The following is a 144,179-nucleotide window of genomic DNA, read 5'->3' on the forward strand; positions in this document are numbered from 1 at the left end:
GATCCTCAAAATGAAACTGGGCTTTACTCAGTAACACCAGGTTATTAATAAACCAGATAGATTTCCCTTCCTGATGTGTCCTTCTAGATGCTGATTTTCTCAAAATTCCCATCTAATTTCAATGTCTCAGCTTGGCAATGGCAACAGTTTAAAAATACTGTAAATTAGAAAACATTTCAATTTTTTTTCATTCTTTCATCACATTGAGAAATTTCTTCCCAAGCTATAGCTTGAGCTTTCAGAACTGACTTGGGGGTGCCTAGTGCACTCTCAAGGATGTAAGAACCAGATTTAGCAGCACAGCACAGCTGGCCTGCCAGAGAATCTCTTTACAGAGAGAATTTTTATATTGAATCGTGGGACTTCCTTCAGAGCGTGGTCCACAAATCTCTCATATGAAACGTGCTTTAGACAGATGCAGGAAGGAAAGTCCTGTGTATGTGGTAATATATCAGAGCTGGCCAAATAGAGAGTGGGAATTTGCAGGTAGATGAACTTCATGGAAAGCTCAATTTCAAGGCAGTATTTCAGATATTCTTTGGATGTATAGTAATTTGGGAGCCTGAACTCTGACTGTAGATGGTTTGTATGCAACTGTGATGCACTGAATTCTCTTTCTTGAAAAAGCAATCACCTTTTCCTTCAGAAATAACTTATAAGGTTTTCATTTACCCCCTTTTTTTCCATAGTTCTGAAGTGCATGCTCTGTTCAGCTCATGACAGACTTTTCCAGTGGTGCAATAACCAATATAAAAGGTACTGAAGGAGGAAGGACTTGTCTAGGATGAAATGAACTGAAAGAGCTGGAGGATCTGGATCCTCGTAGCTATCACTATGCAGAATTGCAGCGTGCTCTTCAGTCACTGGCGAGTGACTCACCTGGTACCTTGACTTTCAAATGTGCATGTAGGCAGTTATGAGGATTCATCCTTTAGTATTTGTATAGCATGGTAAACTCCTTAGATAAAAATTGTTATAAAGAAGGTAACAGTATAATTAGTAGATACAAATGCAGATAGATATTACTAGTTTTTGCACACACTTGTGGGTGTTCAGGTTTCTGGAAAGGAGACAATATCACCCCAGACTTCCAGGCATATCAATTTTACTGTCAGCTGTAAGTGGAGTATTTTGAATGTCCTATTTTACTGAAATGGAAAAGTGTACCATAATCAAAACTTACAGCAGTACTTTTCTTCCCTTATTCTTCATAACTGATAAAGTTGGGCTAATTCATGTGGGATTGCTTTCTAAAGTGACATACAACATTGGTTTGACAGAAATGCTGGGTAGTGAGTTGTTCATATTTTATCTTTATTCTTCTGTTCAGTGAGGTTTTGAAGCCAATGAATTATCATAGCAGAATATTTAGAGCTTGGAATACAAAAGTAAAAATTTAGGGAAACACATGGATTACTGCTAGAAGCAAACCTAGTTAACTGGAGGTTGCTGAAAAATGACAGGACCCAGATCACAAGTATTTGTTCATATTACAGCTGAACCTAACTTGCACTTTACATTCACTTTACATTGCACCTTTTTACATTCATTTTTTATTCAATAGTTGAAAAATTGGAGTGGGGATTGGGGGATCCCTCCAAGGTAAGAAAGTGTCTGTGTTTGTATGGCTGCCTTTGTAAATATCTTTTTCTGTAGGTATCTGTTGTACATGGGTTTAGATATAGATACATTCGTATGTATAATTAGGGGTATAGACATTTGGTTAACTTGAAAGCTCCAAAGTGTCATTTGTCACATTTATAGTAGGAACTTTAACTGCCTTAAATACTTATTCTTTTCCAAAGTGACTTTTTTCTTTTCCCTCTACAAAAAAAAAGGAAATGTACTTCATGAAACTATTGTATATGAAGCACTTATTAGCCGTAATTAAATGGACAATATGAATTTACTACGTCTTTAGGACTCTGGCTTGTTCTGGTTTAGAGCAAGATGATTAATGCAAATACATATTACTTGAGATAACCATTTAGCAGCTAATTTAGCCAAATTTATTACAGCAGTTAGAGGTTTTTCATTTTAGCAGACGGAGACAAGGACATGACAAAAGCAGAAGGTGTCTATGAATGCACACTGCCCTCTAGTGCACAAAACTTTATGGGATTAGTGAGGAATGCAGAGGAGAGTAAGTGCTCCGGTAACAATAGTACCCAGATTTTGTATAGGTTAGGTTTTCTTTAAAACCTTGCTGCTCCCTCCCACTGAAAGATTTGCATTTCATCCCCGTCTCCTGCACTGAAGCATCAGATACAAACCAAATCCGTTTCAACTTGGCAATATTTTGGCTGAAGTATTACTTTAAACATCTGCATTTTTAAGCCTTCTTGCTGTGCGCATTTAATAGCACTGTTTCACATTACTGATTGCTTTTACTTGTTTCTCTGTTTCCTAGCATATTTCAAACGTTGGAGAGAGCTGTCACTCTTTGGCTCTAACCAAGCCATTCTGTGCTTCCCTTAGGCCTCTTTCTCAGTCTGTTGGTGGATTTACTTTGCTTTGGTAGAAAGTAAATCCTCCCAAGACTTTCCCCCCACTGACCAGTGGAGATTTGGTTCATCTGAGAACTATAAATTCTGTTTGACAAGATCAAAGAAACAGATGTATAAGTTCAGTGGTTGATATTGCCTGCAATAAAGAGAAATGATCAAAGCAGCAGGGGTAGAGTATCTTCCCAAACCTTTCAAATACCCAGAATCTCAAAGAGGTCTACCTAGGAGCTATGAATAAATCACATATAAATTTGCCTCTTTTTTTTCCTTTTCTTTTTTTACAGTTTGACATTGAGTGAATTGAAAATGTCCACACAGCGATAAGCATTCTGTGAACCAAAGAGATTTGTAGTTCTTTTTACTTTTCTTCTTCCACTAGAGTTTCCAAAAACAGATTAAAATTCTACTTTAAAACTTATAAAACATACAGCTAGTTATACTGAACTTCAGATCCTGTTTGTCATCTTACTGGCATGCTGCATTAAACCTAAAGGAAGCAAAGTGTCTTCTGCTTATACTTGTGGCATGTGGTACAATGAAGATCATTTTACCACATTTCTGACATGTTCTATATCTTGCTTTTGTTTTGTTTGTATTTTTTTGCCAGTGCTGAATAAGGGTCAATGTGTAACAAAGTATTACCGCTGGATGCAGAAGAACGGAGGTTATATCTGGATACAGTCTAGTGCAACCATAGCTGTCAATGCCAAGAATGCCAGTGAGAAGAATATCATCTGGGTCAATTACCTTCTTAGGTAGGTCTTCCAGTCACTTCTCTCACTTGAACTGCTGTCTCTGTTGCTTGTCTCTCTTGGAGAGAGTTTTAGGGAAAAAAAAAACATTGCCTACTGGAGAAAGTTAAGAAGAACTTTTCATATAGTCAACCTCAAAAACAGCGTCATTTGGTTATTTTTATTGAGACATCTGTCATGTCTCAGTACACTGGAATTATTATGCTGCCTTAGCCTTCAGATAAACCCTCCACCATTGTATTGCATGACTCCACTTCCCTGAAATCTACTCAACCTGAGCTTAAAGATAAAAATGATGCACACCAACTTTCAGTAGTTGTCTTATAAAATCTGGTGTGAAGTGTTGGGCAGTGGTTTATCTGATTATTGAAAATGCATAGAAGCAAACTTCTGGAATACTACAAAAAAGTCTCTCTGAAAGGTGTTTGCCAGTTCACTTCAGAGTGAGGAATTTTCTCAGGAGAAAAGCCTTGAAATAGTATGTTGCTCCTGTAACCATCAGACAGTATGCGCACTGAAAAATGCAAAATAGGATTTAAAAATAAAAGTAGCAATTAAAACTGTTTTAAACTATTAGAACTATTATAAACAGAACTAGTGGTAATATCTTGAATGAAAGGCTCTTCCCTGAGAAATTCTGTTTTACCAAAGCCCAAGTATTTCTAAAGGACTGGTTTCTGAGCTCGAGGGAAGACCAGCAGTCACTGAGAGACAGTGAATTATAAACCTGACCCTTTTCATCTGAAAATACCTTTCAACACATTCTGTTTTGTGAAAATGTTCAATAAGATTGGAGGATTTTCTGTTTCATTCCAGAGCAGTACAAACAAACAAATAAAATTTGAAACCTTGAGATGGTCATGAAATGCAGTTGTCATTTTCTGGCCTGTTCTCCTTTTAAGTTGCTTGTCATGGTTTGTTACATTCCCTTTGATGCCATGAAAGTTCAAAGTGATGTCTAGGGGTTAGATTGTGACTTATTATGCCAAGTCCAGCAGGCCCTGAAGAGACTGTGACTGCCTAAACTTGCACGTTGAAATACTTTTGATTCCCCTTTTGGGGAAGAGGAAGAAGCAAACCCTGGCAGGACAGCATCAAGGGATAATGTGGAAAACCTTCCACAGTGGTGGAGTGTTCATTGGGGCTTGCATGTTTCTGTCCTGCTATGACTGAGCACGGGCATTTCTGAATAAATCCTTAGTCTGCTACTTTTTTGCATCTTTCTGCAAGAGTGAGGTAGAATGCAGCATTTCAAGAGGTCAGCTTAAGCCTGCCAATTCTGAACTGGAAGTACAGCTTCACTGCCCCAGTCCTAACAGGGCTTCAAAATGCCCAAAAATGTGCTCATATTCTAGTTGGAAAACTGGTCTGTAAGAATTATGAACAGCTGCCTCTGTCCCCTTTGCTCCCTTCCAGACATAGTCCACAAATGTCACACAAAGTTATTTTCTCTCCCAACAGAATATACTTAACAAAAAAAGAAAAGCAGTGTGGTCTTCCCCAAGTCTCCTCCCAGAACTTGATTTTTTTGCTGCATTCTCTTCACCTGTCTGTTAGAGAAAGATTAACTTCTCCACTGAATTTGTATTTTTAATTTAGATTTCTGCTAGTACTGGAATCCACAAAAGATCCAAATGTCCAAATAATATTTTAATGAAAGATCAAGGCATAATTAGGTCTACTCTTAGCAGGAGTACTGGTCTGTATACATTTCCATGCATTAGAAAGTATGATTCAGCTGTCTGTAAAAGGATAGACTAATTATAGTGACAGGGAGGATTAATGCTGTTCTTGTTCTAGCAACTTGTTATTCACAGTGTGAAAGCCCTCAAACATCTTTCGCTTGGAGGGGGCAAATTTTGGGACTGCCCTGGGATGCAACAGAATCAAGTCACTTTGTCAGGACAAAACCATAAAGATGGTAATCATAAGAATGGCATTTCAGTGTGAACTGTGTGAACTCTGAATTTTCACAGTACACTGTAATAGGCTGAATATGAGCACACTGTCATTGTGATAGTGTGGCAGTCACCCCTGGTGCTGCCTCGTGTTGTTCTACGCAGGACTGCGGATTTTCTGCTCTATCACCAGGCTGGAATTTGAATTGCATAGAAGTGCTCACCTATTCAAAAATTATTAAATACTTTGTTTATTTTCAACATTCCTATGCCACTTACGTCTAGCTGTGTCTGTTCCCCTGCCTTTGCACGGAATTGGGAGAGGAACACAATTTAAAAGGTACAAACCAAGAAAAAGCGTAGGGTTGGGGTTGGTTGGTTTTTTTCAGTTTCTCTGGTAGTGTAGCTTTTTTACATTGCAGTCATGTTCATTGCTAACAAGTCACAGGTGAGCACCACATGAGCAGATGAAGATATGATTATAATGGGTGTGTTGACAGTTCTTTATCCCTAACATATGCATCTTAACATGCACATGTGCATCTGTCATATAGTTAGAGTGGTTGCTTTTGGTTTCTTGGTGATGTGGATGCATGTGTGCAGTGTTTAAAAAAACATATAACCTTTTTTATCTATTTTTTGGCCAAATTCTTTTGATCAGTGGTCATTTTCTCTAGCCCTAACTGAGCACCTTCTTACTAACTTTATGTGTGGTCTGCTTGATTAAAGTGTGGAAAATGGGAACATTGAGAAAAACAGGTATTGAAAGGGCTCTGGCAAGGTTGATAGAGAACATTGTTACAGAGATAACTCTAATAGACATTGCCGGTGGGAGAGAAACAGATTGGAAAAGTTAAAACACCCTCTCTGTCCTTCCAGGCACAGTAATGGGATCGAAATCGAGATATTTTGTTGTTGGATGATTACACAGTGTAGCTTTACTGTTAGATATCACACAAGCCATGGTGTCCCCGTTCAGTAAGAATGCTTTGATAGCTCTAAAACTTCACTAGAATCAAATGAGTTTTAGTACCTGGTCAATATAAGTATTTGACAGCAGTATTAAAAGAAACCTTCATAAAATCCCTGCTGTGAAGCTCTGAGGAGCAGAAAATATATGTTTCTGTGTTTGCTCTGCTATTCTTCCTATTTATGTTCTTTGTTCCTGAACTTTGATATGGAAAGAGGGAAAAACCATGAAACTGCAAATCATCCAACTGTGTTTATATTTGCTGTCTCCTCTTCAGTAACCCAGAGTACAAGGACACTCCAATGGATATTGCACAACTTCCTCATCTGCCAGAAAAAACCTCAGAATCCTCGGAGACCTCTGACTCTGAATCGGACTCAAAGGACAACTCAGGTAAACACACATGGTGTGCCTTTACACGCACAAAAAGTTCATATCATGAGAGCCCCATGGTTTGCTTTCTAGTTGCTTTTACTTCTCAAGGATTGTTCCATTATAACAAAACAAAACACAAAAAAATCCTGTAAAATGACATTGAAAAACACTAGCAAAATCTTTTAATGATCTCAGCATTTCCACAGTGTCTCCATTTCTTCAGTATTTCTCTTCGCTCTGTGCATGCATCCTTGCCTGCATTGCACTGAACTGAATATGTGATTTCTCAGCTAAGCTTCATAAACAGGTATTGTGCCTTGTGTAGAGGACCTGGGATTGAAACTGTTGAATATAATTCTAGTTCTTATCTTCCCAGAGTAGACATACGTTCTGAAGATAAGTCTCTACTGTCAATCTTTATGACCCTTTTTCCTGTATAAATACATTTTTGAAGAGTCTCACTAGGGAGCAGTGAAGACTGAAAAATTTGAGGGTTTTGTTGGGTTAAAGGAATTATATTTTATTAGAAGGTATGGGTTCAAGCACTTGTTTCTAAGCTCTTTACGTCTGGGACTTCAGCTGTTTTTTAAAAGCTAAATGTACTTGTCAAACTCAATGTGTAAATTAGTCCTACAGATGGTCCAGTGCACAGATGGTTCACACGTTCCCCATTAGTTTTAAAAGTGGTTACCTAGGTACAGGTACATATCATCTGGCTTTGAAAGGAGCATGGTTTCCTGTGGCCCAAGAACTAAAGATGTTACTCTGCTGTAGTATGCAATATATATATATATATATGATTTTTCTGTCATGTCTATGATAACAACCAAAAAAAGAATCTGGAGAAAATGGACCACAGTGACATAAATCAAGCAAAAGTAAGAAGAGGATCAGTCCTTAATGTTATATTATATGATACGGCTGTTCTCTTTCATCTTTTGCCTTTATTTGTTCTCCTTTGACAGCCTGGTTCGATGGTTTAAGTCAACGTTAGACACACATACAGGCTGACTGCCCACCGTCATTGACAATCTCTTCACCCATTCCCAGTGCTTCCTTTATGCTGTCTTGTTCCTAAATAGCCAAATAACACACATGTGGAAAACAGTTTGCATTTCCCATGTGCACTGTAAGTTTCTCCAGGTGAGAAGTGCATGTGCATTCATGACTCCCAAGGCTGATGCAGATCAAGAGAGCATTCTTCAAAGGTACACAGATGTGAACATCTCAGAAGGAGATGTCTGGGAGTCTTGGAAGACAGCAGAGGCAGGGCGTTGTTTCATACAAAAGAATTAAATAGAAATGCCAAAGTACCTGAAATCAGAACAGCATCTTGGACGAAACCAACAAGTTCAGTTCGAGCTCTGATAAAATCCCAGGCAAACTTTGTGCAGCTTTAGACTACCTCACTCTAAGCCCACTCTAGCCCAGCTAGAAACCATGGCCATAAAAGGAAGCATCTTCAAAAAAAGAAAAAAAAAAATTGTAGGAGAAATTCAGCCCTAGGTGGAACAAAAAGATGAATGAGATTTAGGGGTCTGTGGCTGTGTGATGGTTTAGGCCCTGCCGGGACCCAAGACCGCGCTGCCGCTGCCCCTCCCCCACCATCCGACCAGACGGGAAGAGAGTGAAATACAAACCCCAGGGCTGAGATAAGGAGAGGTTTAATACAACAGTGCAACAGCAACAAAGCAAACAACAACAACAAGAACAGTAACAATAGCAATAACAGTAATAACAATAAACAGAACAAAAATGTACCGATACAGCAGTGAGGAGAGCGACCACACAACACGTGCGTTCGCCGATTCTCCCGTGCTTGGGTGCCCGGACGTGACGTCAGCATGGTATTGAATAACCTGGCTAGAGCTTCCCCCCACTGCTGGGGAAACTTAACCCTATCCTAGCTGAACCAGGACAGGCTGTTACTTTGCTTCTGTGGGTTTTATTTTTCAAAAGGAAGGGTCTCTCTGCTGCTGGTCACTCAAGCAAAAGTCCCAATAAGTGCCTTGTGAAGTGCATGCCCTGAATTCTCAGGCGTCTTCCCTGTCAAACCCACCTTCTCCAGCACTTCTGGGAAACTGCTTGGTATTGATGGCTCCAGGAGTAACCAATCTTTAGAAGAAAACTGGCCCTTCCCCTCTCCCCCTAAAATGAGTATATTGAAAAGAGTAGTACTTGGCTCTGATGAGTGAAAAAACATCTTTTATTTCCCAACAAAAGATTCCTGGCCAGTCTGTAAAAGACGAGGTCTCCTGAAGCCTTTCATGACGCTTTCAAACTTAGTATGATAATGGAGCTCATTCAGTCTCAAAGCTGCTTTGGCTGTCTGAGTCCAGTGGGCTAGAGTGTTTATCTCATCCCAATTAGAATTAGGTAAAAATCTAAAACACAACTAAATGAATTCAGGCAAGAGGAGCGACAGCTTCTCAGAGCTGTAGCTGGTCTATTTTCAATGGCCCTTAAATGATTTGGATCAACCAAGAATTTAATTCACTGCCTGAATTTTTTTTCTGGTTTTTTGTTATTTGGTGCCCTTCAGGGGAATATGAGAAGACAGTCTAGCAACGTAACAAAATTGTTTTAACTGGTTTATTCACTCAGATTTATACACATATGACCTGCTTCTCCTCTCACACGGGAGAAAATCAGTGGTAATTCCACTGAAAGCAGAGACACTATGCCACTTCTAAAGTGGAAATGGTGAGAGGAAAATGAGATGAGAGGACTAGAATCTTCATTAGTAAATAGTGCTACCCCTGGATGCCTGCCCACTGTAGGAGAACACGGATGTGAAAGAACAGTCACCAGAACATAACGGTCATAATGGGATTGTTCACTGACTCCTCTTTGGATGACACAACTACAGTGATGTTTTGCGCACAGTTGTCAAAATGATTCTTGTCCAGCAAGCAGATGAAAAGGCTCCCCTCAGTCAAGGTGCAGGCCATATAGCAGAGGCTTTTAGTGCATTAACAGTCCTGAGTCAGAGAGATTCATGGTGATCAAATTCTCACAACACAATGTTGCAAAAAACTGAGACACTACAGAAGAGAACACCTTTTGCCAAAAAATCTACAGCAATCAAATCTCATTGGTAGGTAGAAATCAGGACTTGGGTTATAATATTATGTTCCTGTTGCTAATGGTTTGTTTCACTTTCCTTTTGCTCCAGAGGACAATGAGAACTCAAAGTCAGATGAGAAAGGAAACCAGTCAGAAAACAGTGAAGACCCTGAGTCTGACAGAAAAAAGTCAGGAAATCAGTCGGATAACGAAATGAACTGTAACGATGATGGGAACAGCTCCAGCAACCAGGACAGCAGGGACAGTGATGACAGCTTTGAAAACTCTGACTTCGAGAATCAAAAGGCCCCTGAGGACAGTTTTGGCACTCTTGGCTCTATGCAGATCAAGGTGGAGCGCTATGTTGAGAGTGAGTCAGACTTGCGGTTGCAGAACTGTGAATCACTGACCTCGGACAGTGCCAAGGACTCAGACAGTGCAGGGGAAGTAAATGCCCAGTCTTCCAGCAAACATCAAAAGAGGAAGAAGAGGAGAAAAAAGCAAAAGGGAGGCAGCATGATCCGGAGAAGGCTGTCAAGCACCTCAAGTCCGAATGGACTTGACTCAGCTTTGGTGGACCAGCCCCAGCTGCTCTCGTCACCAAACAGTGCCTCAGTGCTCAAAATTAAAACAGAAATCTCAGAACCTATCAATTTTGATAATGATAGCAGTATTTGGAATTACCCACCCAACAGGGAAATCTCAAGGAATGAATCACCGTACAGTATGACCAAGCCCCCCAGCTCCGAGCACTTCCCTTCCCCCCAAGCCAGCAGTAGTTTACATGTCTCCATTCCAGACTCTGTTCTCACCCCGCCAGGGACTGAAAATACTGCCAGCCGTAAAACTCAGTTCAGCACCTCATCCAACTCGGCCTTGGCTCCTGTGTCCTCTGACCCTTTGTCACCCCCACTTTCAGCATCTCCACGGGACAAACATCCAGGAGGTCCCACAACTTCCAATTCTTTGTTGTACACTGGGGATCTGGAAGCCCTTCAGAGGTTACAAGCAGGCAATGTGGTGCTTCCTTTGGTTCACAGGGTAACGGGAACCCTTGCTGCGACCAGCACTGCTGCTCAGAGGGTCTACACCACTGGCACTATTCGGTATGCTCCAGCTGAAGTTACTTTAGCCATGCAGGGCAACCTCCTCCCCAACACCCATGCTGTTAACTTTGTTGATGTTAACAGCCCCAGCTTTGGGCTGGATCCTAAAACACCGATGGAAATGCTCTACCACCACGTTCACCGACTCAATATGTCGGGACCATTTGGAAGTGCTGTGAGCGGGGCCAGTCTGACCCAAATGCCTGCAGGGAATGTGTTCACAACTGCCGAAGGACTTTTTTCCACTCTTCCATTTCCTGTGTACAGCAACGGCATTCACACTACACAGACTCTGGAACGGAAAGAGGATTGAAATATGACCACATACTGTGTTCAGTGTTATACTCTGAGGCATAGACTGTGTTTTAATTTAGACCTTTAATTCTAGCACTTTGAATTTGAGCAGGTCAGCTTATTCTCTCAATATGATGGTCCCCATTTCATTCCCCTTCTCTTTAACTTGACTTATTCTTTAATGTAAAGATATTTTTTTATTTTTGCCTTCAGAGAGTCGAAGTACCAGTTGCCTGCCATTTTGTCTTCTTCTAAGATGTGTGTTTTTTCCTTTGCATCTTTATTAAGATGCCTTTAATATGTGTATGCCTCTGCCATAGAATACTCAGTGTTGTGGTAAAGAGATTTTAAAGTGACAACCATTGGTTTTACTTCAAAATGATCTTGATATGATCAAGATTAAAAGAGACAAGCATAAACAATGTGCCCTGTTTGACTAAGTCAAATGAAAAGGGGTTTTTGTTCCTAATTCCTTTAAAAATAGGGGATAGTATTTTAGAATTTTATGCAGAGTTTAATTCTCTTTTTATGGTTAAGATTTTCTTACTTGCACATAAAATAATTTGGGTTCTTAAAAAGTTAATTTCTGGCCTGTGACTAGAATGTTAAAAAAGTTGGACTAAATGTTAATTACTGAAACTTTAACTTAATTTCTAAAACCATGGTGCTATCATTTATTAATCTGTAATGTCTTCATACAATATGCAGCTTGTGGGCTGGGTTTTTTGGAAAGAATGTGTTCCGTACTGGTTTATAGTCGGGTGCTGCAGTCTCCTTGGTTAGTTAAGACAAAAGCCCTCATTAACATTTGCTGCAGGACTTAATATTTTTTACCTCCAAACTAACAAGCATAGCCTCACATCAAATTTAAATGGGTCAGGAAGCCTTTTTCAAAAAGTGCTTAAAAACAAAAAACTCAATTTAATTGACGCGAGGAGCAGTTTCTTAGGTGCATATTGTTTTGCTTTATTTTTTTCTCAGTGTAACTGAGGCTAATTTTACAACGTCAAATAACACTTCAGAGTAAAAAAAAAAACCAGAAGAACTATTTAACATGTTTTGTTTTGTTTTTCATTTAATATTATAGAGGGAAGGTTGTAAATTTCTTTCTGTTCTTTGATTTGGGTATTTTTTGTTGTTGTTTCCTTATTTCTAGTGTTGAAACCAATATGTTTTAAAACTAAAGAATGGGTTAATAAGCTTGAAATAGATAACTACAACTGAAAACTGCACATTAAGTAAAAGAAAAGAAATCTCCTATTTTGTCTTTGTTGCCAGAAATCACAGTGTAGTGTCAAACACTCCAAATGACTGTCAAATATAAATTCTTCTTCCACTCCATCTTTGGCAGCTGTTTGTTAAGGCATCTAATAACAGATGTGAGAACTGTAATGTGTACAATGTGTAAGTGTCCTTGGCTGTCAGTCCCATTGCAGTTTCAATGTGTGTTACTATATGCAGTATATACTAAGCTAATGTAGTTGTTTTGTCCTTTGTCTTCTCTGTGCTTTATCTCTAGTCCGGAGTGGTAAAGTCCCATTCCTGCAGTCCTAGTGAACCAGTGATTCTTGGGGGTTAGTGGTTTTTGTGTGGTGGCCTTCCTCTGTAATGTCACCTTATGCTGCTTCCACTGTCTGTATACCTTTTAATTTCTGCTGTTGCTTTGCTGTTGTGTATTCTCAGACCTCTCTCTCCCCCTTCCTCTCTCCCCATCTCTCCACACTTTTCCCCTCTCTCCTTCTCTCACTCTCTCGTTCTCTCTTCTTCACTCTCAGAGATAAAAGACTCTTAACTAGCTCAAGGTTAATGGAGCCATTTTTCCCACAGAGGAATTCTGGGTATGACTTACTCTTCCAGTGTACCCCACAATGCACTACAGAGTAATGCTCAGATATATTAAGCAAATTGACGCCATATAGCCTCAGTTGTTAACATTCCCAGAGTCCCTTGTGCTCAAACTGTAAGCAGAGGGTGCATTTCTTTGGTTTTCTCCCAGGTAGGCTGGCGGAGTAATACGTAGAGCAATTACCAGTGAGATAGGAAATGCTTTCAAAGGTCGACCAGCATTGTTTAAAAAGGAAACTGAGCTTAGAATTGTCATATATATTTGCTTATGTGTGCAATGCTAATATATTAACTCAGCTGTCCTTTGAATTTTTGATCACTCACTGCATTGAGTCAATTCCTGCGGTAGCTTTGAATTTGAGAAGTAGGTCCAAGCCACAGCGGAGTAATAGCAAAAAAGGAATTGAATGCCACAAATTTAATTAATGAGCTTTTAAAGGTTCCATTAGAAGGATTTAAGTAGGTCTAAAAAAGGTGAGAAAGCTGATTGGGAAATTCAAAGTTTAATTTTGGAAGCTCTACTCTAGCTATGGAACAATCAAAGGAGTGCACCTATCAGCTACAAAGAACAGCTAGACAGCTGTTGTTGTTTTGGGTTTTTTTTATAAATGTTTCTGTGTTGTGTCAAAATGATTTCTGGTGATTTAAACTAACAGATAATCACAGCTGCTGTCTAAATCCATAGTGTTTAAAATTACAAAATGAAAAAAAAACTTCATTACCTGTGAAGACTGTGTCTGTGTTTTTAACTATTTCTTGTACAAATATATGAAATCTTTTATGAGGAGACTGGTGCCAAGTAGCTGAATAATGGGGAAAGGGATTCTGTTCGTATAAATCTTAGCAGTGTTACCAACTCTACAATATAAAAAAAATTAAAATGTTAAAAAGTGACAGCTATGGTACATTTATTTTGTGTTAAGCTAACCGAATCTAACTTCTTGAGTGCCTGGCTTATTTGAAACATTTTTTTCATTGATCATTGATAATGCTGCAAATCAGAAATGTACATACTTCATTTACAACAGGGTTCTTTTTATACTTTTGTAGATTCTCATACATGTCATACATGGTTGTCTTTATGTAACTTAATTTTTTTTCATCCCGCAGGTGCCATTTTCATAATAAACTTCTCTTGGATTTGTTACTATCTGGCATCATTTCTTTTACATATAACCATCCTGACTAATGAATGCTGGTAGTATTTGTTTGAGCAGGTATTTTTTAATTGTTTTCTTTAAAAAAAAAAAAAAAACAAAAAAACAAGAAAAAATAACCAAAAATCAAAGAGGATAAAGCTAGATTTTATTAACGCTTGTGAAATGAAGAAAAGAAGCTGTCAAGATGTAGGTTAAGAATGCTAATCCAAATACTACAACAAACTTGCCACCATCCTAAATTCTCAGCTACCCCAACTCATTGTCATATTGAGCATTTTTATGCACATTATCAAAGCTGAATAATGGACCTGCAACATTAACCACTATAGAAAGTGTGCATTTTTTCTTGATTAATGCACACTGGAAGAACTCAGCTTTTGTACATTAATCATTTAAAATGCACTTTATATGTTCATTTTTGTACTCTACAACGTTACAGTGAAACTCTTCAGTCACATTATATTCTACCTAGGCTGCTGATTCTTTTAAATGTGTACTTTCTTTCCCCAGACTGGCAACACGTAAGTTGTTGGTGTCGTGTGGCTAGACTTTCTGCCTTACAAACTGAGGACAGGAACATTTACCAGTGTAGAAAAGACAAGGCAAAAAGCCTTGACCTCACAGCTGAAGGGAAAAAAAGTCAAATACTGTTTTGATTATGCAGGCATCCACACACAGTGGTTGACCCTAAAAAGGGAACAGTCATCAGCAATTACACCTGCATATGTTTTCAAAAAAGGCCCAGAGCAAGTGTGTTTGGTGTCTGCTGTGAAAAGCAGGGGGAAGCTACACTACAGAGGTGCCGTCCCAGGTACTGCTGCTGTGCGCTGACTCCAGCGGTGGCTGCTGCACGCGTGAGGAAGGGCTGGGTCATGGCCAGGGAGGGGAGCAGGAGCCTTCTCACCCACCACTCACACGGTCTCTGCATTTCTCTTTCATTCATCAGCCTTCTTTACGGTGCTTCTCCCACCTGTGACAAGGACTTGCAGATTCCATATTTTATTTTGTTATTGCTGGGTATGCAATCTCTAAGAACACAAATCTTGGGCATGTAAAACTGAGACAGTGCTGCCCATAGCCAAAATCTGTAAGCAACCTTGAGTGCCCAAATCTTTTCTCCTCTGTATGTCCACTTAGAAATTAAAACTGCTGGGCAGGTCATTCTGGATAACATTTTGGTTGCCGCCTTAATGCTGAGTAAAACTGTCTGGCCAGTTTTCAGCACGTCTCTTTACAGAAAAGATACACTCAGCTGAAGTAAGAGCATGTGAATCTGGCTTGCTGGGCTGATATAACAAACAAAAAACCACACAAAATGTATGCACAGTTATAGCTCAGTGAGCCAGCCCAATCACTTAATAGCCTGAAGTCTGGCTCTTTGAGTTTCCGAGCAGTTCAGGATTCCCACTTCCCAGGCTCCAAGCATTGAGTTTGATATGTCTCCAACTTGCAGGGGATAGAAAGGAGCAGAGGTTAGCAGTGCTGCTTTCAGCTCTGCTCGCATGTTCCAGTTGGCAATGCATCTTGTTTATGAGGTAGCTAAGGGTACGGATGCCAACTGAGAAGAAAACGGAATTTAAATGGAGATTGGAAGAATGACCAGAATAAAGCTTAATGGAAGAATAGCATGCCTGTTCCAAATAAGTGTTAACCAATATTAACTGAAGCCACTAATTCCAAGAAGGGTCTTGAGGGGAGGTGTTTCCGCGTTGTTATAAAGGCTTTTTACATCTCAACCATACTCCCTATATATTGCATCAGAGCACAGAGTTGATGGTCAAAATGAATAGACTGCTCTAAGACTCCCAGTTGAATGAGAAAGTTTGTGCATTAAAGAAAATGATGGAAAGACTGTTTCATGGGGTTTTTTTATAGTGATGCTGTTGCATTGGTTTAGCTTTGGGGAATGGGTTTTGTAAGTTATTATTTGTAGCAGCTTTAAGAAACAAAAGCAACTGCTTGAAAGGGCTGAACCCTTTGAAAAGGGTTCTTTGGGGTTGGCCTAGTTGATATTTTTATAATTATTTGAGGGAAAACTGTTTGCCACGCAGGAAGTTGGGGCAAACTTTGTCAAGTCATTTCATCAAAGAACATTTCCTAAAACAACTGATCTCAGTAACTGCCATCTCTGGAAAGTTTGTGCCTGAACCTCTTCTTTTGCAAGGTGATATATGCAGATATCTAAAAGCCATCAGAAGGTGGTTGCAAGGGGAAAAGGGCTCTTTCGAAGTGTCATGACTCTGAAAAGTTACAGTGATAGAAAAATGTTTCAGGACTACTTAGATAACCAGCTCTGACAGCTTGCACTGGTGCTATTCCAAGGTGGTCATGTCACCGGAATAACTGTGATGCCCCTGACAGCACATTTATTGTTACGATTCTAGAAACTGCATTAGTTTAAATGTGTCAGTGCTTTCAGATCTATTTGCATACTATTTTTCCTTCTTGCATTGTAATTTTTTTATTTTCATTTTAGGGCTGGGGGAGGAGGGTGGAAAGGATGCATGTGCATTGTCAACTAATTTAATGAACTGTCATCTATCCAGTGAGTTTACTGAGGAGCCTACAGAAATGTGAACAAATGGGATGTCACCAGAGCCACAGATGCTCAGGTAAGATCAAACCATTTATGAAACATGCACATGCATGCACACAGACATACAGATCTTCTACCTCTGGAAGACAGTTGGGCTTTCAGACTGGGCAGGGTAGTACCTATGTATATACGCATAATAAAGGCCCTTTCTTCCTCTCTTCCACCTATTCCTTTCTCTTTTCATCAGAAGGAGTGAGTACTGGAAGCTGTTTTCATGAAACATATCCAATCATATCAACACTTTTTTTCACCAAATCAAGCAGGATCTTTCTGAAAGCAATAGGACTCAAGATAAACCAAGGATGCAGAGTTCTGCTTTTAACTGAGCTGAATCAGGATGGGTATTCTCCACCACAGTTTTGTTCAGAATCCTAAATTCAGCACGAGAGAGTGAAAGAACACCTTTTATTTCCATAATCACTGTGAGGTGTGTCTTTCAGCAAAACAAAAGCCTAGAATAGTTAAGAATTATTTCATATAAATAACCGCATTTCTAAAAGTATCCCACTCTAGAAGTAAAACCAGAGAGCTTAGTCACTCAGGTCCAAAGCCATGCAAATGAAGTCAATAATTATGATTTTGATTACATTTGTAGGAAGTTTAAAATCTTTGTCATCTTGTAGGAGTTGTGTAGACTAGATGTAATGCAGAAAATAAGGGATCTTTTAATAAACACCAGCAGTACAATGAGTACTGACTTAATGCCCAGGCAGAAAGATCATCAGGACCCAATAAAGGCTTATGGGAAGTCAGTGGGAGAAGGTCTGCATTGCTTTGGAGACAGGAGACTTTATTGCCCAGTACTTTGTCTCAAATTACTTTTTACTGACTCTAGAGACATGGGAAGTATTGAGATTACCTTTCCTATTACAAGTTTTCCTGAGAAAAAGGGCCCCTGTCTTGTTTGTAATAAAAGGGAACGTAATATTTTCTTGCAAAAGGAAGGGAATCAGGTTCTCCTTTTGCCTTAAAAGCATTCACAGATTTATAGCGGAAATGACAGGAACAGGATGTATTAACCGTATGACCCCAGCAGAATGAGTCTACACCCTTGATTGATTTAAAAGTTTATCTGTGTCCTCTGAATAGCCACAAAGGGTCAAGTCCTGGTCCTGCTCAAATCAATGAGAGCTTGACTAATGACTTTAATGGCTTCAGGAACAGAACCAAAGTTTTGAGCCAATACTCATAAGCAAATAACAAAGTAGAGCCTATAGCACAAACTGCAGACAAATGAGTGAGGCTAATTGGTACAGTGCACCAAGCTTCCTTTCTAATCCTGTACAATACCACTCACATGCTAAGAGAGCAGCTCTTTTTTTCTTTAATTAAAAAGTCTTTCCCAGTCTTCCCAAACTGCATGGTCTGATCCTTCCAGAGATTCCTGCCTTTAAAATGGGTGGGGGTGAAACAGAGACACATGTAGGACTGGGAAGCCTCTGCCTTCTCACACATGCTCTGTGGGAGTGGGCTTGGCTGCCTGGGTCTTTAATATGAAAGCAAAGTACTCTGAGGTGGAAACTCTGCTGGACATTGAAGCTTGTATTTTCTTGAACTACCAGCAGTGTTACCAACGTCACCAGTACAGCTTTCCCAGACTCTGACTATCATCCAAGAGCTGGGAAAGTTCAGCACATTGTAAGGAGGTGAGTATTCACTGAAAGCAGGTTCCAATTTCTGTTCAGTACTGTGAAGCTCTGAGGTCTCAGCATCCTTTGTGGTCTCACCTGCACCTTAATTAAAATTTCATTTCTTTCTTATAGCCAGTTCTAGCATGTAACATAGCATCTTGTAGGGTAGTGACAAAAGCTGATTTCAGCTCAGGAAGTCCAGTCTCCTTAGATTATAGCAAATGGAAAGAACTAGGATTCTCCAAAGATTTACTTAGAGCTGAAAACACACCCTAAATGCTGTGATTCATGCCCATAGCAAGGACCCAGGGATCTCTTAGACTTTGCAGGATAAGATCAGTTTCTGAGAACATGCCTCCCACTTATTGATCATTGACACTTTGAACAAGGTATGATTTTTGCCCTCTTTCCCACTTGAAAGGTCCTTGCTGCTCTGTATACTTCTGCCTCTGCTGCAAGACCTGCAGCTGATGGGCCTGGCTTGGCCCCTTCAGTTCCAAGATAATTTTCTTCACTGAGCATTACCTGAAATTTTCAATTGCATGTTGTCATGATCATTTGCTTCCCATGAGGCTGTAGCCTTCATGTTTTCTGTATGGCATAATTTATCTTCTTTTTTCCACCACCTTTGTTTTTGTCTTTGCCCATCCTTTTTAGCTTCACAGTGTCTTCAAGTACACACTCCTGGGTGGGTAGCCCTTCCCCAGTGTGATCTATAACCATTGCCGCCACTCCCTGGCCCTTGTTACCAAGCCAATTTTATATCCAATCAAGTATTTTACCATCAGTCCCATACTTGCTAACCTTGTAAATTAATCTGTTATGTGGCACTGTATTGAGAGCCTTTTCAAGTCCAAGTAAATTATGTCTCCTTCTTCACCCCTGTCCACTCTCATTGTCACTTCCTCAGAGAAATGAATCAAGATTGTTAAGCATGACCTCCCTTTTGTAAATCCATGCTGACTATCTCTAACCAATCTATATTAGATTGATATTAAATCAGGACACAGACTCAGAGGGGCCCTGCTATATAAATGCAACCTAAGGTTGCTTCGTGTTGGAGATGAGAGATGAGAATCACCAATACATTGAAGTTAACAGTACCAGGTCTGATGGTTTGCCAATAACTTATTAGTGGCCAGATCCCTCCCCAGGGTCACAACCAGAACTCCTCCAGAGAAAACAAATGCTTTGATCTGCATTTGCCTAGCTTGTTTCTATTACAGAAATGAATGTGATCACTGAGGATGAGGAGAGAACTGGGTTCTGCTTTTATTCATCTATGATTAAGTCAAAATCACAAAGACATTGCAAAAACCTCATTTTCAGCAGAACATTGTCCCACAGCTTCCAAGAAGAGCTGTCTCTGCATTGCCTAAGACTATGTCAAAAGGCAGCATAGGCAATTGCATCTTGTACAAGCACAGCCAAAGGATACCAAGAGAGTATCCTGCCTTGCCCAAAGTGCTGCAGAGCACCAGTGCTACATCAACTGCAAGGATTTTCCCAATATCCCATTGAGACACTTGGGATCTTGCTTCCCCTGAAGCATGTGCCTGCTCCGAGCACGTGTCACTACTGACTGATGCCAGAGAAGCAACTTTTTCCATGAAGATTAACAACAGTGAGAGGTGGGCTTAGGGACTGCAAAGTACAGCTGAGTGAATTGTGCACCATATCCCCTTGCTTGCATGCTGGGGTGTGAAGATGGCAGCCTGCACAACGAGAGTGAAGAAAGAGACTCTCAGCAGTGAATCCCGGCAGCAGTATATTTTGCTAGCTTTTCTACCTCTGTGACTGGAAATACCTCCCTCAATGCTGTAAGCATAATTGTGGTCTCTTTAGTTTGGGTGGCGAAAAAACAGTTGATCCCAATAGTCTGTCTTGAGCTTGTTTGACAACATATGCATCAAGCACACTGAGATCCAGAGGAGGTCAAAGACATCCCTTGGGCAGCTAACCTTTGGCCTCCTGCCTCACAGCACACCCAAGGTGTACACAGGGAGCCTTCTATTCTACACCCTCTGGAGGCTTATTGCTTATATCCTATATATACACGTATGGTTCCCTTGCGCCTTCAAATCAGAAGTGCTGTAGTCCATGTATAGTGGGAGAGACATTGTTCTGGGAGAGTTCAGCACAGTCAGTGCTGCTGCAGGACATAGATATTCTGGCAAACATCCACTGAAACAAAGGAAAGAGGCCCCCAAATCAGTTTGGCTTGCTTTCAAGGCCTTGACCCCGTAACAGCCAGTACAGACACGCTCAGAAAAATAACTTGCAAAAACAGTAGGTCAATACAGAGAAGCATAACTTAAAGATAAGGGTTATAATGGTACAAAGAAATAGTTGGACTTGTCTTCCCTGTTTGGAAGAAAAAATTGCTTACATGCTTTATGATGAAAGAGTTCTGAAGAGGAATTAAAACTATCATGTATTTCTTAGTCAAATGAAAAAGCAGAAAAGCAAAAAAAACCAAATCAAGTTGCTAGAGTTATCACACTGCTAGTATCTGCAGCTAAAACATGTAGTCTTGTCATTGGCATAAAGATACATCATAGCTATATAGAGTCCCACAGTCAAAGAAATATGGTTTAATATCAAGTGCATCATATAAAGTTAAACATACAATCCAAGTTACCAAACATCTTCAAGGAATCAGCTATTGGATAGGCATGCACCCTAGAAACTTCCATCAGACAGCACATTATATAACATATCCTTCAAGCAGAAATTGTATAGATGTTTTTATAAGTTTGCCGACAACACCAAGCTGTGTGATGCGGTCAACATGCTGGAGGGAAGGGATGTGCCATCCAGAGGGACCTGGACAGGCTGGAGAGGTGGGCCTGTGCAAACCTCGTGAAGTTCAACAAGGCCAAGTGCAAGGTCCTGCACATGGGTCGGGGCAATCCCAAACACAAATACAGGCTGGGCAATGAGTGGATTGAGAGCAGCCCTGCGGAGAAGGACTTGCGGGTATTAGTGGATGGAAAACTGACTATGAGCCAGCAGTGTGTGCTCGCAGCCCAGAAAGCCAACCGTGTCCTGGGCTGCATCAGGAGAAGTGTGGCCAGCAGGTCGAGGGAGGTGATGCTCCCCCTCCACCTGGGGGCCCCAATACAAGAAGGACATGGACCAACTCGATCGGGTCCAGAAGAGGACACAAGAATGATCAGGCTGAGAGAGTTGGGGTTGTTCAGTCTGGAGAAGAGAAGGATCTAGGAAGACCTTATAGTGGCCTTCCAGTACTTAAAGGGGGCTACAGGAAAGATAGAGAGCGACTCTTTATCAGGAAGTGTAGGGATAGGACGAGGGGCAACAGTTTTAAACCGAAAGAGGGTAGATTTAGATTAGACACAAGGAACAAATTCTTTACTGTGAGGGTGGTGAGATGCTGGAACAGGTTGCCCAGAGAAGCTGTGGCTGCCCCCTCCCTGGCAGTGTTCAAGGCCAGGTTGGACGGGGCTTTGAGCAACCTGGTCTAGTGGAAGGTGTCCCTGCCCATGGCAGGGGGGGATTGGAACTAGATGATCTTAAAGGTCCCTTCCAACCCAAACCATTCTATGATTCTATGGTTTTCTGAACAAATCTGATCATGGGTGACAGAGCAGACAATGGTAACCGTCCCTTCTGATTGTAAGACCCTGTTGAAACAGTGACCTTGCTGACACTAGTAAGAAATCTCTTCTATAAGTGTGCAATTTGTAGAGCTGAGGATTAGACAAATTAGGAACAATAAAAAGTGAACAAAAAATGTGAAACAAAAACAGCAGCAAAATTATTTGTTATTATTATAAGTTTCTCCCTATGATTTCCAGCATATTTTTGCAAGCAAATAGTGAAGTTTTGTGAAGGACTGAAAATATCTTTTCATTATTATGTTGGCTCCATGTTCTCCTGCAGCAGGTGAGTTGTACTTACAGGAATCAGCAGTGCACTTCCACGAAAGCATCTGTGGGAGGAGAGGGTAGGAACTGACGTTTGAGATAGGAGATACCCTTTAACTTCAGCATTAAGTGTCTGCAGGACATCTGCCTTCTCTGCTTCTTGGGTTCGCAGCTCGAACATCTCCATACCTCGAAACTGAACTGGTTCCCCGTGATGAGCAGGGTTTCACACCAGCTGGATGGCTCAAGCACTATCTGGCAGAGTCACAGCAGGGCAGCACGGGACATGGGACTCCACCGCAGGCCTGCCTCACTGTCAGCAGTCACACTCTGCATGCTGTCGCTCTTACATGTCATTCCTGACTGGCAGTGTCAGGGATATGCTGACTTGGGTGGGTGTGGGCACAACACAGAATTTCTAAAGACACTTGGGGCCCATCTAAATTAAAATCGAGTTGCTTAGAATGTTAAAATTCATGACTGGAAATCACACCATGACAACAATTTTCCCAAACCTCACAAATATTAACTTCACAGGTGGCTCAATACCAGACTCAAGAACAAGAATACAAAGGTCAGAAACTCTTCCATTTCTTTAATGGCATGGTGCCGAGGTGTGCATTGCCTCAAACATGCCCCACTTTGGCTTCGTGGTGCTGCAATGAGACACATTGTCACTTAGCCATGCATTTATTCCTGTTACTTAAACTCATCTTCTGATACAGACAGGAGGCTTTTTACAAACTAAGTTAAGTCACTACAATATCCTAGACCCTTACTTAGATCATGAACACAAACCTTCCTTCCTCATAGAGGCTCTCTGTAACTGAGCCACTGCTGCAGGTGGAAAGATATCTCCCCGGAGTCCACACGTCCTCCTTAAAAGTGGGAAATCCCAAATGCCTCCTTCAAGAGATTCTTGCTTTGGCTCAAAATATCTTCTCCCCTGCTATTTTGGCCAGGTCCAAAAGAAGAAAAAAATGTTAGAGAGTGGTAAGTAAATAGATCTAAGAAAACAGTCACTTCTAATTAACTAGAAGTTAATTAGAAGTTAATTACTACTTAGTAATGATACTGCTACTATTAGCAGTGGTAGTTGTATTAGCATCAGTAGTAGTGGTGTTTTACTGCAGTACTAGTATCATATCTACTATCCTGTAGTAATGATAGTAGTGAAGATTAAATAGTTGAGGTGTTATCAGGGTAGGTTCAAAGTCCTGCTGGATTTTCCTGAGCTTATGAAAATGTGTTTAACTGGGAACCTTTACTTCCAACTTTCTTGACCCTGTGCTTGCTTCTACCCTATTTGGTCATTGATAGACTCGTTTTTTCATTTGCGTACACACTGTCAGAGGTTAGCAAAGTAGGTAATTTGGAGGCTTCATTTTGGAATATTATTTGTCACTTGACCTTGAATAACTGCATATGACACCAGCATTTAATACTCTGTCTGGGCTGACAGATAAAATTCAAGGCACAAATCAGTAACTGTCCAAGGACCTGATCACCACGAATATGGCCTGCCTTTTCACACCATGCCCAAACTAATACTACCTAAAGAAAGCTGCGTGAGCAATTAGGAGGGGTTCATCATGGTGGGTCACTGGCTCTTGAAATGATTCCCTGTATAATTTACTACAGTGGAAAACTGACAACATTGTAAGGGGCATGCAAGAAGATTTCCTTTAATTGTCTAAAATGGCTGATAATGCTGTGATGTTATATGGCAGAGATAATGTTTTCTTTGATGATATGGGTGGGTCTGGGGAACTGCAAGGCAACACTCTGCTCCATACTATAAGATGTCACAGACCAGGCTCAAAGAGTACCAAAATGCTGACCATTATCTCAACACAGTTTTTTAATAATAATAATAGTAACAACAATAATGATAATAATGAACAGTTACATGGGCTTATTCATAATTAGAACTGAAATCTGACTAGATCTTCATACACATCCCATCTGTATACCTGGCAGCCCTCTGCTGAGACATAAAGGTGAGTGGCACATGCTCAGTGAAGCTGACCCATACAGTGAAATGGTTTATGAGAAATGACGACGTATGATGAGAATACAAAACCTGATAACAGTTTCATTTATTGATTGAAAATAAAATTCATGAACTGTGAAGCTGAAAACTGCACCAGAGGGAATTGGTCCAAGCGAAGAGGACATTGGGGGGGGGGGGGGGAGAGAGAGTGAGAGCGTATGTATGTGTGTGTATTACACCTAAACTAAGTTAAAGGTTGTCTAAAGGCTTCTGATTGCATGAGCAGAGCCTCTGAGGATAGGATCTGAAAGCGTTTAATTCTACTAAGGCTTTGTCAGTAAGGTATTTGCATATTTTGCCTACAAACCCAAAATGCTGTATTAATTCATTTTTATTTACCTTTCTGCCGCTTCCAAAAGAAACCTCGCAGGAAGCCATTAATGACACAGCTTCATAAGAGATAATTTTCAGAGAGGCTTTCAGGTAGTGACTGAAGGGGGAAAAAAATGTGTGTCAAATTTAGGTTATTAACAACATAATCCTTAAACAGACAGTATCTTAAAGACTAATTCATCTTCAAATTTGACTGTAAAAACTGCATGATCCTTCGCTCTGTGTGCATGCAAATTTATATTGCATGTCTTTTTTTCTTCATGTTTACTAGAAAGGGAAGCAGAAGAGTTTTGAAGCACTGGGCTGGAGGCTGGAAAACACAATTTCATCTTCATGCTATCGCACCTTTCATTCGGATTTAGGTCCCTTTCTCCACAGCCCACCAGCAAAACTGCTGGGCAAGCAGGTTTCTCTCACAACACCTGTGCAAAGCCATCAGGTATAAATAGGGCCCGTTTCCAACAACAGCTGCCTGGAGAGGACTATTTGGGCAGGGTGGACAGGTGGGGAGCTCTCTGCAAGACACCCCCTAGTTCCCAGCAAGTAACAATCCAAAAACTTTGCTCGCCTGAGGCACACTTGCCATCTCTGGCATCATGCATGAGGAATCTGGATTGCCACAACAACTCACCACAAGCCAAATCATGATGGCATCTAAAACATTCCCTGGATTCCCCCACACAAAATCAGACCTGGTGTCCCTGATTTGTGGGCGACTCTCAGCAGTAGGCATTTGGGATGAGACTGCTGCATTTTGTTATAAGTTAAATAATATTTTTTGTTTAGTTTAGTGCCAGGTTCTCAGTAGACAAACCTTTGGAAAAGCTCAATAAGAAGCAATTGCTCTGAAATCTGTGGCTGCAAGAAAACAGGTGTCCCATTTAGTACAATTTTAACATGATTTTTTAATCACAATATGGCAAAAGTAGTCTCAACCTTTTCCCCACTTAAGCATAAAGTACCAAAACCTTTGTGTCTTCCCACACTGAGAGAAGGAAAAACCTTTTTACTTGTGTGAATTTATAATAGTCAGTACAAGCTTCTTTTAAACTTTCCTGTTCTTGGAGGTACATTTTTCCTCCCTCTACTTGGATGATTTTAAGATACATAATTTATTAGAGGTTTCCTCTTCCTTCCTGTACTTTTCTGCTCTAGATGCTCTATTTATAATCTTCGTAATGTCAAAATTATCTCTGAGGAAAAACACAGGGAGTCCTATACGTAGAAAACATAAATGGGCCCCATTCCACTGCCCAGTCTGGCATCTTTGCATCACATTTGTGTTTTAAACAGAGGAAACATTTCTTCTAATTTATTTACATACTAATTTCCCTACATGTAATCTACATTTAATCATTTTATCTACATCTAATTTATCTCCATACAGTAGCCCTTGTCTCCCCATGTGCTACATAGACCTGGTCTTCTATTGCATCCCTATTGGGCTGGCACATGTTTTGTGTCCCTGTGTACAGGTGAGTGCCATGTCCTGGTTACAACCCATCAATGGCTTCCAGAGACAAAAGGAAAGGTTATACATGTGAACCATACAAGGCACTGGACACTCAGACCCCACTGCCTCAGAGACCGGGTGGAAAGTGGGGAGAAGAAACGCCTCCATTACACAACCACCATCCTCCCACTGCCTCAGCTACAGTGCCCCATTAAATCCAGTGAGATTTTGTGCAGCTGTGGGACTCCTTGGGGATGGGGCAAGGAGGAAAATATGCCAGCCAGTCATGCCCTGGCACCTCCCCCCCCGGCTCCCCATTTGCACCAAAGTGGGTCTGCACCCAAACTTTCCTTTCTGTTCAGAAAAAGATTTGACCCATATTGTCCTGGAGGAAGACAAAATGCTTCTATTCCTCACAGAGCAGTTATTCCTAGGAGCAATCCCACTAAAATCAATAGCGCTCCTCCAGTGAGTCCCCACAGCGCAAGTGTTTCAAAGCCTGACCCTGCTGCAGTGGATACACCTGAAGTCCATTACAAAGTCTCTTCTTCCTGTGATAGATGAGCAGTGGAAACATGCTTAAACGAGAGTCCCAGCCTTTCTGGGCACCCGCCAGCTCTGCACTGCATGGGTGTGGGCAAGCAGGGAAGCATACAGGGAGGCATACAGGGAGGGTGAAAGATAGCAATGGCAGCAATGACAAACTGCAAGTCAAAAGGCCTTGGTCTCTAGTGGAGCATTACATGTGGTTTAGAAAGGTTTTTGCATCTCTGTACTGAAAGGCTGTAGTGGCACATGCAAGTGTTCAAGGCCAGGCTGGACGGGGCTTTGAGCAACCTGGTCTAGTGGAAGGTGTCCCTGCCCATGGCAGGGAGTTTGGAGCTAGATCATCTTTAAGGTCCATTCCAATCCAAACCATTCTATGATTCTGTATATGTTCTTTGCAGGTGCTGTTTTGTTTTCCCAGCTTTTTCCACACGGACCAAGGAAACACTGCATCTGAAAAACTGCAAGGTCGGCTTGTGCCGGTAGCACTGGAGAAGCAGCCCTGTGACAGCCCTGTGACACCTTTAACCAGGCCACTGCCACAGCTAATTAGTAGCAAACCCCAAAGATGTTTCTTAGATCACCACATGGAGAGATAGTGGAGAAAGTAAGAAAAAGAGATTTCTGGGTAGGGGACTTCAAGGTGGGACATTTCCTAAAGCAATTAATACAAGGGAGGAAAAAAACCAGAAAGCTCAGGAATGTATGAATGTTGGCCATTTCTTCCTCCAAATACAAATGCTTGAGATATCTTTGAAAACTAACAGCGGCTCTGTGTGTCTGTGTCCTTTCCCGCTGTGTGTTATACTGGGGATGTACCAGGGCAAGGTGCCACGGTACAAATCAGGTGTGCAGAAAGGGGGTTCTCCAGGGCACACATGTTCATGGAGTGTGCATGAGTAGCGTGTGGAAAGGTCTCTTTGTGCTGATGTTCACGCCCTGTAATTCTAATATAACAATTATTTTATAATCTTTTAATATATTTTTAACTAATTTAAAGCTCAGGGCTGACAGTAGATTAGTCATATAGCTCAATTATTTAAATGCTTAAGCCTTTTCTAACATACCAAAAAAGAGGGGAGTTTAGGTATTGCAGCTTTAGTGCCCATCATAATTTTTCCCCTTCCTTCAAAAATGGCTGCAAAACAAACAAATAAATAAAGTGAAACATTCAGGGCCAGAAACTGTTTCTCTTTGTTGCTCCTCAGACGTCATCACCAAGATTAGATCCTTACTTGCGGTTCTGTAAGACAAGAAAACCACAGGGCTTGGGGCTGTGCGTTAACGCAGGGCTGGTCTGTCCAATCTAGGTGGGCACTCTCATGGTGTGCATGAACAGCCTCGATGGTGGCACCGCCGGGGGTGATTCAAGCCAGGCAAGACGTAGGTTGTTCTCTGGAGGTGTTGATTTCCAGACACCTGGAGAGGTTAGCCTGGAAGATTATTTACCTAATTCAATCACCATGTAAGTAAGTCAGCAGTGGCAAACCAAATCCTCCACCCCCTCGTCCCCGATCGATTGCGTGTGGCTGCTTCCAGCGTCCAGCAGGACCAGGATGCATCTCCAAAGATAACAATCCTGGCACATGGCACACTGCGTGCCACATATGTCACCTGCCACCTCGGAAATAACCAGGACAGCTCTTTGTTGATAGTGGGTTGCCTATTGCTCACAGCCATTTTAGTTTGGATCAATTGCCTCCAAATTTATTCTCACCCCACTATAGCCCTATAATATTTGGTCTACCATTTTGCTCATCAAAATGTACACACTCTGCTCAACCAAACAGCCTTGGATTTTGGGGGGTTTCTTTGCTTTGTTTTGTTTCCATTTTTGTCAGAGAACAAGATACAGTACAGTATTCACCAGAGATTTAACACCTTCGGTGCAGGCACAGTTAAGCCCATAAGCAAAAGTAGAAACAACTAGAAAGCATCCTGGCCCTTGAAAAGTTTCAATAAAAGTAAGATGTCTCTAAATAGTTGTCAAATACCTTGCTTAAAACTGTTCTTTGTTGATGGACAGTGTTTTAGTTGCAGACATAGAAAGTTGTCCAGTGACTCCTTTGTGTTTCATTTTAACATTATTTTATAACATTTTCTATTTATGTTTCTATCTCTTCATTAAGAAAAATAATTTAATAGAGAGGAAAAAAGTATATATTCTGCTTACAAATGTAGGTGCGATGGATATACAGATATGCAACAGATATAACCATGTACAAACAACTGTGTGATAAAGATTTGGCCTCTTCCACCTGCAAAACCTCACCGGAAAATAAAGAAAACTTAATTTCCAAAATAATTACTTCATCTGTTAATGAATTTATTATATCAAATTGTCTGCTTGATTTATCTGTGTTAATTATTTTTTAAAGGAGTAGTAGTAAAAATAAGTGGAAGAATCATATGCAAATGTGATGTCTAAAGATCAGTCAACATATTGGAAAAGAATTCACGAATGGTCGTGTTAAACTTACTCTGTTAAGTAAGTAGATGGTAGTAAGTAACTCTGTAAGTAAGCAGACAGTAATAAGTAACAGAGTAAAACATAAGCCATTTCAGGTAAGTTCCCCTGCTCCTGATAAGACATATTTTAAATAGATCAGATATCCTAATTATAATCTTTTCCCTCTGGGTAACAAGGCTAGGTGTTATTCAGGTTAACATCCTCCTTTACGTTTATTTTCTTTATAATGTGAAAAAATAAAATTGAAATGTATTCACACTCACCCTTGTAAGAGCTTTGGAAGTTATGCAGCAAGATTTTTGGAGACCTTTTCTCCTGTCAGGTTTCACTAACACATATATTTGCCAATTCCCTTCTAGTGGTTCCTTTCAGGAGATCAGCTGCATTAATTTAACTCCTCTACAGTGATTTGTAGTTAACAGAGACTAAACCTGGGGTAAAAGGAGCTGGGTGACTGCTTCTGCCTTTTGCCATCATTTGCTTGGTTTGAAGATAATGGTGGCAACACTGGCAATGCTAAAAAAAGAAAAAAGGAAAAAAAAGTGTACTTCAGGCTGTCACTGTAAGAAACAAAAGGCAATTATCCAAAGACAGAGAGAAAGGAAGAAGTTGTTGAAAGAAAGCTAAGAAACGGTGTCTGCTGAGAAAGGATGTCAGCTTTGAAAAAGCCTCTTTTTGACCTAAATCTTTCCTGTTGGGCTCCTGTTCCAGGTGTTCAACTTATTCGTGTGGCCAACCCAGCACTGCGCTGACACTGCTGTATGAGGGCCCACTGTGACTTTCAGCTCTCCAGGCTCCTGCGCCGCGAGCACCTTTCCTCCCATCCAAGGAAAAGGCCTGTTCAGTCGGTGGTTCTGCTGGTGCATGGGAGGCAGCAGGGTGTGAGTCCTGCAGACCCTCCGCACCCCCAGCAGGTGCTGGGATTTAAATGTGCATGCCCAGAGGTGGGACGTGTGTGTGTGTGTGTGTGTGTGTGTGCGCGCGCGTGTAAGTGCATGCACACAAGTGTCTATATCCCTCACTTCGCTTGCTGCTGCCTCGTGCCCCAAGCAGCTCTGGGAAGCCCTGTTCCCATGGGAGAAGCACCTCTCAAGAATAATGTTGTGTGCCTCACAACAAAAATAATAAACAAGCACCTCAGTCTTGTCTCCACAAAAATTATCTTCTTTTTTTTTTTTTAATCTAGGCTTTCTAAACAACAGGGAAGCAAAGGGCGTTATTCAGCTCCTGCACAGTAAAGAAAAGCATGTGGCTAAAGTACAGCGTACTTAGTACTTTGTCTGAAAAACAAAACACAATAGCACACACATAAGTGCCATTAAAAAACCATATAAATTTGCAGATGATTTCAAAAGTGTCAAAGTCACTCAGAAGGGGCTGCACTGGAAATAACAGGGGTGGGCTGAGACGTTCCTTGGCCAGTCCTTAGGGCCTGGGGGGCATGTTCCCCTGCGAGGCCACTCTCCACTCATACGTTGAAGAAGTTGCAGAGGGAGGGATATGCCACATCCCAACAAGACAGGGGACTGTGTCAAAGACAGCCTGAACAGTCCCATACACCCAGAAGACCCTTCATATTTGCCTCTCCACTCCAGAAGAAGCTGAAAGAGGCATGTAATACACCCCGCGACTGCATGGAGATGGGTGCTAGTATATTCATTTAACACCACAGCAAGTAAAATGCATCACAAAAATAAAAACATAGCTAAACAAAGCAAAAAATAAATCTTTTTATAAATACATCAGGACGTCTCAGATACATCACTGTGATCTATAAATTATGAGCCATTGCCTAACACAGCTTGTACCACTTGGTGGCAACACTTCCATGTTTGATTTATTGAACCTTTCTCGTAATCTTTCTTCTGATACTTGAAAGGACAAGTGTAGGCCCTGATATGTGCAATTAATTACTGCAGAGAATAAAAATAAAAGTTTTAAATGGCTTTGCTACTACTTTCTGTCCAGGAGTCATACTAAATAGTTTACAAGAGCATGTTGCTTTACATCCTGAGACATTTCTAACAGGAAACTTTCACATGCCACAGAGACCTCACTGAGCAGCCTTGCACAGCAATCTCATCTTAAATACTGGCAGAAATCAATTTCTTCCAATGTGCAACCAGAACCATGAAAGAAAGCGTTGACCAGCTGCTTGCAGAGCATCAGGTGCTCTGGAAAGACAGGGTAAATGGCTACAACTGCACAAGGTTCTCCATTGCAAGTGTGTTTTAAAACTGCAGGTACACATCTGAATGGCATTCAAGCCATAGTCTTGCATGGTGCCCAAACAACAGCCATGCGATGGCTCTTCCTTGCAGTTGAAGTTTGATCTGCAAGCCTCCTTCTTCAAGCAAAGATCACTCAGTGTTCCCACCGGCTCAACTCTGAGCCCCCCACTAAACCTGACAAGTAACATCATTAATGTCAATAATGTCCAGAATTGCAGGATGTGCAAACTCACCGGCGTTGGGCCCATACCTGCAGTTTGTGGTGTCCTGTTCTGCCCCATGTCCCTACAGTAACATGTCACTCCAAGGCTATCACAGGGCAGGCAGGATATCACTGGGAAAAGCAGCCCAAAGTTATGCAGCAGCTCGGGGTGGTACTGAGAATGGGGATGCTCCTGGGTCTTTGTTCACTGCCATGGGCAAATTCTGGGTAGCAAAGCAGTAGTAGGTGAGGTTCTTATGCTGCAATAGCGTGCAGGCATGCTCTCCAGCCCAGCCCACCATAGCCTCAGGCAGAACAGGGACAATGCAAAAAGCACCTGTATTTACCTGTTCCTCACCTCTCAGGAGACAGAGCACAAATTTAAGAGCACAAATTTAATAGTCCTTGAGATCAGCAGTGGAGAGCACCTGACACAGCAAATGGACATTGTCCGAGTCTTAAGACTGCAGGGGAGAAGTCTCCTAGATATTCACTTGCCCGTTGTGCCTGCTGCCCAGGGTGATGCTGGTCAGAGTGCTGGCACAGGTGCTCTATCCGGAGGGGATGGCAGCGGAGTCCATCCCCTCCAAAGTGCTGAGCCATCTTGGAGAGGACATGCCATCTGCAGAGGCTGGGGAAGCCCCCACCTCCTCCAAAATGGCCTTGTCTACATCTTCTGGCTGTGATTTGCTGACAAGGGGAATGAAAGAAAGCTCTCTCCAACAATTTTCATGTGCTCCCTGGGCACATTTGCAGAGACTAAGCAAAGGAAATACACTAACAATAAGGGGGGAAATGTTTGGCTTATGGTATTAACATATTTATAGCAACAAGAATACTATAGGTCCCAACCTTATATAAAATTTTGATGGACTGCCAGTTTTAAAAGAGAAAGAAAAGTTTGCAAGAACTACCCATGGTATTTAATATTAATAACAAACACATCTAGGCTCAAGTACTGATATTCCAATTGCTTGAATTTACGATCACATTAGTTAAGTTCTTTCAAATGTCTTGAAAGAATTAATGACTCAGCTGAGAATTTACTTACAATATACTCAGAAATTGCACAGCTTTGCAAAGGGGAGAAAATGTTCAACGGAGGTAGCAAATGCTGACTTTCGTACAGACGCACTCACGTTTTACTCAGGACATGAACTAGGGGAGGGAGCAGAGGTTCCTGTCTTCAAAACCCCATATGCTCCCAAAGGCTAACTTCTGATACCCCACTATATATTACTTCATCATTCTCTCCGCCCCCCCCCCCTCCCCCCGTATTATTTCCATTTATAATGGATGATTGAAGATGACCTGTAACTCAACACTTCTTAAAAAACAAAGAACTCAACCAACTGCACAGCTGCTCTGGATAGGAGGGAAAGCAGGATGTGGTCCCTGCTCTAAATCTGTTCTTGACTCTACCTTGAGGTTAGAGCCAAAAGGGCATCAGGCTCAGAACTGCAATTCCTGAATTTGAAACACGAAAAAGATGAGGAGAATCCACAGCCTTAGGCACTAGATCAAAAGGTTTGAGCATCAAATAATAGGATATGTGTAACCTGCATGAACTATCTGACAGGGAGTGGGTACAAAAGGAGCTATGGATACCCTGTTGCTGTGGAAAACAGGGGGTGTTGCTCAGCACAGAGCAGTGCCAGGCCGCAGCAGCCTCCTGGGGTACGTGCTCACCATGTCCAGCCTGCTGCATAGTACGAGCAGCATGGGTACCCTCAAGTGTATTGGGCCAGAAAGAAGAAGGCGGGGGAGGCCATCCACTTACGGCAGTGTCTGGCTGAATATTCCTCTTCAGGAAGGGCAGCCCTGGCCTAGTCCTGCACCAGTGAGTTTTAGTGGTCCCATAACCATTCACTGGACTAGAACAACACTAAACCTCTTACCTTCCATGGAGTACCTCAACAGCTTAGGCTCCAAAATCACATTTACACTGCCATGACATAGGACATGTCATCTAGTCTGGTCAGTCCCTACTCACTGCTCTAACAAAAAAAATCACTTCTACCTACATCGCTCCTGGCAGACATTTCTCTGACCACGTCTCTGGCAATAGCATCTCCATAACTTCTTCAGGCATTCCAGTGGGTCAGTGTTCCAGCCATAAGAACTCTTCCTCATAGCTAACTGGCAACTTCTTTGCTGCAATTTGTATCCCATTATTTGTGTTATCCATCAAAGGTATAGAGAACAAACTACTTCCTTATTCTTTGCAGTAACCTTTCCTGCATTTTAAGACTCTTACTGTGCTTTTACTTCCTCCTTCACTCCTCTCTCCACTCTCCTTATCTCTGGAAGAAACAATCCCAGGTCTTTTAGCTTGTCCTCAGAGGTCATGTTTTCTAGGTCTCTGATCATACTTTTTCCAGTGGATTGATAGGAGAATATTTTTTTCCACATCTTTCTTGAAGGCAGCTGAGCCACAATGTTCCAGTTCAGATAAATTTCCTCTTGAACCCATGAAAATGTATTTATCCCCTTGGAAATGGAACAGCTTCAATGGATTAAGCAGAAAGGTCACACTCCCTCACCACAAAGACATGCTGTGTAGCCTAATACTCAGGAACTTCTCCTGGTGGGTGAATGAAGCCAGTTTGAATCAGTTTTGGGCAAGCCTGGTGTCAGACCTTTGGCATCCTGCCTCCAGGCACTGACAGCCAGGGACCAGAGAGGGTCAGAGGGGTCAGCTCCTCTCCCTCTTGCTATGGTCCATGTGGGACCCAGGCCCAGAAGATTCATGTCTGCTCAGCACTGAGACAGCTCTTGACCAACTAGAAAGAGATCAGCTGGTGCTCTGGGAACTTTGCTAAAATAAATGTAGATGGCTGTGGTGGCAGGAGGAAGGTGGGAAGCTCCAAATGTAGGTCTTTGCCACGCAGTGTAGTACTTGGGCACCCGGGGCCACAGGTATGTTGATTAGTTATTACAGTTTAATAAGCTGAGTCACTCAACTGATGGCTCAGAGTGCTCCATCTCCCTGGCCCTGGGAGGGTTTCACACCCCAAACACCACATTCATATGATTACACCACAGATCACAGCACCAGCTTGGCTCTAGCCCTGTCATGTCCGTGCACTGGGATTGCAGCACAGGGAGCTAAAACTTAAGTAATCGGCCTTTCTCAAATCAATATCAATATTGCAGGTGAAGACCAACAAAGGGGAAGCTAAGTAGAAGGGGAAATAAAACATTTGAAGAAAGAGAAATCAAAACAACTTTCTGTATTGACACTCGTTTTTAAACTAAAGACATAATTATCCTGTTGCAAGCCTTGGCTGCAGAGAAAACCATCTTGTTGGGAACTAATTAAAGAATTAGCCAGTGTTTAGCTTCTCACAGATAAAGAAGCATAAGCTTTGAAACAGAAGTGTTTGCAGTGAGCTTTTGAAAACTCTCTGAAGACAGCTGAGCTTAAGTCTCTTAAGCCTCTTCCTTCACCTATTAAATGTCTGTTCAGATGTCCTTTTTTTTCTTCCTTTCTTTTTTTCTTCTTATAAGAGAAGCCCCTGGAATCTCTTAACAACAGGCATTTTCTCCCTTGCTTGGAGCATGGGGTGATGTGTTACCATATATCCACTGAAGCACTATAAACGTGGGACAAGCGTCAAAGCTGGCATGAAGTACAGTGTTTACATCAAAAGCAATCCACTGTTGCTGCATGCCACATCACTCCAAGGTTACGTTCTGATCAGACCTTTCCCAGGCACAGACACCTTGCCTGGCCAGCCTGGATTGGCACCGTGTCCCTGACACAGAAAACTTCTGGGTGCTGTTCAGAATGCCTAGTCCCTTTTAAGAAGCTGACCAACTTCTTGGTCATGTGTGGAGCAACTTTCATCCAAGTTTCCCTGCCTATGACCTCTTTTGCCTTGCTGGGATATCTTTTATCAGTGAATATTAAAACTTTGTTTATGCAGGTGGAGAAGTTGAATGTTTTGCAGCTCAGTTGCACCTACTGGTACTTTTCTGACTAGCCTGCTGGGCAATTGGTGAACTTGGCTGTATCCTCTGTGGTCCAGAGTACGTGCCAGAGAATGGTGGTACTTAAAGCATGTAGATTCCCAAGGAGGTCCTGAAACCCCTCTGTCAATTGCCCGCTAACCTAACACTGTGAGAACCCTTATTTTCTAAATAATTACTTCAAGCATTGGATCTGCACTTCTCCCGATGCCTCCGCTGCCTGTGTCTTGGCAGGACCCAGCAGCTGACATCTGCCTGAGCCCCTGACATTATTTGAGTTCCACCTCCTAAGTGCTCCTGCCTTTGAGGGAGAGGTACCACCCACCTGCAACCCACAGGCATCCTCATTGCAGCCCCAGCTACACACTCAAGGGTCCTACCAAATGCACTGGCAGCCACTACACTGGATTTGAAAGAGCAATGACATCATTGCCACTTTATCCCCTTTGTATACTGCATATAATCATTTTGTATAATAACTTTCTGCTCTCTGTATGGACCAACCACCAAGACAGAGTGCTTTAATGCAACATGGAGCTCTAATTCTCTCCTTGTTTTAAGGATCTAGTTTTTCTCCCTGCCATAAAAATGCTATTAAATCTTCTTTTCTTACTTTTTTCTTACTTTGAACTTTGATTCAAGTTCAAGAAAACCAAGCCTTAATTAGTTTCTCTTCTATTTCACGTGAATACAACATATCTTAAAACACAAAGATATTACCAACATAAAATGTGAATTATTTTCTCTGTCTTTGGGGAAAAAATACGCCAGCATTTTCCTCACTTTATTGGGGTATCAGCAGCCACTGAGGATGAAGGCAGGCGTTTCCCACGGGTGGTCAAGAGAGTTTACAGCACTGCTACAGGGAAATACCAATCCCTCTTGGGTGCTTTGCATGTGGTTAGAAATAGCATGATTGTCAGGTTAATCAAGCCTGAGTTTTTGGCCAAGTGTGAAGTACCAGTCTCTTTTTTCTTTCTCTTTTCCTTTTCCCTTTCAGATTAAATATGGAATTGTTATGCAGTTTTCATGGATTTCAAAAGTTTTTGTTTTCAGGTTTCCACACTAATTGTCCTTTCTTATCTCTGCCATTAGGTCTGGCCAACACCTTGGCCATAGGCTCTGAAGACCCCTCTAGACCCCGAGGTCTCAGAGCAGCTGGGACACATGCTTGTGGTCATGCAGGACACTGCCTGAGGTTGCCAAAGATCATCCTGGGCCATTCTCCTTGTCAGGATGGCACACAAGGACTCATCCCCAACAGCTTAGCAGCGGTGGTGAGAGGTGGGCAGTGGCAGGTAGGTGGGCAAAGGTCTTGAGTCCCAGTTAAAAGCATTAAGCTCTTTGGGAATACGACTTTGGAGATGTGTTTTTCAGAGCTATCAATCAGGTCCATCACAGGCAGCCTCTGTAAAACAGCCCAGGGCTGAGCTTTGCCCCATGGAGGCGTTTGATGAGAGATGACATGCAGCCAAGTTAAACAAATCCAGAGACAGCAACACTGCAATAGCAGCAATTTTATTTCACAATTTGCATGCTCCTGACTGACATGCAGTAATGCCATGTTGCAAAACAGCTGGCAGACAACTGGGCAGGAGAGCTGGGGACTGCCATAGTTTACTACAGTGCTGCAGACCACCCTAAGCCTGCTCCCTCATGAGAACAGTGCTAGTAAGTTTTAGTTATATTATGAGCAGATTCTATACTTCTATGTTTTTCTAACTGCCTCTTCTTCAGTTTACTTAAGGAAAAAAAAAAAAAAAAAGACAACTTCAAAGACTCACCTTTCAGGAACAGTAAATATTTTAACTACAGACCCCTTCCTATGTCAGTCCTGGCAGAGGGAATGAGTCCCTTATGTACACTGGAAAATGCAACATATCTTTTCTCCAGTAACAGTAGCTAGTGAAAGAGCCTGGAAGGTTAGCTGAGCCGTAACAAAGGCTTGATGGTAAAATTACTGCTGTCTAAATTATTCTGCTTCCAAAAAATGTGCTATGTGGTTTCATTTTGTAGTCTTTTTCGGAAAAAGAACTGGTTATTATTAACTAATGTTAGTAATAACATTAGTTGGTAGCAGAGGAGCGAATTTCAGTTTTTTCAAATTAATTCCCCCTGGAAATCAGGCTTCCCTCTAGCTGCACAGGGAAACAAACACACACACGTGCCTGCTGAGACCGCTGGAGCCTCGGATGCTTTTGTCTTCCCGCTTTCCACCGGCAGTGCTACAGCACTGCGGAGATGTGGCTCTTCCTTGTAGTGGTATCACAGCGAGCGAGAGGGAATGGTGAGAGTAACACCTCAACTTTCAGTTGCAACATCCTCTGCCAGGGAACGACCCAGCCTGAAGGGTGGGGGTGGCCGGCCTCTGCACGGGCTCCCATGGTGGCGTGTGTGCTCGGTGCTGAGCACTCTCCTCAGGATAACCGGGGCTTGGCCTCAAAAGCAGCTTTTCTCTACTGTGAAAGGAGAGTCTGTCACTATGACTGACCCAGGCAGAGCAGCAGCAGTGGTGGAGCTGCAGGGGCAGCCTCACTCTGCAGAAAGGACGCAAAAATAAAACTGGGACAAAACCAGCCATTTGTCATAGGAAGGTGGGACATGAGTTACAGACAGGGGTGGCCAGTGAGGACTGGGTGGTCATGTGGTTTACCCTATAAGGGGTAGCAAGTCTGTCTACACCAACAGACACCCCCAGGAGCCTTTCTCTTACCTAGTCTTCTGTAAAGCTCACCAGCAATGGCAATGCTATCACCACCCCATGTAGCTGGGTCTGGGATCTGCCTGTGCTCACAGCTGAGCGAGGCACTTGGGCACTCCTGGGAGACAGGAGATGTGCGAATGATTGCCCTGTACCAAGGTAGAACAAGATCCCACTCCTGGCAGCTCCAGCTGCAAGAGCTGCCATGGAAGGGGAAACAACCCCTGCTCATTCCTGTATGCAGCACCATCCTAATTTTTTTTTTTTTTTTTTTTTTTTAAAAAAACCCTTCTCTTTTCACTGCTTCCATGCACTGGAGGGTTTTGAACCTTTAAGTGCTCACAAGATGCAGGCATTACAGTACTGGGTGCTGCAGCACCCACAGATCACACCCTCAGTTCACAGAGCAGTTTCCTCCCTAACACCAACACCTAAGAGATGGGCACTTCTGAATGCCACATCAGCCAGCAGCCCAGGCATGCAAACACCTCAGCCAGGCCACCGCTAATGCTGAAGATGGGGCAAAATGCCCTCTTTCTGCACAATTCCAGCTCAATCTGCAGTTCTTGAACAGGTGCTGCTCCAAAACTGTGATTCAATACTTCCCAGGGCAGGGTTTTTACTGCAGTGCTGCTGGCTCATCCCTCACACAGCTCCCATATCTACCTGTGTAATGCTCTGGTCTGAAAGAGAAGCCTGGATGGAAGATGACTGCACTCCCTCTGTGCAGCATCCTGACAGAAGATGTGAATTCAACCCCCTCTGTCAGGAACAAAGGCAAAGCCTGCAGAGGGTGGTCATGGCTCCATATTATAACCCCTAAATGCATAAACGCTTGGGCTCCACTCTCAGCTTTCTGCATCAGATGGCCCAGCCGATTCCCAGGCTCTTCCACATCAGCAGGATGCTGTGTCTGGTCACGGCCCACACCAGCAGTGGGCAGCAGTGCCAGTGGCCACTGTTCCCAGGGTGCTAGGTAAACTTATCCATCACACTCTAGAGCCCACACCACTGTGCTGTGGTGAATTCTTGTGCTAGCCCAGGTCTGCTCTCACCTATTGCTATCGTGTCCTGTTAATAGCTAAGCATAACAAAACCAGCCTGCCTGCCACAGCACCACCACCGCTCTATAGGGCAAAGGGGACCTCTTCTGAATAGTGCCATCCCTTCTGCTGCTTCTTTGCTAAATTGGATGATGATTTCTCAGTTGAGAAATCTGTGCTGCATACAGCATTATAGTGTTTGAAAGATCACACAGCAGCAGCAATGCTTCATAGCTCATGAGGCATCAGGGACTAGGAAAATGCTCTAAGTCCACAGTTCTGGAAGTTACTAAATAGTAACATCTGTACCAGAGGGGCAAGGCTCGTAAGGGGAGATAGTACTTTTATTAAGCAGACTGACACAGCTGGGAAAAAAGGGACACATTCAGGCACAGAAATACTTCTGTTTAAATGCACTGGCTCTACTGTTTGAAGATCTCTTCCCCCTTACATGCTCTAGTTTATCCCTCCATTTCAACTTTACTACTCCAAGGTGTTTTAGCACAAGACACTCAGCAGGTACAAGCTAATAAAATGTCAAAATTAAAGGAACTAAGAACAGCTGCATGTAATCACAAGTGATCTTCAGAGGTCTATTAGCTTGGACTACAGGGTCTTTCCATGCTTCTCACCAGCCACCCGTACAATAGACTTTTAAGAGCCAGCCAGATTAAAACTTTCCCAAAACCTTGGGACTAGACAGCCACACTCTGACTCCCCTCCTGCTAAATCAAGTCTCCAGGGTGTTGGCTAAGACTGGGAACCACAACCTCCCTCCTCTCTCACCTCTAACAGGAAGATTTACCACTGTGGGTGTCCAGCAAAGGAGCAGACCTGCACGCTGGCACTGACCGGATTTGCCACCACATGAGAATTGCTGTTGACTGTAGTTAGCCTAGTTTAGTTTATTTAGCATCTCCAGCATTGTCTGAAATAAGCAAACATACAGACAAAATTATCCTCTTTCCACAAGACGCATTTTAAAACAAATATTTTATCTACACTTTGTAAAAGAGGATGGGAGTTTTACTAACTCTCTGAAGTGGAAGTACTCCACAGAGACAAAATTATGTGGTAAAAGGGAGCCAACTTTTACTAACTTCTCTTCCACTGTCACACTACTTTGTGATTTTTAGTGCAACCTCTGATATCAGATGCATTCTCAAGAGTCATGGGAATTGTCAGTGCAAGTATATTTAGCCATATCCCTTTGGGTAGATGGGGAGGAAAAAGACCCCTAAATAGCTGTAAGATAACAATTACTGCAAACATATTTGCTTAGAGAAAGTTTAGTCAGAGTTCTGAGAAAATACAAGTCCTTGGCAGCTAGATGGCCGATGGCCAGCTTCTTCTCGAGCTGTCCCTACTAATCGTTATTGAGGAGCACACTCAGGAGAGAAACCCCTCTGCTTTCCTTGGGTCATCTCCACGTGCTCTAAACACTCCTTGGTGCAAAGGCAATGCTTAAAGAAATGGCAAATTATCTAGAATTCTCTCCCCTCTTTAAACAAAAAAAAGTCAAATCCAAGCCCTGGATAGCGTCTTTTCCATTGGGGGGGGGTGGGTAGAAATTCCCAGTATTCATAATATTGAAAAAAAAAATCAAAAAGTTCACAGCACTTTAATAGACAAGTGAAAATGTCCTGGCTTTCATTCAATTGCAATGTTAGTATGAGTGGGGAGAAGCCTCCCCCACAGCTGCAGGAGAAAACTGTGGGACTCACACTGGAAAAGTAGCAGGGGGAGGATGTGAACACTGTTAAAAATAAAACTTATCAGACAATTGAATCGTGAGAATGTTATCTGGTTCAACAGGAGTGTGAAAACAAATAGGCATTTCAAGAAGAGGGTCACTAGCAAGGTAAATAACTTCAAAATAGCAGGAAGTGACCAAGGAAATGTGCCAAGCTGATGGCAACAAACAGCCCTCCCCGACAGCAGTGGACAGTGGCAGCCACAGATTACAGTGTCACCTCTGTGCAGTGCCACACCCTTCATTCAGCTGTGTGGCACTGCACCCACCCACCACAACCCTGGCCATGGTAAAACACAAGACTGAAAAGATTTGTACAGGACAACGTTTAACATGACCCAGTGTTTATTGATTCCTGCCACATTTATTTATTTTTAATAGTAACAGGAACACAAATGTGATGTATGGTAAAATACTACTAGGGGTTTCTGTATCAATCCAATGCAAAGTGCCAGCATTGTTGACCAGCATACAACCTGACAAGAGAAGATGTAGTCATAACTCACTCTCAGATATCTGCTGGGAGTACATCACAATCCAAGTAGAACTAGTTATTTGCCTGCAAATAGACACATTTTCTTCTAGATGCAAGTGGTGTTAGAGCCAGCTATTTTGCAACAATAAATGCATATAATATATTCCAACATTTTAAAAAGAGCAATAGGAAAGGACTAAAACTGTTTAAAGAGACAAGGAAAAAAGAGTGGATCTTCTCAGACACTATTTTGCAGAGACCATTCCTCATAGAACCAGAAGCAATCTAGAGAAAATAAGACCTATTAGAGGCTACTTTGCTCAAAAGGCCAGTGGTTTAAGAATAAAAATAGCCTTTTGATTTTCAGTACTGTCTCCTGGCCTTTTTCTTCCCTGCACTACAAAAAACACCTGTTGGAAATTGTGTCTTGGTGGCTCTGCATAATTTTTAATGCAATTGCATTTGTAAAGGCAACCATATTTCTTAGAAAGCCATGAAAAACTTGCATGACACATACATGTGGCATGTAACATCTTCACAGATATGAATGATGAAGGCACATTACCTAAAGGTTGGGGAAAAAAAACCCCACACAACAAAAGTTTTGGAGGACTGAAAATTAAATGCCTTGGAGAAAACACTCTTTTTTACAACTGGGTGACAAGTGCTGTTTAGCCATAGATGTTTCAAACAGTTTACCATGAAGACAAAATACAAGCAGTCTCCCTGAAATGCCCTCCCTGCTGCAGCAGCCTGCTTTCCCCTACAGTTCTTCAGACAATTTTATTCTTCCAGAGCAGTTTGCAACAATTCCAGAGACAGGCAAGAGGAATCTTTGTAGAAAACATCAAGCCTGTGGATTCCTACATAACCAACAACTCACCCACCCCAATTAAACTACAGCATCTTCAAGATGATCTTCCCACTGATCTGGAAACAGGGTAAAGGACTGGAACAGAGAACTGAGGAATTGGTTTCAAAATCCTGTGCCCTCAACTTTTTTGTACTTAGTTATATGTGTTAATAAAGAAAAAGACAATGCCCTCTGCCACAGAATAATTGATCTCTCCTCTATCTAGATCAGGAAGATATTGGCTAAAAATAAAAATATATACTTTATTTACAATAAATGCATCTATACTGCTCCATGCTCCATCCACCACACACATGTTGCTGACCACTGCTGAAGCCAGGTGGTAGCAATAGTGGTAACTGAAGTACCTTTCTTTTTCAACCTTTCCACAAAGCCTTTCCCCTCCCACCCCATTGTTTTTCCACTGTTCTAGGCTCCAGTGAGATGTGTGCTAACATCTTTCTAGTGCATTTTTTTTAAGGTTACAGTTTCTAAAGGCAAAGCAAGACTTGCTCCACTCTGTTTTAGTTGTCTTTGCCCCTTTTTAAATCATGTAGGAGTTTCAAATTTACATGCCATTATCAGCTTTGCATAGCAATACCACAGGTTGGGTTCTCCCACCCCCCCTTTAACTAATAATCCTGTGGATCCCCTTTTTCAATACCTCCCATCTTTCAGAAGGTTACCTCTCACTCTCAGGGAAGAGCCCTAACTCTTTCTCCACCCACATGAACATTGCAGAATGAGAATTTCAAGTTACCATTAAGTTTCCTTCAAGTCTATGTTGCACTACTTAGAAGCAACTGTAGAGGAAGAATGTTTTTCCTAACATTAAAGGACATTTATCAGATTATTTGTCTTTTTCTAGTCTTGAGTTATAAGAATATTTTTCACACATGTTCCCTCATATTCCTTTCTTAAGGTGCACAGTGGTCAGGCTGAACAAAGTCCAGCCCATAAGACCAGAGCTGGATCTCTGGGAGAAGCCAGAGAGAATGAGGGGTTTCTTAGTACTACTGTACTTACATTCAGAATTCAAGGACAGGCTGAAGGATGCCCATTTTAAGAGACAGAACTGCTTCAAAAAATCCTCTATTTTATTACCATTTTTTATGTCATGAAAGTTATTTCTTTTCTGTCCTATGCAGCTGTTACCCTTCTATACCCTTTAATAGTTGCCATTGCACGCTACCTTCTCATTGCTTAGCTCAAGTGCGACAGAGGTGGTCCGCAGACCCACCACAAGCACGACAGCCCGGCACAGCACGGTGAGCTGGTGCAGGGGCCAGCAGTTCAGACAGACCACCTTCACCACTGCGGGCAGGTGGCCCAGGAAAATATGGGACACTGAAGAGGGCATCTATTTGGAACATTTAGTAGGGTCTGACATGCACACTGACAACATGAGCCAAAAATGAATGCAAGTGAGTGTATTAGGTTGAGAACAATTAGTGAGAGTGATAAATATATCTATTGCCAGCTCCCAGCTCCATTAAGAGCTATTCTGAACTGCATAGTAAGTGCTGGTTGTAGAAGCTTAGGCAGATTGGAGATAGCTCACCAGTTGCTCATGAGTCTAAATTTTAAAGAAAAAAAACTGATTAAAAAAATGTGTGCTTTGCCATTTGAGTAACTCTGATCTCACGCTTGGGCATAGCAGTAGTTACCTGGTATAACAGATCAATTGAAACAGAATCACTGTTTCATTCATTACATACACATGCAAAGTTAAACAATTGTGTTAACTAAGGATAAGCAGCATAGAAATCAAGTCTAAGTTACCCATTATTTACCATACATTTGTCAGACTGACAGACGTATCTTTTCTTTTCATATTCATATCTGTGTCATACAAAACATAGTAGATGGAGAAATCATGAAAGTAACACTTAACCCTACATATCATTGGCCTTTAATGCCAATGCATATTGTGTCATCAGCCTTCCAAGTTTACCAAACATTTGGGAGAAAACAGATGCTTTCCAAACCATGAAAATAGAAGACTTACAACCCATCCTGCTCAGAACTAAAAGGAAATGGTTTTACAAAGTTGTGGACAGATGCATAACTATTTCCCCCTCAGTCCTGGGATAGAAAGGGCAGCACAGCTGCATGGCTAGAACTTGACTCTTGAAAAGCAAACAAAATCCAGGAAATGCGATGATTGTGTAGACAAAAATCTGTTTGGAAAGTCGTGCTATTGAAGACCCGAGCCAATGTTCTGTGCAGCGAAGTGATGAACAGTACAATCAACCGCCCCATGTGGGACAGACCATAAGATGACACTCTACAAAAATCCAGTTTAATTTCACATTTCCAAAATCTCTCCTTGCCCATTAGCAGTCTGCCACAGATTTTAAACTTGTAAAGCTCCTTCCCATTGAGCTAGATTTTTTTTCCCCCCTATAAAGTGCAAATAAGACTCAGGTTTTTACCACTAGTTCAAATGATCATTATCTTGGTTACAAGAGTGATCAAAAGCCAGTTGGCTGAGCCACTACCACTAGGCTTAGTGATTTTATTTTTTTTTTAACCCTGGTTACTTTTTCCAGCAAAAGGCAAAGAGAAAACAAGTGTTCCTTCTGCCAGATGCAGGCATGACAGGAGGCTGCCTTAAGTACCATCAATATAAGATGCGCATGCTAGACACCACCAGTGCCTTCTTGTGCATAACAAGAATTTGCCCTTGTTCACTGGAAATGGAAGTCATCTTTGGGAATCTTATTTCCTCACAAAGAGTTCAGGAACAGTTGATTAGTCTTCATTAAGGGGTGTTTCTCTCTTCCTTGCGTCTACATTGAAAAGATAAAAAAGGAGAGGTAGTTAAGCCAGAGGGTTCTGACAGCATTCATCTGAAAACTCAGAAACATAATAAAGTTAGTTTGTTTTCAATAGACAGAACTTTCCATTTCAGAATTCACTACATGGACTGAAATGCTGTATGAATCCACAGCACGTTAATGAGATAGTCATACCAAACTTTTGTACATTTGCCTGTTGAAACTGAAGACGACTCACACAGTATTTAAGTAGCCCAATAAACTTTCAGACTCCAGATCTGTGATGCTTTTCCCCCCACCCTTGGCCCTTTGTTCATGATCCCTTTAAAGGCTGAAGCCAGTATTTGCTTTGCACATCAGCTACAGAGATGACAACAGTCTGTTCTGAAAAACATTTGACTAATGACAACTTTGCTGGTCCCCAGCTGCATAGCACACATTTTAAGACAAGTGCTCTCCACACTGTATTTTGAGGGACTGCCTGAGGCAGCCCCTGAAGACCAGATCTTAAACTGCTCCAAACAGCAAACCTTTGAGCATGGCCCCAGGTAGACTGTTGGAGCACATCTGGACAACTCAGTGCATTACTCGTATGCCATTACTACCGTAGCAGGCAGTGTGGCTGCTGTTAGGAAAGCTGGGGTCACCTCTTTCCGGGCTTCTACACAAATGTCTCTGTGAGACCCAGCTGAATACAGGTAGCTCTTGAAGTGCACCACAATCACAATTACTCTAGCAACTGCCTGCCAAAAGATGCACTTATCTAAACTTAGTTTCTTTCCAACTCAGTCTATAGATTCCAAGGTCATTATGAATATCTCCACTCAGAAATTAGTTGTAAATTAAAGACAAAACCTTTTGCATTACTGCAGGCCCCAACTGCCCTTCGTTAATACGAATACAGACTATTCAGCCAGAACATTTAGAGAACATGAAACTGTAAGTCTCACAACTTTGTGGTAAACAGGTTTGGAGGAGACAAAATATACTTCCCAAATAACAAAAGAGCTTAGAGAGTCCCAGTGACTAGCCACCTAGAGTAGGGCAAAATCTCAGCAGCCATTTGGGAGAGAAATCAGGAAACCACCCCTCCCGTGTTCCCCATCATGCTCACCAGGGATACTGAGGCCAGGCCTGAATCTTCTGACACAACTTCTCCACTTCACATAAAATAACTGACTAGTGATTAGAGATGAAAAAGCTTTCTAAAAATTAACGTCATACCCATCTAGCTACAGAGTTATTCGCAGTCTGTCTCTGACTTTAGAAATATCAAAATGCATTAAATTCTTTCTGGTGAACATTTATAAAAGAATCATACCAGTTAAGTTCCTGAACTTTTTTTTGGCTTCTGCTCTTTCTTCGGCATCAAAATACCAGACAGTCATGGCATATCTATAAAAGAAAGAAATCTTGTGTTTGTTTCAACTTTTGCTATTAAAATAGAATCCTGGAGTTTTACGCTTATGGAGAAAGCAAAAAGTAAAACTGGATTAGTAGATTAAAAATAAGATGCAAATAGCACATCTTTATAGACAGCCTTTTAAATGTGTATTTTATCAAGTAAGATAGAAATGTAGGTGAGAATTTCTGCTTGGAGATATGAAAGGGTGCACAGCCCCTGGTAACGGAGGGCAAAAGTAGCTTACAGACCTTTGCATGTTTTTCTGTTCTAGGATGCCTGTAGGCAGCTTGGGGGTTGCCCTGCGTCACATCAGCTTTTCATAGGCTGTTGACAGATGGTAGCCCCAAGAATCCCTATAGTGTTACAAGGGCAAAAGTATAACACAGCATCTCCTAGCTAAACAGCTATGCCTGGCTTGGAAGATTTCTCCTGTCAATGGTAAAAGGGTTTGTTTTTTTTCCCCTCACACAAGGAATCTTATCATTCAAGTTTGTTCTTCCTCATTTGATGAGAGAATTCCCAGTGACTCAAAAACAGAAAATCCACTCAAAATCTAGCTATCTTTTATGCACATGTGTATTTAAACAAACACACAATGGTCATAATTTTAGATACAAGTATTGGTAGAAGAGATGCTTTGTTTTTTCCTGGCCAAGTATCAATACCAAATATGCTGCTTACCTGGTTGCATAAGAAGGCTGGACTTCATGTGGGTTCCTTCGATCTGACCAAAAAAAAAGTAATCGGTCAAAAATCGGCTCAACATCTGCTACATAGGACTTTCCTTCTGGGAATATCCGAAGAATTCCACCATGCAGCTGAAAGAAAAGGAAAGGTTGCTTTTTACACATATAAACATCCACACATTCATGCAAACAATGACCTCTTTCTCCCTCCTCAGCACTCAAATGGGGAATAAACATTTAATGATAACCAAGATAGCTACATGACAACAATGGAAAACCATACACTGAATCTCCTGGCCACCTCCATTTTCCCAACCAGTTTGTAATGTTTCAGCATAAACATCTGACTAAAGTAAATGAACCATGATAAAGATAACACTAGCCCTGTAAGAAACACTGGGAAACTTCTGAGCCCCCAGTCACATCTCTAGAACCAGTGAATACCACAAGGCGGGTAAAGCTGCTCCACTGACCAGCCTGAGATCAGACTCTCCTCCCAGCAATTCCTAGATTCTGCTCATGGTATTTCAGAGCCCGCATCTGATCATATAGGAGTTAACCTTTACACCCTGGGAAGACTGAAATGTGTTCTATTGTTGGATTTGTAATAAGCTTCTCACAAATGCATTATATCTCCCAGCCAGCCTTTTCTTTACCTATGACATGGCCTGGTTTCTCTACCACATCATTTCTCTTTCCATGTGCCATGAATTTCAGGGGAAAAGTCCAGTGAGCTGCACACACTGTAGAAACTTCAAAAGATGCAGATGAACTCTGCCCTCTCCCTGGTGCTGGCAGGGGGTCTTTGCAGGCTTTGGAGGCTGCACCACAGAGTGCAGGGAAGATGGTATCACCCCAGCACTGAACTGACTTAGTACCTCCACATGGCACGCAAACCTCAGTAAGAAACTATTAGGTCAGGCTTAAAGCAACATGGTTGCTTTCAAAGGCCAGCATGGTTATATTGCACCTCCTCTGGCATACATTTGCCTAAAATTACCATCACACCCACATAATATTCTCCACCAGTGTCCTGGATTTCAGTTAGCTTAGTGCCCACTTGTTGTCTCCTCACTATTAGAATAAGAGTGCAGTGCGCAAAATAAATTAGATACTTGCATTTCCGCCCACATCTCCATTTTATTACATTGAGATGTTTCACTGTCATACCCTCCATAAAGGAATGTGTTTTTCTCCAACAGTGCATTTTTCAGTGGCATGGCCTCTAAATCTGAACTCACTTTTGGGGGTTCATAGCATTTACGTGTGCTTAAAAAGCATCCACCTAAAGTGGTGAAGACAGGTTAGAGAGACAGGAAAAACATTGGGCAAATTTCAATAGATAATCCACGTGGTTTGTGCTGCATTATGACAACAGAAGTGTAAAGAGACATCCTGCAATTTTACAAACCCTTATTTTGTTTTTAACTTAAAGGTATGGTAAATTCAAGGCTGACTTTATTGCCTTGTAGTAATACAGGCAGAGAAACAAGAGCACCGTCCCGTCAAGAGACCCACTGGTCTCTTGACCAGTGGAGAGGTCAAACCAAGAGATGGAGAGGCCAAACCAAGACACACACTCATTCCTCTTACTAGGACCCATCAATTCATAAGTAAGAAAACTAAGGCAACTGCCTGAAAATCTTCTGTAGATTAGCCTGAAGGAACAGTATCAAGAATGCTGAAGTCCCAAATTTGGACTGTCATTTTATTCTGCTCCCAGAATCCACTTATTTAGTGGATTATGTTTTTCTTTCTAGTGCTATGTTGCTCTTTCCTCTAAACAAAGCTTAAGAGCCAGCAGCCCAGTGCTTAGAAGCTTTATTCTATAGCAACAAAACAGTATGTGTGTGGGATTGGAGAGAGAATGCTAAGGAAACAGTTCAGATTCTTACTTCCAAAGGGTTGCCATAAACACCAAGAAAATAAATGTAGAGATGAAGAATGGACCAGCTGTTCAAAAGTTCACCAGAGTTCACAGAAGCAACTGACAGCTCCAAAGTTCTGCTTCTGAAGTAGTTTTTCCTTCATGTTCTGCCTCAGCCCTGTGGTATACTCACCTTGGAGTCCCAGTTCTTATTCAGGTAATAAATACAGGTGATGCAGCGCCCGTCACCATTTGGATTGTCCACATGACGAACATACCCAGTTCCATTTCCAGGATAGCAAGCAACCATAGCCTGAAAGACAAAGATTGTAAAAAAATAAATTCTCCAACATGCCCACCTTCAGTTTTTCTTTGCTAAGCATCCTTCCAGCTTGCTAAGCATCCTTCCTTCGGCTCAGTATTTTTCAGATGATCAATCCAAAACCTACAGCAGACATCACCAGAAGATATCTTTGCACAAGCTACTTTCACTGGATGAGTCAGCCAGTGTGAAATTTCAGACTGGAAATAAATACCCTTCATATTTCACAAGATATACACTGAAGTAGGAGGAAAAAAAAGTGAATTAAACTAAAACACTGGTATGTATGGTACAAGCTTATTGTTCTCTACAAGCTACGTGACTTTGAGGCAGTTTCAGCTAAAGTTTGCTTGGGTTTCTAAAGATGAGCAGTCATTGCAGAACTGATTTGCCAGTCATAATTAGAGTACAAAGCCAGGGTGTCATGCCTTACTACCACCATCCTCCTCTATTCATATCTTCCAGTTCCTGTCATATACAACCCTATGGTCCAACACAAAGTGAAGGTCCCCAGGAGGTGTGGGTAAAAGTCCATAGAGCAAAGTCTGCAAAAATCTGCAACTCCTTTGTGCTGTGTTTGCACAGGGCAGTGCATGTTTGCTTTCATGGACTGAGCCACAGAACTAACCAAACAGCCTTCAGAAGCTTACTCCTCTCTTTGATCATCTCCAGACTTGCTGATATAATCGCTTAATTCACGGTTTGTTTAAATTTCACCTTGAATGATGAGATAAGCCTAACATGAACTACTCCAATCCACATGACAGTCAACAGGTCTTAAAAGGGTTTTTACAGCAAAAACATATTAAACTTGTGTTGACACCATTAGCAGCTTAAGTAGGATGCAGGGAGAAGCAGGTGAGGCTGCTGGTGGGGAATCAGATCTTTGTCTCAGAGTGACTTCTTCACTATTGGGACTACTTGGTAGTGATACCAGTCACCTTCCATAGAGTTTACTCCAGTAATGCTGTGGCTATAGAAGTCTTGTTTCCACTCCTCTGACATCTCCTTTCATTGCTTGCCAGTATTAGCAGCAAAAGTGATGGGAGATGATGGGCTAAGTTTGCTTGGAAAACTGGACCCAGTATCCAGATGTGGTTTCCCTAGGACTGAGGAGAGGGCGATAATCACTCCACTCAATCTACATGCTGTGCTCCTGTGCTGCCCAGATGCTGTTGTACAGGGGCACACTGCAGGCTGATGTTCAGCTCACTGCCCACCAAGACCACCAGAGTCCCCAGGCTCCCCTGAGGAGCAGAGCTGCTCCCCAGCCTGTACTGCTGCAAGGGGCTCTTCCCTCCCAGGGGCAGGACTTTGCATTTGCCCATGTTTACTTTCATAAAGTTCCTGTTGGCCTATTCCTCCAGCCTGTCTAGCTCCCTTTCGGTGGCAGTGGCAGCTCTGCCCTCAAGTGCATCAATTGGTCCCTCTCAGTTTGGTGTCATCACACTTGATGAGAGTGCAGTCTGCCATCTACTTTGGGTTACTGACACAGGTCAGGTCCCATGAGAGATCCCTGCGGTGCTCCATTTGTTACCAGCCTCTAGGTATAATACAACTGATTACCCATCACCCTCCAAGCTCAACCATCCGACCAGATTTTTACCCATCTAGTTTTCCATCCTTTCAGACCACATCATCCTAACTCTGGATACAAGAGTATTGTACATGCTTGTCTCACAGAAGGAGGATGTGATTGTGCACCACTTGCATGACCTGCCCCCCGTAACCTGCCCAAGCACAGTTGATAGCACTGAAGATTGACATCATAGACTTTACTAAGAGCAATTGAAATTTTTATCTAGGAACCCCAGAGGTCGTACTTTCTGCTTCCAAGCACATTCTAAAACCATGATGTTCTCATGGAACACATGACCAGCTACAGTATAGCACATGCTGCTTTAATCACAAAGGTAATTTTACTGTGTCAGCAAAGACCAGCACCAAAGTTACCACGCCCAGTGCCATGGATCCCTTGGACCCTCTGCTATCAAGAGCAAAATCTATTCACAGGAGTCAGCCAGTTAGGACAGGTGTACAAATATAGCTGCAAAAATACCACTCTGCATTTCAAGTCATGTATGAATTTCCTTCCTCCCCACAAGCACCAGTACCTGCAGGCACCAGTAAGTCACCAGAGCCTGCTCCTCACCCTGACACCTCAGGCCACAGCTGCTTGGGGGCTGGTGGCCTGCAGGGGCAGGAGATTATGCTGAGCAACAGTGAGTACCTTTAATTCCAAGTAATAAACCCTCTTCCATCTCACCTGGCAGCTGACTAGATGCTGTAGGTCCTGTCTGCTCTGTTGTCATTCTGCTGTTACACAAACAGCTCCACAGCTGAACTTACATTTCACTATCAGCCTGATAAAAGCGGTAAGGGCCAGCCTACAGCCTAGACCTGGAAACAAGTTTGTTAGGAGCATAAGCCTACCACAAGTCAGCTGCACCTTCAATGTACAAATGGTCCGAGGGAACTGTACCCTCACTGGCGAGGACACCCCACTTCGTGCATCCCCCATCCCAGCTGCTAGTGAAACAGCTCACATGAGTGCACCCTTCACCCATCCCATACACAGTGACCTGAATTAGGCCAAACAATTAAGATAGTAACCCTTTGCTAAACCTGATCCTCATACACTGGGGAAGGTGACCCTGGGAGCTGAGAGCGCAGAAGAGAGGGGGCAGTGATTCCAGCAGCTGGGCAGGGAGGAGGGCTGTGCGGGGAGAGCAGGGTGCACAGCTGCTGCCGAGCGGATATACGCCTACACCACCAGCACGAGGCCTGGCATGGCACAGCTCTGCTGATCATACCAGAGGGATGATGCACAGTGGAATAAAACTTTGTTGACTGATAACACCTCATTTTTAAGTCGATGTACAACACCAAATTATAGAGGCCTTAAGGAAGTCTCTCTTTGGAGAGCAGACATTACTCCAAGATTACTGAACTGTCTGAAAATCAATCCAATATTACTACTATTTTTTAATGCCACAATCAAAGAGCTGCTGAAGAATAACAGACTGCAGGCCAGATCTTTAGAGGGATTTAGGTGCTTTGCTTACTACCGAAATCTGGGCAGAAGGCCAGAGTTTTCCCTGGTCTCCCCCACGTAATATGTTCCTTTAGCAGAAAGTGTGCTTTGACTCCGAGACATTGATGCATTATTTATTTATTTACAGCATGCACCTTTTACAACCACAAAGCACAGAGTCACTGGGGATGAAGAGTAGAACAATTCCCACAGAATCCAAAAGCACTGGCCACACTTTAGCTTAACTTTAAGGAAAAAAAAAAAAAGAGAAAAAGTTTTATAGTAGCAGTAGCGAAGGGAGAAAAGCAGAAGTGAAATATCCTTTTTCCTGACATGGCAAATATTTGAATGAAACCTTAAACAATGAAGGGAAATCATTCTGATTCTCCTAGAGCCTGTTGAAACGATATCAAGCTTTATCAGAGCACTGGCTGGAGCAGCTCCAGAGCACATGAAGCTGGCCTCAGCAGGGATTCCAGCTGTTAGCACTACTTTTTGATTCATTCAAAGCAAACAATAAATATGAGATGAGATGCATGACCCAGACTTAATTTAGGTAATTGGTGAACACTGGTATTTGCCAGTTTAGTGCATGGGCTAGCTACAAAAGCCAGAGGCTGGATCATAATAAACCATTTACCAGGTGAGCAAGTGGAATGTCAGTAAAAATGTTTCCTACACTTTCAGCTATTGTGTCCAGAGAAAACTCCATTTTTGGAAGCATCTCCCTTCATTAAGCAACTCCAAACCTAAACTAACTATAGCAGGCAGTAATGAGCAGGAATGTACCTAACTTTTTTTTGCAATACAATTCATTATGATGGCTGTTACTTGGCTTAACTTCCCACTGTAAGCACTCAGGGCAAATTTCAGCAACACACCTCCCCTTATTTTAAGTTAAAATAGATGAGTTTGCCTTAACAGCTGAACAGTTAAAAACTGATATACAGATGCACAACTTTGCAGTCACACACACACACACCATAGTTTGAAGACCAATGCTCTGGTGGTCTAGTTGACAGTCATAAATTAAAGCCTACAAAACTTGGAAAATGAAAAGCAAATCATCAAGACTGCAGTTTCTGCACTGTCATTTTTAGAGATGTTAGGTTTCCCAAGAGGGTGCAAATCAACCACCAGTTAAACAAGCAGTAATTACCAGCTTTAGTAAGGAGCCAGGAATCATCAGCAAATTCTGCATTGCACAGAAGCTTGCAAAAATAAGTTATTCATCATTCAGTTTAAGTATTACACTAAAGTCAGCCAGAGAAATCTGCAAGTCAAACTGCAATACACCAACAAAGTTTGGAGGCAGATAAAAAAAAAAACAAAGCAGTTCCATAGAAAGGATTTTTCCCTGCCTCCCAGTGCTTCTTAGCAAGGGGAAAAACAAATTCTCTTAGCTGATAGCCAGGACCATGCTGTGAGGCATCATTCTGCTACATTGCATTAAATAAGCAGCACTGGAGTGGACCAATACTTGGAACAAAATGCTTCAGAGACTCAGCTAGAAGACACTTGTAAATGGAAACAACCACTGCTGAATAGGAAGCAGCGATGACAGCAGGCCAGAAGGAGATGCTCTCCGTTGCCTACTAACACCAAGCCAGGGCCCCAGTATACTCCTAGTGCAGACTGTATAGGTGGTATTGTAACCCTATACTGATCCTGTGTTTTCCTCTCAGAACTAGTATGACCTTTGCAACCAGCGGAGAAAATTCTGACCTGCGTAACTCTATCCTGCCAACACCAACTGCCCTTGCAGATTAAGCTAAAGACTCCGCAATATGCACTTCCATTTTCGGAACCAGATTTGTCCTGTATATTGTTGAACAGCTGCTATTTTTGATCCCTAGGGTAGATCATCTCTGCGTACAGCTCGTACATCAAATAGTTAAATTCAGAAATTACTTGTAAAGTCTGTTAGATGAAAGGTACTATATAGACACAAAGCAATACTGATCTACAGTATCACTATGATGGTTTTCTAGAAAAACAAGGTATTAATAAGAATTAATGGTGCTATAGCTACTGCAGCTTTCAGCTACATTTTTATTTGACTGCACACTTCCAAATTTCAGTCCAATATGTGGTTCTTAGTCCTGAACTCTCAAGTGCAAACAAAAATCATTTGACCAGACTTTAGGAAACGAGGACTACCAGGATTCACTTGATTGACTGAGGTCTGAGTGCATATTGTACTCAACCTGATTTTAGTTTGTAGACACACAGAGTCTGTACAGTCAGAAAGGGGAAGGCACGCAACATGCTCTACATTAAAAGAGCACAAGTAGTCTGACATTTCGTGATCAAAGACAAGAGGTTCTCAGTTGAGGCTTGTCTGACACAGGCACAACGGGGTGTTTCTTAAGTACTTTCTTGTTGCACCCAATTGCACCCAAGTGTTTTCTACCATGTAGCTTATAATGGTTAAGAATAAAATATTCATGAACATTATTAAATATTAGTTTGTTTGAATTTATGAAAGTTAAAACAATTGCTATACTGGAGCATGAACTAGGAAAATTGGTCTGATTTAATACTCTGTAGAGACAGGAGGGAACAGAGGGAAAATTATGTTAAAACACCAGAAAAAGTCAGAGACATTAGCTTTGTGCCAGCTGGAACAGAAATCACCAATTCCAAGGAGGGGGGTGAAACCCTGATCACTTCAGTCATGCAAAACATGAAATGGGCTTCAGTGGCAGTATTGCACGAGAAACCAGTACTTCACTTCCTCACCCATAACTTGATTATCAGTCTTCAATCAAAGAGCTGGATTTATGGAGCTAAACCTAGCCACCTCCTCTTTGATCAGCTACTTGCTCACAGGTGGAGGCAAGAGACAGGAAAAGCTGTGTGAGGAAGGATCCTATTTTTAGAAATTAAGAAACACTGGGGAAAGTCCTATAATTTGGCATGGGAAGACACCTGCACCTTTTCACTTCAACTTTCTTCTTCATATTGAGGGCTAAACCAAAACCATATGGAAGACATCCAAAAAAACAACAGAAATAACAATAAAAACCCCGGGGCAGTTACTTTCTTTCATTAAACACAAAGCAGACCAAACTCCACAAACTCAGCTACAAGCACAGTTTGCTGAATACCTCCTTTAGTAGCACGCAGAAGTAGTCCTACACAACAAAGATACCTTGGATGCAGTTGACAAGTGTCTACTGAAGGGTCAAACGAGCCATGGCAAACAAGATATGAAAGACTGATAGAACCCTGTACGAGTAGGCAACTCATCTCTAGAGCACTTCGACAGATTGACATGATCACAGCTACTTTTACTCCTTATCTTTGTATCATATCAGCAACCCTGAAAATTTTATAGGAACGGAGGAGATATTTCTATAGCCAGAGATGCAGCCACACAAATGAAAACACATTAATTCTCGAAATTTCTCATCTCAGGAGCACAATGCTGTTTTTATGATGCCCATCAACATATTTTTTTCTTTTAATACCTTTCCTTCTGGGCAAGTACTTATAACTGTACAAAAATCCTGTTTCCATGGATAGCATTTTAGCCAGGTGGTCTGGTACTTGCTTCTCCCTGAATGTATGTGACCTTGATCATCAGATTCAGATCTTTCAAGAACTGGAAGCTTCATCTCTCCCTTTTTATTTTATTTGGTCTTTCACATGCACTATCGTAGCTTGACTATTTTTTCCATGTGTATAGAGGCACATTCTGGAGAATTTTTGAGGAACAGCCTGAAAGTGGGAATTGTGGGAAAGACTACTGCTCTCATCTGCAGGAAAGAGATGCAAAGATAAGCCAAAAGGCTATAATTACCTGATATTATTCTAATTACCATAAGATGGAAAGCTGTTCCTGCTTATTAAACTTCTTCTAGAACTAAGGGTAGGAACAAAGAACTACCCATGAAAGCTCTGTTCATGGATTATCTCTATGCTACACAGCCATTGATGACTGTCACATTATCTAGTGGTAGCTCAAGGAGCCCCTAACAAGCTTTCAAATCTTATGGAATCTGTCTGTAAGGAAGCTAGATCTCAGATTGATGCTGCTTTAAAAATGAGCTCCCTATTAAACAAATCTGCAATGGGGCTTAGGAAGCTTTTCTAACGTTTGGCAACGAAATTTAGTTTTCATGGCCCGAAGAGTCCTATTAATATGAAGGACAGCTTCAGCTTGTGACTATTTTTTATTTCTTTTCTTAGAAGAACACCCACTTAAGAGATAGTTCTGGATGCCCTTCAAGTTCAAGCTGGCTGCCAGGGTAGTGCTGCTGTGAAGTGGGAAGGCATGGAACAGCCATGCCTTGTGTCAGCGGCAGACGTCCACGACTGCGAAGAGAATAGGGAGCATTTGCAAACCAAGCTTTGAAGACAGTGCTGAGTTTTGTTGAGCTGTCCCTGTTGCTGGATACTCCCTGGGATCCTAAAGTGAAAAGGCAATTTAGGTAACTACAAAAGGACCCAACTGAAGGAGAAGTTCTCTAGGCTTCCAAGGAGAGAAATCTGACTTGTGTTTCCTGGACAAAGGAGTACTAGGCAGCCAAGTAAAATAACACCTTTTGCTTTCACACCACCTCCCAAATTCTCTGTGTTCAGCCTCTGGGCACAGACAGGAGGAAACAGAATAATGAAATTTAAGGAAACAAATCTAAAATTGCCATAGGATCACAACTGTCCTTGCAGTGAGCATCTTTGTCTCTTCTAATAATTAAAAGGATTAACCTCTTTCCTTGTATGTTTAATTAATCTACATATTTCTGCATGTGTGTCAATTAACGCTCTTCTTCAGTTCCCCAGTGCTTCTCAATGATAAAAATCAGGTAAGATTTTTATTTTACATCCTCCTCTGACCTAAAACTACATTTTAGGCTGCAGCATTACTCGATCGTGGATCGTCGTGCCTTGCACACACACACAAACACAATACAGTTGCAGTAGAGATTAGCGTGCTGTGAAGAGCTGGCAGGACCCGAGATTTAAAAGGTTATTGCCAGTGAATTAGTTCAGTCAAGGATATTCAGATTAAGTCGCCAATTAGCAGCTGTAAACATGCGCAGTGCATCAATGTATCAATAAAGGCTGTGTCAGTTCAGAAAGCCCGCCCGGCCCTGCGCCGGGGAGCTCTGGCTTCAGGCCAGGGCGATGATGGCTTAACGACAGTGCTACGTGCGGAGCGTGAGGCCATCGGCGATCAAACGCAAACTTTACTCCAGAGGACACTTCACAGAGAGGCTGTGGAGGGAAAAAGAGGGGGGAAGCCCAAGCCTGTAGCACACAGGCGCTCAAGGCACTTCTCTGTTCTGGTTCTTACTGGTCTGCTTCCCTCTCCTGCTGCACACACAGGCACACACGCTTATTTCCCACACTTAAAAAAAAAAAAAACCCACAACAAAACAAGCAAAAAAACCCCCCACAAACACTGTTTAATTAAATTTAAGGATTATTTTTGCCTGTTCTTGAAGCCCTCTTTCATCATCCAGAAAACTCTTTCAGTCCCCTCCTCTCCCCCAAGAACCAAACCTGGACGAGCCGCACTAACGAGAAAGCATCCCAAGCAATCAATGCAGATAGAGAAAGCGTCCCCTGTAATGAGTCCCGGGGGACACGGTGACAAGCGCCACCCCCACAGAAAAGCAAATTCGTAAGTAAGTGCAGGCTCATTAAGGAAATCTGTAAGGACCGTCCCTGTATGTTCTGGTTCTCAGCGGGGAATAAAGGCATGGTAACCAGCACAGACATCCTCTGCAGAGTATCCTCATCTGTGTGGTAGAAATATAATTTCATAGTTCCTTAAATATTCCAGCCTTTCATTCTTTGTCAGCGCTTAAGACCTTTTCAATTCTGCTTCTAATCACCCAGAGGATTACACCTTCTTTCTCCTGCAACATTTAAAGATCTCTATGTATTCTGATGTTCTTGTGGGTGCATTAATAAAGGTCAGGAAAGACAGCCACAACACAGGCAAACTGTGTTTTGCTGGTGTCGCAGTTGCCCAAGCTGGCCAGCATGCCTTTTTTCACAATTAATTATTCATTTATTTTTAGCCTGTGGCCCAATGCAAGTGAGCAACACTGCCCACAAGACTTTTATCAGCTCACGCATGGTAGGCAGCACCCCAAACACCTCCCACGAGCATTTTGCTTTGAAGGCTCACAGGGGGCAGCCCCAGGCACCCGCAGGCAGAGAGGAGGTGACAAGCCACCACCTTGAAGCAGAAGTGCCAAGGGGACAGGGAGGGCCCAGTTGTGCAGCACAGTCCCTCCTTGGGGCCACCGCACGGGACACCTCTCATGGCCTCGCACGCTCCCACCACAGCAGAGGCAGCACCACACCAGGGAGATGTTTTCCTTTGGCTCAGTGAAAGTCTCTCTCCACTGTCAGACAGGAAGGCAGGGTTCAGACTAGTGCCGTCACACTTGGCGGGTACCCCAAATATGCCTCAGGGGTCCTCCCAAAACTGTCAGAGCCGTCTGGGCTTCTGTGGCTGCTAAGACATTACTGCGCTACATAAACAGAGACATGAACCATTCTCAAGTGTTTGTTATCGCAGCAGTAGCACCAAATTAAGGCTAATTGATGAGACCAGTTATCTCCTATGTTAACTTTGGAAGGAAGCCATCTCACTCACCCCCCACCCATCTTCTGCTCCCCCACCACCTTTTCCGAGGATCTTGCCTAGTTAACAGTACCTTTATTCCTGCACAGGATTTTGTGTAAATGAATATTTATGGGTAAAACTCATTAAAATTACCTATACTAAATTACCATCAGAAATAATTTCTCCTGTGCTTAAACAACACATGTAGTCTTTACCTCTAAGGCTGCGCCTGCACATAAAGTTGTACTGCTCTGACTACACGAGTACATTACAACTGTGCAATCTCTCCAGTGTGGGTGCAATTAAAGGGGATGGATGTGTATACAGTGACACAACATCTTTCCACTCAGGAAACAAGCTATTCGGATTCAAGGCATTTTGTAATACTGTAACTATACAGCTGTTCTAAGGTTAGGCAATAAAAAATGTATTAGTAAAAAAAAAATAAGTAAATCCTTCTAAGTGCTGCAGTGCCTGCCCTCCCCACCATCTACACAGTTGGTACTTGCACCAGTATGATGTGCGTAGACAGAAACTAGGCAACTCTGAACAAAGAAAACATGCATAAACACAGACATGCACACAGGCACACAACAAATTGAGCTCCAGCCTTACATTTGCACATCTTAAAGCTATTCACTACAGCTCTCAACTCAGATAGCATAGGCAAGGAAGCCTGGTCCTAAACCGAGCTGTGGGGCATCGCACTGCAGATGTGAACACTGGCTGCTGAGTTCCCACTTCTCTTTTTCCCCTGGTCAAGCCTCTCCCACGGATTTATGCTGCCACCACCTGACAGAAGAGACCAACCCTACAAGCTGGCTGCGTTGCGGCCGCTGCCACGGGCTTCGACCCTCGGGCCGGGGCAGCGGCCCTGCACAGGGACACAGACATGCCTCGGCGTTCCCGCCCATTCCCACCCGCTGCTCTGCGCCGCTGCAGTCCCCTCTGGAGCCTTACCCAGCCATTCCCGCTGCAACTCACTGCAGCAACGGCCCTTGGGAGGTTTCTCCAGTTCAGGATTGGGTCTTAAAGTAATAATGTTCTTCGGCATTTAAGGTAGTTTTTGCAGGAAGTACAGCAACTGTTGAGCAGGGAGGTGGTCTCTCTGGTGTGGGTTCAGGATGTTTCCTGAGGATGCAGAAAGCCTGGAGTGGTCTTTCTGGCTCTGTTCCCTCCTTTTTCCTCTTCCTCTCCAAAACCTTTCCTCTCTGGCAGCCAGTGTGACGAGAGCAGCATGTACTCAGAGCCACCGCAGGGGCAGCCAGGACTGAGCCAAGCTGGAGGCTGGACAGGGGTTGCTCTCCCAGGATGCCAGCCAGCTGGGCAACCAGAGGAATCAGCTCTCATCCCTCAGTCTCTCCTGTTTCCTGGGATGGAGATGAGAGATGGTGGCTGCACAGGCATGACAGGCTGTGGTAAGAGGGTTAAGAAAACCCTTAGTGAGGGGGCTGCAACTGGCTTTGCTAGAGGTGCGGGGCGCAAATGCTTCTCTGCAGTGGGAAACCCAGAGGGGGAAGGCAGGACAGATATGTGGTGGCAAGACAGAGCTATAGGGGTATATATGAATATTTAGGTGTGGGGGTGAAGTAGGTACTATGTCTGTCCATAGCTATGGTCACCATTGGCACAACCAGCACCTTTCCTAACTGCAGCCAAGACACTGAACTAATACAGCTCAAAATTAGCAGCAATAGCTTCTGTGGAGGGTAAGCAGCAAAACAGGCTTCTAAAAAAGTGCCAGCGAAAGACAAAAGTAAACTAAGAAAGAAAAAAAAATATATTTCAGTTGCATACATCTTAGATAAATGTAAACAAACAAAAAACCCCAAGTCAATTACATTTTTGTCCTTGCCAAGAAATTATCACTGAGTGTCAGTCTGGCACTGAGACTTTGGGTCACCTGTTAGACAGCAAGTTATGCATTGAGAAATATAATGGTAAAATGCACAACTTTGACACTTCAGCCTTTGACCACCATCAAATGTTGTATTATAGCAAATTTGGAAGTGAGGACCAGTGTTCGCGAATCCTCTCAATGCTCCTCTGTGAAGAGGAAGTCTGCAAAACAGTTAACCAGGCAGTGACCCTTCCTGTTGGCCTGCTTCAGAGACACCATGCACATGCTCCACAGACAATGAACAACAGGACAAGTTAATTTAGGGAAGTGGAAACACTGGTGAATACAGTAAAGAACAGAGTTATCGATACATCCTGAGGGACTCTGTTCTGTTCATGCACATCTAGTCATATGCCATGGTTTATATGTCTTAACAGCAGGACATGTTACAGCATTTACAGTGAAGCTTCTCCTTTTTTCCACTTCTCAAACCACTTCTACCAGATTCCCTATGGGAAATCAGAAAGGGAAGGTATAATTACACACAGTCTTCAGCAGCAAGCACAACACCCTAAGACTGTTAACAACCCAGTTACAGACAAGTTGAGGACTAATTGACACTTTCCCCCCCCTTTTTTTTTTTCAGTTATCTCCTCTCACAAATTCCCCTGGTTCTGCGCTTTTTTTTCTACCTGCACAGTCCAGCGATGAGCTCCGTGCAAGTCACTCCCTGGAGCCCCAGAGCAGCTGGGAAGCTCCATGCCAGCACCCACACTCTCAGAGCCCCTGTCCAACAGCACCTCGCACCCCAAGCTTTTCCCATTCAGAGTGGCATTCCCCAGCCTGCACTGACTAGCACCTATCTCCCTGTATGCATTACTGGAATAACTGCTACTGCTAATGATATAAGACAGGTTTACCACAAAAGACAGTCAATTGCAAAGGTCAGATAAAAACTGTAACTGCTATCTACAACTTCCATCAAGTAAGGCTCCTTGCTCCCTCCCAAGACACCATGTAAAAGATGCCCCGTATTTCAAATCCAAGACAAAATGTAGACAAAGACTGGGAACAGCACAAGAAATCACTGCAACTTTTCCTGAAGTTTTCTAAACATATTCTAGCATAGTCTAAGCCAAGTACCAAAGGTTGTGCTTCAGTCCCATTGATTTGAAAGTCTTTAAAAAAAGTACTTAAGTGAACTGCTGACCTGAGGCCAAAACTTTTAAAATACTTGCCTTATCAATTTGTATAAAAAAGTTACAGTACAAGACTGACATAAGCAATGATTATTATTACTATGACTTACAGACAAGAAAAATGCAAACCTATTTATTGTTTGGATTTTCACATCCAAAATGAAAGCACAGAAAAGAGTCTATTGTGACCAAAGGGTTCATGTGAACTAGATATAGATGAGACTCAAAATTGTTATCTTTTTCCTACAAAGTAGGATGCAATTCCCTGATGTTTGGCAAAAGACGTGGCTACCCTGCCATTTCCAGCTGACAAAGCTTTGGACAAACTGTTTCCACTCTGTGCAGATAGTGTGCTCTGCTGTACTCCTGCAATATATTCTATATTCATTTTAAACTGGGTGGCTGGTGACACGAACAGTTGGTAAGCCTCTGTGGAACCATTATGGTCAGCAAAATCTCTTGCATTACTTTATTTGTGAAAAACCAGAGCAACAAGTAGTTTGATCAACTGCCTTCTATTAAGTGCTTTGCACAGTGGCACTAAGTTTCTTTGTCTACTAATCTTATCAAAACACAATGACAAGAGAAAAATGACTGTAGGGAAAAGCTCCTTTCTGTCACTAAGAGATAGTATATGCATACGTGCGAGTGAGTGATGGAGGGGAAATGGGGCTTACAGCTCTCTCCAAATCACTTGTAGGAACAGTCAGGAGTGGTGTGCTGATGGGATGACATGCCTCTGAATAGTTTAAACAGTAGGAGATGGATAGTCTACTTGGCATGAGCCTCCTTCATCCGTTTTCTTCCTCCACCTCATTGCCTGAAGAGCTAGAGGCACGACCTTGCTTTTCTGACCAACTCTGTCATCTCTTTGAAAAGCAATAAAAGGTCTAAAACAAATTGCTATGTAATGCTATGCATCAATCAAAATCTTTTGTCAAGCCCCTCCATGTTCTGCGCAAACGCATCAGTTATTCATCCTGAAGCTCACCACAGGGGCCATCAGCTGCCCTAGGCACAGGTACCAGAAGCAGTTCCCAAAACACCTCTACCTGAAAGCTCCTCTACTAATCCAATAAAACCCTTTCACAGAAGCTTAGGGAGTCTTGTGTTGCTGGCAGCTTTCTAACAACGTTGTTTCAGTATTCAGCTTTATGACAGAAGGATTACAGTCATGATAAATCCAACCCAGGGCTTCAAATTCCCTCAAGTTGGTATGCACACATCCTCCTTCTCCATAAATCTAAAACTGGCAACACTTACTCGCAGACTTCCCCTCCTGACCTCCTCATTCTCACAGGCCATCCACTGCAAGATGGATGAGCACTATGTGGCCTGTTGGTGCCAAAGGACCACTTGCCCCTGACCTATTATGCAACAGGAAAAGGCAATCCAATTGAAACAGGAGCTGGAAAAACTTTTTAAAAAGTGAATACCTCTAAAAAAAATACTTTGACTTTGTAAGAGTCATCTTAAAACATTTGATCAAATTATTGATCTCTTTCAAGTACGTCAAGTCTGTTCAGCAAACATCAGGATTTCATCCGATTAAAAATGCATTCACGTTTGGGTCACTGTAGTTTTATCTTCTCCCTCTATCTCATCCCTTCTACATACGGAAATGAATTGCTGAGGGAGCACAGACGCTGTTGAACATCCCCACCACTGCCACCCCAGGAAAAAAAGATAAATCTGTGCAGCCTAGGAGAAAGAGGAGGGAGAAGATGTTTCCACATACTAAATCAAGCAAATTGCTCAGGAAGCAACATGCAGGTAAGGCTGTATTACACTGAGCCACCATCCAGATTAGTTTGGAACTCAAAGAAAGAAGTTTACTGTGAAATCAAATAAATACACTGGGATTAACACAGACAGCTAGAATCCTTAATGCAAAGAAACAAGTTCACTTTTACTGTGTACATGCTGCCCTGCATCACTGTTATGAGCATCAATGCATCTCCATTTAAATGTATACTGTTATTAGCAGTGAGCTGTAATGAACTGAATTATTCATTAATAATTACCTTGGGAAAAGGCTGTGTACAAATATTAATAGCAAGGACGAGCTCCCCTCCCTCCCAAAACGCAAGCTCAGCAAGACGGGGCACTGAACTCTGAATCTTGCCATTTTCCCGGTGGCTCTCCCAAGGATACTGTGCCTTGCAATGCTGTACACACCCCCACTAGGCCAAAGGACAAACACTCCCCATACCCAGAGGCATTAATGCCACCTGTAGTACAGTGTCCCTTCCCTCCCCACACAGTTGTGGAAGGTTTACACTGACATTTAATAAACCCTCATACAAAAACAAACTGAGAGGCACATATTTACTTAGGGCTTGAAAGTAATAGGGATATTGGCAGGCACACCAGTAGGGCCTCCACTGCAAGTCTCTGGCTTTAAGAGCTGATGTAGTGGTGCTGGGAAGGACTGGTACCAGAGCAGTCATGGCAATGGATAAGAAGGTACTGAGGAAAATGCACTACCAGCATGGGACAGATTGTGGAAAACTTCACTGCTTTGCCATCATTGTGTAACTCCAGAGTCTAGTAAGACTCATTAAGCACTGCTTGACTGCAAAACTACAGAAATATAAAAGTCAAGCAACCTGCCCTGATGCCACAAACACATGCACAAACTCAGGATAAACAGACCGCTCTGCTCTTTACATTGCCTGAGAGCTCAGACTTATTTCCCTTCTTACAGGATTAGCCACCTTCTGCTTTTCTCTGCTACTGTGACTGTAAAGCACATGGACAGGCTCCTAACACAGTGTAAGACTGGGTGGTTACAGACTTCTCCACAGGAGAGAGAAAGGACCACCAACAGCAGCCACCCAGCTGCCAAAGGCTCTAGTGTAACACACACTGAAGACAGCGCATTTCTTCCACTGCCTACCATGGAATAAGTCTACCAGTGCACTAGTCAGGTTCTTAAGAGAGATGATACATAACAAGTACCAAATTCAAACTGCTTGGAACTTCAACACCCAAGTATGAGCTCAAACACCATTCCATAGAGGCTATCCCATGCTTCTGAACCCACTTACAGATATGTGCGTTGCTGTCTGTAAAATATTGACCCATTTCTCCAATACCCTGTCCCTGCTAGGTGAAGAAGTGATCTCAAAGACTCCCCGAGTGCCTCTTCCAGAGAAGAAGTATCTTTTGAAAGTTTCAAAAAGTCATTGAGAATAATTTGATGAAGACAAAAAAAACCCACAAGAGCTAGTATGCCCAGGTTTATATTCATTTAATGCTTTGATTGTCAAGTAAAAATTATACATTCCTGTGTATAATTAACCAGGCTAACTAATCTTGCTTGACAAACACAGATATAAACATCAGCTTTGACACTGAGCCAAAGCAACCACTCTAGGACCTGTGCCAATGCTGAATTCCTCAGTCTGATATCATAAAGCGACTTGTCTGTTGTATTTACAGTTCCAGTGGCTCTGGACTCTACCGGCAGCCAGCCAGAAGAACAGATTTGAACTTACCCATTATGCCAGAACATGTGCATTTGATTAGAAGAAAGAGAAATTATGCATATTTCTTCTGGATGGTGGTATTCATCAGACCTCCCATTGTAAACTAATTGCAAGGCATGCTGCTAGGCAAGTATCAAAAATACTTCGTAATGTATAACAAACCAGTATATGTCTATAAGCAGTACTGCCCTTCAGATCTATAGCCAGTTTTCTGTTATCCTTCTCTTTACATCCACACCTCAAATCAGAAAATGCAGCATTTCACTCTGTGTTTTAATTGTATAGAATTTGAATGCTGTACAACAGAACTTCTCTTTCTTCATACATAAATGCAAAAATATCTCACCTCATTACCTGAGTTATGAGGGACTTAGTAAAATCCCTCAACCCAAGCCTGTGACATCTCATGCATTTCACCAATCCTCAGGAACAGAAATCTTAGTAACAACCTGGTAGACAGACCCACGTTTCAAAACCTACCTGAGAACACCCCATTGTGTGGCAGGCAGAAGGACCTGCTCTGGTTTTCAGGAAATGCTCGCTAGCCATGAAGTGCCACCACAGGAGACCTGCTTCTCCTGTGACAGTCAGACAGACCCCACCAGGGTGTGGCAAGCAGGGAGGTGGTGTGGCTACAAGTGGAGAATGCAGAAAACATCCCATAAAAAAGTGAAAGGCCCACATAGAGATTTTGAAGCAAGATTTCACAAGGGTTCACATCCCACAGGGACTTCTAAATTAACTAATCTTATATTGAAAGCACATTTTTTTAACTTCAGGCCATATACTTGACCCTGAATGCAAGCAGTCGAGTTCTGAGCTAAAAACAACAGTCATGGGCTTCCTTCAGCACAGGTAAACTCTTAGGATTCTGACTTTTTGCCTGATTTTTTAACCAGCAGGGCTTACTGGTGTCCAGCTGATGCAAGATGAGCTCAAGGTCCCCAAAGGCAGCCCTGATATGGTTTTCAACCCATGATGGCACCCAAGAGGGTACCAGTGACTCACAGTGGGACACATTACTGTCAGGACCGGGGTGCAGAGTCCACACAGAGCACAGCCACGCCAGTTCAAAGTACCTTCCACCCCTCGCCCGTTGGGGCCAACACACCACGTCAAGTGCTGATTCAGCCGAGGTGGCCCAGGGCAGCAGGTGCTGATGACTTCACACCATCACACTGGGACCCTGCCTGGCCACAGGGAGAGCTGCCCTTCACCAGCAGAGACAGAACATGAAAGGGGGAGTAGGCACAGCCTCTCAGCAGCAGATGAGCTACCCAGCCATCCCGCTGCAAACACAGCTTTTACGTTTCCACACACCGGCCAGCCAACCCAGTTCCTGCTGGCCGCCGGCCCCTGCCGCCCGCAGGAGGAATGTCCAGGGCCCAGGACTCCCCAGGTTCTGCAACATCTGAGGATGCCAAAGGGATGGATATCCCAAACTCCACAGCACCTGGCACATCTGCAGCTAATTTAAAAAAACAAAAACATGCATTTCACATGTCTTGCATGTCTTGAAGGAGAAATTTCTCAAATAGCTTCTCTTCTGGAATATTTTCCTGTCTTTTTTTCTTTTAATGTTGTTGCTTTTAATTATTTATTTATAATATAGGGGTTTTTCTACAGGGCACCCCCTCAATGCCAACTAATTCCAAGAAGGGACTTTGGGACCTGAGGAGTCAGAAGCTGCAGCACATCACCCTTTCACAGGCAGTGCCCGGAGCATCACCTGACCCAGGGGCACTCCAGGTGACTGGCCTCACAGATCAAGCTGCAGCTTTGCTTCCCCGCCCCAACTACCTGCCAACTTTTCTCCACCAAGCATCAAAGCTTCAGCAAGTGGAGACAGGCCCTCAAAACCAGAGTGATCTCTGTCCTCAGGCCAGAGCGTCCCTCTGCACAAAAACGTAAGTCTTCTCACTCTGAGGAGACCACCAAGCCCAGGTCAGCAATGCCTCAGTGATATCCTTAACCATTTACCTACTAGAAAAGGGGAACCATTGTACTATTTTACTAGAAAATGAAAACTCTAGCTGAGGAGAATGCAGAAGCCAACAAGCAGTGCATTGGGTCTGTCAACAGAAGAGTCCTTTAGAAGAAGAACGTTTTCTGGTAATTTTGATCATTCAACTATGTCAACTAATATTTTAAAATAGAACTTACTCCAAAGATAGATTTGGATCACTGATCTGCAAAGATGGAAATGCTACATTTCATTATCAGCCCTCATATGTCAACCAAACGCTCTTAAGAGTATCCAGTACCCTTGTAAAACTTTACCTCTGTCCATTCTCTTTGATGCAATCTTAACTTTCTTGTAATACTGTTGAAATTCATTTAGAAACAGCAAAATCCTAACTGACTCATTTCTCTCATGTAGCTACAAGGAAAGCTTCCTTTATTGGACATAATTTGTTCTTGTCTTCTTATGTTTGCATAGCTACAAAAACATGAAGCACATCACACTAAGTAGACAGTAAGCTGACAGAAGTTCATTTACTAAACAAACCTGTCCCCTTCTTCCAGCACTTAGGCTGAAGATTAAAGTCATACTATTGGTTTAAAAACATAAACCTCTAAATAATGATGAGGCTGATATTACATAGATTCATTTCCATGACAAGAGGAGTCACCACGTAGCCAAAGGCTTACACTTTAAACAAATTGCTCTGGACTCTTAGCTCCATCCAATACCTATATCCCAAAACAATAAATTATAACAGCACGTGTCCAGCTAAGAAGTTGTAGTCCAGTTGCTCAGAAACAACCCATGTCCCTACAAATGTTAAGCTGTGGAAGTCTTCTGGGCATCCATTTATGTGTATAATCTAGCAAATAAAAATACACTGAATTTAAATTTGTGAGTTGTGTATGCATTCACAAGACTTTAGAAGATAAGCAAAACAGGCAGGTTTAATGGTGGAAGAAAGACGTCTATAGGTGATGTGGGAACCTGCATGCACTCCAATAGTCAGTTGGTGAGTCACAGGAATAATCTTCCTGCTGAAGGCGTCCCATATCTCACAGACGGCAGCTGCTATTCCAGGGCCTTACATACCCATGGTACTTATTATTATAATAAGGAGATTGGTTACTATTAATTTCTGATGGAAGTTCCCCCACATTTAGTTTTACAAACAATATTGAGTCCCTTTCAGTCCTGGACTGTTGCGTAGCACTTCCATGTGCTGTTTGGAGTCTGACATCTTCCACGCTAAAGCACAAGGGCCAAAAGTCTCTCTTTATAGAGAGTAACTTGGTATCTATTTATAAAACAAGTTCTGTACTCTGTTATTACTATTTGTACAAAAATGACTGCAAGAACACCACAACTCAGTTTTAAAATCATCTCTACAACCCAAGGTCACTCCCCAAAAGACCCTTCTCCACAGCCAGTGACAACAACCTTCATGCATCCAGTTGACTCCTTCTCCAAATACCTTGTAAAAATGTTGAAAGTCTCCTTTCACTCCAGCCCAACTTTAACATAAGGTCCTATTCCTCTCCCCCCTCCACAGGTTGCCAGCAATGCAATGCAGTAATGCGCTTTCAGCAGTCATCAGGCAAGCAGAAGTCACACAGAGAAAGAACTAGGATGACCTTAAAGGCAGAATGGTTATAACCCAAAGCAGAATGGTTATTTATACCTCCTAACACCAGAAATAAGTGAAATCCAGTCTACTTACATTTTAAATGAAATCTACTCAAGCTTTAAGTGAACTGATGGATCAGTAGTTCAGTAGAGCTAAGCACAGGAGCAGTGTTTCAACCTTTTATTATTCCCACCACTGTGTGGAAGTGTGCAGAGGAGTGCATGCAGATTTTAAGATGTTCCCAAGCATCAGGTAAACATGACCATAGGATTTCTTCAGCTTCTCTGAAAAAAACTAATCTCAGTACCACTCACACATCCCCTTAGTTCAGTGCCAGTTAGGACCAAAAGAAAAGCCTAACTTTTCACTTCTGTGATTTTTTAAAAGTTTCATCGTTTCCATTTCTGGCATATCCCTAAAAGAAGTGGATGTTTTGAGAATGTGCTACATATTATATAATTCAGGTCAGAAATAAAGACATGGGAATGTTTTCAGCATTCATGACAATGAAGCAAACTTAGTTCCAAGACAGTTCACTTTGCCACAGCAAAACAGAGAAGGAAAGCAAAGTTACCCCAAACTGAAGTAATGACATTGCAAGTACAAATAAGCTTCATTGAGAAATATGCTTATAATATAAATGTCCTATAATAAAAGTGTCCTCTCCATTTCTGAGCAAGAAAGCCTAGAAAACACAACTCTCCTCTTAAAAAAAAAGTTTGCTGTGCCCAAACTGAGCATCCCTTATTTTATGCCACATACCCAACACAGAGACAGTAACTTCTTCAGCTGTAGGATGCTGGCATGAGTTGGACCATGGAAACTACTTTGGATAACACTATCACAGGGGCGCAAACAACCAAATAATCGGATCCGAGCCGTGTACGTGCGCAGGCAGGGGGTCGGGAGCTTTCCCCTCCACCTGAAACACCCCTCCAAAGGAAAGTCATGGTCACAGCTAGACTGTTTTGGCGGGTACGCCCCGCGTTGGCGGTCCCCGCTCTCCGCAGACGGGGCGCGCAGCAGCCAGCCGCGGGGTGCAGCCGGGCTCCGGCCCCACCGCCGGGAAGTGGGGTGCCACCTGCAGCCCCCGCGAGGGCTGCGAGGTAACCCCCGGTGGCACACCGGGGTACAGGCAAGGGCCTGGCCGGGGTCCGGCAACCGGGAAGCCCGGCGAAGGCGCACCACGGGGCACCGCGGCGAGCAGCCCCGGAGCGCTGCCGGCACCGGCGAGGCGAGGGACCCCCAGCGGGCAGCCCCGCGGCCGCGTTTTGAGCGAGACCTCCGCACCCAGCCAGGGCTGGCGAGCGGCTGCCCGCGGCGGGCGTCCCCTGCGCAGCGGACGGCGCCTCCGCCACCGGAGCGGTGCCGCGGGGACATCCCGGCGGGGCTGTCCGAGCCACAGACACCCGCGGACAGCGAGGACGCGACACAGAGGACGGAGAGGGCGGGGGGGGGGGGGGGTTGGGGGTGTGGAAACTTTCCGCAAGGTCCCACCGAGAGCTGCGAGGCAGGTCTGTCCAGCCAGGAGCCGCTACCGGGGCGGGGGGGGGTGCAGGTGGGCCCGAGTCCCGCGGCCCCTTACCTTGGATCGCTCCTTCACGTAGTACTTGCCGAGCCGGCTCCCGCAGTACATCACCAGCCGGTCTATCAGCGTGAGGAGGAAATTGATGGCCTCGCAGCCCTCCTCCGTGCCCCCGATCCACTTGATCTGGTCGCCGCGGAGGTGCCGCTTGGCGACACCGCGGCTGGGGCCGGCCAGCTGCCCGTCGGCCAGCTCGCCGTCGCGGTGCATGCGCTTCACCCGCTCCAGCACGCAGTCCCCCACCACCTCTCCCAGGAAGTTGTCCAGGTAGCAGAAGCCGATGTCGTGCAAGCAGGGCACGACGTACTCCTGGGCGATTCTCTCCAGGTCGAGCCTCATGATGTGCCCCAGCGGCATGGCGCGGTGGGGACGGGCGCGCCGCTGGGCGCCGGCAATGCCCACCGAGCCGCCGCCGGCTCCAGACCGAGCCGGGCAGGGGGTCCGCCACGGCGCGGCGCGGGGCCAGGCCAGGCGAGGCGAGGCGAGGCAAAACTTTCGCCGCGGCGGGCTGGGCTGCGCCGCCCTCCGCGGCCCGGCGGTGCTGCCGGAGCCCGCGCTGCTGCTGCTGCCCGAGCAGCGCGCGGGAACCCCCGGGCCGTGCGGGGAGGGCGCCCGGCAGCCCCCGCCCGGTTTCTGGGGGAGGCGGCAGCCGGCCCCGCGCGGACGGATACGCCGGCTACGTGCGGGATGTGTGCTCGCCCCGCCGCCCGCTCGCGCGGCGCCGCCGCACGTGGGAGGAGCTCGCCCGGCGCGGCGCGGCTCGGATCGCCCCGCCCACCACGGCCCAGACAGCCAATCGGCTGCCGCGAGGCGTGGCCGCCCCGCGGGGAACCGGCGGCGGGGGCTTCTACATGTGCGCGTGGAGGGCGTGGCCTCCGGCCCGGCGAGCCCCGCCTCCCCGGGGAGTGGGCGTGGCCAGCGCCATTGAGGAATTCTCCCCTCGCATGTCGGCGGCGCCGCGGCCCCCCCGGCCCCGGGGGCACCGGCACCCCGCCTCGCCCTGCCCTGCCCTGCCCCGCCCCGCCGGGCCTCCGGGGCTGCTGGGCTAGTCCAGGTGAGGTATGCCGATGCCCCCCCGGGGTTCTCCTGCCGCCTCTGATATCTGCCTCCCGCAGTTTCAGCACCAGACGGAAGTATCTCATTAGGCGGCAGGTACAGCTCTTCTGCGCGAGGAACGCACTATTTTTTAAAAGGTTCATCTAATAAAATAGTATTTCCCTAATTATTTACCCCATAGGGCCCGCCAGGTCGTTTGGCGGGAAACACCTCGCGGACTGTCGGCGACTCCGTGCCACGCCGCGACAGCGTGCGTCAAGCCGTGACAAACTTCGTTCCTCTCTTCCCAATGAAAATGCGCCTTGCCCTGGCATAACCGTTTTTCGGTGGCACCAGCCGGCACCGCTCTTCAGCCCGTCCCTGACGGAACAGCATGCCTTCAGTTAAAAATGCCTCATGAACAGCAGAAAGTGAGTAACTACTCAACTCCGCAACGTGCCCACGATTTGCTAAACAAACAAACAAAGAAAAAAACAAAGCGCGCCTCCACAGAAGCCCAAACTCCAGCAAAGACACATCATGGAGAGACGCTGTCTGCGGGCAAACCGGGCTGGAAACTCTGCGGGACGAGGCGTCCCCGCCTAACCCGTCGCTGAGGTGACCGACATCGCGCCCCACGCCAGTTCTGCCACCCTGCAGCCACCCGTGTGACCAGCCACCCATCCCGCACGGCGGCGGCCCATGCTGCCCCACGCGCGCCGTGGCCCTGCGGACCCACGCCCCCCCCGCGCCCCCCATGCGGGCTCAGCGGCCGCCTCGGCCCCCCGTGGGAAGGAAGGGGGGGCCGTGCCCCACGGGACGCCGCTCGCACACCGGCGGAGCCCCACGCCGTGGCACGGCAGCAGGTCACGGCGCGGGACCTCCATCGCTTCAGCTGGAACCTGGCACATTTCACCCCCATAAAAGGCAAAACCCACGCTGGTTATTTTCTTCCCCTTCAGGTCGCGAATCCCGTCAGGGTTACAGGCACCCCGAGCCGCTAGTGCTGCTTGAGCTGCAAACTCCAGGCCCCAACACAGGCGGGAGCGGGTCACGTATCCCACATTTGCTGTCCCTGACTCCCGCAGGATCTACCCCCAGTGCGTAACACCAAGCACAGGTCTCGTACTCTGAAGTTAGACCCCGACAGCCCTGTCGAGAGCCAAGCAATATTTTTACATCAGATATATTTATACGTGGTGAGATACAGATTGTCAAAGGACTTTATTTGATTTAGGTACACGCTTCACATTAAAGTGTGGTTATAATTAATAACATACAATTCTGAATCTTATTAATCCCTTAATGCTTATCTGAACAATCAGTCAGGCATGGTAAACTATAAGAGCAGCTATAATAATCAGCAAGAGATGCAAGATTAATTCAACAGCAAAATGTCAATGTTACAAAATTTGGATGCATTAGGAAACATTATTGCTACATTGTTGCACTGCTCACACATTTTTGTCATGTAAAAGCCACGGTGTACAAAAATCCTTGGATTTTTCTTGGATTTTTCCCTCTCTTTCTTATTTACGTGTACATGTGTGCACAGGGTCCTGTGCCAGAATCAAGTATTTGTAGACCCTGAACATCCAGCCTTTTTATCAAGTCTAATGCTGTCACTTTGACAAGACGAGGGCTGAGAGGGATATCATCTGGCTGTAGCTGAAGCTGGTCATTACAGCTCTATTTCTCTCCTTTGGACAGTTTGAAGTTATGAGTTAGGCAGATCTGCATCAGAAAAAGCCGCCTTAAAAGATGTGTCTTAGAAAGCCGAGTCCACAGCCCCACTTGCAGAGTGATGTTCACAGAATTGTAAATACTTCTACTCCAGAAGCATCGATAAGTCGTGTCTTCCTCAGGAGGGCATCCACTGCCCCTTGTTGGCAAATCAGGTTTTCTGGTGGACAGTGTGCTCGTTCCCTTGACGCATGGTGTGTTTTTCACACCTAGCATTTGCAGTAGCAGTCAGACACATTACTTTTCCATGTGAAGATAAAACACCAGGAAAAACAAGCCCTAAGAGTAGTGATTTTATTTCTTTTTATTTACTGGTACTATTTTGCTTCATCTGTTTGCCTCTGACTTTTGTGGGAAGAGTGATGATGATGAAGGTGTGTGATAGAGATTGCTATTGCGTAGTTAGAAACTCTCTCCCCATGCATCCAGGTTGCACCCAGCAATAGTCTCCATATCATTATGCTGGAACGAGTTTGTAACCTAGACAATCACAGCCTCTATCACACACCTTCATCATCACCTGCCTAGCCCACAGGCACTCTGCAAAAGCCCTCTCATTGCCCTTAGGGGTACCAAAGCTGAGTGGAGAGGTGCTGGGCTGCAGTTGTAGTAACTCCCAAGCGACGAACTTGCCAATAAAGAGGCAAAACAGTCCTCAGTCTCTGTGTATGCTGTCCTGCACAAGGACCACCCAGAGGCATAGAAGAGCTGGAGCAGGACCAGACATTGAACCTTCCCAAGCACTTCTTGTGACAACTTCACAGCTCCCCAAAGCTATCACATAGCACATACAGTATGAGTGTTGCACAAGTCACAAATAAAGGCATGAAGGTGTGAAATAATGCAATTCACAATGTCACCTGCACCTTTGGACATGCACAATGTTTGTTTACAGTGCTGTGTATCACAGGCATGAAAGGCGTCACCACATTTTAATTAAAAATCCCGCATCATTCAATTATATATGAGCTATCCCTCTGCTGTGTAAAGCTCTGTTTACCCTCACCCTGTAGAAACTTTTCCCTTCTAAAATTAATTCTATATTTTCTTGTTTTCCAGTCTAGAATCTCATTTTCAAAACTTTTGAGTCCTGCGTGTCTGTTGCTTACACCTGCCTCCATGGTACATATTAACACAGTTGAATAGACTAAAACAGGACATTATCATGCTGGCAGAATGATTTTAAGGAGATTTGGTTTGGAGGATGAGAACAATTGGTGTCAGTAAAACCTGGACACCTTGTTACACACTAATGCATTTTTTTTAGCAGCAGAGTTTACGGATGAACTGCTTCACACTTTTTTAGGGCACAGAGTTTTAAACATTTTGAGTCTTGTTTTCAGATTTTTCCTTTCAGAAAGCTAGACCACTTCAGTGCCAAGAGCTGAACTGCAAAGGCCCCAGAGAGAGAAAGGGAAGACCGGAAGAGTATTCCTTTTATCAGTGAGAAACTGAAAAATAGTATTTTTAATACCTCACAATGTGATTTGTAGAGCTGATGTCTCACGACCTAGTAAGACAATAATTGAAGCCCTGCCTAGAGAAGGAAGTTTTCTGGCAATGTTGGTATGGTTGTACAACCCCTCTCGCCAAGGGGCAGGCAGTGTTTGTACGGGGATGACACACCAGTGCTAGCACACCTCGCCACGACTGCTTGAGAGGTCACTAACCCCACCTGCCCTTCCCACCCCTCTGCTGCAGGTTTTGACCTCTCCTTCTCTCCTTCTCCCTGCTGTCGAAGGGAACATGTGCTTTTGCCTCAGCAACTTCAAAAGTGCAAAGTCCAGAGCCGTAAACCCACTGTCATGGGGGGCTCAGTTTTACACAGAGGCAGCTGAGGCATCAGCACCTGCGTCGCTCCTCTGCCTGCTGTGCAGGTAGCAACTCCTGGCAGAGCAGCCATATTTTGGTGTGGTGTCTCCTCCGACTACAACAGCAAGACTTGCTGGAGTTTCTTTGTCAGCACGCTTAATATTATGTCATACTGAAAGCAGGTGTGAGGGCAAAGGTACGTGTCACGGCTTGAGCTGAGCTAGCAACTCATTCAGCACCTTTTCCCCCACACCCCCTTTTTGCACTTGCTTTGGCACACTTTGGACTCCTCCACGGCTGATCCCATTTGCTAAGCTGGCAGAAAAGCAATCCTGAGCCAAACAATAAAGAGTCATTGTGTGCCAGGTCGGGGAGTTGAATTTTCTCAAGTCAAGTCCTATGAGATCTGCTCGAAGGACGGGAACCATCGGGACTGACCTCTTTGGGCAGGGGTGAATGATTTGATAGCTGAGCCCTCACTGGTATCTTTCCTTTGCTGCCACAGTCATCTGGCCTGCACGAGAGTTCAGAGTTAGTTAATGTGCAATAAAACTTCACAGTAGGCTTTGACTCAGCTTAACATCTGCTAAAGATTGCCTTGTTTGTAGTAGGCTGTGAACACCCGTTAACTGATGCACCAGTAATTATCTTCCAAATCCTAGTCTTGGGAGAAACCAATGCTATAAATGTTGTTAGTGCTAAGGGAGCATCAGCAACAATTGAGTGTTTTCTCAAAGTTTTTCTAAAGCTTGCTAGGTGTAAAAATGGCCCTTTGGGAAGTGAGATTCCCAGCTTCCTGACGGCATTGTGCCCCTATCTTGTTCCAGCAGTCCCTGAGATATGCCGAACCTTAAACTTCCAGCTTTTACTGGCCCATCATGAATCTCTTCTGGAGGAATGGATGCTTGTGGCATGCTGTCAGCTGTTTGAAGAGCCATGGGGTGTTCAAAACTGTCCTGCAGGAGTTAGCAACTGAGAAGAATGCAAGTGGAGCAGTCAAAGTTGCATAGTAAATGCAATCAACTATCATACTATCAAGAATTTAGAAGTAAGTACGGCTATGAGGAAAAAAAGGCAACTATTGAGACTTTCATTATGTAAACGAAGAAGTTCAATGCAGTAAGTAAATAGCGCAAACAAGGGAAGGCAAGAAACTTTGCTGGTATAACATTTTTGTGAAACAAAGATTCAATGATTTTTAAATTGTTAACATATTTTTAGGAATCTGACTGTATAGACTTCCATATATGTATTTCCATATTTTAGAGAGGTTTTTCTTACCTTTTTGATCTGGAGTGATAAGTTAAGAACTACATCTAGGGCAAGTACTTACATTTGAAATTAAATAGAAAATTACCATAAATAACATGATTATCTTAAACCTGATTTCCTTTTTAAATAGATATTCCTCTCTAGAAAACTTTTCCTTTGCTACCAAGTGTATCTCATTGTTTCTGGGATTAAACAGTAAATTGTGATGACAGAGAAATGTCTGCCCCAAATGGTGTATTGTAATAAAGTAGAGAATCTGTCCAGGAAAGCAATAATCCACTGATCAGAAGACTGGAGCCATAGCTGAGTTAGCTGCATTGCCAAGGATTTCAAGCCAGAGAGCCCTCAGAAACATGAATTTTGACAGATCAGAAATCAAAGTTCTCAACATTAAAGAGATTTCTACTGAAAGGACCAGGTTTTGAAATCTTTCTATGTCTTTTCTTTCTCAAAGACATTAATTGGTCATTTAATATCAATATAGGTGAAGAAGAAAGCCAGAAAGAAACTATTTAAAATATCTTCCCTGCCGGTTTGCAGTTATTGAGTTTTCACATTTCTAGTTCTCCCACAGCTTCCAAGGGAAACAAGAAGTAAGTATATGATGTAAACAAAAATCCCCTTTCTCAGGAAAAAAAAAAAAAAAAAGAGTATCTTTGAGGATGAACAGTTCTAGGGATCAGACTTTCCACTTTTCCAGTTCTATTAGTCAATGAACAAGCAGTAGTTTATTGTCTAGATTTTGTAATTAAAGTCTCCACTGTGCAATTGTCAGTACATGCAAACTTAATTTCTGGGAAATCTCTAGCTGGCAATGAGTTACTGTCCTGCTGAAATGCCAGTAAGATGGTAGAGCTGTCTGGGTTGGTTTGTTGGGCTTTTTCTTTGTTGGTTTGGGTTTTTTTTAAGTTGCTGAAACAGAGAACAGCAAAAGACCTTATCAGGGAAGAAAATCAGAATTCTGGTTCTTCTTACATCTTTCTGATCGATATGGCTACAAAAACATTGTCTTCAATATGGGTGAGTGGTGATACTGCTTTATCTCATCTTCTTGCCTTTTTATTTAGGAAGTCCCTATCTACTACTGGAAACTTTTTGAGGGACTCAGTGAGTATACATTTTAATTCTCATGACTTATCACTCAAGAATTATGGTCCTCCATTTTGTCTTTAGAATACGGTATGATCCAAGTTAAACAAACAAACAGAACACAAGATTTTTTTAAACTGCCTGAGTGAGAAGTCAAAATGCCTTCCTCCAGATTACTTAAGATAATTACAGCAATGTATTTCTGCCCTTTCTTTTCTGTCCTAGAAGTACTGGTGCATTTATATACCTATAACAGTACTTTATAGTAATATGTAGACATTTTTTGCATCAGAAGGAGAATAAATCCTATAAAATATAAGGTACATTCATATTGCTGTAATTATATCCACACCAGTAGTTGTACCTATACAATTATTTTGTCAAAAGAAATTCCAACAAATAGCCAGGCCATAAATAATGTGGTAACTCTGCCTACCTAAATGCTTATCTGTATCATAAAGATTTTTTCAGTTATATTAATGAAAATATGGCATATACTTTGTAAATATTTTTTTAAAATTAAAAATAGAGTTAACATTTATGCATAAAGATCACAAAATATTTTGGATTTGGATTTGGTTGATACAAAATGAATACAAATGTAAGTTTTTCTATATTCTGAGTCTGATGATTAGGAACAGATGTTCACGGACTTGGACATCTTATTGTATATATAATCAGTGGAACTGTCCTCCTAATCATAGCACGCAGAATTGATTGCTTACCATATCTAATTAAAGTAACTTTTCCTCCTAATGCAGAACCATGAAAGTACTGTTCCTTATATTCTCTTCTGAATGGTTTGCTAATAAAACTTATTACAAAGATTTGTTTTCCTCTCTTAAATTAATGTTTCTGATAAAATTAATCTCCTTTGTAGGATGTTTGTCAGATGTTATTCTGAACAAGCACTGCCTGAGTATTACTTTGGCCGCATAAAATGTAAAATACATACATGTTCATATCAGGTCATAAAATTAATAATTTACACACATAAATAGTTGTAGTGCCAGCCTTAAAACAAAACTGCAGTCAGTTTGTCCTGTTCACAGTTCCAAACACCCTCATGGCAGGACATACACTTTGATCAATTTAAAACATGACTTGCTTTTTTTTGTAAATAAACTTTAATTGAGATCTTGACACTCATGCACTTCTGAGGATCTTGTTGGTGGCTACCTCTTGTTCACACATTTGATTTTCTGATAAGCAATTTTTGTCTTCTTTCAATTTTTTTCTGCCTCAAGAGAAAGCTATCCAACCACATAATAGCAACAAAAGCGATGTCATCATAAGTTAAAAGTTAACAGCAGAATTCATAGTGGCTATCAATCATACTTGCACAGCTTTCAGCTCATGTTGGGCAAATGCTACACTATTCCTCTTAAGCCTCAGAGTCCTTGTCCTGGTGTTTGAATAGTTTGAATGGCTTTATCATCTCTGGCAAGGGGCTCCCACTCTCTGCTGGCCAAATGACATCACCTTTCACAAACCACATGCGGCTCAGCAAAAAATCACTACTTGTAATAAAAACCTGCCTTTTCACACTAGCCAGTAGTATGTTCCCAGCAAGCCTTTCAGAAGGCAATGAAGAAAAGAAAATTGGAGACCATGTAGTGTGTAGAAAAATCAGATTCTTAAAGGAATTTTAAGTATTGTGGAAAAAAGATACTGCTGGTATCTTTTCTCATAAGTGTTGAAATTAATTTTTTATTGTGGTTTAAAATGTCCTGTGGGAAAACTGAAAAGGAATTTGTGTGTTGCAAGCACAATATGGTGAATTAACTGATAGATAAGGGAGTTTAATGGAGAAAGACTGTCTTGCATAATTAGTCATAAAAGCAAAAGGAGTGAAAAATATAACCGAAGGAGGTCACCATTTATTTAAAATGCTGATTTTTAAAATTATTATTTAGTTCATATACATTTAAAGCATTCATTTGGTAGACAAGCCAATGTTCTTACAACTCATCTTGTGGCCAAAGCAAGGTTTCAATTACTCCTAATTCATTGTCACAATGGATTAATTGACCTTAATTCACGTTTTTCATCATCTGTCCATAGAGACTGATGTTAATTCTTTCTTTTACTGTCTGACTATAAAATGTTAGCATGTCAGGATGCTGGTATGTCCAAATAAAACCTCTAGACATGGTGACCATGTTTTTGAAGAGGGATGTTTTTGTCCCACAACATAATATTTTTCCATGAGGGATCTTTTGAGCTGCCTTTCCTGCACAGAAATTTCAGTAATTAGGCTCAATTCAAAATGTTATTCTTACTTAATAAATAGATCAATCTCACTTTGCAGTTCCTTCATTGCCTTTCTGGGGATTTACAAGTTGGAGGGTAAGTAGCTATTTACTGCCAAAAACCCAGCAGAGGTTCAATAGCAACCTCAAGGGAGGTCAAGCCTTACAAAGCAACACCACTTCTGGGAATGTGGGTGCCCAAAGCAGATGGGAGCAGCTAATATCTTCAGTGAAGACTTACTTTGACTTAAAATAATTTGAGCAGATACCAGGTAACTGCCATATCCAGAGATTGGAGCAGCTAGGCACGTGTTCAAGGCTTTATGACTATGGTAAGTGAGCCTCTACATGATTCATTCTTTAGCAATTTTCAGCGAAAAATGTCTAGTTTTTTTGGTGTATGGAAGGAAGAGAAAAACACCCTGAGAATACCCATGACTAAGCTTGTCTCCCCATTGTGTGGTGGTGAATGGAAACTTCATCTGGGCTCTTACTTGCACTGCTGTGCTCTGAATGGTCTGACCTGAATAAGAAAAAAAAAACAGCCTTAAAACTGTTCCTTTTCCCTAAGGAAGAAGAACTTGTTTATGTTTTGCAAACAAAGATTTTAGCGAATAACCGCACCCTCACTTAACTAGGAATTATTACATGATTATGTCTTCTGGCTTGGGGGTGAGGAATCACCTGGAGAGATCTGTGCCACATTGCATTGTAATTTGAGAGGTTGATTACACTGGGTTTTTTTAGGCTTGCTCTAGGTATGAGTCTATCCTGGGGGCCCAGGAGTCTATCCTTAAGGCCACGTTATATCTCAGGAGCTACTCTGCCTTTTAAATGTAAGACCAAACTGCCTGATGAAAAGCCCATTGAAATCTTGCATGTGACCTCAGTAAAGTCTCAGGAAAAGCATGCGTATTTCTTCTGTCAGAGTTATTGCTTTTCTAGAGGACAGAATCTCAACAGATTATATTGATCATAGAGTGGATTGATTCGTGTTCATTTTTTCTTGGCGTTTCTGTTAAAAACTCCTATGCCTTTTCCATGAAACACAGAAAAGACAAATAGACATTTTAAAGATCATCTTATAAGTAAGCTGTTGTTTCAGCACAAGCTGAGAGTATGTGTATTATTAAATATGTGACCAGGAGTAGTTACAGCATCAATGATAAGAATAGGCTGATTTTACAGAGAAAAGTGGATCATTCCATTAATCTGTCTCATATCAACAATACACATTTTAGTGCAGATGAAAGTAAATTTACGCACTAAGGAAAGAACATAGATAAGGGGGTCTCTGTGTGCATGTATATTTAGATGTCTAATGGCTAAACTATATATTATTTTGTGATTTGGGATCCACAGTGATTTTCAAAAGGCCTTAAAGGTCAGAGAAAATAAGTTTGCTTAGCAGTGTCACAGCTGAGAAAGTGATACAATCACAACAGAACTGTTGGTCTAAGCACAGGAATTACACCATAAGAATTTACTTTGCTCTAGTAGAGACATGTGTGCACCATGCCCATATCTACCTGACAGTGACACATCCTGATGATAATTTGGCATACTTCTTTCTAGCAGTGCGAACCCTTCCCAATGGGCCATGTCAGAGCGGTGGAAATGGTGACTTACGCTGATGCAGGTCTTCTCACATTCAACAGCCAAGTGTCTGGTAAACTTTTTGAACGTTGCTGTCCATAATTCAAAGTCCCAATTATATTAAAAGGCTTTTTATATTACGAGCTGCCTCACTGCTACTTCTATTCCCTGTCAATGAACATGAACTACATGGTCAGTAAGGTGCAGAGAGGAAGCCATGGATTGTCTTGGATGGAGAGGCAAAGAACAAGTACAATGAATTGTCTGAAAGCCCAGCATTGGTACAGGACCAACACTAACACAGAGACAGAACCCAAAATCTCACTCAGATGACTGAACTTTTATTACTCCACAAGAAGTGAAACTCAGCTAAGCATTTGATACTCACACTAATCTCTGTCAAATTCCTGAACAATAACCTTGAATACAAAGTAATTTTTACTGTACTTAAATTTTGAGTGAGCATCTTTGGCTCCTACCTTCGCAGACAATGAAAACAAGTCTGAGTGAAAATGTAGGAATCCTGTCTTTCCTCCAGCTCATTCACATGCTTCTAAATCATCTTCCATTTCCTCTCTGGCAATTTTTTTTTTCTGATTCTTCACTGTCTAAAAGAAAATAAATAAAAAAACCCCAAACCAAAACAGTTTCTTGAAAATGGATCATAAGTTTCCTCAAACTTACTAAAATCCTCTTTTAAAACAGTTCAGTAATTTCCAGCAAGTGGCCTCCTCTATCCTCACATAACCCCAAAAGGCACCTTTATTATTGCCAGAAACATAGGCTGAATGCAAGAGCAAAAGACAGTGCTTGAGGATGGCAGCATTTTCATTTCAGTGATATAGTACATGATAATTTGTTGATCTTTAAGGTATGTGATTCAATCCATTAATGAAACATACTTAAAACATATGAAGTGTATTATCCAGTATTTGTATGACAAAACTAATTTACTGTAATGCCATCATATAGAAAACCAGAGGAGTAAATTGTATGATAGGCGCACACAAAACACACTTACTGATTATGTTACATGCATGAATGTGTGATATGAAACATGATACACATGTATAAGCAAGTAAGGGAAAAGACATCTAAGAGAACTTATAGAAATTAAATTACATTCTTTCCCAGCTAATATATGTGGGTTTGAAAAAGAACAGGATTGTTTTGGTTTGGTTTGGTTTTGCTGCTACAGTCACCGCTACGTAAACTTGCCTTGTGTGTGTATCAGAAACCCACCTTTTTTGTTCAGACCCAGACCTGAGTAGTGGATTGTGCCATACAGATTTCAGATTATGCCCTGCCTATCTTGCCATGTGACAGAAGAAGAATGTGTAATGGCAGTATTTATTTACGGGGCCGGAAGCAGAGGCAACATCTACGCTGTAATGTTACGGTGCTCTAAGGAGCTTGCCACAGCCACTGAGGGTCTGCTCCAATCTCCCAGTGCAGACACACAGTGATGAGCCACCACTGGAGAGGCGGAGGAGCGGAGGGAGCCAGAGAGGTTGCTTGGCAGAAGCCTATAAAATGTCACTGGAGGTAGCCACACTTAGTCCCATGGCTTATAGCCATAGAAACCTGCTAGCATTCACATATTTAAAGGCAGTAATTTACAGGATGTTTAACACTTTGCCAGCACATCACAGAGGAAGAAAGTGAATGTGGCAAGAAAGGAAAACACTCCTCATATTATTTCACCAGCCTTCTCAGAAGGCTGTAAAAGACATTGGCTGCTTATTTTCCCAGCTTGTCTCCTGCCACTTAAGGATTCCTCTTGAAAGATATTCCCTCAAGGATTCTGTCTGGAATAGTTTAACATCCTTCATTAAATACTTCCTCTGCTTACCCTTCCCTATCCCTTTACTTCAGTATTCCCAGGAGAAGTTTTACAAGATGCTGATTTTGCACAGGAGGGAAAAAAAAGTACTCAGCACCCAAGGCCTTAAATGGAGTGTTTGCTTCAAGACTCTAATTAAGGTTTAAATATATGGTTTTAAGTCGGGAAATAAAAGGACTAGGAACAATTATCTGTTCTTTGTTTTTTTAGTTCACCTGTGACTTCAAGGAGCAAATTTCTGCAATACCTTTCTACAGCTCTGTAAAATTTCTGGTGAATGTTTGAACCATAGGGATAAAAAAGAGTGGCAAGCGTGTATTTTGTGACCTTATGTCCAGAGGTCAACAAAATATCAACAGAAGCAAGAAATCCTACAGTGTTAACTGTGGCAAGTTAGGATGGTATACCTGGGAAAGCATCCCTCCAGAAGTGTCTTATTATTAGGGATTTTTCTGAAGCATCTACAGCTGCTACAGGGAGGATCGTAAGTAAGTGGGCTTCTGCTCCAATCTAGTATGGCCATCCTTCTGGGAATGGCAAAGAAGTACTGAAAGACATGCAGCTGGATGCAATCCAGACAATGAAACACAAGACAGAACTACTGGAAACAACAGTAGGGAATACACAGGAAATATAACCCCAGAGCTACAGAGCTGAAGGCATGCAAGCCATTGCCACCAGCCCATACATACATCACACTCCATCAGGTCACCTCTTTCTCCTATGGAGCTCTCAATTGACTTCATCATCCCACAACAATACCTTGTTAGTAAAGTTCAAGTGTTGTGTAAATCAACGTGCTTTTATTGCAAGTGATAACCATAACAATAGACAAGAGATGAACAATAGAGACAGTAGAGACAAGCACCAGGGTGCGGCCTTACAATCACTCCGACAAGGAAATACTATATCACAATCACCTACTCTCAAAATAAGTTAGTACTACATTCCCCATCCCCACATGCTAAAAATGAACTTCACAAATTTTATGTACCAAAAACCAAGTAGGAGAGGTAGTCTAGTGTAGTTTTCTTGCTGAGCTTAAGCCATATTATGAGACAGTTCCACTTGCCTGCCAGCTTTCCACAGACCTACTCCACACCCTCTGTGACTACCTGTCACTAGCTGCCTCCCTTAGCAGGAAGAGAGCCCTGCATTTCATCAGCCTGGAAAAGACAAGACAGGCAGGGACAGCTAGTATCTTGATTAGTATCATGAATATCAACTAGGTGATTGGGGAAGGGAAAAATCCTTACTAACAGCTTTGCCAGATGTTTCCTGAATTGCCTAATACTCTTCTCCAGCCCCCAGCTGACGGCACCCACACATTCCCAGTGACTTGGGAACATGGGAGTTATTAGCTCCCAGTTATCTCCCTAGCAGGTGGCTGAATATGACAAAAAATAGCACCCACGATCAATTAGGAACTTGGAATGAGTGCATAGGGGGACTAATAGTCTCCCTGTATGTTTTCTCACTGAAAATCCACAGCTCCAAGAACATGACATGCCCTGAGGTTATAGTTTCATTGCTGGCCAATATAACAACCAGATTCACCAAACTGTACGTCTGTCCTGGAAACACAACACTCACAAGCAGTTACACTTAACTCCTCTCACACACATTCTCCACTCTTGGGCATAGGCACTTCCAGCATCCTTCCCATTGCAGTGGGGTATATCCTGACTGAACAATGGGAAAGGCCTTAATTCCTCAGTCCTCGTCCATGCAGGTGATGATAGGCTCAGTAATAAGACAGCCAAATAAATTAATAGATTAAACAAAGCAAAAGTCAGTGTTTGAACCTCAGCTCCCACTACTACGATGAGAGCTGATACGTTGCCAGGGCCCCAAGAGCATCCCTGCTCCTGGAAGTCTGGCTGCGGGGTTCAGAGTCCCTTTGGTGGCTGTGGGAAGAGGCTGCCAGGCAGTGCTGCTGGGAGCCTCGGCAAGGGCTGACCCGCCTTCCCATGGGAACTGCTTTGAGCCAAGCCCTTACCATCTGCCTCCCACCTGAGCTTGACCATCCCAGGGCTGTCTGAATGTGGTTCCCCTCACTAGGCCTGATCCCAGACCCCATCTGCAGGCTGACATCTCAGCCTGGCCATATCCCTGTCCCCAGTGCTCCCCAGCCTGTCCTGGTCCCCGGCTAGAGGTGGTGGGATTGTCCTGTCTGGGACACCCTGTCCTGCCTGCTCCAGGGAGCCCTGGCTGCTCGCAGCGCCCTGATGGGCAGTGTGGCCACACTGCTGACATTTCTAATGAGGCACAGCTGTGGTGAGTAAGATTGAGGACATTGATTATTCATGTACGGTGCACTTCCACACTGCCACACGGAGAGAAGAGCTGGGATATGACAAGGGGGCTCAGAGTCAGTCACCCAACCAATGCCACCTTGTGCTTCAGCAGTTGCATTTTTTAGCTGACTTCTGGGTAGATTCGGAAAGACAGAAGCATTAGTATGTGGCTTGTGCTAATACAGGTATATCTGATGCCACCACACGCAACAGTAGACAGACCATGACTGGAATAGTACAGCCCAGTGTCCATATTTCAAAAGAAAATGTAAAAAAAAATGAGAGGTTCCTAAAGAGACTGATAGGAATGGCAGAAAACCTGCTTTACAGGGAGCCTGAGGAGACTGTGCTACTTCACATGAGAAAAGTTTTTAATTTGGTATACAAATATACAAAACAATCCAATGGCTAGAAGCCAAAGCTTCAATTTTGGATTAGCAACAAGGAGCACAGCAAAGGGAATAATTTACCCAATGCAGAAACAAATTTTCCACCATTTGAAGTACATAAATGAGCATTAGAAACTTTCCAGCGTGCTTCTGTCTCGACCCAGGCTAGGGACTAAACTATGAAGCACCACTGTGGAAGTTCAACTGTTTCTGCTGCACCTGTGGACAGAGAAGATACTTCCAATGGGCTGCTCCAGATGTCAATCTACAGCTATTAAATAATTTTTTTCCCAGGAGTTTGACAAGAAAAGGTTGTTTTATTTTTTCATAAGAGTAAATATCTTTTACCAAACCAGGGTAAAGATGTCAGAAATTACAATGCCCCTGATTCAAATTCAAGGAAGAAACCAGAAGAGAAAGGCAATGGGAGGTGATCCTTCCTCTCTGCTCAGCGCTGATGAGGCCACATCTGGAGTACTGCATCCTGTTTTGAGCTCCCCAGTACAAGAGAGACATGAACATACCAGAGACATTCCAACAAAGGGCCACGAAGATGATGAAGGGGCTGGAGCATCTCTCTTATGAGGAATGGCTAAGACAGCTGGGGCTGTTTAGCCTGAAGAAGATAAGGCTTGGTGAGATCTCATCAATGTGTACAAATACCTGAAAGGAGGGTGCAAAGGGGACAGAGCCTGGCTCTTTTCAGTGGTGCCCAGTGACAGGACCAGAGACAAGGGGCACAAACTGAAACACAGGAGGGTCCGTCTGAACATCAGGAAACACTTTTTTACTGTGAGGGTGACTGAGTGCTGGCACAGGTTGTCCAGAGAGGTTGTAAAGTCTCCCTCCTTGGAGATATTCAAGAGCTGTCTGGACATGATCCTGGGCAGCCTGCTCTAGGTGGCCCTGCTTGAGCAGGGGGATGGACGAGGTGAGCTTCAGAGGTCCCTGCCAACCTCAACCCTTCTGTGTCTCTGTGATTCTGAGAACTGACAGGACTGAGTGGGTCAAGAAGCGGTGAAAGAAACTTGTGGTCACCACCAGCATTTGCTTGCATATATTTTTGAAAATGTTATTGCATGACTATTTTTTACTTGTATCACAGATTTTTCCCCTCTGGTCTGCGGAGCTAAACATTGCTCTGAGTTTTATCAGTAGAGTCTGAAGCCAGATCACTCCAAAGAACCTGTGATCTAGCATCCTTCCACTAATCAAAGATCCACCTTTTGATATGGTGGTGTTTGGCCTTGCGGACAGAATGAAATAGAGCCTTTGTGAAATATGCAGCCAGTTTCTGCCAAATATCTTTCTAGAGGAAAAGTACTAACACCTTGAAATGGATGAAAACATTTAACGTAAAACATCAGACCCTGTACTAACACTAAAAGGGTTAAGTCTTCTATTCTGTTAAATTAACAGAAGCACTATTTTCTCCTTGCTTGCCAGTGTGGTTTCCTCTGCAGTAACATCTGTGACACCGCAGAATTTTTCAAGACCTTATTAGTGATGGCAGAAGAGAATGTTAGTTCACCAGGCAGTTTAGGAAATAATGTAATTTTTATTTTCTTATATATATATATATGTTTGTTAAGCATCTTGATTCTTCCTCACATCCCCATGAATCTTGTGTGGTAGCAGCCCTGGAATGCAAAAATCATCTAGGGAATTCCTCATCGCTAAGTTTAGCACTAAAGAGCTAATGGCTTCAGTATGTTGTATTGTTTAGATGTGAGGTTAAATTCAGAGATCAGACTCGGGTTTTTTTCTGGAAAGCCAGTCTAAATACAGTTAAGGGTGTGCAAGTTCCATTTTTGACTTCCCTGCATTGGACCCTGGAGGCAGGACCCTGGAAAGTGCAGAACAATTTGTTTAGCAGAGCAGTAGTTTGGGTAAGAAAGAAAAAGACATTAACTCAGTTTTTCATTTCTAATTCTCCAATCAATAAAATATTATCTGTCACCAGAAGAAGGAGCAGTGTTAAAAAGGACCACTGGGTTTAAGGAAAAGTACGTTCACTGCATTCTTCAGAAAAACAGATCTTACGTGTAAATTTAATTACCTCATCTTTAAAGCAGCCAGATTATATAAACTGGTTTAAATAAATCAAAAAGTGTAAAGGATCTAGATCACTGTAGTTCCCTAAAATCAAACACATCCCACTTTAGTTTTATAAATTATTATATCTAAAATTTACTTTCCAACCCATGTTAATGGTTCTCTGCCTTTGTTCAACACTTTTTAATCTCCTGACCTATTTTTAATGGATAAGAAATTGCCTTTTGGTCATATTCCCACATCACTGAAGTGCCTGATGAGTTTGGCCAGAATTCTGTGCCATTAGAATACAAGAGCTGAAATCTGCTGTTAATGGCTACAGCTATGTCTAGAAAGACTGTGAAGTAAAATCAGAGTTGTGCAATCTGCTAGACTTAAAAAAAAAAGTAATTACTGTCACTGGCAATAGCTGGCCACCACTGGGAAACAGAACATAAAAATAATTAATTTTAGCTGTATTTATGCAACCAGGGCAAAAGACAGTTAAATCAATAACAAAGAAAAAAGATTACTCAAATACAGGCTTCTATGACCTGTGCCAGATTCCAATAATGAAAACAGTTTATCAACAAATATTGTAAAATCACCAAAAGATATAAACCCATATCTCCCTCTGCTTTCTTTTACCCAACCTTGGTAAACTCAACAGAATAGTCAAATATGATGATGTTAAAGTAATCTGGGTGTTATAGAACGTGGTTCCCATAATACAGCAGCACCAATTACTCCATACCTTTGCCACACTAGCTGATATTTTAGATGTCTTCTCTTGGGTAATCTGAGAAGGTTCACTAAACCTGTAGTACAGAATATTGTCTTCTGATCTCTCTTGCAAGGCCTCACGATGTCTTATATGTACTTAGCATAACCTCTGAATATACTAATGAACACTGGCCCTTTCAAAAATAGCATTGTGCCCTCTGAACTCCAGACAGATTCCTATCCGTAATATCCCTCCTCCCTTCTGCTGGCTGCTACCTGGCAATAGTCTCCTCTGTACAAAGACCAGTCAGCAGTGTCAGCCAAACCACTTTAATATGGAAGCCACTGAGTCTAATGCAGATCTTGCCTGCTTGCTTTACCCCAGCTCCTTAGAGAAGGAGGGAGGGAGCGACTGCATCCTCTGGTTTGAGATAACTGCAGTGCAGCGCTCCAGTGCACACAGCAGCCAGCCTCCTGCTGCTGCCCACAACTGGCAACAATCTGTTCACGGGCCTTTCAAAGGTGCACGTCCTAAACATTTTGTAATGTGAAAATTTAGGCAGATTTTGTGATTCCCATAGGTTATTTGTGACTTTGTCTTAGTGAGTCACCCAACATTATTTTGGGCAATGGGAAGCGTGCTCCTTATGCACCAGCTCCACTGCCATCCTCAGCTCCTGCCATAAACCCCTGCAGTCAAGGGCAGCCCCTGCAGGTCCCAGGGCTGGGATCCAGGTCGACTCACCATCCATCTGGACAGGGCAGTAAACAGAGAAGGGATTTTGTTCCCATATCCAAAGTCCTGCACTGAGCACTCAGCTATGGCAAAGAATTGGGCTAAGAGATACCATTAATAACTGCAGATTTTGAAAGAATTGAAGCAAAACATCAATTAATAAAAAAACCCTCTTACATAACATTTCTCCGTGTTAAACAAAAGGGACTGTATGGTAGAGAGAACTTTCATGATAATTAGATAGTAGATCATAAGCTTCCACAAGCTATTTTTAAAGTCCTGTGTTTTTGAAGCTGGCGGTATGTTTGTAAAAGTTATATAGCATATACAATATTATACATAGAACTGAAAAATCAGTATATATGAGAAAGACAAGTTTTCCTACCTATGTTATTTAATTTATACTGAGAATGGCTACAGTTAAGTAAGGAAGATGAGAAGAAAATAATGTAGGTCTTCCAATGTAATACACCTGGCTTATCATTCCTTTCTCTAAGTAGATTTAGATAGACATGGTGCTGAATGTGAACTCCTGTTGACAGATAAGCAGAAGTACAATACAGCAGTGAAACTGGGAACTTAAGCATTTCTAAAAGGATTACCTACTGTTTAATGCAGGATACTTTTAACAATCAAAAATCTATGCAAGTTCATTTTGCTAAAGATACTGTCATTTTCTACTAGCAGGACATAACTGCATTTTGCTATTTCATGGCCACTGGTGCTATTCTATCATTCTGTACAAAAAATCATCTACAGAATTGTCCATTTCTTTTTGTAGTAAGGACAAAATAAGATTTTCAGACTAAATTAAGATAGATTAAGATTGTATATTTTTTTTTAAATTCCCTTTTGATGCTATCTGAAAACAGCAGCAGGCTGCACCAACCATTACCATTTTTTTTTAGATTTAAAATATCGTATGTATAGCAAAGGTAGCTGACAATAGTAGTTTAAATCAGTTATGTTATATACTGAAATGGGAAGTCAGAAGTACCTAAAGGAAGACAAAACCAAAAAAAAAATTCCATAAACTGCATTCTAATGTGACAAGAAAAGATTAGGCTTTATGATGACAAAGACCAAGCAGAATATGAATACTAGCAACATTTTCAGTAAATGTACACTATGAATGCAGAGCTTTGGGCATAACACAAAAGTTGCTTTGTAATGACAAAATTTCTTTCACCTCAAGGTGAATTTGATGCTGAAATACATTTCTATAAAGAATACTGTAGTTCTTTTAAAAACTGAGATAATCGTAATGACTCTTTAATTATTAGCTGAGACTTATGACAAAATATGTCTGCACCCAGCGTTGTTAATAGCACCTGGTTGATGTAGGTCTTTGTTCCTTCCACACAGCTCAAGTCACATGAGGATAACATTGACCTTATTTCAAGGAAGAATTATTCATGTCACCTCTTTTAGTTATAGAGGTTGTTCACCCAGTCATGCCTGACTGAAATAGAAAGGATGGATTTACAAATTCAGTGCCAGGCACACCGAGTCGACAAAGTACTTTATTTAATCTGTAAAATTAGTTCCAGAGCTACAAAAGGCAGAGGAAGAGACAGATCCAGCACGCCCGCTGGAAGAACTCTAATATCACTTAGGATCTCAAGCAGTCACCTGTCAACTTCTATAGTATCTTCTCCACAGACTTTTTCTCTTTATTCCTAATACAGTGTATATACTTGTCTAGCCACAGTGCTCCATTAGTCTTTTTTTCTTTTCCACTTCCACTGTCAACTCTGCACTACCATCTCTCACACAGCCCAGCCTCTCAGCTATTTCATATTTTTTTCCCTGAACAGAACCTCTGAAAACCTGACATTCTTGAAGATGCCTTCATAGGATTGCTCTCTAAAGAGTACACTTATTCCCCATCCCCCAGTCACCAATCCTTCTCTTTTCTTTAAACTCAGAAAAAAAGGAGACAGAAGCTCTGATTTCTCAAAGCAATGAAGAAAAGCTATGTTTAAGCAGAGAACTAAATTCAGGATATCTACAGTCTTCCAAGTCCCTCTCCCCTCTTCCTTAAGTCCATTCTTACTACTACTTGGAATTTAGCCAGGGCACGTACTTTTAAAACAAATGGTCCAAATTATAAGGAGTCCAAATCGTTTCAGTCCTAAGTGTCAGATGAAAGATAGCCCTGTCTAGCAGGTAATGCTCCTGGGACACAGGCCTTGTGATAACTCAGGCTATACACTCCTAAATTCCTGCTTGAATCTAGCCCTAAGAGAAGAAATTACATTAACCTACATTCATTCGGAGCAAGAGTATCCATGCAGGAGGGATAAATAATGTTCAACCACTGCACTTTGGAGTGTCATTCAGATTAGTCAAATATTCCTATATACAGGAGCTTTAATGGATTTTCCATGCAGCTACAAGTCCAGTCAAGCCCTCTTCAGCATTAGAAGTGTGCCTTATATCATAAGACACCTTGTTTTGCAGGTATATTTTCTGTGTTGTACACTTTCAGTAAGATATGCTATGGGGCACAGCACTGGGTACCAGTCACCTTAATGTTTATTAAGTGACTCATAAATGTTAGCAAATTACAAGAATTGCTTGTTATGTCATACACCATTACTTGTACGGACATCACAGTAGCCAGTACTTCTACTCACATTTTAGTCCAATGACTGCTGTTTTCCGCAGTGATACATAAGTAGTAATAGGTAATAACTACCCCACGGCAAGCTTATTTTGTAGAACCTGAGAACCCAAGCAGTGAAGGAATTAGCAGGCTGATTTTATAGCCCATGTTCCTATTGGTATAGTAAGTAGCTTAACTGACAAAATGGCAGTATTTCACTTAAGTATTTTCTCTCTTTTATGTAAGTGCATCCATTTCCATGTTTATTCCATTATCATTCACTAATGCAGGAAATAACTGTGAGACTGAGATTTTCTTTCAACTAGAGCCCTGCATCGTTGACTTTATTTTAGCTTTGCTGTAGTTATGCTAACAAAACCAAGTATGTGAGCTATGAATGGTCTTGTCACAGCCATAATCTTTCTCCTGATAGCTTTTTGAGTTCAACACGGACTATTTACATGGAGTTTTTGGAATCACAGAAATAAGGGCAGGAAAGGACCTCAGGAGGTCACCCATTGCCTCTCCCTGCTGCAGGGCAGAGCTGAACAGCTAAACCACAGCTAAACAGATTTGAGTTCTCCCTGGGTAGTAACATCTGACCCATGTCCACACAATAGCCGTTGGTGGCTGTTTACCTCAGCTTCAAGATCTGATCTATTTATAGATGCTCTGACTTTTAATAGATGATGTGATCCATACTGCACATTGCATGTATAGCTCTTTACATTCCATGCTCTTACTGTCTTCTTTCACAATGCTCTGTGTCCTCTGCAGGTCTGAAAATCTACACATTGCAGTAGAAAGGCATTTCCACTGTCCCTCTACCCAACGCTGTGATCTGCAAATAGTTTACATCAGCCTCTGTCTTCTCTGATAAATCCTCTGTTTTCACAACCCTGAGCAGTTATAAACAGCAACACATGATATCATGTCTTGAAAAAGCCACAAAACTTCCCAAGAAACTGATTGCCCAACTGAAAATACAGGAAAAAGGGCAAAACTAACTATAATGTACCAGGTAAGCAAAACATCTGAGATTTTGTTTCCTGCTTTCTTTCATTTGCAAAGCACTCAGACAGAAGTGTCATTTATAAAATTATGAAGTTTGCTAAGGCTGCACAGAGTTTTCCATGAAAATCCTTTTGCACAATGGGAACTCCATTGGGAGAATGTGGCTTGGATAATGCAGCGGTCTCAAAGCTGGTGGTCTGTGTTCTAGCAATACATTACTTCTCCATAAGTTGGGGTTTTTTTCCTGAGGCATTCATCATCTTCATACTGCCAGGTATCATTAAAATTGCTATGGAAAGGCATGTATGTAATTGTAGGAACTTATGTGCAACTATATAGACTTTATCCACAGCAAAACATGCAGCACGGGAGCAAAATTCTACTCACTAAGCAGGAATTTTGCCAGCAAGTCTAGCATTTTGTCCTCGAGACTGCCCCTCCCTTCAGAGTTGTGGATGGGGTAGAAAAGTATTACTAGCTTTGCTTCAGAAGGGGAACATCAGACAATGAGCAAATCGTTCTATCATTGTTGCTGAGTGGGTCTCAGTAATAGCCCTAGCTCATTGTTCTAGAAACCTTGTCCTTGTGCCTTTTCTGATGGAATAGCATTAGCAAATTCTACACTTTAAAACCCTGTGTGGGATTTTGGGTTTTTTTTCCCTCTGGGTGGGAGTTATCTGGTGCAATGTGCTTGCATGATATAATCAACAGTGAACCTTAACTAGGGTAATCCCAGGGAGAAGTGCCTGACAGTGTGGAACAGATTTAGATTAACCAGAAAGGGCACAGATCTAAAGTGTAATGACATATTTCAAGTGCTCTAAATACACAGGGTCTTTTAACCTATTAGAAATTATGAGCTTCAATCCACTGTGTAGTAAGAAAAAAACAAACCACAGAACCATAGAATCATTTAGGTTGGAAAAGATCTTTAAAATCATCAAGTCTAACTGTAAACCTAACACTGCCAAGTCCACCACTAGAACATACTAACCCTACTGCCTGCTTATAAAGGAAAGCCTCATAGCCACCTTGACAGAACTTGTACCCAAGTGCCCTCAAACTTTCACGAACTTGCTATGTATAGAACATGCCTCACAACAAATGCCGGGGGTTAAGAATGAGAAGTAGGATTTGATTTACACTATAGAAATAGAAACTTAGAAAGATTCAATGACCAAGGTATTCAGTTCCAGATGTAAGTCCTAGGCAAAAATTCCAGAACTACAGTCCATTCCCATCTCAGGATGGTGCCCTATGATATGCTGTATTATAATATGTCCCAGGGTAGGACAGCACAGTAGATTCACTGGAGAAAAACAGTTTTGTTCCCATCTGGGTCTGAAAAACCTAGGGCCTGATCTCAGGAACACTCACTGAAGTAAATGACTCACACATCTATGAACAAAGTTGCTCCGTGTTTTTAGCACCAAGTCTAAAACTTGATGTATCAAAGATAAAAACGCACTGGATGATATACTACAAACAGTTGATTCTCAGCACCCTAACTCTGAACAGTTAAGTCATGCTAAAAATATTTCCAGGGATACTCACAGATGGCAGACACATATCTAATTGCCTGTTAGTATAAGGACATGCAGAGGAGCATGTTTCCAGCTCTTCATCATCAGAAAGTGATTGAGACAATGTCCTAAATTCCAGTGATACAACTGGAATGGATGCAAATGTAGGACTCATTGCATATGAATCATCCCACCAGCCAAATCCTGACTCTTCACTCAGTTTGTTCAGTTCCTTTTCAGGCAAAGTTCTCATTTATATTAATGTGACTACTTTCACAAGGGAAGGTCATAAGTGTAAGAGTCATTGCACTGCTCCTAAAGATAGATCATGGCCCTTAAGTACACATTTATCAGCGAGCTGATAGGTAATAGATGACGTAACACAGCTGATTGAAGAAGACATTTTTTGGCAAGAGAAATTAAATTATGTGAATTCACTTTAATGGATCAAAACCCAGTAAAGCACAGGAGGCCTACTGAAGAATGGATATTTTCATTATGGAATGCTTCTGCTAACAATAATGTAACATACAACCTGCCCAAGAACAAGTTAAATTCTTCATTACTGAGAGAAGATCAATTAACTTCATTCAGATTGTTTCTAAGAATGGGATTTTTAGACTATTTAGAAAAGTTTAGCTGAAACCAAAAATTCTCCTTAGATTTTAAGGACCCAGAAGAATTATGTATAGCAATCCTAAGAACAGCTAGATAAACCATCTATAACAAATGAGTACTGTCAAAGTAAAAGCAGCCAGGAAATCTGGTCACATCGTGGATTTCCAGTTCTTGAGCTTAGGAAGATGGAGACATCAAGGAGTTATTTGCCCAGCTAAGTACATGTAGTGTGGCTTCCAGATGAGACTAACACCACACTTGCTGGAAGTATGTTTAACAGTTGGGTTGGGAACAGAACTGTGATTTTAACTGCTGCCAGTAGAAGTCTTAATCGATGCTGTTCTTTCTTGTTCTGCAGCTATTTACCCATGTATAGATATGTATATACCTGTCACAGGAGTACTGCTCTTAGGAAGGGAGACTAAAGCAGTGGTTCTAGAGTGTTACAAAGTCTGGTAAAAACTGAGATGTGTGCAGAAAGGGATTTGGGATTTTCAGAAAGAAAGGAGGTGACAGCACAATATTTGCAAAGGATGCTCAGCTTTGAAATGATATGGGCAGAGGGACTATGAGTATACAATCTGGCTGAGGGTACACAGTGTGATCGACCAAGATTACACTTCTTTCCTTGATTGTACCTGTCTCGCAGGTTGCAGACATCAACACCAGGCCTTCAAGCCTTGCTATGAGCAGGTCTCATCAATAAGGATTTGAAACTGCCTATGGCATCCAGTGACTCATCTTATATAATGACTCAGTGTTGCAAGCTGATGGAGCTTAGCCAGACTTAGCAACAGTGGAAAGTTTTCAATTTTTTTTCAAGATTTTTGAGGCTACCATCTATCTGTCTGCTCACAGATCCCTGTTCAGAGCCCACTGACCATCCATTTCACAGATCTCACTGCAGTGTGCTTGAGTTTTGAAAATTGCTCCGTTCCCACAATGATTCTATTTCTAGCATGTGAATGACATAGCTACAGCATTCTTCCTGGGGGACGTCCCTCAGAGCATATGATGCTTTTAAGCAAAGATGGAGACCTGAGAACCACAATCAAATGATCAGAGGTGAACTTACAAGATTATGCTTAGGAGGAAGTATGACGTAGGAAAGCAATTTGCTGATTTTAGAACCATAATATTTATGATATTTTTGTTGCAAGGCAAAACTGCATAACCAGACATTGGGTAATGTAGGTTCAGTGGAAGCTGTGCGATCCATGTCTAAACATTTACCTCCCTATTACGCTGCAATAATCATGTTACCCAGGGACAGGCCTCCTGGAAGTACAGGCAGGCTTTGTGTGATAGATTGCTGATATTCATGCAGAAAAGCAAGACCACCAAACCTTTGCACTTGTCAATATTTGTACTCCAGCAGTTGGTGACTAATGGCTTAACACGTTGATTCCTGTTGCCACCCTCCCCCTGTCTTCCAGGAAAAATAAGATTTAGTTTCCCAACTCAGGGGACTGAAAAAAATAAAAAAAATGCAGCCCAGCCCCAGCCTCCAAAATAAATATTCTTTATTCTCACAAAGTCCTTTACATCCACATGCACCCCAGGCTTTTATTAAAAACAAAGCCAAAAAAAACCCCACTCACCACCAGCAACAAACCCAGCAAGGACAGTTATGTCTACCTTAGAGGCAAAGCCTTAGTGTTTTGCCTGAGTTCACACAGGAGATTTCTTCTTGACCTGGAACCAGGGCCCAAGACTTCCAGACTCACATTTCAGTGCTCTGTCAGCTGGGTCAGTAGCCTACTGAGCACTTCCCCACCTAACTCTTGCCCCACTCAGAGGTGGAGAGGAGAGTCACAGAATCACAGAGTCATCTAGGTTGGAAAAGACCTTGAAGATCATCCAGTCCAACCATTAACCTAACACTGACCGTTCCCAACTACACCATACTCCTCAGTGCTATGTCAACCCAACTCTTAAACACCTCCAGGGATGGGGACTCCACCACTGCCCTGGGCAGCCCATTCCAACACCTAAGAACCCATTCTGTAAAGAAATACTTCCTAACATCCAGTCTAAACCTTCCCTGGCGCAATTTGAGGCCATAAAGGTTCAAGCAGCATGCTTAGGAGCGAAGTATCACCTCCTGCATCTCCGAATAGCATTGCACCAACTTAGAGGAGCTGCCTCTCACCATTCCCACTGAAGTGAATGATGCAGTAAACACAAACTAAATTCATCCTCTATATGAGCATGGTCAGCACAGACATACTTCTGCAAAATAGACTGCCAAGGGACAAAGACCTGGAGTTCAACTCCTTTGACTGCCAAGGTCTTCTCACCCACTGAGGTTAGCATATATCATTACAGAACATTTTACTCCTGTTGTTTATGAAAATGGCTGTTTTTATTAAGTAGGAACTCTTTTCTTGGCAAAACCAAACAGACCTGTAATGCATTAAGCAGGCAGTCACATTTCATGCTATGCCAGGGTGGAACTCCCCAATAATTAAAGTCTGATTTCCTTAACAAATCTCTGAAAGCATGCAGTTTCAGTTTCACATTTTATAGCGCTCTGTTTGAAAAGAGAGAGAAAAAAAATAGAAATGGGAAGGGGAAGACAAACATGGCCCAAGGAATCATTAAATTCTCTCATGCAGTGAGTTTTCTGGCAAGACTATCCACAGAAACAGAAGCAAAGGAAGGACATTGATAGTGAAGCCATGCTTCTGCAGACTGTCCCTTTAAAATATTGGCTCTGCCAAGAAGTCTTAGCACAGTTCTTAGTTTATGGCAAGATTATGGCAAGGTTACAGCAAGAAATACTGTGCATTCCTTCAGCTCAAGTGTCCCATTTCTTAGGACTGGTACTGCCAAGAAACCTCTTCCCCTGACCCACACACAGTGCCAGAGATGGCTGATGCACTTCTCATAACAAGGGTCCAGGTAAAATCCACAGATGTTAGAAGACAGAACTGGAACTCAGAACAACCATCTTCCTCAAGAGTATCTTCAACTTTGGGCTGCAGCAGGACAGATTTTCTGTCTACATATATTTGTTCATATACAGGCACTTACTTACTTAATTGTCTTAATTACCTTTATAAATGTACTTACACAAGCATAAACCAAAAAGGCTAATTAATTTTGTTAATGAGAATTTTCCTCCAATAAAAAATTGATCTTACAATGGAAATGTGTTCTTTTCTTTCTTTCTTTGTGAGAAACAAAGAATCTTTCAAAGAAAAGAGTTACCAGTTTTTCCTGAAAATAACTTTTTCCAAGTTTAGGTAAAATAAATTTACAAATCAGTATTTTGGCTCAAAACTTACCCAAAATCTGAGGTTTTTGGGAGGAACCTTTTGCAGAAAATGACCATTATACATATGACTGTGGCTCCTTTCCTTTTCCTATTATTTTTAAAAGGTTTTCTATAGAAATCACTTAAAGATTTGCCACAAACATAATGCCTGTGAGTATATCAGCCACATCCCTCCGTGAACCACAAAGACTTTATTATTCCTAATGCTAGATTTACGGCTTTTAAGATAGACATGATAAACCAGAAACAGCAACATTTAGCTGAAAGTCCTCTGCATGAACTGCAAAAAACTGGTCAGGTAGCAGAGTGAAACAACTAAGATATGTGAAGTGGCAGAAGTCATTGGTCAGGCTCCAAGATGATAGGGTGCTTCAGTTAGAAAACAAAATACCTGACCACTTGTGCTGTTACAAGATATTGCCAAAATAAACCACAATTATTTATTCAGATGATGTTCCTTGGCTTTCCTTTCAGGAAAACTGCCAGAAAATAAATGAAGTATTCACTGAATCAACAACCCAGAAAAGACACTTAAAGAAAGGTCTGAAGTCAGAATATGAAACACGCTTCATTTAACTAAGCAATATAGTTAGAGAAAGACTTGTTTTTCTTTAGCTCACTGGATTGCTTTTTACTGTTTAAAATTTAACAGGTTTATTTAGAATGAAAACAATTAAATAGTGCAGCGAATTATGCCACTAACAAGAAAAGGCACCCAAAACAATATTTTTATTTTCATTTATGAGAAATATTTTCATCTCCAATTTCTCCCTTTCTTATCAGTGCTACTTGGCCAGTTTAGTCTTTAGTCATTTTGTCATATGATTTATTATACACAGAGCGGTCATTACCTTCTTACTGTCTGGGTTTTTTTCTTTACACAGGTATCTAAGAGTCTGCGTTCTGAGTGCAATAAATATGAATAGGGGGCAGCGGTTTGGGGTTCATCAGCCATCGTCAGTGTGGGAACACACAATGTCAAAAGCCAGGCAGCTTGCGGTTCGAGCTCTGAGTGCTAACAACCACTACCTTGCATGGGAATACTCTAAGACTGACTTGTCTTGGGCCACCTTCTGGGAGATGGGCACCACTGGAAACCAGGTTTCCCATCCTTTGCTGTCAGGATCCATCAGCTTTGTCAGAATTCAGGCAAGAAGTGCAAGGGAGGCTGTGGGAAGAGTGGGAAGAGTGGGATGGTGGCAGTAACAACCATGGGCAGCCAAGGCGAGAGGGTCATTTAAAGAAAGGTGCACAGTATCTCAAGATAGAAGACCTGAAAATCCATGACATGCGTGATTTTAACTGCCACGTGGGTGTTGCCGTATGCTTGAAGTAAAACAGTCACTGAAACAGAAAGATAGTATGTTCGGTTGCTGTACGAATAACTGCTGTAGTATTAAAATACTTTCTGGCTAAAATCATTAATGATACATCTGACAGGACAACCTGTTTCTTAATGCCTAAAACCTGACTAATGCAAACCATGTGAAGACAAGTTAAATTACGATGTACCCTGTCTGCAGTTTAGGTGTTAGTTAAGTAGATTAGCTCCTACCTACAAGAATAGTGACAAAACTCTCTCCCCCTACCTTTTTCCCAAGGAGGCATATACCTTTGGCACAATTGGTATAACCCTGTACATGATTTTCGGTAACTGTCTGGTGTCAAATGAAACTCACAAAATTGTCTCATTAAATCTGACTAACATTTGGGTCTAAAGCACTCCAAATGAACTGTGAGCCAATTTCTCTGTAAAAGCCCTATTAACAATGAGAGAAAACATGAATAGAGAAGTTTTGAAGAACCCTAACTTGCTTTCTGTTGCTAGGGGATACACTTCCTTGGTCTACCCCCATGCTCTCAGCAAGTCTGACTCACAAGAAGCCTGGCTTTCAGTAAATAGTGAAAGCCCTACACTGCTGAAAACAATGTAAGAAGGGTTAAAATAAAAACAAATTGAACAACATGCAAATGAAATATTATTTTATACACCCAGTTCCAGACACTAGGTAGGCTGCTTTACTACTGAAGTGCTCTCTATAGGCTACGTAAAGTACCTGGAAAATGAATGCTGAGACAGACTGGACGTTGTTCCATTTGGAAAATGATGTTTTTACTGCTCTGCTCCCCCTTCTATTGAGCTCAAACAGCTCCTTGCTATTTGTGTCCCTTTTTTTCTTATTTTCTTTTTCTCTGCAGCAAATTCCTCTGCCAAATATCTTTCTCCCACGATATCTCTCTGTCCCTCTCACTTTTCATAACCTCTACTTGTTACATGGAATGGTTTCAGAGACACAGAGGTTAAGGCCAGAATTTACCCAAATGACTTCCACTTTTAGATGTCTCCATACGGGGTGTCTGAAACTAGTGACATCTTGGGGATGGAGTTTTTAGTTCCCATGAAGTTCAGAAAAAGCTATTGGTGGTCGCAACTTCTAAAATTAGGAATTACTTCTGAAAATTTTCACTAATCCGCTTTACCCTAAAGGTCACTGTGGGAAACAAATCCAAAGTCCTAATACTGGTTTTGGCATTTGCTGGATAGATTACAGAGGAAGCCCATGAACTCCTTGTTCCTCCATATATGTTTACATACATACTTACCTATTTTGTGCCCATAATTGCAAGATCCTCTCCCTCACTTTGTTATGCTCCCATCAGCGTGACCACTGGAATGACCAGCTCTGGATTTCCTATTGTATTTCATTGAAACTATTCACTTGAGAGAAGATGTTAATGAGTTCAGAGACTGACCTTAACCAACCAGTTCAAAATAACTTCAATTATAGATGCTACATTCTCCAAAATGCACAAAATGTCTGCATTTTAAAACCAGTATAGAACACATGATTATATTATTACCTATATTATCTGTATAACTCTATAGATTAGTAATCAAAATATACAACTTGAAAATCTGAGGCAATTATACAAGAGAAGAAATCCATTGTAACAAATAAGGAAAAAGTACTGAGCAGGATTTTCACCGTTTGTCCACCTGAAAAGCAGATTAAGGGAAATTTTTCCACTATTTTCAGAAGATCGTATGCAGAGCTATTAATCCTCTGACTCACAAGTCAGTAAAAGGTCAGTGGTCTTTTCATGTACATACACTAACAATTATAACAAAGTTAAAAAAAATCCCCATTGGGGCAGGATAATAAAAACTGGAAAAAAAATGTGAGTAATAGGGGAAGAAGAAAAAATTTAAAGGAGCTAACTTTAAAATCCAACATTGGTTTTGATTATTATAATACAGGTGTTACAAGAGGAAAAAAGTTAAAAAATAACTGGGATAATTTTTTATGCAAACACAGGAACTTTCTTATAAATCCCCTATATCAACTTATTTCCCCTTTGTTTGCCATTACATTTAATATTAAACTTCCCACTGAAATAAATAATTGCTATGAAATCCTGTGTACTAAATCCTGTAGTTCTTGTTCAAACAAAAATTCCTGCTGACTTAAGTGGAAATTGCATTTGAGCATGGCTTTGATCAAACTTATTTTATATTCCAGATTGCTGTAAGAGGAGCAGCAGGAAACTGTATCAAGCAGATGGAAATTTGAGTTTAAAAGTGGTCCTTTTATAATCCACTCCTCTTAATGCACTTCACATCTGGAGGGATACCCATGCTAACCAGCATTTTGTTCATCCAAGTTAAAACATCTCTGAAGTTTGGATCTTATACGTCTCCTTCTTTGCTGCTGTATGCAGTTGAGTAGAGAGGGATATGGGTTTAGAGAATATTTGATATTACATGTAGTTAATTTAGCCCTGATTTTTATCAAGTTTACAAATGATAAACACCAGAGTCTTTAACGTAAAAAAGTGCCAGTGGCTTTAAGAAAATTATATGTGAAGTGTTTCTCTTTACTTTGAATTCTTACTGAAACTAGAGCAATGTATCAGTACTGTTAGACTGGATCCTGCTTCAGCTTTCAGAATAGACTGAAGTACTCTTCTTTTTAAAGCCCCCAGGTCTAATATTGTCTTACACTTCCTACCTAAACAAGACACGTTGGTACCTTCCATGCTAAAACAAGAAAAGCAGTATTATAAGAAACAGAAATAACTCTTAGCAGCTTTACATGAAAAAATTGACCCCTGGATTAAAAGCTGTTGACTGAGGTTAACCGATATTTTGCTTTTGGCTTAAATAGGGTCACCAGTTGACCTAGAAGCATTTGCTTCAGTTTCAGAAAGCTGAATCTAATGGTTCCTTATCTGAACATGGAGCTTGTACAGTGCTGTTGCATTAGAGGGTGGACACCAGAGACAGTCATCAACATAGCAGTAATCTGTTCCCTATTTTGAGTAAAATGATTCCCACATTCAAAAGATGTACCACATAAAAGCAGGGAAAATTTAAGAAATTCACATCTTCTCAGTAAGCTATGCTACTAAATTTAAAAACTCTGCTTTGTGCCAAAGAGATATGCTGAACCATATACACACTACTAGGAAAAAGGCTGAGACATATATAAACTATCTAACACACTGCCCTTTCTGAGTGACTTCCATGTATATGAAGGTCTATCTTTAGATCTTAGATGTTTCATAATAAGAAAGAGGATGATTAATCACTGGCATTATCTTTTTCAAGAAAGATCATGAGCAGCTCCTTCCATCCTAAAACAGAGAGTCTGAGTAACTAACCATTGTCCCGATTAACTCTAGTTATGAGGGCTCTCTGCTGCTGAAAATGAGTTTAAGGCCATGTGGTTGTGAAAACTCTCATGTATCCTTCTCCCAACCAGTGTACTTTTGTTAGCCCTTGTAGTCTGAGCAATTTCCTGTAGTCAGAAAACACTTATACTTCATATACCCATGCTTCAATGTGTGCTGTTCCTCATTACCTACTGCCTCTATCACCTGCCATGAAATTCCAGCAATACTGTCCTTCCCAAATCCTGGAGCATACTGTCCTACACACACTGAACCTCAGTGGCTGACACATAGCTTGAAGATTTCACTTGCAACTCAGTGGGATGAAAGGCCCCATATAGTTGCACAATGACATCTTATTACCATGACATTCAACTGGGAAAAGATGCACACAGAGAAAACGTTCACCTGGACACTTGATACAATTAGTAAAGAACACAAGAGGGTATACAATTTCTAAATACTTAAAATTAGGAGATTTACTACCATTCAGAGAGCATTGCAGCTCTGTTGTCACAGTAACAAGTAGCAGCAATACTATTGCTGAACCAAATCACATTTACAGTCTCCCAGCATTATATTCAGCAGAATATATCTGAATGCTTTCCATTTGCTACCACAAGAAAGAAGGATGTTAACTTAAATGAGAAGTAGGGACACAGCATTATATTCTCATCTCTTATTTAATATGAAAGCAACATAGTAGGAAAATCATGAATGCACTTTTTGAAATATAATACACAGCATATTCTCTAATGTTCTGCTGCAATTCAAGACAATTCAACCTTAATCAAACTTCAGAACTCTGGTCATTCATTTGCAAATGTTAAGGTTTTTAGGGTTTTTTTAAGAAAAAAGAAATCTGTGACTATTGATGTAATTAAGAACTATTCAGCAGGTTGCTATGGGAAACTTTTTTTTTCAGCTAACCCAATACCTCTAGAGAGATTTCAGTTATTTAATGGTTCATTGGAAGTAGAAGATAAGTCTTATATTTAAGAATCTGCATGGGTGGCCTTTTTAAGATAGACAAAATATTTGTCTTCATTAAAAAAAAAAAAAAAAACAAAGCCAAAAACCAAAAAAAAACCCCACAACTTTAAAGTGTCTTCTATCCTGGTTTTACAGGGGGGAAAAGAAGTTCCTCTTACATTTATCAGGTACTTGCAGGGAAAAGAAGAGTAATAAGAATACTAAAGGAGGAAGAATCCTAATCTATGTGGAGTGAGGGGCTGATTAATTTCTCTTTTTTGCTTGTGTCATTTCATTTTGACTGCTTGTTAGGAACGCTCATCTTAGAGGAGGAATGTTTGCTGCCTGTGACCGGTTTTCATGCTGAGTCATTGCACCATCTAATCTGGAGATATAAAAACAAGCATGTTCATTTTGTAGCCTGGTCTACAGGAAGCAATGGAACTCAGTTTAAAAATGTGTTTTCTCAAACAAGTACTGAAAGTGGCTCAAGGATGCAGAAAATCCCCTAAAAATGTTTTCCATTCAGTTTCAGAAAGAATTTGGGGAACTTTCTTTACTTTAGAGAAGTTTGTCTTTTTAACAACCATTCCTTCTAGCATGCTCATAAAATACCTTGCAGCTGCACACAACAGTGCTCTGAACTGTGTACGTGCTTGTTAAATACTGTTTAGATAAGACTTGCTCCAGCCAACCCATGCTGTTTTAATGTAAATGTGGATGAATGTCACTGACAGAACACCACCGAGCCCTACTCCTGCTGTTCCTAGCTGCTGAAATTTACCCAAATCCTGACTGTCCAGTGTCTTAAGGCAACAGAAATCTCTAGGTAGACATGGATTCAACAGTCCAGAGAGAAAGCAACAAGAGCTAGTGCAGCCACAGCTACTGGGCCAGCCAGCACAGCCTAAATCCCACTTCAGTTCCCATACCTGAAGTTCCCTCTCATCTGGAGCTAAATTTACAGGCACTTTCTAGGCTATTTACACCTAGATCAATTCTTCTTAGTGGTCAAATATGGAAGGAGAAAATATCACACTGATGAGTCGCCATGTGAACTGCCTGCTTGTTTTCACCAACTGTATTTCAGTCAGTTCCTTTCAATGTTAATAATAACCCAGAACGTGCTACAGAACATATTTAAGATGAATTGTCACATTGGGGGCCATGCAGATCTGATGGTTCTTATTATTACCCTGCTTAAGCACTCATCTTTCCAGGGTATTTCACCTCTTTGGTTTCTCCGTACTCCAGTACTGGACTTCAACAAGATGTAATTCCCTTTTCTGTCACTTCACCCTCCCAAGTCACCTACACATCATTTGGCAGAGAAGACTATGCATCACTGTACGGCCATCTCTGCAATATTGCAGCTGCATCCAGTGCTGCTGTAACAACAGCAGCTCCAGTTGCAAACAAATTTTGGCATGATTTGGGCAAGGAATAGTCAACCAATTTACCATTTGCATGGATATAAAGGCAAGAAAAGTTTTGCACAGTGTGGTTTCATATCACATATAATTAGCCTGAGATTTCAATCTTGACTATAATCTTGAAGTCAATCTTGGCTGATACTTTCAAATAGGACTCTTGAAGAGGTGACTTGCAAAGAACTGTTGTTCAAATATTACATTCAGTGCTTGCTAAGTAGTTCTGCCCAATTATGCAAGAGTTAAAAACAAAGTCCTAATCATACAGAAAAAAAAAATCCAAAGTCCATTGTTAACAGGGAGAGGCAAGCACAAACAGCAGTTAGTGAATGCTAAATAGGACATGCAAAAAGACTTCCATCACATAAACAGAGATAATTATAGGGTTACAGAAAATTCCCACAGAGTAGCAGACAAATTTGAAAAGTCATATTGCTAACAAGGACAACTACTGAGAGAAGACCTCTTCTGGTGCAAGAACAGAAAGGTGCACAAGAACAGAAATGACACGTCAACCAGTTTTTTAAAAGAGCATAACAAACAATGAAGTAGTATTGCAAGGATTATGAGATGGAGCTAAACAAATTCTAGTCTGTGTTTAAAATTAGGATATCATCAGAACTGGTAAAAGCAATATTTCTGGCCCTGTTTTCCAAGGGCCCATAGCAGTAACCATGAGGACTGACTTTTGGACACTCCAGTATTAACCCTAACACACCTACCAGGCTTATCAGGTAGTCTTTCTTCTTCCCTCTGTCCACCCCTTTCTTCTGCTTATTTTTTTTATTATAAGAGACTTTTTAACTCTCCACCATTAATTGTTAGACTTGCAACAAGACAGAGAAGAGTTCAAAGTCAAGTGCCAGAATGCAAACAGACAGGGCAAAGTCATAACTGTAAAGAAGATGTTGTAAAGATGATTTAAAAAAAAAAGAATAAAGAAAAGAAAAGTAGGAAGAAATGCTGGAGCTTCAAAGCAATAAGTGGGAAAGGAAACGCTGCATATTGGTATGTATTTTGATAGGCTTATTCTCTGTATAGCTATGTAATGTTGTAACTCTTAATACAGGAACACAGAAAAGGGAAGTATGGGATGTAATTGCTTGGGCAGAGTTATGAGGTATGCAGGCATACGTGAGCTCTTGCACACAGACCAGAACAAACATGAACACTTATTGTTGATTTGATAAAGAAATACAGCATATTTTGAGGTGTGCGCCAGCCAGCTGCCAACTCACTGCTAAATTGAATGTGCCTACAGTCTACTGAGTGGTCTTGCTGCCCCACACAGCGTCTGAACTGCTCATTACTGGCTTTCGCAGAGAATAAAGGAGATCACCATGACTAGTGAACAGTAAATGATTTTGCTAATCTGTTTAAGCATTCCTAGTTCGCCTCTAATGAGAACATCTAGGTGCCCGGGATATGATTAAGGGTCACATACGAATAAGCTGTTTGAGCCTCTGCCTTCTCTCCCTTGACTTTAGGAACCCTTGCTTGATTATTAGTGGCACCTTTCTAATTTGCACGAAGAACTCACAATTTGGGAAGAAGGCCAGCAACTCTGACCATGACACTTGCGTGGGCAATTCATAGTTCTCTTTGCAACTCCACTCCTTCACCATGGAATCTTCCTTGGAAAAAGGCTTTAGGAAAAGAGGATCACTAGTGCAGCTGGTATAAAGTGGCAGCGGTTATTTCCAGCAGACCTACACAGACTTATACTGACTATTTAATGCCAATATTAAGCATGGAATATTGTTTGTTGTCTATTCATCTTGGAAAACATGGGCATATTCACATATAAGCAAGTAACAGCAAGGTCCCAGAAGCAGCCAACCTTGTACCTGCAGGCCTGTGTTGTTGAGGAGGCTCCTAGGCCAATTCAGGGGTGGTCTAATAGCTCCAACTGTGTTTGTACTCTGAAAACCGTAGTTTGTTCTCACAGGCAGTGTTGGACTGAAACTCAGAACTGAGTGTCTGCCCTTGCTGAGAGAAAGTAGGAGGGAGAATCCCGAAGGGAACGTTTGCAAGTAAAGCCCCTGCATTTCCCAGTGCTGTGCAAGCACGTGCCTTCTCTGGCTTCTGGCATCACATCATTTCTACTTCCTGCTGCACTCAGGCAAGAATATTTCTTTCAATCACTTTTCAATGAGCAGTCTCATTAGCATTAATGTTTAAGGTCTTTGAAACCGCAAAGAAGAAAAAGCAGGTGGGTCAATGTGGAAGGCATTATGAGAGGCCAGCAAGTTTAAAATATTTCTGTTTAAAGTTGACCTTCTTTGAGGAGGAGATCAGATGAGATGACTGACCCAAATTTTGTATAATTCTGTGGACTGTGTTTTCGAACTAGTTTCTCTCAAGTCTACTCTCAACAATTGATGTTTGCTGAAGTAAAAAGGAAGGAAATGGTTTAAACAGCAGAGTGATCCTATAAATATGTTTGTCTTAGTCTCTCTAAGAGAACATCTTAATTCATTATCTAAGTCCCACTTTTTTTGCCTCATCAGAACAAAGGGTTTAGGATAAATTAAAAGCATTTCTTCATGGACCAGGATATAGTTAGTAACCTACATTCTAAAAGTAATCTTATAAAAACTTTTCATGCTGTCCCTAAGAAATTGTCCCAAGCCTTTTCACAACCAGAACACAAAAGACATAGAAGGTTTCTGGCAACTAAGAGTAAAATAACATTAAGCATGTTTTACCTATATATGAAAATATAAGAGAGGAAGAACTGAAAACCCCTATAGTGGGACAAATTCAATTAATGAAAAACAGTCTAAAGCCCCCAGAAGACTGATGTCATTTGGACACCAGACCAAAATGTATTTCCTTCTGCAGCAAGCCCCAGAACAATTAGCTGCTTTTTCCCTTTGTACATCACCTGTAAAATTTTTTTGGATATTTGTAATAATTTTAAACAAACTGTACTGGTTGTGAGATTTTTTTTGTTTGTTTTAGAAAGTTTTTGGACAGAGTCCAGAAACTTGTCTCTCTGCCTTTAAAGTATGAGTCTCATCACATAACACAGTAAAAATAAATCATGATTTGCATTTCTCAATAGCCTTCAAATAACTACATGGAGTAAAGCCAAACCCAGCCTCTTCATTGAAACAAACAGCTTGCATTTTCACATACCAAGATTGCTTCTCCTTCACATAAAGAGTAATTTCTGCCTCCCAATTTCCACATGGCCCACTGTGTGACTTACTACCAGCCACATTTTCTCCCTGGTAGCTCACGTAGTAAGTACTCTGAGTCAGCACGTTCAACCACAACAGCAAACTTTGATAGGATTTCCTTCAACTACTGAAACGTTTAGGCACGTATTCAGCTCATAACTCAAGGTGCTTATCTGTCAAGCGAAACTCCCTCTGGGATGTGAAGCACCATCATCTCAATCACTTCTCCTTTTCCTCTGAAAAAATAAACAAACATTCAGCACACTTCTGAGTCTAGGTCCTTACCCCTTTCCCATCCCTCACCCATCCCTGGCCAGAGGCAAGCTCTGGAAAACATGAAGAACACAGGCACAATTGTTCTCGGCTTCTAACCTCTAACTATTGGCAAAGGTCAAAACCATCTGCTTCTACCATTGTACTTTTAAACACTGCAGTTCCAGAATATCAGTAAAATCACAGCACTGTTCTTTGCAATAGGTTCCTGCCTCCCATTTTGGTATGCTTTCATTCACCAAATTTATCACCATGTTCTCATATTAATCTGGCAGATTATTAGACATTTAGACCTTATCAATAACATGTCTTCAAATGGGAAAGTTCTTTTTTTTTTTTTCCCCAGCTTTCTTTTTTGATTGTATGCTCAATTTTTTAAAATGTAAAGGAGTTCGTCCAAACTAGTGTGAAGTAGACAGAAAGGAAACAGGTGCTAGAGACACTTAAAAAGAGCTGCCCGTGGTTAAGCTACAGAATTTAGCGGGGAAAAGAAACAAAGGCATGGATTTGTGTCTGAAGAACGACACATGCTCCTTTACTTTTGGGGTTTTTTTCAGATAAAGGACATCCATACTTGTTCACAAGGTAAGTAAACATAAGACAAAGAGGTCATCTATGCACAGATGTTAAATTGTGCTACCTATTCTGGGATAGTTAAAAAAACACCCCAGTGTAGCTACTCCCATACAGGCAGCAGAAAAAAACCAAGAGTGGTGTAGGACATGTACATTCAGAGTCAATTTTATTGCCTTAGATGTTTTGATGAAAACCTCAATGCTTCAGCTGAAATAGTTACTCTGGTACCAAGACGTGCAGTCCATAACTTCAGTCAGAGATTTGTAAGGAGTAGGAATCCTGAACCATAGTAGATCTTTGACTGTATTATCTTCAACAATCTCTCTACCTGTATTCTTTCCTTGGTAAAAGCTACCCACCAAATGTAATGCCAGAAGAATTCCTGATTTTGTGGCCATGGCTGTATTTGTTAAAACACATAATAAAGAAATCCTTATAAAGAGATAACTTTGTTAGTTAACAGAGTAGCTTGGTTATTTTTTCTAAGACTGCTGACCAAAGAAAATAAAAAAATGAAAGAAACTGTCAGGAAAAAAGCCTAGGCAGATAGCAGGGACTGGCAGGGGCAGAGACAGAGATGAAGAAAGATGTAGTGTGGATAAGGAAGTAGAGAAGTTTAGACTTTAGAGGAAGCTGAGGATAAACCTTATGAGAGCAGTAAGAAAGGAAGTTTCTATACGTGCCTAGAATTGCACCTGCTAATCTACACAATGCAAACCCACAGGAAGTGACTCAAGTGGTCAGAGCCTGACACACAAAAGGAAGCATCCTATATTCCAGGAAAAGGTATTTGGCTCATGCGTGGACATAATGTTTTTGTTCAGGTCTTGAACCACAACTGCATTTGGTTGTGTTTCTCGTATGCAACAGTTGCCCAGTTTTAACTTACTATTTTTATCTCAAGCCCATCAAAGCAGAAAGAGCAATTTTTGAGGAGGATTGTAGTACTTTATCTGCATTTACATGAAAGAAGGACTGGAGCCATAGTGCTCTGAGCACCTAACCTATACCAGTTTCTCTGTGTCCCTTCATCCATAATGTGGCAGTAAATAAAAATAAAGAAAAACTCACCTATTTGATGTTCCAGGCCAGGCATAAAGCGGGAAGACTATACTGCTTACATTGAAAGTAGTTTGTGTCATATCTTTTTTTATCCTGATTGATGCAACAACATCACAATATAGTGCTGTCATTCCAGATATACAAATCCCAAGGACAAAGAAGCAGTTGGGCATCACGGCTACTGAATCCCACTAACTCACACAGCAAACCAAAAGGATTTCAGTGTCTAATTCTCTTCAGTTCCTCTATCTACAACAGCTTTAAAGGAGAAGAGTCAGAATGAATTAGCTGAAGTATCTCCTGATTATCAAAGCTACTGCAAAGCTATACAGGCTGCCATAGTCATTCAGAGACAGGATATACGTAACCGGAATTTTCCTCCAGCCGACTGCTCCTCTATTACCTTGGAGCTTCTGAATGCACCACCTGGAAGTCCTTGTCCTTGGGTCTGGTTGGGCCAATGCCCCATGGACGCAAGGCATGGGAAAAGCAGCAGGTAGCAGAAGGCCACCTTGATGTTACCCTGTAGATTTGCTCCAAGTGCCACTTGGCAGAGCCATAGCATGTGACCCTCAAAGTTTTGTAGTAAAAGGCAGAAAGTTTCCAGCTCCCTTTTGACTGATATGGCAGAAGCTTAAGGTCAAAACATACCAATCACATCTTATCCAAATGCATTTTCTCTCTGGAAAGATTAAATAGAGCCTGTATGAAGTCTAACATACTGTACATAGACAATTAGAAGTCCCTGTAAACGCTCACTGTACTGTATTTTGAGCTGGTGTTAGCCCTGAGGACGATAACTAGTCACTGTTCTTGTTAGACGTGCAAAATGTCAGGGTAATATAAAGAAGTGTTGTGTTCAGGAAGCGTGAGATGTGACTAATAGAGGATGACAAGGGGTGTGGTTATCTTGAGATATTCACCTCCCTTCAGTGCCTTCGTGAGACGTGAGAAAATAAGTATCTCCCTCCTCTCCCTGTCTCTCAGGAGCATGTTTATCCACTTAGAACTAAACCTCCAAAAGTTATCATGCTGCTCTTATTAAAAGCCCTTTTGGGGCAGTTGCTCAGGAAAGGAGTTTATTACAGAGAGTCTGAATTGCTGTTCCAGCTGAGTAATGCTGGACACAGAACTCAGTTCATAAACAGCAAACAGTTTATTAAAAAGCTAACTAAGTTCTCAACCAGAACAATGTATATGAAGCAAGCCTAAAAAATTTTTCGTGTTTGAATATGAGGTCCACAAGTAGGATGGGCTATTCCCATCTCTGATTCTCTCAGGGGACCACCTAGGTCCCTGTCTCTCAGCCTTGGTGTGAAATCTCAAGGCAGGTAGGAAGAAGTGTATAGCCAAGAAGCCAATTGACGTCTGCATGTAAAATTTTTTTTCTGGATGTAAAAGCAAGAGTAAAGGAACATGCTGCACTGAAGAAAATAGAGATGAAAGAAAGAATGGGGGAAGCAGGGAGAAGAGCACTGGAGGGGTGTTAGAGCAATGGCACAAAAGATAAGTGTTGGCCAGAACAGGAAATTTAATCAAATAATGGAGCAGTAGCAAAGGAGAGAGCAAGATAGAGAAAGTAGAATGAGATAGACTTTGGGGATGGAATAAAGGAAGGCCAGAGCCTGGATGAGGAAGTTCTACTGTGAGAGAACTGAGGAGTAACTTGAGTAAGAAAGAGATATCAATGAAAGGAAATGAATGGAAACTAACAGGCTAGGTCTGGCAAAAAAAGGAGAGAGGGAAAGAAACAGAAAAAAGATAATAAACAGTTGGAAGAAAAAATGAATGAGAAGTAGATAAAACATTTTATCCATTACTTTTTTTTTTTTTGGTCTTGTATTTCGCAACAAAAACAGCTATTTAAAAAAGAAAAAGTGTTGTGTACAGTACCCAAATGTTACCCTTCATCTCTCACCCCTATCCCCACGAGTGACCCTTCATTTCCACTAAATATTCACCATTCAGACTCTGGTCTAGACAGATTTATACCTGTAAGCATCTCAAACCACAAAGTACAGCTCGGCTCTTCAGAACAATAAAGCCAGCAAATTAATTCATTCCCAGCATTCCCTATAGATTTCGCATAATGATTCTGCAGAACTGAAAATCAGTTTGTGGTTTTTTTCTCATTGCAACATCAGGAGACACTTACAACATGTGACAAAACCAGGAAGCAGTTGGTGATAACAAGCAATCCCATCTGCATCTCTCTCCCCCTCACACCTCGTGACAGAATAATTCTCACCACTCTCATCACCACCCATATTTTCACATCCATGTTAAAAAAAGCCAGATGCAGCTATATAACATATCCAACTGTTGCTAAAAAACAGACACAACAGTCAAAGGGTTGGGCTTCAGGGCCTCAGGCTTATAGAATGTGAGAACCAGCTGCAAGATTAAAACATATAAATTGTCCGTGACTTCAAAACTCTGATAATTGTCTTCTTCAGGTTAGAGACTGCATTTGTGGGGGAAATTGTGGAAAGTTCCAGATCAATGGAGGATGGGCAGCCTCACAATTACAAAGACAGAGCCTATCTCTGCTTTGTTCCTGCAGGGAATGTGACCAGAAGTAGACCAGTCTTTTGGGATGTCTCTGCTTAGCTGCAGTAAGAACATCCCATAATAACAGGGTACATATTTTGAGCAGTGCCCAGATGATAGCAATAAAGTAAAAGAAGGGCTAATTTTGTGTCAGAATATTGTGTTAAAACCTGCACCTGAATAGTTTCTCAAAATACTGGTCTGCCTCCAGAAGAGGAGAAACCAGATAGGAACAATATTGGAACCATAACCACCACAGGAGATTAACCACTGGTGTGAGGCATGATGAGATTTCTGAATGTTCCTCAGTCTGGGAATAGAGCAAAACTGGGGCATAGAGGCTGATACAAGGAAATCAGCTGACCAAGAAGCCACGACTAAATACATGTTAAACACTTATGAGACATCCACATTCACACTGAAAGCATGAAGAACTTAACTTGCAATAGAAAAGTAAAAAAAAGAAAGATGCCCTTGTTAAAAAAATCAGATGAGAAATCTTCTTTCCCTGTTATTTTATGAAATATCTACCACAAACCATTTCTATCAGACTTATTCTTGGGATCTGTATTTAGAGCACTCACAAATAAATCACAAAAACATTGGTTATTAAGGAGAATTAACTCAATGCCAGGGGCAGGCCCAAACAGTAGTGATGTAGTGATAGAAAACCTTCTCACAGAATTGCCCTGCACAATACTGATTGATCACATACTCAGCTATTTAAATACAATCTGACATTATTGTATTATCTGGAAACTCTCAGTGGCTCAACAGACTCGTGGGACAAGGCCTAGTTACCTGCTTAGATTGTAATCCTTCAATAAAATATGGTAAGGCAGAGATATGTATGTGTGCATAGACTTCAGAAAGACTCCATGAAATGAAATATTTTATGGGATTGGACCTGAGTAATGATTTAATGATTGTGATGTGTGCTTCAGCTTGAAAAACAGTTTTTGTAACTCTTCTTTAACCAAGTAGTTGACTCATTGGGAAATGAAATGCCGTGGTAATGAGGGGACATAACACATAGGTAATACAGAAGCTTCCTATCATATTTCTACATGTGTAATGACGTGGAGCTCTACAAGCAGCACAACAGGTTGCGTTTGGCTTCCCATGGTGCAGATGCTTCTAGCTGGAGTTTCTTGTGTCTAATATTGTGGAGCTTTGGCCTTCACTTTTTGTCCTAGCTGCATACTCATCATATCTTCCATATAGATGGATTCTTTGGAGTATCATAGTGTTAAGTTCACACAGCAGTCTTCTCTTCTGAAGGGTTATCGACAGACTCACTTGGACTCTAATAATCTTAAAATTCTGCACTTCTCCATTCAAACCAGCTAGCCAGTTCAAAACCTACTGTGAGTGCTCTCCTATTAGAAAACTAGGCTAATTCTATTTACAACATTGTCAAGCTAAACTGTTAATTCCTGAAGTGATTCCTCTTTAGATTCTAAGGCACTATTAGAGATAGCTATTTCCTTACACATTATATATTGTAGAGTTAGGGCCCTGGTAATCCAGATTATCTACATCCCCATCTAAATAACCCAGTCTTCCTGAGAAATATTTTGTAAAGAGGATCTAATTTTCAGCAGGACCAGGATAGCTTCTACTGGCCAGAGACAAAGCAACATGTATTTTTAAAAAGCATTGCCAAAACCTGCTCTGAGAAACATTAGGCATGGATGGAAATGAAAGTTAAGTGCCCTGTCCACAGTTTAGAGTTGATAGAGAAGTGAAACAGAATGGTTTAGAGAGAGAGAGCAAGAGAGCAAGCAAGCTGTGGTTTCAAATTGTAGACACTGAGGGTGAAAACTCAGCTCCACTGAAACTGACAGGAATTTCTGACCCTATGTATCTCCAGTTCCTGGAAAGTCCCACCAACAAACAGCAAGAACACATTCCCTCTGATAAGATTCTGTAACGTAGCAAATATTTATCTTTGTGACCAACAATTTCTGCTGTTTGTTTTATGATGTTATAGAATACTTGGCTCTGCACCTGAATTGGGGCAAGGTGAGCAGCCTTATGGCCTCAGCAATAACATGCTCTCATTGCATCACATACCCCTCAGACCCCTCCGTTTGAGCTGAGACCCCACTGAAGCTGCTGCCAAAGCACATGGAGGGGTTGGCAGCAGTGCTGAGGGTAAAGGTTGAAGACATCTTTCACAATATCACCAGTTTGTTCATCAAGAATAATGTGGGGAAAATACTCTTTGTTAAGGTACCCTTTGTAACAGCTTCACTTGTTACAGCATTCATTAGGACTGTAATCTGAATTCCAGTACCATGGTGGGAAGCTCTGGAAGGAATTGAAGAGGATTGAAACAAATACTCAAAACTGGATTTTTTTTTTTCCTCCATCAGAAGGAGCTTTTAGCTGAATGAATGAACTAGAGATACATATTTTGATGATAAAATATCTTGAGAAATGGACTGCGTTTGTAGCAGCTCTTTCCTACATGTACTACAGCAAATCTGACTGCACATCCAATTGCAAGGAACAGCAGTTGTCTACTATCAGGGTGAGGAGGTATTCACACAATTTGAGACATTGCTATCTCTACAGAGTCAGTGAAACAGTTCAGTAACACACAGAACAAACTGCATAAGTATTAATTCATTGTTTTTAGAAATATTCTTCCATGCGTGCCTTTTCCTTACCTAGGTGAAGGTGCAAGGAGAAGCCTGAGGTAATGTCATGTTTTAACAGACTAAATTCCCACCATGAAGTCACAGCCATGATTCTCATTTAAGGTATGCAGTTCCATGCATACCTTAAAGCTTTGGCTTAGTTTGTGTTAAAAGATTACATTTCTTCAGGCTGAATTGTGCAGAGAAAAACAGTTTCAATTGATAGTTACATTGCTTTGCTTGGGTCAATAAAACAAAGGGCTGATTGATTGATGTACCTTCCCTTTATACATGTAACATTGAATGAAATGAGGAACATCCCTTAAAATAAGCAAGACCTGGTCACTCTATTCCCCTCAGTATTTCTCATTCCCGGGCTAGAAGAAACAAATGTTTGGTTTGGTTTATTTCCCAGTTTAAGCTCTGAAAACTTGTAAAATCTATTCCCTTCACAATAACTGTATCAGGACTTATCAGAATATCAAAGACTTAGGCACCTCTGGGGTGCCAGATTTAGCCCCTGTGAAGAATATATCATTCCAGTCCGGAATGAAGTCAGCTGGAAGGTATTCCCCCATAACCGCATCTCTGCTGCTTCCTCAAGGACTCTTCTCTGGGTCATTGTTTAGCCTTTCTAGCTGTGTTTCTTTCACAAAATCTTTGATGTAATGATACACAGTCAGGCAAAAGAACATCATAACATTAAGAGGAAGAGCGTATGATCTTTACAAAAGAACACAACAAAACTCTCTGCTTTTTCAAAATGATCGCCATTTCACTTTCATCCTAACAGTTCTCACCATTTTTCTTAAGTTAGACAAAGTTACAGTGTAATTCAGTCCATTACAAAATATCAGAGACTGAAAAAGAAATAGTTCACTGGTCCACTACATTTTCCTAGTACAGTTATTGTTCCAAATTATTTTAAAACTCCTTTTCTGCAACACCTGCAGTTAAACATAGGGGAGATTAATATTTAAAATTACGTTAAATGATAACAAAGAAATCCCAAATGATGCAAAACTAAACTGACTTTGCTACAAATGTAGGAGCAAAGATCAAATTTGCCCAAAACCTTGGGGGTCCAGCTTTCCTTGGAATACTAAAAGTCTTGTATGACCTTGTATCATAGTAGAAGTAACAGAAGTGAGGGAAGGATGGATGCACACTTTGGACTCAGAAATCAACTAATTGTTCACGTATTTCTACAATTTTTCCACTTCTTTGCCATCCCCAGTTCCCTCACTGGAGAGCATTTCAGGTCAGTCATATCTCATGGTTGAATAAACACCATTCCTGTCAGCTATTTTCCCCAGGTTAATGTTTGGCATCAGAATGAGTCCCATTTTAAGTTGTTTATCACAATGACCGTGATAACATTACTTTGGCAGCACCAATGAGTTATCATTTGCTTTTCCAATGCACACAACAGTCTGCATACAGTTTGTTGAAGGGAAGGCATATGGGTTCAGTTTTAAAATTCAACACAGGAGCTTTGTTTTAGCAAAAAGTAATAAAAAGTTCAGTGCAGGTAATGAGCACAAGTAGGTCTGAGTCTACCTGCTTATCTGATTATGCACAAATTTCTCTTTCAAATACTCTCCTGCATGCACTGTAATCAAAATAGTCCACAAATAAATCAGTGTTGCCCTTGATTGTTTTTGTCCTCTCTGCTGCCAGATATGTACCCTTCACAGGGACCTGAGAGTGATATGGCTGCTGATTTCAGTGGGGCCCAGATTTCAATCTTGATCTTCTGTAGTCCAAAGGAAAGAGCTGAGAGTGTCTTCAGGGACCCAGGTACTCACAGAGAAATTCAAAACACTTAAAGACACTGTGGCAGCACAGAGGGTTGTCAAAGTAGAAGAGAGCCTTCCATATTGATTAGTTCCATGTTTAATGTATATGATACTCTTGCAGTGTTTGCAAATAACCTTTTTTGTATGAAAACAGCAATGGCTTAGTCAAAGCCAGATCAAAGAGGCACGCATGATTCACATCCACTAAATAAACACTGATGCCTGATGGCAGTAATACAGCTATTTATATTCATTGCTTGATTTAACCAGTGGCATTCCTTTAATATGATAATAAGCACAGGCTGTTTGCTATGAAAAAAAGAGACTTGAGTGCTAAACTTGCTCTTAACACCAAATGAAAGTGATATTGGTGGGCAAGTTGAGATGTGCTAATTAACTTCCACTACAGACAAAATCAGAAGTTTAACTTTAGATTATGCTCTGGAATTTCATATGAACAAATAAGCAGGCAACCTCAGTAGGAGTTAAGCACTTTAATACATTGGAGGGTCGTGTAGCCAGGTCCCATCAGTGACCTCTGTGTTTCGTTGGAATCTCAATCCTGCAAATCTATCACTTCATCTCCTTTGTAGTATCTGGTGCTGCAAAAGTGAGGGCAGAGCACTATTTTAAATAGCATTATCATCAGTGACTACAGCCCTAACACCTCAAAAAACAGCACTAAACTGGTCTGCAACCAGCAAGTAGCTCTCAGGAGCAACAAATATCAAGAAGGCAGATGACAGACACCCACCTCTGCTGAAAGGGAACCTGAGCTGGCCTTGTGCCACAGACACTCTCGGATGACCTGCACTGAGCAAAAGGGCTTCCAGATCCTGCTGTTGCACAGCCACTGCTGGTCATTTTGCAGGCAATCCTCTGCCTGTGTTTGTCATCCATGTTACTTGACCAAAAGAAAAAAGAATGTATTAGGATGAAAACACTTCACAACGCACAAAATAATCTGGAAGAACATGCTGAAAAACTGTCATTGTATTCTTTCCCTGTTCTTATATTTTCCCCTTAGCGTAACTATCAGGTCACTGCTGGGAGCAGGATACTTTGTTAGAAGGACCTTTGATGTGACCCACTATGGCTTTCCCCCCACTTCTCTTATGGTATTGACATGGCACAATACTGACTACTGTAAAAGCAGTTTCAGTTTTAATCAAAAATCATCCATGTTGCAAGAGCATGCATTCTTCACCCTCTTTATAGTAATAAGGATGTGATTTGTAGTGGTCAGTTGTGTCCTTAGGCAACATGAAAATGGTGGTGAAATCATTAAAATCACATGAACAATGAGACAGTATCAGAGGAATCATGGGATCTTTTTAATTTGACCATGAGACTGGTAAATACAGCAGGTTCTAGTAGAAAATCAACAATGAAAAAAGTCCCAGAATGCAAAATCTGATCGACATTGTACCCACATGGTATGCTATTATTTTGAGAAAATCCAGAGCTCTATGGATCTCCCTCTTACTCATTGGGAACTAACCCAATGTAAACAGAGTGGACAGACTCTCTAAATCTACTAGCATCATCACAGGAATAAATGGGGTAAAATTAAAAAACAAAACAAAACAAAACCAACACAATTCCATGTAGACAAGGCTTCAGAATTTTCTTGAAGAGCATCACTTATCCTTGTTTTCTTTCATTATTGCACTTTAATAAGAAGAATACTTTATCTCCTGAAGATTTGTAAACACTGTTTCCATTTGACTTATAAGGGAATATTGCAGATTTGTTTTCATTCGGTTCTTTTGGCAAATTTCTTTTTGAAACTGTGACGTGTCACAGCAGAGGCACATAAGATTTGAAATCTGGGACTTTTTTCCTCCACCTTCATGTACATTTACCTTTCTCCATAATTTACTATTAGTTGATCTATCGGTAAAACTTATCTGATTTGGATAAAGACTGTTCTTTGAAGGCCCCATGTACCATAAAATAGCAGCAGAATTCTATTTCCTGTATTGCAGATAAGGCTGCTTCAGTTTTAGAGTTGTGCTTTGACTTATTTGCTGATTTGCTTGATAAACAGAACAGCTTAAAGCCTTGAAGGAAGATGAATACATGTTGTGTCAGAATAACACAGGAATAACTGGGCTGTTAGTACTTCAAAGACAGCTTGTACTTCCTTATTAAAAAGTTGCAAGACAAGTGAATTTGTTGTTTCTCCAATAATTAATAAAGAAAGTAGCTATTACTGTAACCAGCAATTTTGAAAGATATTTAAATCCTTATGTGTATGAAACATACTGATAGAAAACAACATTAATTGCAACTTGAAGGAAACACCAATCTCTTAAGAGATTTTTGCTTGGATAATTGAGAGTGCTTGAACTAAGATGCTCTTTATAACTCTTGTATCCCTCAGCAACATCTAATGCCTCAGACCTGCTTCTTCAGAGGTGGATTTGACACTGTCCCACAACCCCAAATATACAGATGTAACAGTGCACTTGCAGACCACAGATTGTTACCTTGATTCATAATCATATTATCTCTTGCAAAGATACCTTGAAAATACATCTGTTTCTTTGGCTTCTGTCACTCGGTTGGCACTAAGGAGAGCCCCCATTGTCTTAGACAGCTGCATTCCTCATTCATTAGGAAACCATTATTAGTTTCAGGTAACTCATTTCCTCTAATCCCTCTGTGAGGTTTAGGATCAATCACAGATTCTTTACAGACCTAATGTTGAGCTGGACCGCAAATTAATTTTAGGGTACTTAACACTTAAAGAGTTTGGAATTTTATTTAGGTATTTCCCCAGTCTTTGAAGAGAATGCATACTGGTATTTCTCTGTAAATGCCTGAAGACTGTTCTCATGGCCTTTATGAAGTTGTTTAAATTGAAAAATGTCTGTAGGCAGTGAATGCCCTTCAGTGTAACTTTGAAAATACATTATGTTCTTCAGGAGTCTGGCTTTTATTTGTCTTTTTTAGTATTTGTGTGCTGTTTTCCAGCTTATATCTAGCACTACTTTAAGATGGATGATTATTTTACTGAAAATAGTTTACCCACCTCTTCCAGATTATTTTACTGAAAATAGTTTACCCACCTTTTCCAACAAACCTCTGTAAAAGTGATCCTAATTTTGTTAATGCAAAGTTGAGCTGCCCCCCAGATATGAGAAGACTCAGCTTGCATGTTGGCTGAATTGTTTGCTTTGATGGGAATACAGCATTTCTTAGAAGTGGTTGAAAACACAAACCTCTCCATGAATATGAGGGCTGCCTGGGAGTCTGCAGCAGGTTCTCTACGTGTGTTGCATAAAAAGTGTTGTGTCATAACTGTTTCCAGTGCAGGCTGATTTCTGCTGTCACAAAAGAAACCCTGAGATCAACTGCCTTAAATTGTTGTGACAAAGATCAAAAGTGGAAGTAAAATCAGGCTAGCAACACTCATCCTTAGCACCCACAAGTAAGAGAGGAGACCAACCTCTAACACCTACAGTAGCTAGAACATTTAGAGCTCAGCAAAAGTGAACATTGCAAACCTACTTTTTCTAGAATAAGAGATGTAACACATGGAAATGAACAAAAAAGCAATCCATTACAGGCTGCAACAGTTTGGCATGCTGGGAAAAAGCACTGCCTGCCTACAAGAAGGCAGTCCTAGACTGGTTTCATGGATAATACTCGGTCTCTATTGCTTAACTTCTCAAAAGGACTTTGCAAAGACACAGATATGATTATTCACAGTTTACAGCTTAGGAAATTTAGGAATAAGGAAAGTGAGGCAACTGGCCCAAGACAAATCAATGACTGAGCTGTGAAGACATCTTCATTACCCTGCTCTTATTCTAACCACTAAGCAGCACAGCCTCCAGTCCTAAAGGAAGAGGGTATTTTGGCAGCGATAGCCTAGTACTCCCTCATATAGCTGGAGAATACCCCTCCAGTTTTGGTACCCAACAGAAACACAGTCTTCCTCTCTCCAACAGGGCTGTCTGGGGAAGAGTCCAGCTGGGACAACAGAACCAAATCATGGAAATCACCAGGAAAATGCAGGCTACATTTCTGAATGTATTACCTAAGAGTTACCTCCTGTGTTTGTACCAAGCATTCTCATCTCTTTATGGAGAACAGCTATCAGAGTATGAAGCTGCAAAAAATATATTAAAAATAAAAGGAGAATTCTAAGGAAATTAACACTTTTCTTAATGTATTCCCCACACGCACAAGTCTCAGTGCCTTAAAATTTTATCTGTGCTGCACAACATATTCAACAGTAAACAGGCAAGTAATAAGTTCTAATAATGGCTCCTACTATAAATTTCTCTTCTGCAATTTTGTACCACTGTGTGAAGGCAGGAAAAAGTCCATGACATGCATGAATACTGAGGACTCACTGCACACCTGCATTTAACTTGGCTTCAGCTGTTTCTCTGCTGCATTTTACCTCCCTCCAAGATAAAACACAGAAGAGGAATGGTAAGAATTCTTGCAGATGTCACAGGCAAAATAACAACTTTAAAACACCGACACTGAAATGTTTTGTGTGTGTGCTCCCTCTGAATGGATAATCATCAACACTATGCTACTTTCTAGATCAAAACAGTTTTTTACCTGCAGGCCAGAAATGGGGATCATTTGGATTCTGCTGCCATCCAAATACAGCAGGCAGATGAACGCCCACCTGAAGAGGCCCTCCCAGGGCAGGGTGGCACTCTGTTATATACTGAGCCTCTCTCCTGTCAAGGCACTATTACCATAACACCAAGTTCCTGTAACAGCAAATTTACTTGCTGTAACATACAAGACTTCTTAAGTGTGATGGACTCAAAATCAAAGAAAAGCATTGCAAAGCTTTGATAACTGAAGGGCATATGTTACCTATCAAACAGAACTTGAGACTGGTGCACATTCACAACAGCTATAAACAGCTGCTTCCTAGACAGACTTCTCTGCTTTGACAGTTTTTCCCAGCATGAACTTGAGCCAAAAACTCAGAATTCTGCTCTTCACTAAATTCACATAAGAATGGGATTGTGATTTAGACATTTCTACCAGTTTCAGAGTTTGTGCACATAGTAAAATTGACCAGGCAGGAAGTTCTGTAGACCAGGGGCGACTGGCAGCTCCCAGCTCACCACTCTAGAGTCACATGGTGAGCTGAGGTAAACACTTTCTCAGATTCCCAGCTCACCATGACAGACATTCAGCTCTTTCACAACTCTCCCTTTCACCCAGAGTCTCTAAACCAAATGCTTCCTGCTCAATCCTTTGTTTCTTGGGAAAAATTTTGGCCCACTCTATCCACAATCTTCTCTAAAAACTCTGCTGCTTGTACCTCTGTAATTGTCACCTTCCATTCCAACCCTCTTTGGGATGCACTGTGTTAGAACCTAGGAATAACAGGGTGCAGATGGCAGCCTATATCCTTAGCCATGTGACAGCTCATGCTATTGCTTTTCTTCAGTTTATTGGCAAAGCAAGGAGAGGACAAAAGGCCTTTGTTATGGCTCTGTGCAGCCTGTGAGCCAGAACTGAACCTAGTTGGGTTCCTCTGATGCCACCATGTCTGGATCATGCCCCAGGGACTCCAGGCGGAAGCTGTAGTGGGGACAGTGAGGGCTTAGCCTTCCAACACAGGGTTGGTTAATGAAGCAGAGGAACCTGCAAAGCTTGTAAGAGTGGGACCCAGAGGAGTCATGCCAGATAACTTTTTATTTCCTGATTTTCCTTTTTCAATTAAATTTGACATTTTTGAGAGCGAGCTTGGTTACAGACTATTAATCTGTGGCTGAGAGCCAAGGAAGGAAAACATTTCAGTGAGTAGAACTGAACACTGAAAAGCTTTGTCTGCAGCACAGCATGCTAAGATGATTTTAGTGAGTTTTGAGAAACTCAGACAGTGGCAGTTCACTCCTGTGTAACAGAGACATGTTCATACAGTGCTTTCAGAAAAGGAAATGGCGACATTTTCAAGCCCATTTTCTTCCTTTCTTTTACAGTCAAAAGGCATATCAGCTAGTGAAAGTTGAGCACTAATTGATATTTGCCACCAGCTGGGCAAAACTGTCACGATCAACCTAAAGTGAAAGGCTTGCAACAGACTGAGAACATCTAACTGGACCTTTGGAAAGAGCTGAATTTCCAATTTCAAGCATACCAGGATCAGATGACAGATTCATAGGATAAACACGAGAAGTGCCATGATTCTTATCTGAAACCCGATTATCTACAGCAGCTAGAAGAGATTTGCATTTGAGAACCAGTTCATACCTAATTCTTTGAGGTATAAAGCTAAAAAATGAAAGCAAACAAAATTTTTATTATGAATTAAAACTACCACTTAGTGGTACTGCGTACTGTTGAAGCTATGGTTTTGACACCTAATCCTTAGGGTCATTATTCCCTTGTTAGAAAAATAAAATTCCATTTCAGCAATGGAATAAAGCAAAACATTGAGTTGCAAGTTCTGGAAAGATCCAAGATCTGGATTTGAACATTATGTCTTGGATACATCCCTTAAAACAAATAAACAAAAGGAAACTAAAACCACATGTAATGGAAGTTAAAGAGGCACCTGTGATCTCAGAATGAACAAGTGTCAAATGAATGTTTCCTCTGGAATTTTTGGGAGCGGTTTTTCTATCATGTGTATCTCGCATGCAGGAAGAAGCCCTAGAAAAGATTTCCAGTCAAATAGGAAATGGAAAGTGTTCAGCACCAGATGGAGAGGATCTTTGCAGAAATTTTTCATTGCATGTTAACTCTTTGATCACAAACAGGCAGTAATGGAATACAAATTGCTATTAAAACAGCATATCAGTGTGAGAACTGTAGAGCAAAATGAAGGCAAAAAAGTGACCTCAATGGTAAAGATTATAATGCCCCTTCAATGACAGTCCATTAATGATAGTAGTTGTTACAGCTTTTGATCACAGTGTCTTAACCCTTTAGCTTAAGCTATAATTGCTCATTCTTGCTGGAAGTCATTCATGTGCCAGTGAGGAATGGCTGAAGAAGTCTTTTTACACCACTGAGCCAGTCTGTGGAAGGCTTCTGTTTAATTTCTGCTCATTGAATCATGGTTATGTATGTTAAGATAATTATAAGTGGTTTGTTTAACAAAACAAGAAATAGGGGGGTTTTAAGCATTTAACCACTGCTGAAAGCTCTAAAATCTGATGTCCACCAAGCTTGTTTCCTCTATACCTATTTTCTGTTCCCGTCTGTTTGGCATCTTTGGCAAGCAAAAAGAAAGCTTGCAGTGAAAGTCACTTTTGTTTCTGTGCAAGACTCATAAGCATGAGCTCATAATGCATTGCAAATATGATCAAAGAGTACAGATCTAGGAGATAAAAACCAATGGGGAAATTATACCCAGCTGATGTATTCAAGCATTGCCATGGAAGAAAACCTCCTGAACTTTAATGCCTTACAGAAGTGAAAGCACTGTCAATGCAATGGGGCTGTTTACTGTGGAAAATACTAGTCACCTGAAGACCTGTTCCTTAAGCAGGTGCATTTAACTGCTCTGAGAATAATTACACAACAGTTTTAAAGAGCAGTCTCATGTACAAAGAGAATTACAGTGGTGCAGTTCCAAGGGGACAGGCACCAATTCGTGCTGTTCACCAGTCAGGTATTTTCACACATGTTCTAGATTCAGTTTTATAGCAGCGAATGAAAGGGAAGCAGGGTGAGCCTCATCTCACGTATGGCAAATGAGGGCATGGAGATTCTGAAAGGAATCTAATGATTTTTGTGCTCAAGTAGACATTCTGGCAACAGTACTTTCCACATAAATTGTCTTCATACAGGACTTCACCTGTTCAGAAAGCACTACTCTCACTATCTTGATAGTTGTAAATGTCAGGAGACATTTACCTGGGAACAAAAGCCTAACAGAATGCACAAAGAAAATTAGGAAAAGAGAGGGAATGGTCACTTATGGAAAGTTTGTCGCTTTCCATGACATCAGATGGATCTTGTGGCAGTAGCAGGAAGAAAAGACTCACTTCTTCAGGACATCCCCCAGTTATCTTAACCATGAAACTACACTGTACCTCTTCAAGGGAACTCTGCATCCCAACACCCAGTTCAGTACAAAGTCCCAATTCACCCACAGAGCAAGTCCGCACTGTACAGTACGCAAGCAGCGTTTCACAAGAGAAAGAAAAAGAAGGTATGGACGATGTAGTTAAAGAATAAGCCATATGCATATACAGAAGAGGAACAATTTTAATCCTATAGACAACCTGATTTCAGACTTTTGTATCTTTTGTTTCTATATCTATTGTGAGTTTTTCTACTCGGACTCAGGAAGCTGAAGGAGAAAGGAACGTGATGAGCACATCGTAAGATTGGATAGGTGTAGCAATTTGAAGATTCAGAATGCTACAATAATCAGAAAAGACACACACACTCTGAATTGTAATTTTAAGTAAAATTTTGCTCAAATACTATATTTAGCTGCATGCAGGGAGAGTGGTTAAAGAGGAATCAACAACTGCAATGATAATCGTCAGCTATAGATTAGATAATTTTCAGGATGTGAAGAGAACGCTGTGTCTGCACTCTTCAAAACAGAGTGAACTGACTTAGGTGACCACAACCCTCACATGGATTGCTTCCCCACACGCTTATCTGGGCTGATACAAACATTACCCTCCATCTTGCCTCTCTCCATTGAGTAGCACCCATGGCCAGGCTTCCCACCCCAACCTGATGCCATATAAAGTAGGCAACAGGAGTCATGATCAGAACAGCACTGGAAGAAGGAAAAGGGCAGAAAGGAAGACAAATGGAGGGGAGAATGGGAGCAAAGCCAAGCTGAGAAGGACCAATGCTGCTCTGCTGTAACAGGGGAAGGAGAGAGGCCCGGTTTTGAGGGCAGTTTGGGCAGCATTTGCAGTACCAGCTACAAGTATTTTGTGGGTTGGATTTTGCGGAGACATTGCACTGAGTCACTGAAAAAGATACTACAATAAATGTTCTTAGATGGAGGGCTTTTTCATTAAAAGCTACAGGAATCAACAAAGGCCTCTGCTTGCTTGCTTTTTTCTTTAATTGAAAAGTTTCTCACTTTGTTCTAATTCCCAATAGGTTTTCATTGCATTCATAGGACAATTAGAGGCTCCCTCCTCTGGCTATGTTTAATACCTATAAATTCCCATCAAAATCTTTGTAGGAGAGTAACAAAAAAAATCTGCTTAATATTATTAAGTAGGGACTTGAAATCCTGCAGGAATTGTATTTTTATGACAAATTATTCATATTTTTTTCTTTCAGTGTGAAATCAACTAGTACATTTTGAGCACCTAATTGAATGTCACAGTTGTAACTCAAAGCCAAGCAAGATAAAGAGTATCAAGAAAAGAAGACGAAGCAAAAGAATTCTCATTCTCTTCATTTTTTTCTTGAACAATCAAAAACTATAAGTCTGAATTTCATGAAATTTGGGATCTGTATAAGCTAGGGAAATAATTTTGTTTGAACTTTATAGCTCTTATGTTCAGTTTTAGAATAACATACTTTTAAGTCCTTTAAAACATTAAATACAGGCTTCTGTAATTGGAGCTTCTGTCTCACTGATGTTTCCATGACATTGTGTCCAAATCCTGATTATATTTCATTTAAATTGTTAATAGCTTCTACCACAGATCAGAGTCTTTGCATGTAAGATTCTGAACCTAGATGAGTCTTACTGCTCTATCACTCTAACCAAATTCTGATGGCTAAACTACACAAACCACATTTATAGGACTGAATTGGCCCAATTTTACTTTATATTTAAAATATACAGTATCTGTCTGAATGCTGTGTTCAAGGAAGTGTGCCTAGGAAGATCATGCAAGCAGGCTCAGCGTCCGTCACGTTCCTGAGGGCACTAGCCAGCTTGACTGTCCCTGCCCAGCCCCCTGGGGCTCCTCCCACCCTGCCCACAGCTCAGAACCCCATGTCAGCCCCCAGGGCTGTCATCCCCTGCCCCAGCGATGCCGCAGCAGGGCTGGTCTCCAGCTCCCCACAGTCCTGTCCTGCCAAAGACAGACCCAGTCCAAGTCCCAGCCTGGCCTTGGCCTGTCCCAAGGGAGGTGCCCAATGCCTGGGGCTGGGGCTGTCCTGCTCTCAGCTGGGGCAGCGGGACAGGCCCTGGCTACCAGGCCACCCCACCATGGTGAGCCCCCATCACTCCTGGCCACAGAGGACCCTGACAGTTTATGTCATTTCAGGCCTATTCAGCTCAGAAAACCTTGACATTCATTTCACTGGCTATTGACCTTGGTGTTTATTTATGTAAGATAAAATCTGCCCTTTTGCAGAAAGAAGGCCTTTGTGAAAATTTATGCACTACACCAACATATATATCAAAACTGGAGTTCAGCACATTACTCAGGAAACCTTCCCCCAATCATTCCCCAGGTCTTCGGGTAGGGATTGCTTCTTTTTCCTCTTGTGTCTTCATATGTCCTCCTGGACTGTGCCTAGAGTTCAGCCTAGGCTAAGCACCACACAGCCACTCGCTCAATCCCTGTTGGCCCAGCAGGACGGGAAGAAGAGAATTGGAAGGGTAAAAATGAGAAAACTCATGGGCTGAGATAAGAACAGCTTAATAATTGAAATAAAATAAATTAATAAAATAAAACAAATTGTAATGAAAAGGAAAATAAAAAAGAGAGAAAAATAAAACCCAAGGACAAGGGATGCAAATGAAAACAATTGGTCACCACCAACTGACAAATGCCCAGCCAGTCCCCGAGCAGCGGCCCCTCCCCTAGCCAACCCTCCCCCTAGTTTTATTGCTGAGCCATCATATGGTATGGAATATCCCTTTGGTCAGTTGGGGTCAGCTGTCCCATCTGTTTCCCCTCCCAACTTTTTATGCACCCCCAGCCTCCTCACTGGTGGGGTGGTATGAGGAGCAGAAAATGCTCTGGCTCTGTGTAAACACTGCTCAGCAATAACTAAAACATCCCTGTATTATCACCACTGTTTCCAGCACAAATCCAAAACATAGCCCCATATTAGCTATCAGGGAGAAAATTAATTCTACCCCAGACAAAACCAGCACACACTCTTAGGCTATATACATAATAAACAAGGACAGTAGCCTCAAAATTAACTCACTGTTAATTATGAGACTTGGATATGGGTACAAATAAGATAATTAGAACTGAGCAGAAAATTGTCTTATTCTGGGAAAACTTCACCATTTCATAAAGTCTTCAGTGTCCCGAACTGGAGCAAGAGAGATCAAGGTCAATTAAAATCTTTTGTACTCAAACTTCATCAGGTAGCCCTAGGACTGTCCTGCCTTTTTTCCTCCTGTTCTCTCCATCCCATAATAACTAGTCCATCAAGCTTGCTTTAGCCAACATTTAAGAAGAAATCATGCCCTTTATTTTTCTCATTTTCTTAGCTGTTTTTATATTAAATTTCAGGATTCAGCTACCTAGGAAGTTATTTGAATGTATGGTGAAGGAGAATATAAATAGTAACAAATCTTAATCAGCTTGATTTCCTTGGTAGAAGAAAAACTTTTTTTTTTCCCCTTATTAAGAGTTTGAGGATTTGGGGCTACATTTGATACTAGGCAAAAACCTTCCTGTTTGTTATGCTTTCCTCCTCTGTATCCCTTCAACAAAATGCTGGAGATCTCTCTCAAAATACCTATGAGCCATGCAAAGAATCCTCCAAAAACTCAGGGATGGGAAGGTAAACCCTCAACAGATTACCACTTCCAACACAACATCCAAGCAGATAAAACTCAGTAATCTGATGTGGCACCTTTTTAACCAGAAAAAAACTGCTGCTGCTGCTTTGACGCCATGGTATGTCTTTTGCCAGGTACTTTAAAAGGTAGAATCTGAAAGTTACAGAGGTCAAAACCTTACAGGAATAATTTCTTAGAAGTCAAACAGCCTGTGCATGGACATTCTAAAAGGTAGCAATGTAATGCTCAGGCATATAAATAAAAAGAAAGTACGGGCAGGCATTGAAATCATGGTGGAGATTAAATATACCACAGTTTAGATCAAAACCCAAGTGGTTTTATATCAGTTATATCAATTATGATGGAAATACTGAGTGGGGATGTAAAAGAAGAGTGGCTAAACAGAACAAAAACAGAAACTGAAAGTAATGTGTTAGAGCAGAAAGAGGCCAAAGACCTTCATGAATTCCAACATGCAGGAGGGTGGGTTACCTGCAAGTCCCAAAAAGAAATGGCTTCTGAAGTTGCAGGTCCACTCCATAGAATTCACTGTCAAATGTTCCAAGAGGTCATACAGCCATACAGCAAAGGAGGAAGAAGCATAATGTGGTTAGAGGATCCTTAGTCTGACCACAATTGTACACAACTTTTTAGAACAAACTTTGATGGAAAACATAATTAAAGACATGGAAGGAAGTGGAAAGAAATGCTACACAGGTTTACTAAAGTAGAACATGCAAGACTAAACAAGTAAGCAATTATTAAGGCTGAGGAGGGGCAGCTGATTCAATCTGCGTGAACACTGGTACAACACTTAGTGTGATGTGGCGTAAGAAAGGAATCGTTAAGTCAGAAACTAAAGGTTAATATAGTATTAGATTATAAATTAGGAGAAGAACTGGCTAAAGGGGAGAATATAGGGAGATTAGAAGCCTGGAGATAAAGGATAATTAATAGGCAGTTTCTCAGGACTATGACTTAGAGTAAGTTTGTTCATATTTTCTTTAATGAATCTGGTGAAAAATGTGATTGCACCATTAAAATTTGCTGTTGTCTCAGAACGTAAAGGCATCAATACAGAAGAAGATCATATTGTTATTGAAGAAGAGTTGAATGACCTTGAAAACTGGAGTGAGACAGATGGGGTGAAAGTAATTTGTACCAAGCGTAAGGTCATGCATGCAGGTCAAGCGTTCTTGCTATAAATATAGCTATTGGGAACAACCAAAAAGGCAGAAAACCTGAGAGGGATGGAGATTCCTGGGTGATGATGAGCTACCAGTACAATTCAGATCTGAAAGAGTCGGATTGTACACCAGGATTTCATCAGGCAAGATATTTTGAGGAGATGCAAAACATTGTTAAAATTACTTGCAAAGCACTAGTAAGATCTAACTGATCCATCCCATGTCTGAAGAACATGAACTCCAGATAGAGCAGGTGCTATTTATTAGTCTCCCCATCCCCATATCACTCAATCTGTTGAAAGAAACTTAAATTATATATCTGTACTGCAGGATCTTAAAGCATACTCCATGTCTTTAGCTTGCAAGCTGTTTCCCATCATGTCCCAGCTCCACATCAGGACAAGGCCACGTTACACTTTGTTTCCCTCTTTTCCCTTATGCCCTAGTTTCCATGGGAAGGCAACTTATATGTCTAGGATAGAAGGAAGCCATGACATACTGCAAAGGGTTCCCCAATTTGAACAAGGGAGGGAAACGCACAGCAGCTATCCCATGGAGTAGCGTACATATTGCCTAAGAGATTACTTTTTACAGCTTGATTACTGAGAGGTACGCTGTCTATTGAAACATAATCAGTGAGCAGTGAGAGAAAAGATAAAGGAAAAGGAGCCATCAAAAAAGAAAATATTAGCACAAGAGCAAGCTGCATAAGCTAGCAATAAATTTCAAAAGAACACATAAGAGAGGGCAGCAAGGATGGAGGATCATCCCTCTAGCCTTGAAAGCAGCAAGGCCCTGGCGTAGCCTTCCAATGGGAATAAAAACTAGATTCAAACAGAGCTCGATCAGCTGTTGGATGAGTTTACGTGATCTTGTTGTCTGACTGTAGCACTTCCAGTGACCTAGGAGTTCCCCTCCAGAACTACATTCCTACCTATAAGGTTAGTATTTGTCTAATTTTATCACACTGTAAATTCTTTTTAAACAGAGCCAGACTTCCAGAAGTAGGTAGTCCATGGGCAGGATGATTTCTACAGCTCATGCAGTGTTGCAGAAGAAATCCTTGTAGTGCAAGTGAATTCCTTCTACCTCTAACGCACAAAAAATATTTCCCATGAAATAAAATGGAGAGCGTTCTCTCGATCCTAACGAAAAGTACATCTAATGCATAGTGGGAAACTACAGAGGGAAGACGGAAACACTGAAAGCAGTTTGGAAAATAGTCAAGGACTCTCTCATTTCAAATTGCCACCTTTACTTTGTTTTAGTAATTTTTCAAATATTATCCCTACTCCTCCTTTTACAGCATCTCCAAAGCAATCAAAGAAAACAATACAATATAACAACAGTGCTCAGGAGTCCTTTCGAGGCTATATTGAATTTTGTCAGCTACAGATTTTGTAGTAAGGGACAGAAAGCCTGGAAAGATAAAATATAGAGGAGGAATGAAGATTTCTGACCCTGCTGTCAGAGAGCAGCAGACTATTTTAATAATTCAATGAAGGCTACAATTTTGTTTGTGGTTCATGTTCCACTTTCTTTGAAGATGATCCCCATAGAGGGTCAGGGGCTTTTTCCACTGTGAGAGATAAGCAAGGCAGACAGCACAACTGGATTTCAAAATAACTGTTTTACTATTCATCTTTGCAGAAGCTGTAAGTTTCTGTAAGCTTCAGCCCTACAAACTCCCCCGGAAACCCTATACTATTTAAAAGGCTGTTATGGAAATTGGCAATCAGCTTCAAATGTATTGAAAGAGGAAGGTAATGAGAAAATAATAGGTACGTTGTTATAACTTAACATACCATACATCCCAGCATTATCAATAGTGTGCTCCTTTAGAAGAAGAATAAATTAAAAGTAGTGGTAAAACTGTCCATTCACAAATTAATATTTGTCAAACGTGCACTTAAGGAGACCATAACACAGCCTATGACAATATGTCAAACATTTTCTGAGAAAACTGAAACTTGGTATCCCGCTATTTAGCTTGAAATCATTCTGCCCTGTGGCAGCTGGAGAGATATTTGGATCTCAGGAACTCTTATGAAATTGCCAAGGGAGGAAGGAAGAACAGTACTCTTCAGCTTTACAGCAACAGGCAAGCATGGCATAATTTCTCAGAGTAAGATTTCTATGTGACAAGATGCTCCAGTTTTCATTCCCATGCAAGTGGTCAAGGTAAACATCAGTAGGGATTGCCCATGGCCAGATAAAACAAGGAAAACCCTGATTACTTTTTTGTCCTGTGAGATTTTATGTTGACATTATTATCTCAATGTAAAAAAGAAAAAAAGTATTTTTTTTCTGCAGGAAAACTGAAGTCCAAGATGCTTATTTACTGCAGAAAAAAATAGATTGCAGTAGATCAGATAAAATAATAGAGATCTTAACAGGAACTAAAGGGTTGCAATTGCTAACAAGGTACTTGTGAGCCCAGTAACCTTTTCTGTCTTGGATTCAAGGTACAGAATACTCATTTCTCCTTATAAGGGCTGCACTGCTCTGTTAATGAGTGAAGGAGACCCATTATCTCTCTTCCCTCAGGCCTGCTCTTATAATTCTGCTTGAAATGATCTGATCTATCTCAGGCTGAGCAGCTGTAATGTCTGATTGGGAACCCTGTATTATTGAGCTGCTGAGCTGTGGACAGTTTGGGAGAGTTCTGTAGCAAGTTGCCCTTATTCTAGGGTGAACACAACCAACTTTACTTCTAGACTTACATCCAATATTTCTTCTGAGTCTGAATCCTCTGCCATTTTGAGAACAGTAGCCAAGATCTTGAGTATAAGCCACCCAGGTATGTAGCAGCCTGTGGGAGTTTCCATTACTGCTCCCAAGGCAGGATGCAGCTCAGGGAGACAAGCACATATAACTGAAGTGAACTTCAGTAATTGCATTGGACAAGTGGACTATTGTCACCTCCTTGCAGAGAGGTGAAGCCTTACACACAGGAACGCATAATGCTCTTGTCAGAATACACATGAACACAGAGATGAGGTTTTCCTCATGGAATAGATGCTACAAAACATCTAACAAAATGAGACAAATTTTAGAATGAGTAGCAGTACAATAGAGAATTCAAATCTCAGAAGAAATGGAATCTGTAATGCCAGGCTCTTTTTTTTTGCTACCATGCTGTTGGGCTGCAAGTTATTTGCAGGTAACTTGCCAATTGCTTGGTTTTTTATCTGCCATTCCTCAGCCTTCTTTTCCCAGACTTCAGAAAGGACTCATTATTGAGTTTTAATATCTCATTCCAAGTTAATTCACCTTGCTTCTTTAATTGCAGTCTCAGTATGAATTTAGATGACTAATTTATGCTGGAATACACCATTTGTTTTCTTAATTACCTATACAATCAATACAACCTTAGACAATCTTTTCCCCTTTGACCCCAGTGTCAAGTAAAAGGACCATGGCTGAAGTATTCCATGGTGTAGCCTCACTTTCTTCTTTCTCAGCTGCAATTGTGGTCACTCACAGGACGGCAATCAATTGCAAGAAGAAGGGGAGTGTGCTCCTCAGAATAAGGGCTAACAAAGAACAAAATATGTAAGTAGCAGGTTGTTCTCCCACTACTTTGGGATGCTTTTCCCACTTAAGGAACTGAAGGAAACACAAACATGTGTGCTGGCTTCAGCCAGGTCCACCAGATTGAATGATAAGTGGATGGGGAGACTAATAAAGAGCACCTGCTCTATCTGGAATTTAACAGGAAGATATGTAACTTTTATTGAGGCAAAAGACATACAGCAACTGCTCCCATCACTATATCAAAACTATGGGCATAGGCAGTGGAAATACCACCCTTCTTACTGTCTCTGCACTCCAGACTGTACCGGTATCACCAAGGAGGTGTTTCACTTGATCAAATGCAGCTCTTTACAGTATAGACACCGTCATCTGAGTTTCTTAAGTAAATTCCTCTTATGGCTAATGGAAAACACATACATTTCTAGTGTACAAATCATCCTAATGTAAATTTCTCAAGTAGAATAAATGAATTGTGCCTTAAAAGTGTTCATTCCTCCCCACTGATTAATGAGGGGAGCCTGGACAAGTTTAGATACCGTAGATTGTGATGCTGCATATGCCTACAGGGATATGAAATTACTTCAACAACTGAAATTGGCTCTCTATTTACTCATTCTTCCATCAGAAATTGAAAATCAAACTTCGTCTATGTCTACAAGATTAGACACAGGCTAGGATAATGGTGTACCACACCCAGAAAAACCAAGTTCCCCTATGTTGAGAGCAAATTTTTAAAAAGGTGAAGTGAATCACTTTTTCTCATGTATTATTGCGCAGCCAGCCAGAAACTCACGTAGGCAGAAGCTCTTTGAAAATATATGTCGCTTTCCACTACCCTTGATCACTGCCCTTGTCACAGGTCTCCTCCCCCCTTGTCTACAAGGCTAAGAACAAGTCCTTTTCACCCTGCCATACAATGGCTGTGAGCAGTGATTGACAATCACCACAAGAGAGGTTTTCAGCAAAAAAATTGGGGCCTGAAAAAATAATGGCAAAGCTTGCCCCTCTCTTCTGTCCCTTCTTGTGGTCACAGTCACTAGCTCCAGCATTCATTTTCCCACTTCCCAGATCACTTCATCTTCTGGAAAAACATCTAGAGTTGTTAGAATTGCTCTTCCCAAGTCTCGGCTTTCTCCAGGAGGGAGCCGTTCAACAGCTGTAAGAGGCAGCCACTTTTATTTTTTTTTAACTCAAGGGAAAAATCAGCAGGAATAAATGAAGGTCACATCCCTGTGGGTGACTTATGTGCAGCAGTTACATCAGCTCAAAGCAGAGCAAACCCCATTTGTAGAGGTGCTTTTTCTGCCATACAAAGAGCTGCATGGACTGCAGTGCCTGGCCATCTGTCTGCCTGACAGCCCAGCTCGGACAAGCATGTTGTACAGAGTGTTTACAGTTTACTGAAGTCTAAATCTGTAGAGAACAATTAGACTGTCTAATCTGGCCTCTTGTCCCCCATGCAGCTTAACGTTTCACAAACATACCCTGCATTAAAACCCAAAACCTTAGTTAAATCTAATCATTCTACCTCTCTTCAGTTTAGCAATTTGCATGCTACAGGCAAAGGAAAAAAAACCAAACCTGACTCCAAAAAACATGTGGCAACCTGCAAGGAATTACTTCGGTAACATGTAGTCAATGATCCAACAGGTAAATCATCCAAGATGTAGCAGAATAGGGAAAAAATCCAAAGCCACAGATAATCCAGCTTGTGGAAAAATTCCCTAAATCTGACACTCAGCATGACCATGAACATGTGAACAAATCAAGGCAGGCAGCTATGAGGCCCCACTGCCACCAACTACTGCATTAGTACGCGCCACAGTCCAGGCAATCTCTAATAATCCAAATGAAGATAGAAACTTCACTCCAGAGTACATTCAAGCACATGAGGAGGAAGAGCAGAGGAAGTCAATTTCCTTTCCCTTTCCCCAGACCTAGGCAGGTGATGTGTGACAGTCTGAATTATGAGATTTGATGATAGCCGTACTGTACAGCTACAAGGGTTGAAGGATGTTGAGAGAAGTGCGAATGGTTCTTCCCCATCTCCTCCTCAGAGTGCCAGAAACACTTCAGAGACGCTCAGGTCAGAGTGGACAACTTTGCCTATGCAGGTATTCAGCTCACATCCATAGAGAGTGACTGTAGGATGTCTGCCAGAACCTGAATTAAAGCCTGTGTAGTTCATTTTAAAAATAGTAAAGTCTGGTGACTCCAGACTTCCTTTGGACAGCAGTTCAACTATTTTGTTACCTTCACAGCTGATCTAATTTAAATTTAATTTAATCTAATTTAAAGACTGCATGTGTTTAACTTCAAATTCCAGCCACTGGATCTTGTTACTTGTGTCAGCAAGGTTGAAGAGCTCCAGACATCTTTTCCTAGCAAAAATATGTATACACAATCATTGAGTTACCTTCTCTTTGATTATTTTAATAGTGCCTAGATCCAGCCCTGATTTTTTATTATTATTATTATTAGTTCCTCTTCCACTTCTCTCTTATTCCTCTCTCTATTGAAAGCTGACTGACTGATGGGGAAGGAAAAATATGAACAAAAATAAGCAAGTTAAAAAATTTAATCTGCACAGTAAGCCTTTCTGTTTTCAGACTGGTCAGATAATTTACGCATTTTTATTACTTCTGTACTAGTCTGGGAGATTTTTCTGGTACTAGTACTCCTCAGCTGAGGTACATTTTTATTACTATTGTTTACTGATAAACTCATAATTGTTCAGAGTGATCTGAATATTTTCCCTGATAAAGGAATGAATATAATCTATTGGCATGGCTTGAAAAGTTACTTGAGAATTCTACAAGTTATGAGTTTTCAGGCTCATGTAGTTTGTAGCCCTGCACAGATAAATTTAGAAGGATTTTCAGTGACTGACCAGTTGCAAATTTTATTACAAGGATTCAAGAACAGACAGTATCCATTCAGACTGCCCTCCTCTGTGACTAAAGAAAGTTCTTGTCTTGTGCTAGAAAGAGAATCATATTTCCCTTAGTGCAAAATCTCCAAGTGTGTTAGACGACTACCTTATTTATTGAGTCTATTTACTGGTGTTGATGGATTGTATACTAACACAATAAACAGTGTCTTGAGGGAATGAAAAGTATTTCTGCTTTCATTAGGGCTCTAACTTTTCTTTTTCTGGAACCATTTTCCTTCTAGGGTCCTCAAGGTGAAAGCAGACACCATTTGGTGCCTTGCTATAATAAAGTAAATATTTTCTTTTTCTAATCATATTGACCTTGTGATCTATCACCACTGGAATTTATATTCCTGGGAAACTCTGAGAAGTTATAGTTTCCCTCTCCAGGAATACTGATATCTTTCTGAGCTCTACCTGATTCAAAGCTAGTTTAAAATGAATGGAGAATTTTCTTGGTATCAGATTCTGTATCAAGAATGAAAAAGGTGAAATTAATAAAATGTCAGGGATAATTGATACTGTATCCCAGAAATGTTATTAAACTGTCAAGCTTCTGACGAATTCACATAAACAGACTTAAAACCAGGCTGAACATTCCTTGTTTAAGTTAAATGTCAGCTTTATTTCTTGTTTGGGAGCAGAAGAAACTACTGGGAGAAACCATAAGACATTCCTACGCAGCCCAGCAAGAGGTCTCACACCAGTCACAGAGGGACCAACTCCAAGTCAGGTGAGAGAACAAAGTCTACTGGGAGAAGAGCTTAGTAGGAAAAACATTACACTCAAGAGGTTAGTGTTACAAGAAGAAAATTAGCTAGCTATGAAGTCAGATAGAGCTGTGCTCCAGTATGTACCCAGCAAGTCTCAGGACCCCAGGGTCATCTGTTCAATCTTCCCACAGGCACTCTCCCCATCTGTTTTCCCATGCCATTCTTACACCCCTTCCTGTCAGCCTCTGTGCAGAAGGACATGAAAGCAGATCAGTTTTTAACCTCTCATTCACTGGGAAGTAGGTCTTACACTGTGTCCTGCACAGGAGTTGAAGGAAAGTTAATGAGGTGTTGAAAACACGAGGTGGTTTAAGTAAATGTCAGGTACTGGATGATCAAGATTCATAAACCCTCCATGGAGAGTGGAGTACAGTGAGCCAGCTTATCAACCAGGGGCCCTAATGCCTGATAGTCAGTCATTAGTATCTATAATAATGGGTCATCAGTGTCAATGCAAATTTCCTGTACAGGAGCCTCCAAGATTGCTGCAAGGCATTTCATTCATAGAACAAAGAAGCAAAACAACAGTGGGAACTCATTACTTCAGAGGTTTTCTAAACTCTTTGGATTGTCTAAAATAAATATTCAAAAGAAATCATAGATGCGGTTTGATCTGTACTGAAGTTGCAGAGAAGTCCATCAAGGATCCCTCACAGGCACAAGGAAGGACAGCATTACCTTTACATCCAGACCTGTAGAAAACATGCTTGTTCCTGTTTCAGAGCCTAACCTTATTTTTTCTGAAGCCTGGAACAGTTGGTGGGAGACAAATCCCTATTATTGCCTGTAGGCATTCCTCAAAATATATCAATTATCCTATCCAGTTGCATTTCAGATGAATTACTCTCTGGTTACCAAGGCAACCAAATATGTATAACGAGAAAGAACCATAATTTTTTGTTCATGCATACCTGGGCTTACAAAACCTTACAAAATGGATCACCCGAGAAATGTGTGTGCAGTCTCAAGAAGACATGGTTCTTATCAGCTGTGGGATGTCTGCCTGCGGAGCCAGGAACATCACCTCCCGCCCCAGCCCGCGCAGTGGTGTTTGCAGTACTGGAAAAACCCAAGGGCTTTGGAGACCATTACACTTCCTGAACAACATGAGAGGAAGTAGAAGCAAAGCACTCATGGGAAAAGCAGACCATCCTCAAATGTCTGCAGTTAGAAAACAAAGCGTGTAAATCCTGTACTAAGAAATATCTAGTTTTAACTGTATTTCAGCCACAATTCCTGTCAGGAGTAGAAGATGTTTTATCCTGGTTGACACTTGCAGACAAGTTATGTTCATTATCAGCTCAACTGCATACATTGCTCACAGACCATCAGCAGTAATTTTCTTTGTATAGGCAAGACTTCAAAGCTAAGAGGAAAGACCAATCTATAAACAGACTTAACACCAAAATACTTTTAATGCTCTTGGTATCAGCTTGTGTGTAGATTAGTCCTACGTGATAAGAGAAAGAAATGAAGAAAATGAATTTAAAAGCTTCTTGAAATAATCTTTTATTTCTCAAGTCAGGAAAAAACTAACATTAAAATGGTGACCTGAATGGTGACCTGCAGGCAACACAGTTATTGTGAACATCACTTGCCTATCTCTACAGTAATACTTCCTTTGTTGGATTTTAATGTTTATTCAGTAAGTAAGAAATTCAATAAATAATAAAATCCTTCCTGTGACAGTACACTACAACACAGTGTGGAACATCAGCTCTCTATACCCATAAACGAAGGAATATTATTCAGGATCCCAAGTTACAACATGGTTGAATAGTTTTACACAAAAAAAGTATAATATATAATGCCTGGGCACTCTACATTTCAAAGAGGTTTCTGTTTTCCAAAACAGCCACAGCTTAGAAACCAAATCAGCGGGGAATAAAGGTAAGAAGAAGATACATTTCTGCTTGATATAGGCAGAAGGATAGGCCTTTAAACTCTTGCTTAGGAGGGAGTTTAGAAAGCCATTTGTGCCAAAGTGTGACATGATTGTTATTTCTTCTCACCTCCAGTTTTATGTATACTGTTGAGCTGTAGCAGATGCCACAGTGACATCCCAACCTCACAGCCACCAAGTATCTCTTAGATGAAGACAGAAGAAGAAACAGAATTAAAATATATATCCTCATTAAACATGAATCTATGATGTGTTAATAAAAGTATGTTGTGGAGTATGTATTCCAGACTACAATTCAGTCCAGCCACAGAAGCATTAGAAGCAGGTACCCTGACAGCCTGCTACATAAGTCACATGTGGGATGGGAGGTAAGGGCAGGCAAGGCCCCCTGTTCATTTCCATCTTCACAAGCTTTGAGCCAAGTTGCAATGTGGAAGTTGATATAATCATGCTGTAAACCAGCAGGTCATCACACCTACTGCATAAACAAGAGAACCCGACAGAGTTTATAATCCAAGAACAGTAATAGAAAAGCAGGAGCTAAAGGGCAGAAATGGGAGAGTCTAGAAAAAGGTTAATATCTGACTTTAAGATAGGCCAATAGTCTAATGTGAATTACTAGAGGAATAAAAGGGATGATCAGCTGATTCTTCCAGCAAAGTGCTAATTTACATTATATAAAATTATCAGCCAGGAGAGTCTATCTGACTTGCAAACTGTGAAAAGAGTAACAGTAACATTATATGCCCTGCATAACCCTGAAGGTTAAAACACTATCTTTATCCAGACCTGGGTAAAGGAAAAGGACAAAGAAACACACTAACAAAGCATAGGGAACAATGCAATACAGTGTCATGGGAAAGCAGCAAGTGCCTCAGGTACTTCACAAATTGCCAAGCAGAAAATGTCCCTCTCTTTTGCAGTTATTTTCAAGCATTTTTTTCCCCTCCTTGATAGAAAAAATAAAACCTGACAGTCTTTTGCAGAAAGTATTTTGATGTCCTTTTACACCCAGAGAAAAACCCCAGAGGAAGATATTTGCTTAGGGGACTGGCCTGTAAGGTTGCTGAGCCAAGTTCATGTCTCTCAGCAGCTCATTCTCAATAAATGGTCTCTCACATCTCAGGCCAGTGACTTCATTACTCACCTGTAAAACACCAGAAAAAAAGTAAAACCTTTTTAAAACTAATACACTTCTGAAAAATATACCGAATTTGACAAAATAGCACACTGCTTTGAAAATATCCTGATAAAGTCTACCTGGTCATATAACAAACCACAGGAAAACTCTTCAACAGCATCAGCTGAAGACAGAATCAGTCACAAAAGTGAATAGCTAGAGTAGTGCTGTATTTTCCTGTCACTGTGAATTTAGCTAGGCACCAGAAGGTTTCTTAAAAAGATGCCCACCTGCTGGAGGAAAACCATTCTAAAAGGTGACGCCTGAATATATACATTTTCCACGTCACTAACATTTACTAGCAATTGATTTGCTTGCAGTTCTTAAACTCCCTCCAGTAAAGACAGAGATTGATCTTTGCTGCAGTCACCTCTAGAAACCAACCATCTGCCACAGGCTGTCACTTTGAGCAGCATTTGTTATTCTTCTGAAGGAAAGTGTTAAAGATGCTCTTTGACTTGGAAACACATCTATGGTACAACTGGGAAAACCAATTGACTCTGATCCTTTTGCTGTGGTAGCAACAGCTGTGGCAGTCACATGAACGCCAGGTGTAAATCCCAGTCCCATTCCCAACCAGGAGCTTCTTAGGAGGACACTTAGTCTATACCCTTTCCTCCGTTCCAGCATGATCAATCCATTTCTCTATGGGACTCTAAAGCAGTTCATAAAACTTCCAGTGACAGGGACCACCCAGCATCCATTCCAATACATGACTATCTCACAGCTTGAGAAATTGCTTTAATGTCTAGTACAGGAACCCCTTGCTGTGCTTTAGCCACACTGCTGCGGCAGACACGGACATACACTAGTCCTTCCCCTCCACACTTCTACCATGTTAAACCTACCTGAAAGCTGTTACTCATTTCTCTAGATTAGACAGTCTCAGTTCTTCCAGGCTTTCCACACAGATCATGGTTTCTAAACTTCTGAAAGTTCTTGCTATCCTTCTCTAGTCACTGTTGATCACCCTCCCCAAACATCAGTTGTTCAGCACATACAGGGACAGACTCTGCTTGCAAGATCTGCTATCATCTACTGTTCATGCATGCTTGCTTCTTATCTACTTCCCCACCTAGAATTTCCAGGGTTTAGAAATGAGTCGTCTGAGCCTGGAGGCCACAGGGAGATCTGATCACGTCTTTTCTATGATACCTGATATACTCCACAGTTAAATAAGAATCACTTCAATTAACAAGATTCTCATCTACTGTATTAAACATAAGAGTCTCGGTCTACAACAGGTCTCTTTGCAGGGAGCCGTACATTATGGTAGCATAAAGTGCCACCATCTCATTTGCATTTAGGCAACAAAAAAATCCCAACAATTGCTGTACTCATCCTATACTACTCAGAAATCTTAAGACATTAAGCCCATACACATAGATTTATGTCTATGTGGGCAAGGACTTGTTTTTAAGATAATAATGCAGGCTACTTAGGACACAATGCTTCTTTTTAGATTTCTCCCATACCAAGAAATTAGCATTTCTGTAACCACAAATTGCACAGAAATCAGCACATCTTATCTGTGGGATAGAACATTATTTCCCCACACTTAAAGATTAAACTATACATAAAGCTGCTAGGAAAGCATCTAATGCAGTTGTTTAATGTGTGAGGAGGAAAAGAGGATGGTGGCAGCAGTGCGGAGGGAACAGCGCAAACGAAAGGGGTCCAGTTGCATTTGCTTCCTAAAGCACGCACTAGACAAGCAAGCACAGCATGTTTCATTAGAAACAATGAAATCTCCTTTTCAGCTAGCTGGCATTTTGGCAAGGCTGCTGATAGATCAGAAACTCAGAGCACAATTTGTTTGCCATGATGTAGCCTACTTTTGTTTAATCAGACAGCTACTGTTGAATGTGTTCCTGCTGTCAACAACAAACCTCCAGACCCGCATTCACACGTCAGAGTGTGTGTGTTGTGTGCATGTGTATATGTGTGTACGTGAGCTCTTGCTCATTCTGTGATTAAAAATGTAAGCACCTACTATTTTCAGCCTGAAAGGCAGCCAAAACCTTTTTGTTCAAGTTGGCACAGGGAAATCTCCCCGTGCCCATTCCATCGTATTAGCAGCACTCCATAAAATGGCAAAGGAGGATGGATAATTTTTAAACTTTTTGTGTCTGGAATTTGCTGGTTTCACTTGCAGCTTTGAAGTAAAGGCAAAGCTCGCCTTTGTGCAGGATGCATTCGTGACGTAATTGCAAGCTCTTTACAGGCAACTGGTCTCCTTAGCATTGAAAAGGCTCAAAGCTTTTAATTAAGGGCCTGATCTAGCTCCTGCTAAATAAACTGAATCAGACCCTACCAAACCTGCTTCTCAGTAAGGTCCAAAGGTTTCACCACAGCTCTGGTAGGAGCATAAATGAGTCTACCATTGGGCATTTGGACATTCAGTTTCCATCTTTCAGAAAATATTCTCAGTGGTAGACTGAAAACTAACACTTGCAAACTTAGAAAAGGTGGTGTGGAAACACTACTTCGGTGATCAATTCAAATACTACATTGTCCCCTTCACCTTTCATGTACTGGAGACCCTGACAAGTCTGTTTTCTATGGTCTTTCCTGTTAGCTAAGCTGACAGCACCTTCCACTTGGAGACTCTCACACCACAGTACACCAAGAGCTGCAGACAAGAGAGGAGCCACTGATTCAACAAAGGAGGACAACACAGAACTTCGGGTACCTCACACAACAACACAGTAATATTTCTAGACTTTTGGAGAAAGAAAACCTCTCAGTGTGTTGAATTTTAAAAAAAGCCAACACTTCCACAGAAAAGAGATTTTTTTTTTTTTAACCAGACCTTTAGGTTCTGGTTCATTTAAAAGAACATTTGACCAACTTTACTCAATTCTTATACAACTCAAGAAATTTCAGGTGAAGAAAACATCTATCCAATAATTTCTCTATAGGCACTACATTCCTTCCCCCCCCCCCCCCCCTTTTTGTCCTTAGACCTGTGGGACTGTCTGGATGAAGAATGTAATATCAGAACTAATTCAGCAAATGTTGACATGTCTTAAATATGAAGTTCATGCTAAAATACGCATACATTCAAGTATGCTCTGTGCACTGTATTCAGTAAATGCATATTAAAATACTCATACTTACGAAACCAATCTAAATATCACAATATAAAAATAGCAGCATCACAGCAGAAACACATGCTGTATAACCAGGAACTCAAAAGACTCTTGAAGATATTTTATAGACTCCTCCCCTGATGTGACTCTCTTCTACTCCACTAATGCATTTAAAAAAGCATTAAAGTAACAAAAGTATCAAAAGAAACCAGAAGTAATATTACATTTAAGAGAGATGTTCACTGTCTTTGTTGCCAGAGGTTTCTGAGGTTGCAGTTCATACATTTTGCAGATGCCTATGC

General features: G+C 41.6%; 2 protein-coding genes and 1 long non-coding RNA gene across 4 annotated transcripts in view; 2 read left to right on the forward strand and 1 right to left on the reverse strand.

Annotated features, from left to right (window-relative positions):
* The window catches only part of NPAS3 (neuronal PAS domain protein 3), a 623,184-nt gene extending 609,223 nt beyond the window's left edge, over positions 1 to 13,961 (forward strand). For both annotated transcript variants that reach the window (XM_074868268.1, XM_074868269.1), the window contains exons 9-11: positions 3,115 to 3,262; positions 6,405 to 6,520; positions 9,678 to 13,961. In XM_074868268.1, the coding sequence (XP_074724369.1) occupies positions 3,115 to 3,262; positions 6,405 to 6,520; positions 9,678 to 10,987 (1,574 nt within the window). In that variant the 3' untranslated portion in view covers positions 10,988 to 13,961. The remainder of the gene's footprint in view (positions 1 to 3,114; positions 3,263 to 6,404; positions 6,521 to 9,677) is intronic.
* Positions 13,962 to 41,174: 27,213 nt separating this feature from the next.
* Positions 41,175 to 71,260, reverse strand: EGLN3 (egl-9 family hypoxia inducible factor 3). The gene is made up of 5 exons (XM_074868270.1): positions 70,567 to 71,260; positions 49,107 to 49,226; positions 47,042 to 47,178; positions 46,277 to 46,350; positions 41,175 to 44,967 (listed from the first exon to the last, which is right to left on the reverse strand). The coding sequence occupies exons 1-5, from the start codon at positions 70,921 to 70,923 to the stop codon at positions 44,930 to 44,932; spliced, it is 726 nt and encodes a 241-aa protein (XP_074724371.1). The 5' UTR covers positions 70,924 to 71,260; the 3' UTR covers positions 41,175 to 44,929.
* Positions 71,261 to 71,554: 294 nt separating this feature from the next.
* Positions 71,555 to 72,883, forward strand: LOC141942261 (uncharacterized). The gene is made up of 2 exons (XR_012628585.1): positions 71,555 to 71,718; positions 71,804 to 72,883. It is a non-coding gene; the product is annotated as an uncharacterized LOC141942261 (long non-coding RNA).
* Positions 72,884 to 144,179: the final 71,296 nt, after the last annotated feature.

This window comes from Strix uralensis, chromosome 4 (assembly GCF_047716275.1).
Source record: "Strix uralensis isolate ZFMK-TIS-50842 chromosome 4, bStrUra1, whole genome shotgun sequence".
Classification (NCBI taxonomy): Eukaryota; Metazoa; Chordata; class Aves; order Strigiformes; family Strigidae; genus Strix; species Strix uralensis.

Excerpts from the sequence above, each read along its gene's own strand:
- EGLN3 (XM_074868270.1), bottom strand. The coding sequence starts at position 70,923 with ATGCCGCTGGGGCACATCATGAGGCTCGACCTGGAGAGAATCGCCCAG. Across the intron at positions 49,227-70,566 it reads ACGTGAAGGAGCGATCCAAG|GCTATGGTTGCTTGCTATCC; the intron begins GTAAGGGGCCGC and ends TTTGTCTTTCAG. Across the intron at positions 44,968-46,276 it reads AAAGTTCAGGAACTTAACTG|ACGCAAGGAAGAGAGAAACA; the intron begins GTATGATTCTTT and ends TTTTCAATGTAG.